Consider the following 121896-nt stretch of genomic DNA (forward strand, 5'->3'; position numbering starts at 1 on the left):
CCAAAATCCTTTCCTTTGTGAGGTTTGACTTTGCTCTGCCGAACCGTTTCTCAGCCGAACGCCTGGGATTGTGAAATTGCATCACGCGCAAAGGAAACTGAGAAAACCTCCCTTGAAGACCCACGCGTGAAGAGAAGAGCTGCATTCCATCTTCAATTTGTCTGCGATTTTCCATGATTGTCCCAAATAGTGCGTGCCTGGAGTGCAATGCAGGAACCTGTTCCTGAAAGCGAAAACAGCACAGCATAACAAACCCATTCAAGGATTCGACTGTGTTTCTCTCTGCCTCTTTGTTGACTTCCTGCTGGAGAAGATAGCGAGCCGGGGCACGCCCCACACAGAGTGCCGCAGCACCAGTGCGAGTCCTGGAATAAATCCAGACTCTGTGTGCAGGGCTTCTAGGGGGTGCTTGTCCCTTTTAGCGTAGTCCTCGTCTGTGATTGAACCTCACACTTGACTGCCATACAGGGCAATGGGTTAAATTACACTTTCAAATATTCTCAACCAAATTTTAGAGCCTGCAGAACCCGGCATACCTTTTCCTTCAGTGTCTTCACCACCAGGTCCAAACTCCCAGATAAACTGATTGTCAGTCCAAAGCACATGTGCTCCAATGTGCTGCTGTTCATTGTGAAGTGGCACCTGTTTCCCTGAGATCTGGCCTTCTTCTGGAAAACCATGATTCAGGGCCTGTCCCGATAGACTGTCAGTGTCCAGGTCTGACAGTACTGGTCCAGCAGTGCCAGGGTCTGCTGCAGCCCCTGTTCTGGGTCCAAATAGGCTGTCAGTGCCCAGGTCTGACAGTACTGCTCCAGCAGTGCCAGGCTCCTGTTCTGGGTGTGTCTCTGTGTTGAATGCTTATCCTTTATTATGATTAATTCACCACAAATCCCCTTTGATCGTTTGTTTTTACCTGCTCTTGGCTCCCCCAAGAGTTAGACAAACACTTCAGACTTTACCTGTTGTTTCCAGACTCTCTGTAGTGCAAATAGATGTGAACAGCAAATTGAATTTTCCAGATGTGTAAATAGCTAAAGGCTCCACCCCCCCCCCCACCCCGGCTTGTAACAATACCTATTGTGTTTAATCAGAATCCAGACACAGACTACAATTGGGCATCTGCAGATCTTTACTTGCTTTCGATGTTTGAGTTATTGAGTTTTGCACGTTGGACACCTGGAGTGATTTCTGCATTTGTGGAAACTAGGCATCAGATTAGGAAGCTCCTTCCACAGTGGTTGTCCCCTCTGGTAAGAGGTTCAAGGGCCTGCCTGGCTGACGGAACAATTCTGTGTCACCCTCTCATCCCCCTCCTCCCGTGCACCCTGCAGCCCGAGCTGGAGGTAGCTGTGCGCCCACACACTGCAGACTTCCTTCCCTCACCCTCCATTGTCGCCACAGCCGCAGAGCAGAGACTAGCCCACGCAACAGGAAGAGGCCTGCCACCAGGCCCCAGGTCCTTACCATGCTGCTGGGGCGCAACAAGTACACCTTCAAGAGGAGACCATGGGGAGGGGCTGGAGGACCCACTGGGGCTCTGAGCTTTCCCTGTTCTCAGTCGCTCAAGCCATTGCTTCCAATTAGTGCTCAGTGGATAATTGCACACGATACCTAAGCATGCAAAAGATTGCAGACATCAAGGCCTAGGGATGGAAGACTCCAGCTGCCTTAACTGTGTGCACAGAAAGAAATGTGCTGTGCTGTGTATTGCCTGCACTTGCCAGATCTGTCAGAGTCTCTGCAGCTTTGCTCAGGCGTGTCACAGGGCTAGCCTTGTGCAGTGAGATTAACAACCAAAACAGTATCCCACACCAATTCACCAAGCGCGCATGCAAGGCCAAATTAGGCCAATGCCTATTACTGATCAATATACAATAGAAAGCAATAAAATATTGGTTACACCTGAGAAACAGTGACCAGAATACTTACCACCACAAGGCCCTGCTGAACCAATAACTGAGCCCAGAGAAGAGCCCAGAACAACAACAGTTAAAACAACATGGATCAAAATCAACCAAATCACAGTGTAAGCCAAGCAACACTACCTCACCAGCAGGGACACACATACACAAACCTGAGTGATACATGACCCTAAAAAGACAATACACGCTAGCTGGGGATCTGAGCAGGTAAGAGACAGCAAAGAGAAACAAACCCTGACAAAGTACAGGCTCGGTGACCATGGTACAGTACAAAACAGTAAATGATAAATAATGACAGTACAACTAAGCACTATAAAATACAATGGGTAGTACAGAATAATAAGCACACAGGACAATACATATGTGGAAGCCAAGCAAAAACTGCGGAGTTCTAAGGTGCAATGAATTCTGAATTATGATGTGCACTGCCATCAGGTAGAAGCTGTTCTTAAAGCCTAGTGGTCTGTGTTTTAATGGTTCAATACTGCTTGCCAGAAAGTTTGTGGCCGGGATGCTGAATCATGAAATGGGCTTTATAGCTACAGCCGATGGTGTGGATCTCACCAGTTGATGCTAAGTCAGATCTTATCATTTTCTGTGCCATTGCCACCACCCTGTGTAAAGTGACTTAGTGAATACAGTGAATAGTGCATATAAATTTGAAAGGCAGAGAGAAGATCACTCTCCATTTCTTCAAAGTATGTGCCAGCAGAACTTGTTCTGATCAGTCTTGCAGAGATACCAGATTCTAGCGAAGTGATTCAATCCTAGATTTAGAGAGCTTGCTGTCCTATTTATTTAAGGAAATTCTGATTTCCTTTATGGTGGAATCCCTGGATGAAAAACGTTCTCTTATTGTTGACAATACATCGTTAGAATATGGAGAGAGCTTTCTATTGACTTTTGGGCATACATATTGTAGGATTGGAGATTTAGTGCTGAGTTGTATTCTTTTATTTAGGATGCACGTTTTATCTGTCATTTTGGCCTATCAGGGCTTTGAATAGAACCTTTGTTCCTCATTAGAAGTGTTACTGGACAGTTCTGTCTTGCCACGTGCAGATCTGTAGTGCCACGTGCAGATCTATAGTTCTGTTTGGCCAGCGTGGTCTTCCAGAAGTAAATCCTCTAGCCCGAACTCACTGGATGTTGTCAAACAGACACAGTTTGGGGAAACCTGAGTTCCTGAAAGGAGAATTTGGTTTATATTGGTCACTCACAGTAATCAAAAGCACAAGACAACTGCCTGCCTGCGAGCTAATGTTAGCCATCTGTCAGTCAAAGCCCAGCATGGTTCATGAACTTCTGTTTATTTGAGCTGAGAGCTTTTGGTTCAGTAATGTTATATAATTGCTACTGAGCTCTAGAGCGAGGAGGGCAATTTCACTTCTGCAGTGATAAGGTCCCTAACAAAACACATTGGAGAGCAACTATGTGAAACATGATGCTGAATCCCACTTAGGACTGTCACCCATCCCCTCTAATTATACGTTCTGGGGTGGGGGTGGGGGGGGTCCACTCTGGTGGCTGTCTTTGTCTCTGTAGAAAATAGCATGAAAATGCAAGTAAATGGTGACCTTTTACAATGGGAGATAATGACTGTGTCTCACTCCAGGTACAGACAATGAGACCAGCAGTGTGAAACCTGCTGATAAATATAGAACAGCATCATTAGCGTTATTGAGCTAGCAGTGGCAGGGCCAATGAGAAGCGGCTGTATTTTTTTCAGAGTTTCAGCCATAGTCTTAAAGGCACAGCATCCCGAAGGAATCACCAGCTCATCCCTCGGGGAAAGCGGTACTGGGGAGTGCGCAATGGCCTGGGAATGAGAAAGCACAGTATGTGTGAGGAAAGGGATGATTTGTCCCACCAATACAGTGTCCCAATGGATAACCCATGACAAAGTCTGTGGAGCCTTTGAACTGAGAGAACAACCGTGCTGCCTTGAAATTCACACAAGTAAAATCAGATTTTAAGTTATTTAATTTACTTTTTAATATTAAATGCACTTTTTAAAATTGCAATGCAGGGAATGAGTTTCTATTGCATGTTTCTTACTGCTTAATAACTGCTGCTATCACCTCTGAGGTGCATATGGAAACCTTTTAATACTGCACTGCCAGCATGACTGTGGCAGACACTGCATGGAGGGCCTTCTGATCATTCTGTGTTAATAATAAGTGAATAGACTGACCAGTATAAGTCAGTAATAAGTGAATAGATTGATTAAGTAATTTGATGCCCATAGGCAGAGTGGTGGCACTGTGGCTAAGGATCTGCGCCTGTGGTTGGAAGATTGCTGGTTCAAATCCTGTGGCTGGCAGAGGAATCCTACTCTGTGGAGCCCCTGAGCAAGGCCCTTCACCCCAACTGCTCCAGCTGACCCTGTGCTCTGACCCCCAGCTCCTCTCTCCCTATCTGTGTGTCTCATGGAGAGTAAGCTGGGGTATGTGAGAAGACAAATTCCTAATGCAAGAAATTGGACATGGCTAATAAAGTGATCTCATATGTGCTGCACATTGCAAGCAAAGGTACCTTATTTCAGAAAGGAACTGTCGCAGACCGCACAGAGCTTTTCTTTTGGTCCAGGCTGGAGTTGGACAGGGATGGCAGCAGTCGTGCTCAGGTAGCAGAGCGGTGTTTCACTACACTCTATCTGGCTGAGGATAGGGTGGGAAATTGATCTGTGCACCTGCCTGCCAGAGTGCTCTTTGAATATCATTTAAGCGGCAGAGGGGCTGGCTGATTTAAAACAGCTGGAGTGACTGGGGCTGTGTGGAGTAGGCTTCATTGAGGAATCATAGCTGTGTGTCAACACCAAGGGCTGAGTGTCTCTTCACCAGCCTTGTTTGACTCTCTGGTGAAGAGCCCACTCTACCTGCTATTAAAAAGTCATCCAGTAGTGGTCTATTGCTGTATAAACTGTTACATGCTGTTCTATTGTAGGTATGCTGTTTGACAATAATGCAGATCGGGCTCTGTACAGTACCTCCCCTGTCGGGCAACAGGATAACAGAGTGGCAGAGAGAGGAAGGAACATGTAGAAAAATGTCCTGATATCCTTGCCCTGCTGGCACCTGTGTCTCTGCAGTGCTCCTGCCTGCTCTTCACCCTGTGGAGAGCTCAGAAATGCCCTTCCAGTACTGTGCTGGCCCCTGATGGGGGAGCAGGAGCGCGCCTCAGCAGACGAGAGGCAGAGGGAGACAAGGAGGTGAAAATGGAATACTTTAGCTTGAGAGACAAAGATGAGAATGGAATTGTGGCTGTGAGGCAGAGATCCCAATGGGTTTAAATTTCTTAGCAGCTGAAAAAGAAGCAAGGTTTTTTCTGTTTTGGTCATTTTGATGCATGGGACAGAGAGAGAGAGAGAAAGGAGAAGGGGGGGATGGGTCGATCTGTCAGTGAAGGGCTGTAGAGGCAGTGGCAAAAATGAATGCTTAGAAGATGGAATTGGAGTATCTTAGTGCTCTAGAATAAGGCATTCATGCACATACACAGCAGGGCAAATGCCAAAAAAGCAATATAACAAGTGTTCTGACTCCACACAAGAGTCTGTACCTGAAGTGTATTTAGAAAAACAGCTGGGTAAATGTCACAGGAGGATATGATCTCACTGTTCATCATATCATTTTAAAATCAGAGCACTCCTTTTGGATTTTTATCCTTTATGGATCTACTCCCAGAGCTTTATCTTCATTCCAAGTAGTTCCTCATTTTTGATGCTGTTAAAAACAACCAGACTGCTCTAAGTCCTCTTCTTAAACAGTGATATTATGAATCGAAGCATTGCAGTGAGCACTACCACAGAAAAATGCTACGTCGTTCACTTGCTCCACAAGAGGCACATATGTCAGAGAGCTCTTGTTGCATTAAAATGACTGATTCCCTCACAGAAGGCTCTAAGAAAAAAACAGCCTCTCTGGCAGTAAAGAGGAAGGCACTGCAATGCAAAATGACATGAAGATGAGAGGTGAAAATGGGAATTGAGCTGCGTGCCTTGTTTTAGGCTGGTGAAGACGCTCATGCTAAATCCATCCTTACATTTCCCAGTGACCATTTTAACGGTGGGGGTCGAGTTGTGTCCAGTGCTCACCTAGAAGGCACAGGGAACAAGGTGGACCCATATGCTCAATCACTGCATGGAAACTTGTGTTCTTGGGAGCCAGGATGAGCACAGGGAAGACCTGATTAGCGGATGGCGAAAAAAATGGAAAGCATTTCCCTGTAACATGTGGTAGCAACATTTGTCAGGGGACTAATACAAGAGGGTTTTCCTCCTTGACATAAAGATTAAATCCTGCAAGTCAAGATTGATTAATAATGCTTTTGGCAGGATAACTTTAGCCAGGAGTGGCTTCGGCCTTGTGCTTATTAGCATCTCCTGTGATAAACTCTGGAGGGGAGCCATCAGTCGCAGATGGGTTTGAATGTCAATGCGCAGCGCCTGTGGAGGCCAGATGACTCCTTCTTTAGCTCTTCTCCCAGTGCAGCCAGAAGATGGGGTAAGACCAGCACGCCGAGGTGGGAAGATTTACAGACCAGATCTATCCCCAGCCTCGGACAATAACGGGACAGCTGTTCGTCCACACAGCACTGGGCAGGGAAAATCACACCCTCATGTTCGGGAGGACGATCCACAGCCCCAGGGGCTCCTAATTAAATCTACCTCAGCTTGAAAGGCTCTCCTCCCAGGTCCGTGCTAATCCCCGTCTATCCACTCGGCAAAAAGACCAGCAGTGCCAGCCTTCCTTCGTCAGCTCCATGCCAGTAATTAATGCAAACGATGGGGATTCAGGAAAGGATTTGTCATTGAGCTCTATCATCATTATTTGGCTATTGATTCTCCCTGTTTTTTTATGTCTTTAATTAAGCATTAGTTTCAGTTAAGATCTCCTCGTGCCACAGTTTCACTGGTGCTAATTTGACAGAACAACCCCACAGGAAAAAAAAGACTTCAAAGATAAAGACTGCAGATCAAAAGGAAAGAAACTGTTTATTCCACGCTGTGGTATATTGGAGCAATTTTTCAAAAGCTTCGCTGTGTCTGGACTGAGCATTTGTATGTGGAATGTGAATCTTATTTCCATTCAAAACACTTGATTTCTAGTTAACCTTTCACAGACATGCATTCTTACACACACAGACAGACCGACAGGGACACATTCACTCTGCTCTCCGCGTCTGACTTTGATGAGGTCTTGTCTCCGTGACAACACATTGTACTGGTAGCCCCCATGCCTTTCCTGTGGTGAAAGAGGAGCTGGAAGGAGGCAGAGGAACATGCTTCTGGCACAGGGAGGCCGCGTGGAACATCTCGACGGCCCTGCTGAGCTGGCGCTCCCAGAAGTCTGTGCCTACCTCCGCCAAGCCAAGCCAGCAGCATGGCACAGCAGTAGGGTCCCTGACTGACTAGCCTGGAACCCTCGAGTGTTGAAGTTCAGAACCAGGGCCCCGCAGTAAATAGTGTGTGTATAAGGGCACGGTTTCGACTTTGCCCTTTTTCTCCCAAGGGCTGTTTTATTCACCTGATGTCCTCCCACCTCCTCCTCCCCCTGTCAGAGGTGACATGTCTGGGCAGACTCACCCGCCCGATGTTTTGAAGGAAGCCTCGTTCTTTAAAAGCCTGGAAAATCTATTAAGGGCTCGGCAGTGGGGGGATTATCCCAGACACAAACACGGTGCACTGGACAGGATCTGCTCGGCCTGGTGCTTGTCTGACTCACAGACTCCCATTGAGGGCTGTGCTGTCAGCAGGAGCAGGGCTGGGAGTCCCCACCGCCCACCCCCTCACTCTGCCTGCAGCAAGGAAAGACAGAGCTCGTGTGCCCTGAAGTTCTCAAACACCAGGCACTGCAGGCACTAACACCTGGGGACATGTTATTCCTGAACTGCTCTACAGGCTCTGCTGATTCTCCTTTGCAGAAAGGCAGCACTGCCATTACTTGACAATGACAACAGAGACGGGCTTCTGTACTTGGCCGCTTCAAGCATCTACAGCTTCTAATGAAGCCATTTATTGAGTGGGCCATATGAAATGGCAAATAGGCCTGTGATGAGCAAGACATCCATTTACCTTCCAGCTTCCATCACGGCAATCCGGAGTCATCAAGATCTTCTAGAGAACCTGGCACACGGATTGTAGTCAAGATGTTCAATGATTCACAGAAGAGTGAATTAAAGAATGTTTTCTAATTTGTCAGTGATATACTGCTTGTAAAGTCATACTGTATGCTATCAGTTGAGCAATGTAGCTCTGATCTTGGTATCGATGTATAATCTTTGTGTGGTGCCGTGGTTAGTATTGCTGCCTTACAGCGCTGGGGCCCCATGGGTTCAATTCCTGGGGTGCTATCTGCATGGAGTTTGCACAAGATAAGATAAGATCACTTTATTGGCCCTATACAATTTCTTGTATTAGGAATTGTCTTTTTGCATACCCCAGCTTGCTCTCCATGAGACACACAGACAGGGAGAGAAGCTTGGGGTCAGAGCGCAGGGTCTGCCATTTACACGGTGCCCCTGGAGCAGCTGGGGTGAAGGGCCTTGCTCAGGGGCCCCACGGAGTAGGATTCCTCTGCCGGCCGCGGGATTTGAACCGGCAACCTTCCATCCGCAGGCCCAGAGCCTTATTCTCCCCTTGTTCACTTGGGTTGCCTCGGGCTGCTCCCATTTTCCTCCCCCAGCCCAAACGCAAACTGGGAGATTAGTGGGCTTTCGTAAAAATTGGCCCTGGTGTGAGTGTGTACCCGTCTGTGTCTGTGCGTGCCCTGCGATGGACTGACATCCTGTCCAGGGTGCATCCTGCCTTGTGCTTGCCAGGGGAGTATTCATCTCCCCGGTGATCCTGTATTGGATCTAGCAGATTAGAAAACGGATGGATGGATAATCTTTTCCTTTGTCAAGTACTCAAGTAAACCCCTGGCAGTATCAGTTACATCAGGAGAACCTGCAGGGTGGGCAATTAGTCTATGAACAAAAGTACTGTCATTTACTGCCTGTTTTACTATATTTGTGCTGTACTGAAAAATCACAATATACAGCGAAGATATGTAAAGTTAATATTGATGACTTTATGGCGATATTAGTGTTAATATTTTTTCATCCACTAGGTGACACTGTCTAAAGGGCCTAGCAGTGTGAGGTCCTGACTGATGTGCATGGAGGCATGATGTGACTGGGTAAAATTCAGACAAAAAAGAATTGAGAAGTTACAGGAAAAGGAACAGCCGTCTGTCTTCAAGATGTCCATCCTGAAATGTCCCATAGTCCTGTGCATCATTTGGAAAATGAACAACCAACCAGCACTTGATTCAAGTTTAATAGGAACCTGTGTGAGATAGAAATATCAACTGCAAGAATTATTGCGGCACTGCGACAAGATGAAATGGCATCTTGCAATACACCAAACGAGCATCTCTAACTGGACTGCACTTCTAACTGGAACACTGCAAGCACGTCATTTCAGTTGCAAATTATTATTTTCCCTGTTGCTGATTTCAACCAGTTCACTGCCCCACAGTTCAGTGAGGATCCCATTGCTGTGCTCAGAGGCAGTGGCTAATCCTGCTGGGACAGACTGATGAAAAAGCACAACGAGTTACCTCTCTGATGAAGCGACAGATCCCTCTCTATCTAACAGACCTCTGCCCACAGAGGAGGACGGGCCGTAGCTGGAAAGTACTGGGTATTTGCGTGCGCAATAAAATATTATGCACGTTCACCGATTTTCACATATCGTACACACACGTGTACGAAGTGTCATGCCCAGGTCCCACAGGTGGAAACACCTCTAGTGATCAGTTTTCCAGGGCTTCTAGGGCCCTGGAAAAAAGAGGGCCCTTGAACTCTTACTGGTGTGGAGGAAATGAGCCAGAGAGCTGTACCATCAACCCAAGGAAGACTCTGGCTGCCAAGCTAAAAATCACCTCCCATTCTACAGCACTGATAAAGACCCCTCACCCGACCTGGGGGGAGGGGGGGGGCAACGCGCAGAGCCACACGAGTGTGTACGCGAGTGCGTGAGCGAGGTGGCGCATTTCTTATTACCACTCCTTCGGCCCTGTGGGATTAGCGTTTCCATGGATACGTGGAGGTGCTGATGTCATCGCTCCTCAGTCTCAGGTTGGGCAGAGGCAGGGCTCTGTTGCTTCCCCCACTCTTCTCCACAGGCACAAAGACGATCACAGAGGTGGTGTTGTGTGGAGATGATTACTGCATGCCTGTCTGGTTCCGTTGTCTTTCTCCATTGATTTACGAAATTGTAAATTATAGACATAAGAAAGATTAAAATATAAATTGCTGAAGGTTGGATTTCCCCTTCATTTTTTCTTCTAATTAGTAATTAAATCCCCATTATGAACCCTCTGGAACTAAGGTAATCATATTTAAAGCATATTTGCTTGAAAAGAACTGCAGAACCAAACTGTTTGGCATCATTTCTACTGTATATTATACATATAGAGCCTGCCAAAACAGACCAGTAATTCTGAAGTGTTTATGTGCGCTATTTTTATAATGCCTTATATAATTATTTGTATTAGAAGGTGAATGCATTCGTCTTATTGTTATAAAAATGAGTTGTGTATTTCTACATAAATAAATACTGAGAACAATTGTTCTGAAAGACTTCTACGTTTATGTTAATTAACATACTGTGGTGTTTTGAGCTGCTTCAAATTACACAATTTAAATGTCATTCTTTCCTTTTCTGTCTCTATATAGTGTCTCTATATAGTATGCAGTATATAAGGTATCTATGAAGTTACTTCAAACATTCCATTTATTTTACAGTTTTAGACTAGTAGTAGTGGTATTGCCTTCTAACACATGCTCACCGAATGTAAAATGCATTCACAGTCCCCGTTTCCAGATGCTACTGCAGAGCACGATTTATGTGCCATGTGAATATTCACTATGACAAATTGTCTTTCATGTATCAGGTTACAGAACTGTCAGATGTGTCAGTTTGCCTCCAGAAAGGCCTGAAAACATTATTCTCACGAAGATCATGTGGCGCATGTGTTCTTATAGCAATGCATAAATTGGTTTCTCCTCAAGACAACATCTGCAAATACAGGTTTATGTATGGAGCATGAGTCAATACAGACTATATGCACTTCTGCCTGGATAAAGTAAACAATTGGCCCACCCACAAATCATAGTAATAAGTCATTAATAATGGATTTCTACAATGTACAGCAGTAAAAAGTTGACTGGAAAAAATTATCTTAATCTTAAGTGTAGAGTTCCGATTAACAGAAATATTGAATGAACAAGAGATAGAATTAACCAATACAGAAAAGGAAAAAGAAATTAAGAAGGAAAACACGCAATGTAATATCCTTTAAAAAATCTTAAAAGACATTTTAGAATCTGATTAAATGAAATAGTACTTTGTCTATATATATGTATCTTTTGTAATTAATTGCTTCCACCTACAGTATTCATGTGCAGTTTCATGAGAAGTAGAGTACTCATCTGGTCCCATAGTCCTCAGGAGGCTTGGAGAGGTTGGCATTTTCAAATAGCTCTTCAATTAAACAATATTGATGTATAAATTATATGTTACACATTTTCTAAATTGACATTGATGCTTAATTACCGTGCACTGCGAATGAATAACACTTCTTTTCCACTGATCAAGCCAGGGAACAGTTGAGCAGCATTAATGACTTAATCTTCAAGAGTCGATTCAAATTACAGTGATACATTGTCAATTAACAGATGACAAACACTGATTTTAAAATGTGGGTACCTACTTAAAAAAAGACATAATATACACAAAACAACCTGAGCTGCAATCCTTTGTATTCCGTAACGCACAAATACTGTCATGTTGGGCAAAATGTCCAGAAGCCTCACGTTACCTACTGCACAGTCAGGCTCTGGAACCGAGGTACCTCAGCATAAATAATGTACTGTATCTACTGCGAAAAACCTCTGATTAAAAAAAGGCTGCTATATATACATTTTAATAGATAGTTTTAGCTACATTGTATGAGTCTTCATCGTCTATGTTAGCTGTAGCAACACTACAATGTTAAATGGTGCTCTAGGTTCCTAAAAAGAGCCTCTCCGCAGTGCCTGATACATGTATAATCACACTCTAAATTGCAGCTCCCCAGCCTGCCTGTTTTCCTGCAAGGCGTGTAATTAAAAACCTGCGTCTCGAACTGCCTTTCTGTTCTTTTAAGCTTAACACAGGAGGTCTGCGCAACAGTTTAATTAGCAGTTTTCAGCTCCTTTCCGACGCTTCTCCAGTCTCTGCGCTGGCCGGCCCTGCTTTCCTACTGTGTCGGCCGGGGCTGTTTCTTCTCCGAGGAGCCCAGCCCCTCTCCAGCGGCTCGTTTTCGCCTCGCACTCACCGCAGCCCCTAATCTCCGTCCCCCCCCCCACGCCTCTCCGGCTCGGACGTGCTTCGCGCTGTTTAACTTTCCACCGCCCGAGCGGGACCTTTCAATAAGCCGTCAATGGCTTTATACAAACACACCGAGCGAGGAGGAATAATGACCCAGAGCGCGGGCAGCCCTCAAAACAAACAGCGCGAGATGTGACAGGATGTTGACTCTGCAGTGCTGGGAGACAGGCCAGCCCTCAGAGCCTGCACTCCCCCGGACACCCAGTTTCAGCTAAGGAATGGTGCAGCAGCTCCCTGAACACAGCCCAGACACCCCGCTCCTTATTGACAGCCCCCTGTTGCTCGACTTACAGTGACTGGAAAGGGGAGGAGGTGTGCTAATTTGAACACACATTTACACTTGCTCAATGTTTCTTCCTAGCACATGAATCTCTCACTAGTCTTAACATTTAATATTATGACACAATTTTCTTTTCTTTTTTTTTTTGTTTGATAACCCCAGCCCAGTTTGGATTCTCTGATTCTGTAAAGTGCAGCTCTTCCGCCTACAGCCAGCAGCCATATCACCCTGCAACTCACAACTGGCAGCCCATGGAGGCTCAGCAGGTGTGAGCCTGGCCAGCACCTGGATGGGAGACTCCTGGGAAACACTAAGGTTGCTGCTGGAAGAGGTGTTAGTGGAGCCAGCAGGGGGCGCTCACCCTGTGGTCCGTGTGGGTCCTAATGCCCCAGTATAGTGACGGGGACACTATACTGTAAACAGGCACCGTCCTTCGGATGAGACGTAAAACCGAGGTCCTGACTCTCTGTGGTCATTAAAATTCCCAGGGCGTTTCTCGAAAAGAGTAGGGGTGTTCCCCCTGGTGTCCTGGCCGTATTTCCCATTGGCTTCCTAATAATCCCCCTCTATGAATTGGCTTCATCCCCACTGATAGCTGATGTGTGGTGAGTGTTCTGGTGCACTCTGGCTGCTGTCGCATCATCCAGGTGGGGGAGGGGAGTCCCCATTACCTGTAAAGAGCTTTGAGTGGAGTGTCCAGAAAAGTGCTATATAACTGTAAGCAATTATTATTATTATTATTATTATTACAGCCTGTGTAATGTCAAAAGCAGGGCATGATGAGATAGCCAGCTCTGTCCTCCTGCTGTGTAGGAGAGCTGTCAGGAGTGACCGCTGGCTGAGTGACGCCTGTCCTGCCGACAGTACCCTTTCGGGGAACACTGGGCTCCAAACAGCGAAACCAAGTGGTGCGGAGTTTGAGCCGCGAGCGAGCGACTGTTTCCTAGTCCCAGAACAAGGAGCAGGCAGACAGGCTGTGTATTAATCAGCCTGAAAACAGCTCATTTAAGGGCTAAGAGCTGCAGGAGTTGAACAATGCAGCCGGGGGCTTGTGGCTGTATTGAAATCACAAAATCTCTTCCATTTAACCCAAAGTTCAATGAGCGCCAGACTTCAGACATCTAAATAGCATTACATCTTATCTCATTCTTTTATAACCTTTTAGATTGGAAAAGGCAGTTTTGTGTGAGAATACAATAATCAGAATATATTATTTCTGTTTCTATACTGTCAGTATGTGTGTGTGTTGCTCTTTCAGCTCCCTACATGGATTTGGACATAACATTTTTGTGTTGGAAATTTAGATAGAATTATGCTTGCACTGGTGCAATTTCCTTTTGAGCTGAAATCTAATTATTCTGCACCTTGGAGTAATTATCTGTTCATGACACATACTTAATAAACTCCTCAGGGGTAGACTCAGCAGGAGCGGCTGTGCCGGTTTAACAGAGGGTTGTGTGTAAGGTGTTGTAAACCACTGAAAGGATCTCTGCACAGCTCCAATGTCATTAATAGCATTGCAATGAGGCGAGCATTAAAAGGCTGAAAAAAGACTATGGGTTTATCTAAGGCAGTTTGTTTTGTATTTCATGCTGTCATTCCTCTGTTGTGTTATTTATCTGTATGTAATATGTACTGTATGTGCAGTAATTGCAAGTGTCATAGCTATGTAATTGCAGGCTGTAGCGACTCCTGAGACTTGCAAACACATTGGTTCTATGTATCGTATAAGTTGTTTTGCTGTGGGCTTAAATTGATTAATTTGTTGTGCTTTTTTTTTCTTTCTCTTCACTCCTGTTTTGTGTATTATGTGTGAGCTACTGTACAGCGCTTCGATCTTCCTGAAAAGCTCTCATAAGTAAATGTTATTTTTGCTGGTAACACTAGCTTCGCTTAGGGTTTTCGTCATACTTTCTGCAAGTTCAGGTGCAGCGTCGTCGTGTTCGCTGATCGTCTGTGCACAATTCCCCCGTTTGTGTTAGGCTCAGCTCTACCGCCTGCGGCTCGCGTAAGGGCACAAGGAGATGGTGCCCTCTGTCAGAGCCGGAGTCAGGCTCCTGCAGTGCCTGATGGGACAGCCAGCGTGGTCACACGCTCCTTCTCCTGAACGGAGGAGCTGTTGTACACAGAGCAGATGTGCACTCAATGCAAGGTGAGACTCCTGTTTAATCGAGCCGTAGTTAACTATAATTATGTCTGAATGTCAAAGTGTGTGGGAAAAGTCAGAAATCTGTAGAGGGCTGTGGCTTTGTGCAGAGCCCAGGGCTACATGGGGGAGACTGTGCACAGGTGGGATGAGTACATGGGCAAAGGCTGGAGAGTGGCAGAAAAGCAACAAGCGCAACACAAAGAGAAGGTGTCTGTCCAAAAACTGGTCAAACGACAAGCTCAGACTTCAGAGGTCCAGCTGGATTCTGGGAAAAGTGTACGAGTCAGTGGTCTAAGTTATCCCTCTGTCTGTCTCGAAGAGGAGGTGATAGATGACGCGGGTGCCTATAAGAAAGGTGAAGGCTCCCATCTCACGCCACATTGAGCCGCTCAGCGTAATGTAGCCTGGGGCCTGGAATTCAGACGTCTTGCTCACCTCTTCCAGAGAGACTCATGGGTGCCTTTCATGTGGCAGAGAGCAGGCCTCTGTGTGGGTGCGTTGTCTGCCAGCTCACCCTCTACAGCAGTAATTACAGGCCCTGACTTCTCAGAGCTGCACTCTGAATCATTCGCAGGAGGACTACTGTCTGTGCTATTTCAATGAGCCGGATATGGATCTAATTATTGGCTGTATTCATAATGTTTCTGCCTTTGCAAAAGGAGACACATGCGTTTCCCCAGACAATGGGCATGCACACAAAGACATACAAAATGAGATCTGGGCTCTATATGCAGAATGTCAATTGCATGCTGAGAAAACAAAGTTTGTTTTTTTCAAAACAAGCACTTGACTTATCTCAAGATGTTTTTTTTCTGTCTGTTGAGGTTGCTGCTTGAGAAAGAGAAAAGGCAAGCACACTTTTCATGAAGAATCTGGGGGACAAAGACGTTGCTGACCTGCATCAGACAGACAGTTTGGGTTCGATTTATCAGAAGCAGAAGCAGCCGGAGCGATAAACCGAGGTGTGCAGCTGCAGAGGAAACACACCCTGGACAGCCTCCCTCTTCAGGAGGAGGGGTGTACAGATCAGATGAAGAAAGGCCAGAGAGCTTGGATCTGAAGAAGAACGATTGCACACTCCCAACAGACTTCACCACACACAGCACCTTTTCAAAGCCTTTGGCTGCCACTGTATCAGTTAGGAATTGTCCTCCAGGTGCCATGTACAATATGGATCTGCACGTGAACCCATGTTTATAGTATCAGAACATAAGAAATGTGTGGAAACAGGATGGGCTATCTTGCTCTTTTGTCAAGTGAATCTAGAATTCGGTCTAGCTCTCCCATTCAGATCTAGAAGTTCCATAAGTTCATAACGATAAGTTGTGACCCTGGGTCCTTGTATTATTGAGCCTGAATCAGTCCTCAAGACTGAACCGGACTCTGCCCCTTAGGATTCTGTACGCTGGCACCAACCGCCCTCACAGTCTCCTGTCACTCAACTCCCTCAACCTGTCAGTACACTACAACTGTCCCCTGAGACCAGAAATCATTCCTGTTACTCTCCCTTGAACACTACTAAAGGCTATAATATCCTTTATGTGGTACGGTGACCAGAACTGAACACAGTACTCTAGATGAGGCCTTCAAAACATGCATTGCAGTGCTTAAGCATAACTATCCTGAATATACTGTGATTTCCACACTTTTTGCGATGTACAGTACCCAGCCTTTCTGTCAGCTTTTTCATTTCTTCCCCATTTTGTCTTGTCTACATGAACAACCCGCCCTCTTTCCCGTGTAAGGTCCTGGGGAATCTCACGAGCTCCCATGTGATATGTAACACTGACATATATGTGTTTTTGCTACCAGTGTTCCTCCTACAGTATCCATGATTTTGTCTCTGTCTTTTCATTATTCCCTTGCCGCTGTCTGTCAGATACGGTCGCAGGTGACAGTCTTATGTGTACTTTGTCTCTGAAGTGGTTTCTCTTGTGCGCCCCCTGGTGGGTCGCTGGGCACAAAATGAATATGTTCACCTGAATGTGTCCGTGAGTCACAAGGTGTAACGTTAGCGGTGCTGACCCTGTAAAAGTAATAGCAGCTGTCAGTAGGGGAAATATTGTTTGACATCGGGTATGTCTTTTCTTTTCGTCAGGAAATATGATACAGGACACATTGACAATAGCATCCCTCCTGGCATGTTAAGAGCCTGTCAATCTGTTAGAGTGATACCAACATGTGTGACATAAATTTGGTCACAGTATTACATAAAGAACATATTGCTCGCCTGTAATCAGGCGAGAGAAGAGATTCCTGGGCTAAAAGGAAAGTTCATTGCTGAAAGCTTTAAAGAGCTGACTCTTTAGAGCAGAGCTGATCCAAGCATTCGTACACCGCAGCTGTGTTTGCCCAGGGATATTAGGACATTGTGACATACCCCACACTTGAATCTCCCCCGACACACACACTGGGGGTTGGGCAGCATGTCGATGTGCCCATCACTCAGCAGAAAGACGTTTATCTCTTGGGTGCGTGCAATTTCCCTGACCGTCCTGTCTCGGCCCCTGTGCCCTGCCCTCTGCAGCTCACCAAGAGACCAACAAAGACAACAGAGGACAATTCGGACACGCACATAACTGCCTTTCTCATTTTCTAGTGCATCGCTAACCCAGCCTGCCCAGAGCAGCTTGCTTGACGTCCTTACCCTGATCCCCAGCCGTGCCTTTCTGACAGGCCTGTCCTAATGCTAAACATCGCCAATGCAACTGGACCACAGGTGCAGCTCAGAGACGAACCTCCCGGCTTTTCAACTGCCGCCGGTACCCTTTCGTCACACCGCGGTGCAGGTGACTCTGCCTGAGGGAACGTCAGGGCAGTCTGAGGCAGTAGCTGGGCGGACAGCTGGAAGGAGGTGTCCAGGGTGGGCGTGGCCGGGCTCAGGACCAGCGCCGTCTATCAACAGAGGAGTGACCTTAGCTGTCTCATTGAGACGTTCTCCAGGCGAGCCTGGGCAGCTCTGTCAGCGTGGCAGACTGCAGGGATCCCTGCAGCCAGGCCATGTGTCCCCGTGATTAAGACTTTCTATTAATGGGCAGCATCGCCAGAGAGAGGCTCAGCAGGCGAGCTGCTCACCCCTGCCCTTGAGAGCCCCCCTTCCTCCTTGTCTACCGTCACCAGAACCTGCGGTTTTGCAGCAGAGGCACTAAAAGAAATCACACAGGTACAGCGACTGGATCGCTCAGGCTTTTGTTAATTGTGAAAGGCAGGGGTCCGTGATAGAAACATTTGTGTCAGGGAAGCTCAGCACAAAATGCCTTTCTGTGCATGATCTGGCCAGTCGATGAACGTGTTTGCAATGTTTTCGGCAGCTGCTACTGGAATGGGCTACAATGTGAGGTGTAAGATACTTCTGTGTAGTGAGCTGTAAGACACTTGTGGTGCGTGCATGCTTTCAACTGCAGAGGAAAGCTTTTTGGCTGAGGGAGTGAGGGGTGATATTCGTGCAGGTGTCTATGAACAGTAAGAACAGGGCAGACCAGTGAGCAGCGAGCAGTCAGCGCTGGGACAGCCCTGCAGGAGATCAGCAAAGACACTTGTTTCAGTCCAAGGGTTTAAAAATATACCCTGTCTCTCTGCTCCGCACATCAGTTTGACAGGCTGCTTTTCCTCGGCGCTTCCTCTTTTCCACTTCATTTCCTCATTCAGTGCAGTAACAGTCCAGGCGTTTTCGAAAATGACTATGTCATTTCCTGCAGCATCTATTTTGATCAGGCAGGGGGAGGGCAGAGTGTGGGCTATCGGCCAGGGGCACCCCTGCCGCAGAGACACAAAGGGAGGGGGCAAGAGAGGGAGAGACGAAGCGAAGGAAGAGTGGAGAGAATGGAAAGAGAGAGAGGCAGAGAGGGAGTAAATCTGAGAACCGCAGAAGGGGAGAGAGCAGGGGAGGAGTGTGGCAGAGTGGGGGAACAGAGACCCCTGACCCCTGTGGAAACTGGCAGGAGTGTTTGGGAGTGAGACACAGACTTAGGCTGGTGTCAATTCTTGCCCTGCACTTGGTCTGATCATCGGGTCAAAGTAACCGGGCAGGGTCAGTGGGTCCGTATGACCCTTGTTCCACAGGTCGCCCACTGGAGGAAGAAGGGTCAGCTCCCAGCATGGAGAGACAGCAAGCACAGCACACCGGCGCCTCAGCCACAGCCAGCCAGGGGGGGCTGCTGTCCTGCGATCAGGCAGCGCTGGAGGCACACCCCGGGGGCCTCACCTGTGACCTCTGACATTTCACAGCATTCTATTCTGAGAACAAACGGCCACGAGCGCTGGAACGGTTGGAACCTGCCGCCGCCCTCAGCTGCGCGCCCACGCCGACCAGCCGTAAAAATAGCTCGCACTGCAGAGGGCTTTGAAGGCGCACCGAGGCAGTGTAAACAGGGGAGAATGAGTCTTTCCTGCACGGTGATTTAATCATGACAAAAGAGCCCTATGTGAGCGCCAGCCAAGAGCTTCCATTCTGCTGGCGGTGCGGTGCGAGCGCTCGCGTGCCCCCAGTTTGCGATGTAATTGTGGTTTGTGAGTGACAGCGCGCTAGCTGGATTTCAAAGATAAGGAGACCAGCAACCCCACGCACCACGCACCTCGGATATACAGTACGCCCGAGGTCTTCTTCTGAAATACTGGCGTTTTCTCTGAGAGGAGATTCGCCATGGCAGTCGGCATTTCAGTCGGAAACGATATACTGTATATATAGTCTCTTTGTGTTTTTTGGTCGAAGAAAAAAGTGGGAAATTGCTTGTTTGTTTGTTTGTTTTTTCATTTTTATGGGTAATGAACCAGTTGAACCAAAAGATAGAATGTCGACACATCTTTGCGTTTGTTTCTCATTTTAACACAAACCGTCCGGCAGCCTGACCTTCGCGTAACTACTTTGCACGATCGTTGTGTTTCAAATATGATTTCACGCTCAACTTTCCTTGCAGTGGCTTAACTGTTCATTTGAATCCAACGAGTCTGAAATCCAACCCCGAGTGAAATTCTGTCCTCTTCGGCTGTTTCAAGGGCAGGTTTGCCGCTTAGGGCATTGTTTAATCTCCGTTTTTTTAAGGGCGTAGTAACGTTGTATTTGTCGGCTTGACTGGCGTGGCTGCGCACGCTTTTATACGCAATAACGGAGTCGCTTCAGCTGTTTCCAAATTGCGGGAAATCCCCGTTCTCTAACTGCCCCGCCTCACCCCATTTCGTCCTTCAGGAAGGAAGGAAGTATGAAGGTGATAATCACAGGACACGATAGCACACAACAGCTAAGGTGAGAACAATATTGCACAACTGGGAGAACGTGGACACCTCGTGGCCTCTCTCCGCCTCGGAACGCGCCGTACTGCTGCGTGACGTCAGTCCGGACTGAGCTGCGCCGGGACTCCAGCCTGCGAGCCGCCGCACAGGGCTAGTCCGGGCCTGGAGCGGGACAGCCCGTGCAACTGCCCAATAACTGGGTCAAGCAGGTGTGTGAGGTGAGGAGGGTGGGGCGGGGGGCTGGCGCTGAGCAGTGGCACATCCTGATGGGGGGGGGGGGGGGTCATTTTTGTCTTCGTTTCTTCTTTATCCAGCTGCTTCTCAAGAGATCGGAGGAGCAACGCGTGACTGGAGCCGTTTTCCACAGTGACGACGGCGGCGGCGACACCGCTCTGGGAGCGCGGAGTGAGAGAGCTGCTGCAGAAGCGCACAGGATGCAGAGAGAGCTCGTAGGGGGGCGGGGGTGAGAAAAAGACAAGAGCGCAGGCGGTTAGGGAGGGGAGGGCCGGCCGTAAGAACAGTGCTGTGTGACATAGCAGCGCTGATGAGAGAGAGAGAGGCGCGGGGAGGGGGGAGAGAAAGAGTGTGTGAGCGAGGTCTGTGCACGGGCATCTAGCCTTGCAGAGAGAGCGACGACGGAGAGGGGGGAAGAGAACGAGGAATCCGGAGAGGAATATTCAGGAGGGAGGAGGCGTAAAGGGAACCTAGAAACGCCTCTATTAAGTGGTGCCTGAGGGGAGATATTACCGCCGCCAACAGGACCGGGTCTGCCGATTCTGTGTCAGCCGCCGGCACTCCTGCTACTACTTGTTCTCCTCCTCCTCCTCCTCCTCAATGAAGTCCGCTCCGTAAGCAGGACGTCTCCCCGTTACCTGGCCGCCCTGTGCCCGGCGGTGCGCCCAGGCGGCGCGAGCTCCCTGACGCCGGTCCGGCCGGACGGGGGGGGCTGTGGCTGCGGCGCGCGGCAGACCGGCGGGTGGCAGCGGCTCCTCATCCCCGGCGCGGGCGGAGGTAAGGCGCGCGTGGACCGCCGTTGATCAGCCCGGCTGTTCCCTCAGCATCTCCACCCCCCCCCCCCCGTCCAGCACAGACACACACACAGTCACGGCGAGCCGGGTTCCCCGATTCCCGGAGGGCTGTCGTGCGCTGTGCGCGGCTCCTTCTCTCAGGTCCTGCGTCTGTTTCTCTCGCTCTTATCGCTGGTGTGTCGGAGAAAACACTCGCAGTTCGACGCGCGGGGAAGAAGATGGGGTCACGCTTTCGTTCAGGTGTCACACAACATTGTTAGGACTGTCTGTGAATCGTCTGCTCAGATGTTTTTGATGATGTTGCACACAGGGGTTATCATTTAATAACACGCTCCTAACTCTTAAGGTGAAGGGTATCGTTCAGGATGAGGGGTTTGTTGCTGACAGTCCGTGGAAGAGGTCGGTTGTTATCACGACTATGTCACCCTGTCAAAATTGTATTGATACATTCCTTTGCAAAACGGTTATAGAGAGAACGTTTGGAAAACCTTTTAATCCGGCATGTTACCGAAAATGGCATTTTCTCTGCTTGCGCGCGCACACACCCATCAAGAGCCCCAAACTCTGCTGTCTCCCCTCGAAGGCGCGCGCGGCTCAGCTGAATTAACTTTAATGTTTGGTCCCCTCCTTGCAAACAAAGCTAATTGAGTGTACGCTGTATGGGTGTACGGTTATGATGGCAATAAACGGGACGGTGGAGTGGCATTCATTTAGAGTCAATGGGCGATGATCCGGCTTGTTCTAAAATAAACACAGATGCTCATCTGTCTTTGCGGGCTGCTCGGATTTATGTTGCACACAAAATAACAAATTAGAGACTTGGTTTTTGAGAAGCCCCTTTGGTCTGACTGGGACGGGCACATCTGGATCCTGTAGTTAAGCGCACTGGTCTGTCCCGCGGTCTGTTGACCCAGAAGTCAGCTGCAGTCCTACAAGGCGTCGTCCCTCAAACCCAGGCTACGGGAGAAGCTGGTGAGCACCCCGTCGCGCACGGAGCGCTTCGTGGGAAAGAAACGCGCCGCGATCCGGTAAATCTTTGTGTGAAATTCTGACTGTACGAAAACATGGTCGAATGTGATTCTCAAAAGCCGCTCGGCTTGTGCCTTCGCGCTCGGAACAGGACAGCTGCCGGAGATAGTGCAGGTCACGCTCCCGGAGATAACCGGAGTTAAAAGCGGTTTTTAGCACTACTCCTCTAGACAGCGCAAAAACAGACTTTAAAAAAAGAACCTGACCGGTTGAGGAATAGTCGGTCTCCCCTCCTCAAACAGAGGCAGCGCTGAGCCCTCTGGGCAAGCTGGCCAATCTGTAGCGCCTCTCTCACTCTGAACCGTATCGCTGATTTCCCAGAACTCATCGCAGTTCATTACGGTCCCCACAAAGCTGTGTGTGATTGATCCGAGCTAAGAGACACAACGATGATTGCAAAATCGTTTTCTCGCAGGGATTGTCTTGTGTGTTGAGCGCATTTGTTTTCTTTTTGCATTTCCTATTGTAGGGAAGGTGCCTTGTGTGAGGCAGATTGCCAACTGCGGTATCGCAGAGAAATGAAACTTCTTCATGAACAGCATGCCCAGTGTTTAGCTGAGTGGACGCAGCTCGGGTCTGCTGGTCAGGGTGCAGGCAGAGTGTTTAGCAGAAACAGCCCCCCGGCCAGTGGACAAGGAGAACGCCGCACGCTGGGCTCTGGCAGTAGTGTGGGCAGGGGGAAAAAGAGGAAGGGCATCGCAGCCGGGAGATCTGGTTCTGGAAACAGGACACTGTGGGGATGAAACAGGTGCTGTCTTGAGATCAGCACTGTGGACAGGAGGGAGGTCACGCAGACACCCTGGAACTGGTGCTTTGGAGGTCTGACCACAGGGTGTGTATCTCCTCTTTACCCACGAGCCCGGCTGGGCGTTCAGACTGGCCATTCCCACTGCACAGATCTGCACATCCATGTGTCGGAATGATTTTCAGGCAATAGTTGCTCCTTGTGTATGTTAGGCAGAATCCCAGTTTCCCCAGTTTTTCTCTCTCTCTGGTTTTGGTGCGGTTCTCAACTTTTGTTGAGTTTACCGTAGGACGTTACAAGCAGCGATCTCAAGAGAGGCAGCTATCTCGAGAGTTTTTAGAGTCAGCGTCCTGGTCAAATGTGTCATGTTAAGGTAGCTTCTTTTTCCATTGATTGTGAGCGAGGTGTTTCCTGACCATAAAGCAACAGGAGAGTTCCTTTTATGCGCATCTCAAAAGTTAGTCCAAAAAAAGACCCAAAGTGCTTATTCCAGCAGAAAAGCATATAGAGAAAATATTTTTTGTTTTGTGTGTGACACACCAGCCCTAGACTAGAGCGGGTCATTATTTATCTGATACAAAATAATAAAATATGAAATAAATGTGGAAGGTCAGAATGCTGGCGAAAACCTGCTTTGTATATTGAGAAATAATCAAATCCCTCATTACTGGTGAAATAATAGGATGATAACTGGATTTAAACAAATGCTGTTAAAATATAAATATTATGGACTATGTATACACACAACATAACACTATATATTTATTTTCCATTGGGGTGATAACAATCTGTAGAAAACATAATTAGAAATGCAATAATGTTTTCTACAATCAGTGTTTGGACTGAGTGAAATAACGCTCTGGCATGCGAGAATTATATAATAATATAATATATATATAATTTTATTCTGTCCTTCTTAACCTCAGGGGTCAACCCTGGATGTCAGTTCTTGTGATGGACCTACAGTACATATGTATGTGCCAGAAACCTTCATATAATTCACGAGAATGTATTGAATACTCCCTCGTCGTCTGAAAAATGCATTAAGAGAAATAAGTAAAACAGCAAAAGAGTCAATCACTTAAGAATTCACATTGGTTTGAAAAATGGGCATTCCGTATTTTTTCACAAACGGGACGTGGTCCATCTATCTATCGGACTGGTTTCCAGTAGCTAATTGATCTGAGGTTCTCCTTCAGACCTTTTTAAAAAGAAGCCAGGGTATGGTTTTGTAGCTTGATCCACACTCCCACATCCCCTTGTGTAAAGAAGTGCCTCCCGTTCTCAGTTTTAATGCACTTAACTGGAGTTCCCTCTTGTGTCTCATTTGTCATTTTGAATGACGGAGCCCGGACTCGTCATTGTCTTCTTTGTTCAGGACTCTGAATTGCTGAAGATGTAATCTCACATCCCCTGATTTTCTCTCTTGAGAAACATGAATAGGAGAGTGATATGTAAATTCACCTTGATTCTTACTGAAGGTTTAAAAATAGCACCCAGCGCACTTCAGTCCCACACGACTGATCTGATTAAGATATTTTATCTTACTTGTAACACACTGTCACAGCTGATTTTGAAGTGCTGTGAGATGGTGCTCATCGTGAAAGGATGCTCTGTATAGAAACACACGCATTGATTCACTGAAAGATAATATCCCCCCATTCCAGACCCATACCTGCCTATTCGTCTGCTACAGTCTGGAACATAAGATTTCCCACATAACTGCATAGAGTGAAGAACACCTGAACCAGCCCAAAGACTCCCTGCACTGTACTGTACATGGGTCCCTTCCTGATCCCCACCCAGAGGATCACTTGAAAGAAGGCTAGCACCAGGTTGGGCCTGCATTTCAGTATCTCTTTACATCAAAGAGCCTTTACCAAAAGACTAGCAAATTGTGTACACATTTTTCCTACCTGCAGCTGAACTGCAGCTAAACGTTTCCAAAGGTGTGGTGGTATTTTCGGAAGGCTTTTGATACAATTCTGCGTAAAAGAATAATTATTCAATTTAAGGCTGTAGGCATGCAAGGTAATTGTGTATTTGGCCAGAGAACTGCTCAATGGATAGAGAAACAGGTTAGAGGCGTGGTGTGAGTGCTCAAGGGAGTTCCACAGGGGTCTGTGTGGGGACCACTGCTCTTCTTGATTCCTACCTATAGACTGCTGGCAAACTAGTCGAGCTCACAGATGGTACCTAAATATGAGGATTAGCAAGTATCGAGGGGGAAGCAAAGGAAAAGATTTAGACAGAATTCAAGACTGGGCAAACACCTGGCAGATGGCTTTTAATGCGGACAAGTGCAGAGGCTTAACAGAAACAGAAACTATAAATGTAAGATGGGAAACGCCGAGCCTGAAAATGATGACACTTCGGTGTTTATGTGGACACATCGTTAACATCTTCTACACACAGTGGGAAAGAAATAGGGTCAGGATATACTGTATAGTTAAAAGTGTAAATGCTGTATTAAAACTGTACCATGTAGTAGTAATACATTGTTTAACATATTATATACAATAAATTTAACATAAGTGTTATTAACACTGTTGCAATTTCAGAGCTTAAAGGAACGTCCTTCATTGACAGGCTAAAGGAACTGAAGCTTTTTAGTCTTGAACAGACAAGACAATGAGGAACCTGATTCAACTATTCAGAATTGACCGAGTGAACCTAATGCACTTCTTCAGAATCTTAGGGCTCAATTCTGGACTAGAGGCCGCACCCTGAAATGAAGGGGGCTTTTAAAAGTACAGGAGGCACTTCTTTCCCAGACCAGTACCTGTCCGTTCTTCTGCTACATTCCGGACAGAATTACTCAGACCCACGGAGACACATGGGGTCTGGAGCGCGTTGTCAAAGCTGATACACTGGCTTCTTCAGTATAACCTCCTTTAGCAGAGTTTCATTTGTGTGGTCACCTCACTGCACTGCTGGACTTCACTGTGTTTTCCCCAGAGCATGTGTGTGCGTCATGGTCGCGTATTTTATAGAGTGAATTCCTAGCTGTCGTGGCTGGGTATACCAGTGCTGTAACTCATTGCAGCTGCATACAGCCCATAGTTGTGCATGAAATAAAGTCTGGTTAATCAAATTAAACGAGCTCTGGCGCTGGCCATTGCACTCTTTTAATCTCCAAGCCCATTTAAAGCAATTTTCTTTCACGTCAGGAACTGAAGATGAAGAAGTGGAAAATGAACTCGGCTTGACACCAGTTGTTGATCATCGTCCGCAGATTTTGCCTAGTCGCTGTGCTGAGATTTTAAACAAAAAGGAGTTGCCATGACATCGGACATCTATAAATACCTTCAGTATTTTCGACCACGTGTCCCCAGGGGAGCTGAAACCGTACTGCTGGTCACAGCTCTGTTTTCTCAGCTGAACTGCGTCACCCTGCCATGGCGGTAAACAAAGCGTGTTAAAACAGAAAGAAGAAAAACATCTCTATTTCTCTTCGAGGTCTTCTCATTACGTTTTCACTTCGACTCAGCCCCCTGCTGCACCAGTGCAGATGGGTGTTTCACAGCGCCACAGTCCCAGGAGGGCTCACGAGTGCTGCGTCTCTCTGTGTGGCCATGGCTGTAGTGACAACAGTCCAGAGCTCACCAGATAGCAACACTGCACAAGACACCCCTGCCTGTCCACTACTGCTGAGCGATTTAATACTGAGGTTATTTCCCATGTCTGCCATGGGGCTTGAACGTTAAGGTCCGTTTAGGCAAGTAAAGACTGTTGTGTCTGACTCCTCACTGCTGCCTGTTGTAAACACGTGATGTGGTACTGGGAAACTCCACACTGACTACATCAGTGGACAGCTCTCTTTATTGCTCTTAATAACGTTAACCCAGTTTCCCAAACTGTAGTAAATTGAAGGCGCGTTACATGTGACTACATGGGCCTTCCAGGTTCAAACGTGTTGAATGGATTTGCAGTGGCCTCACAGGAGCGCTGATGTCCACACTCATTGAGAAGGAGGAGTTTCCGTAAGGAGCAAGCTACATCATTGAGAGAACTGCAGGATATCTCTGTGACTATAGGGCCTGTGAGGCGTGGTGAGCCAGGGTGACAGGGAGTGAGACAGGGAATCAGGAGTGAGGAGACAGGGAGTGAGACAGGGAATCAGGAGAGAGGAGACAGGGAGTGACACAGGGAATCAGGAGTGAGGAGACAGAGACCAGGAGTGAGGAGACAGAGAGTGACACAGGGAATCAGGAGTGAGGAGACAGAGACCAGGAGTGAGGAGACAGAGAGTGACACAGGGAATCAGGAGTGAGGAGACAGGGAGTGACAGAGATCAGGAGTGAGGAGACAGAGAGTGACACAGGGAATCAGGAGTGAGGAGACAGGGAGTGACACAGAGAATGAGGAGTGTTAGTGAAATCAGAGAGGCTTGTGTAGTGAGTGTGTTTGTGGCCTCAGATTGCTGTGTATAATTTCCATCAGTTTATGGTGAGTTGGTTCACTGTGTGAACATGTATGTCATTTGGAAAAAGAGGTGCCAAATGACTGTGTACAGTATTCTATGTTTGCGTAACTTTACCAAGGGTTACATAGGTGAGAGCGCATCCTTCAGACACAGTGAAACTGAGCATCGGGAGTGGGGAGGAGGGGATTTTCGGGGGTCTCACACTGCATTGTTCCCATTGAGTCAGTCAGGTAGGAGTGTGTAATGAGTTTGTAAATGAGCGAGGGCACAGCTGGGTGACTAATGTGGCTGTAGGCTTGAAGCTTTTGTCACATACTGCATAGGTCTTCTGAAATTAATCCGAATGGTATCTAGTTTTCCACTGCTCATAGCTCAGGAGCGAAATGACTGTGGAGTGTGAGCTCTGTGTGAGTAGTGAGGTTTGGCCGAACAGCAGGAGGAAGGGGGTTCCTGCTGTCCCTCGAGGGGTTCAGAGCTCTGCGGGCGACAGCCGCGAACCCTCTCCGGCAGGGTGTCAGCCTGGGGCGACGATTCTCCCCCTCTGGGGTGGAAGATTGATTCAAACTCGCCGTGCAGGGCTGAAGCTCTTGGTTTCTTGAGAAACCAAGGCGCACATCCATTCTCCAGCCTGCAGATCATCAGGCAGCCCAGCCTGGAGACAGTTTGACACTGAAAAGCAGTTTAAACATAGTGTTTCAATTCCCAAACTTGTCATTCTTTAGGACAGATGTCTAATTTCATTCCTACAAAAAATGTCAGGGATTCACCCAAACATACACAGTAGCATTAATTATTCATTAAAATGGTTATTTTGCTTTAGCAATAGCTCTTCTACGATCTGATTTCTGTTTTCTTATTCACCAAATAATTACAGAAGGTTACATATTTTGTGGCACAGATGTGCTGCATAAGTAATAACAGTGCTTGAATTGTAGCTGATTTCGTTGTGTTTCATGTCCTGTGTGGCCTACACACCTCGCACGAGATTCTGCGAATCCTGGCCTGACGAGGGATCGAGTTTCAGAGTCATTTCTCAAGACGCGGGAGTCTTGGCGTTCTGACTTTTCTGTCACTGCGAGCAGCGAAGCGAGAGGCAGTCACAGGCGCTTCAGCCCTCGCCAGCGCGCTGCCGGGTTCACCAGTTTCCCTGAGCCCCCTGCGAGGGAGAATGGCTCAGATGTGGTTTTTCCATGACGCTGAGGACTAGAGCTAGCTCCAGCCCCTGCCGCGGGGCCTCGCCTGAGATCGCTGCGGGCGCTACCCTGCCAGGCTCCCGCGGTGGTCTTCCCCGGCCTGTGATGGATAGCGTCTGTGCTCGCGTCTGTCCGCGCGGCTCCGCGCTCCAGTCCGGCAGCACGCGGCCCTCAGGGCAAGAGAGCAGGGGCCCTGCGGATCATCAGCCAAGGAAGGAGGAGATGTGGCGTCCCCATCGCGCTCTCGTTTGTTATTGTATTGTTTTTTTTTTCCTTTTCCTGGGAGCAAACCATCATTCGTATGATAAGATATACTGCAAGTGTGCCATGTTACAGTCTTCTTGATGAACGGGACCAGTCCCCGTTCTGGGTGAAGGAAGGGGGGTCACAGCCACAGCAATTCAGTGCCTGATGCTAAGGCACTTCAGGAAGAAAAGCCTGGCGTCAGCATCCAGCAGATTTGGATGGAAAGGGATTGCTCGCCGGGGCAGGTGTGTGTGCTTCAGGAAGGAGTTCCCTGACGCTCTCCCTGACGCCAGCGCTCCATCAGGCAGAGACAAGAGGCTTTCCCCCCAGAGACAGCTGTACCATTGCCTCTCTGGTTGAATCTGGGTCGTGGGAACACAGGAGACACCCCTCCCCTGCTGAACCCCGACCACTCGGCAGCGCGCAAGATCTCGGGCACCCTGCCTCATCGGCGGCTCGTTGAACCCAGACTCGGGCCCCGGCTTCCGTCACACACTTCCTGTCGGCTTCCTCGTCGCATTCTCCCGCACACCCCTGTTGACTCCCCGCGGGGCTGCTCGGCCCTGTGTGCCCTGGGCTGGCCCCGAAGGAGCGCCTCATCTTGCCCTGTGGGAGTACCTGGATCCCTGGGGCTCCTGCACACTCTGGGACTCTGCACGCCATCAGACCTGGGGTAAAGGGCACAGTACACATTCCCAGCCCTGCAGGCTTACCGGTTCAGCTGTTTTTCTCAATCCCATCTGACCCCTGAGCTTCTTAATTGCATCCGTTACTAGCTTCATGAGGTGGAATTACCACTGTTTCCAGGTCCTCTACGCGTCGCGGGAATGAGCAATGACTTCAGGCTTAATTTAGAGTTCCAGACTGTTGAAAACAATGGAAATACAGTAAGTTCTTTTTTTCACTGCAAACAGAGTGGCAAAATGACCGCTGGTCCGTATTTTCTGTCCTGTGTTGTGCAACTCGAGAGCCCCGATGCCCAGTAGGTTGCGTTAAGGTCCAGTCTCGTCGGTGGGTGTCAAGGATGACGACACTAAGGGGGACACTGGACACCATGGGTTTGTGGGTTGACTTTGTAACCCCAACAGGAGATCGGTGAGGGCAGCTGGCCTCCCCTGGGCTGTTCAGATAAGTCAGGCATACGACAAAGCGATATCACAGGTTGCACAGCTCCTATTTTTAAAGTACAGTGTTACAATACTGGGTGCCAGAATTCTCTGCTGTTGAGCATGAGTCAGGCTGAAAGACGATTTTCATCCTACATATCTACTGAGTCTCATTCCCAAGGGCTGACTAAACGATGAGCCGCAGACTCAGGTGAGGCTAGGGGTCTTTAATAACACAGCTGTGATTAGTGCGATCAGTGGAGCAGGGGAAGGCCTCTAATTGATTAGACGCCTGGGGCAGGCTCGTCATGCCTTCAGAAACACTGTCTGAGCAGTCCCGGCTGTTGCTAATTTTAAATCTGTGAATCAAGTGCGTGTAAAAGGCAGGGCGGTACCTTGCAGGCCTAAGTAGGCAAAAATCGGAGTTCTTATCTGGCAAACGACTGCAGCATCAGAGATAAAAAAAGTCTGCTATGTAAAAAAAAATGGCACAAATATATCTATTTGTTTTAATGAGCTTCTGCTTCCTTGGTGTGATTTTTCTTTTTGGCCCAGTCCTGGGAGTGATATGAAGCTGAGCAAAAGTGTGTTGTCTCCTCAATGACACATTTCTGCCTGTGTGCCTGGTGAGGGTCTACCAGGACCAGGTGAGTCAGGTGGAAGTGTGGCGTGACTCTGGACTGGGCTGGACACAGTAATCTATCTGATTGCTGACCTTCCCTCTGCACTGCCTGATGCGACTGGAGAAGCACTGTGGATCCTTTCTGTGGCTGGCCTGTGCTGCAGATGACTGGAAAGTCAAAGAGCCTTGCAGAGCTTTCTGGACCCTGTATTCTCGTTGTGTGTCTGACCAGTCAGCCAAGAACTTCTTACTGGTATTGCTCTCCAAGTAATGGCGAACACTTCAGGTCTACAGACAACGCAGAGACAATGCAGGCGTGGAAATGAGAGAAACAAATAAGAGTAATGTTTTCTGCAACCTAATTTTGTAAACTAACCTTGAGGTGCACAGCTTTGAGCGTCGTGTTGTGAGTGAGAAACTTTTTTCGAGAGGCGCATTAGTGCGATGTAATGAAATCAGGAACTACAGTAACAGAACAAGGCTCCCGCTCGTTATTAATCCAATCACAGGCTCCCTGTAGAGTCAGGGACACACAAGGCAGAGCAGCACTTACTGCTGGAAATTGAGGACATTTGTTCAGCACAGGGGTAATGAATTCTGCCATGCTTTCATCCGACATTGAGGAAAACAGACAGACTAATTTGGCATGAAATTGCTGAGAAAAAAGCATTCAAGCAACTGATCATCGAGGAGCATTTGTGACAGTGTTGGGCCGAGTGGAGGATGGAGTGTTCGAGAGGAGGCAGGAAGTGAGAGATGGGGTATTAATGGATACAGCAGTAGGAGAAGAGGGAGTTTAATGCTGGAGGGAGGGAGACGTGAATTAGCTATTTATTGCTCTGTCAAGAAAAGAAGGAATGTGAATAAAGTGCTCTACTGCTAAATATAGAGAGAAGGATGGGGAGGTGGGGTTTTATCTGCGGAGGGCCAGAACAGGATAGAAAACTTTTAGCACCAGGGAGGGGGAGAGAGGCAGAGGACTGAGAGAGCCCGCCTGTGGCCGGAGGGAGCAGCAGCTGAGAAACGGTCAGGGAATGACGTGGAGGCAGGGAGAGGGGAGGACCTCAGAATCGGAAGAGAAGGAGAGACGGGACCGCAGCTCGGCCGGGGGGCCAGGGTCAGAGCCAGGGGGAGCCGACGGAGGTGGAGAACGGCGGCTGTTCCCGCGGCGAAACCGAGCAGGGAAGGGCAGCCGAGAAAGCCCCCCTCCCCGGCTCTCCCGGCCGCTGGCTTTAAAAGGGAAGGGGCTGTCAATGAAACGAGGCTCTTGACAGCATCATGGTGGAGGCATTTAGGCAGAGAGGCTTTTTTCTGTTGCTGGAGCTAGCAGAGAGAAACAAGACGCAGGCAAGAGTTCATCCATCGTCGGTGGTTTTTTTTTCATTTCACAGTCTCTTAATTGGACGCCGGTATGTTCATAGAGACTGTTAAACCCTCTCTTTCCGTCTTCAACACATTTTCTGAAGCTCCGCGTCCGATTTCATAGTCCTGCTGTTTGTCACAGGGCTGATGAAAGTGCCGGGCTTTTGCCTTTAAAATGAAAATAAATGCCTTTATTCCTGAAACTCACCGTCAGACGGTGTCACCTGGTGCTTTAGAAAGGTAATCACCAGAGAGCGATTTTCGCTCCATTTCGGCTGCAGGAGGCCTGTGGTGTGGCAGGGAGGCACTGGAATCCTTTTGCACCCCTTCAGTGCCTCTGAGTGACTACAGCTGGCAGACCCGGGCTCTCAAGCCACCAGTCAAGATGAGTCCAGGCACTGCTCACGCTAGCCTGGAGAACCTCAGGAACCCACTTTGGGCTGGGATTCCCCCAGTGCCAGGTGTTTCCGGGCTTGGGTCGAGCCCAAGTCAGTTAAGGTGTTGCTCGCTCACTGGACCCCGATGACTCCCCATCGCTCACCCCTCCTGCGGACTCGCTCTCAGGGGTGTGCCCACCCGAGATGCACCTGAGCAGTTTCCCTTAAGCTCTTTCGGTTAATTGATATGATTCAATTCAGGGGAGACAACGTTTTTAAACAGCTCAAATCAGTGCAGGGGTGTGTCTGTCATCACACATGGTGCACATTACACAAACCACCACAAATACACATATTTTCCAAACAAGCTATCCCACTTTTTCTCATTTCAGATTTGGGGGATAAGAACATGATTGGTTTTACATTTTCTGCAGGCGTTACTCAACCCTTCTTATTATACTTTATACTGGCCTTTTAGAAGTGCACTCCAACTTTGCTAAAGAGGATATGTGTGCGTGTGATGAAACAGTTCCCGACAAAGTCTCCAGAAATCATGGCCTTGTTTAGCCAGAGCATAGCAGGGCTATCAATCTGTCCTCTCTAAATGGCATCCTGATCAATAGCTGTCTCTCTCTGGCAGCCTGCACTCTATTAGAACTTCCATAAATAAGCTACAGTGGGTGGAAAGGCCAGTGACAGTCTGAGCACAGGCTCCAGTCCCAGCAAAGCAGATCATCTCCGAGACTGGGGCAGCCCTGTTCTGAGCAGGACAGCAGAACAGGGAGCTCCTGTGCATGTCTGGACCTTAGGAGGTGAGCCCTGTGCAGTCTGCTGAGATCTTGAAAGACAATTATATCTGAGAGGACCATCTTGATTTATCACACATTATCTCGTCATCGTAACATTCACTTATCTTTGCCAAGGATGCTGTGTGCTGTCATACATTCAGTCGGGCATCATCAAGGCAAATTTGCAGATATACGCAGTTTGGTTATGCATTCGTAGGGTATATTCTGACAGCTGTCCCAGAGAGAGGCAGAAAACCTTCTACAAAACAAATTGGCCGAGCTTGTGCAGCACCTGGTCAGTTGTCATTCTTTGTAACCAGAAAAAAAGGCTTCTCTTTGTGAATCTGGAAACCTGGTCTGAGCAGCTGAATTATGACTGAACTGGCATTACAAATGGAACATGATGTCTTCGGCTTGTTTCAGTGCCCCTGTTCTTCACTGCAGCATCATATCAGCCACTGATTTCAGCTGGAGTCTTTCAAGCAATTACAAGGAGCTGAACAGTTTAATTAGAAATTCCTGCCTCTGAATCCCCAGAGAGTCTCCTTCAGGAGAACACCCCAGAGGGGCGAGCAGCTGTTCATCGGGGCCCAGGGAACGCGCTCTGACGGAGCAGTGGGGGTGCAGGGCTCAGGCAGACTCTGTCCCGGGACTCTGCACAGATTCAGGAAGGTCCAGGTATTCCCGGTTCAAGAAAGCATTCTCACTTTGTGATTTGGGGTTGCTGTTGCTGAAGTGCTTTCTTATCATTACTGTTTTTATACAGTTATTTTAAAAGGTTTAGCCTCGATTGCAACCATGTGTGGCCTGACAGACGTGGCCCATTAGGCACCCTGAGTGTACTGTGTTCATGACTCATGATTCTGAGTGAACAGTGTTTTTGATTCTGAGAATACAGTGTTCACGGCTCTGAGTTCACAGTGCCCGTCACTCTGCATGACCAGTTTTCATGACTCTAAGTTAACGGTGCTTATGACTCTGAGAGTACAGTGTTCATAATTCTGAGAGCAGAGTGTTCATGACTCTGAGAGCACAGTGTTTGTGACTGTGAGAGTACAGTGTTTGTGACTCTGAGAGCACACTGTGACTCTGAGAGCACAGTGTTCATGACTCAGAGCAGTGTTTGTGACTGTGAGAGTACAGTGTTTGTGACTCTGAGAGCACACTGTGACTCTGAGAGCACAGTGTTCATGACTCAGAGCACAGTGTTTGTGACTGTGAGAGCACAGTGTTTGTGACACTGAGAGCGCAGTGTTTGTGTCTTTGAGAGCACAGTGTTCATGACAGTGAGAGTACAGTGTCCGTGACTGTGAGAGCACTGTGCTCGTGACTCCGAGAGCACAGTGCTCGTGACTCTGAGAGCACAGTGCTCGTGACTCCGAGAGCACAGTGCTCTGAGTATACTGTATCTATTAGCCTGGTTGATGATATTCCATCATTTGCATTGGCAAGAAAAGGAATCCATTTCTTTTTTCAAATTTTGTTTTTCCATAGCAAAATGCTGTATGTGTCAAGGGTGGCGGGTGTGGGCAATGTGAAAAACATGCTGCAAATTTGCATTCCAAGTACCATTAGCAGGTTAGCAGCTGAATTGAAATTAGGCGAATTCTTTTGTACAGCTTCTTTCTTTAAGCAATTCCTCTGGATTCAGGATCATACACACGAGTCTCAGCCCAAAGAATGTGCTCACACACTTTCCTATGCAGGGAAATGACCCCCTTCATGTTGAGGTATGTGTATTAAGGTACAGGCTGTAGGAGGAATTGCACAATTTCTCATGCTGTGGACCACAGAACTGGTGCGTCCTGTCGTTCTCATGAGTCCTTTATAATCCAGCTCCTTTCCAGGCTGATGACTGTGTTGTTTCAAGTATCTACTTAGCATATTGCAAAGAAAAGAAATACTTCAGTCTTGACTTCTGTCACAAAGATACCAAGTACCTGTGGGCGTTATCCATTTCTTTAACTAATGAGGAACTAAACTGATTCTGTTTTCTAATCATCTATTTATTCCTCGGAATAAAATGTTTTCACAAGATTCTTTTTATGGAAAGCAGGGTTGTTTGTTTTTCTTCAGAAAGAAAATGTGATCAGAGAGGTACCTGGATGTCCTTTAGAATCAAAAAGAAGTCTTTGGAAGGAAATACAGTAAATGAGTTAGGAACCTGTTACGAAGGCCACCGTCTTGGGCAAAGGGGTGACAGTTCTGTAAGACAGCAAGATGGTTTGTGCTTCTTTGGCCTTGGTGAAGCAGAGGGGAGGGAAATGATTTATTGTTAAAGCTCATTGCAAACAAGTGTGATTCACTGCCCCGAATCCCAGTTTCATGCAGACACGCGGGCTCAGAGTGCAGACCAGACCCCCCCCCTCAGCGCCCCCCCTCCAAAGCTCCGCCCCTTCGGACAGCAGACTGCGGTGATGTCAGGTTGCTAGGCAACCGCTTGAGCAAACAGAATCCCTCGCTACAGAGCGGGGACACCCTGGCCTGACCTACTGCTCGTGTCTCCCGAGCTGACAGCACCTCTCACCCCTGCTCACCTCTGTCAGCAGCCGCCTCCGAGATACTGCGCAGTGCAGGGCTCCGCACAAAAGCACTCTGCACCTCGCCATGATGCCCCGTGCTTCCTCTGGCATTGTGAAGTCCCATCTTGCATGCTCTCATTATTTCTGTCTTTTGCCCTGTCATGGTATTCCCTTTCCTCTCGGTTAGCTTGGTTAGATGATTAGCTATCAGGGAAGAAGGAAAGCAGATCGAAGCCGGGGGATAAGACGGCTGTGTAGTCTTCTCTTGACCTCGCATTTTAGATGTGTGAACGATCTGTGTGAGGGTCTCTCCGGAGCCTGTCCCTGTAGTGTGGCATGTACACTGATGCGAAAGGCGCGCTGGTCTCCGAGGGAGAAGGACCACGACTGTTGCAAGACCAGCCTCCTCTCCGTGTCTCCCGGGACAAAGCCATTCAGCCCCCTGTAACATGTTTGGCCTTTTGTAGCGAAGCTGTTTTTCAAGATTTCAGAAATCAACATGTTTACCAGAGTGGTTGGAAGCTGTGTAAAAGCGCCCCTAAACGCAGTGGTGTAAATGACAGAGGGCTTGAGGAGCAGGCAAAGAGAGGGGAACAGGGACCAGTGGAAGGAATGCTGATTTTTATATAGGTCGGTCTGGGTCTGATATAGGATGGCCTGGTTCTGGCATCCCTGTTCTGAGGGCATGGGCAGCAGTGGGCAGTGCTGAGCCTGGAGGGCAGGAGCAGGTGTGGGTTTTCTGGAGCTCTTCGCTGCACCAGCACCTGGAGCTCAGCGATGGGTGGTTACAGTGGCCCCATTAAGCCAGTAAGGAGCTGATGGAGCTCGTTAAGAGCTGAGCTGGCGTGGAGTTGTTTCTCTCTTCACTGCAGGGGGGGGTCCGAGTGGCTCTGGTGCAGAGGGAGGTGCAGGTACCCCTGTGGTGATTCTGATTGAGCCACTGCAGCCGGACCCCTGGGGAGCCGGAGCGTGCCGGCTCTGCTGGATGGAGATGAGAGACTGCAGGAGAAGGCAGCTTGGCGGGGAATCGTCAAGGCGTCTGGGATCAGGGTGTGATCTGGCGGCCTGAGATTAGAGAGCGGGACAGAAGTGGAGTGCTGTGTTAGGGAGGGTGGGAGCGAGCCCACGGCAGCAAATGAGAGAGTGCAGGGGGACGTGGTGGCCCAGTGGTTTCAAGAGGGAGCCCCGCGCAGGAGCACGGCAGCCATGTGGTTTTTATCAGAGCCTCTCCAGGAAAGGGCGTGCCAGGAGGCGGTGTTCGGCCACCGGGAGAGTGGTTTATCACTCGTGTCTGTGACGGCACGGGCCGAGCTGCTGAACCGACACCACCGGGACGGGCCGAACGCGTTGTTTGGCCACCTACAAAAAAGAAAAAACACACACGCACACACTGCTTTGATTACATCGTGACACAACAGCCTCCTCCTGCCAAGCACCTTGAAATAAACTAAAAAGGGAGCGTGAATTGTTTATCATCACATCCTCTCTGTTAGTGACACCCTTGGTAAATTTCAGCCCTTTCCAAGAATGTGCCAAGACGATACAGACGTATAGCATGTTGTCTCTGCTGCGGCCATCTGCTGCCTCCCACTGCCTGCCTCCCCTTCAGGATTACCAGGATATCCCAGCAGAGTGGGAATGTTGGGGAGTGAAGTGCACACCGTCCTCCTTGGCTGGCCACCTGAATGTTTTGGGTTTTCCTTCGTTTCTGCTCTTTTAGTTCTGGTTTTGTTCTGGTCTTCTTGGCAGGGTGACTCTAAAGGTCCCCCGTCAGTAGCTGCAGTCTCGGGCGAGCCGAGATCAAACCGTCTGTTTTTTTTCACGACTGCTTTTATTTCACATTTTAGCCTGACTGGACTGACTGAGCCGGTAGAGGTCATGGTTCTGGGTCAAACCCCCGAGTCGGACTCTCTACGGTGGCTTTCGTCTTTTAAGTCACAGAGTGTGAGGAGTGGAAAGTTTCTGAGCTGCTTCATCAAGCCACACTTGGACAGAAATCCATTTAAACGAGTCTGTGACTTTGACCCTGAGATTCCCAGAATGCTGAATCCGTGGGGCCAAGCTAGAGGTTTGTCTGGCTATTCCAAGCAAGGCCATTTTTAAAGGGCTGAGCAAGGCTTTTGCACGAAAGTATAACTTAAAGCTGTTACCTGCAAAAGCAAACAGAAATTCTTTAGTGTCATTGTTAAACCAAAGTTTCTGAGCGCAGTTTGATTTTTTTGGTTAAAATAAGCAATTTGTAAGTATCTGAGTTTTTACAAATGTTTTGGTAGAAACATCGTACGATTTTATGTTGGTTTTCAACTTCTGACAGCCTGCGACAGCCTGACTCGAATCACAATTCAACAATTCAGAAAACCGAAGTGAAATCAGCTCTGTTCTCCAGGGATTGGGTGCCACGTACAGCCGGACTTCGGTAGAGAGGGATCCTTCGCGAGGTACTTCAGATGGCGAAGGTTAGAAGTGGAGTCAGGAGGCGAAGACGTGGAGGTGCATGCTAGTCGTGGGGCTCCTACAGCTAACCTCTATGTGTGTCCATTGATATCGGTTTTTGCTGCTAAACATTGCTCCCCAGGAAGTGATAGAGCCAAGAGCAGCTCCCCTGGGAGAGTAGAGTAGGATCAGATCAGCCAGCACACTGACCCCGAGCCCCAAGGTCATCCGGCCCTACACTGCCTGTGAGATAGTAAGTAGCTAAATTGATCCAAGGATCGCATCCAACTGTTTCTTCAAAGAAGTCAGGCCATGGACTTCAACCACGTGGTTGGGTAACTTACTCCATACTCCCACCAGCCTCTGTGTAAAGAAGTGGCTTCTGATACCGGTTTTCAGTGCACTTCCACAACGTTTCCACTTGTACCCTCTGGTTTGTGTTCCATTGATCGTTCTGAAGAAAACCTCTGTGTTGACTTTGTCGGTCTCTTTAAGGATTTGGAATATTGGAATATGTAGCCGGTGTCCTCGTAATCTCCTCTGTACAAAAGCGAAGAGATTCCCGCTCCTCTCCGGACTGGAGCTCCTCGAGGCCGCGGTGCAACGTGTCAGTGGATCGCCTGGTGCTTCAGTCCTGTGTGCGCTCACTGTGAAAAGGCACCGTGTCAGGAACTGACGGGCGAAACACCTGAATTGTGACTTTGAGAGTCAGCCACGCATGTTTTTTATATTTGTTTTTTTTTTACATTTCAAAGACATTTTCTGCACAGATGAATTATTCAGTGACGTGCTCGCGCTCACTATTGTGAAACGCGCAGGCGGTGCCAGAAGAAGAAATAACAGCCAGAGTGTTAAATGGTGCATCTTCTTTCTCAGAGAAACAAAGAAACCTGCACCTTCTCTTAGTGTTGTGAAACAGACATGGCCAAACTTGTTTTTAACTCCAACCCAGCACTTGAAGGGACACAGAAGTGAACACACCGTCACATTGTCATTTGTGTCTCTCCTCGAAGTGAACCAATGAATTTTCAGTGAGTTGTGATAACTAGATAAGTGAGTTTTGATTGCTAGATAAGTTAAATACACAAATACACGCAGAATGAGTTCTTCCTGTTGTAGCAGCACACTGACCCTTAATGTGTCTGGTACCAAGAGACTGGGACAGAGCCCCTGAATGCATCTGGATAACAGCGCAAGAAAGAGACAGGATGGGATATCCACAGACTGTGGCCTGGAGGGCAGGCCTGGGTCAGCAGGGACTAACAAACAGGGCACTCCAGGTGAGAGCAGAGCACTGCAGGGGCTTGAAGAGCAGGGAAGAGACTCTTGAGTTAATACAGACTGGTAAACAAACCCATTACTGATCAGCTACATCACTGGTCACATCTCAACAGCGGTCTCGGCTAGGAGACAGGGCGCTGTGACCTCCAGTGTTCCTGGGTGACAGCTTCAGTACATGGTGGTAACAACAAGGCCCTTCAGAGCACAACTGGTCATTGATCAAAGGCAACAAGGTGTTATGTCCAGATCAAGCTGCTGGCAAACTTCAACACTTTGCCTGGGGTTTACAAAAGCCGTTAGCTTTTGCCGAGAGAGGATGCTGGTTTAGTATGTATTTGTGTTTTATTATGTCTTGACGGTTGTAAACACTTTATTTTCTCATGAAAGGGAGAGACGAACTGAGATTTAAAAACAGATTGCACCTCGGTCTTAACATCATGGACGAGCTTACCAATAAATACCAACCTACGGTACCGATTTATAATCCAAAAGACAATATGTGCTTGTTTGAGTGATGCCTTTATCCAAAGTAACTTGCATTTTCAGCCATTTACACAGCTGTGGGTTTTTCCTGGAGCTCTTTGGGTGAAGTAGCTCGCTCAAGGGTATGTCAGCTTGCCTCACCTCGGACCTGAGCACAGATGGGGTCCCTTATAGAACTGGACTGTCCATATCCTGTCCCGACAACCAAAGGGCTCTCTCTCAACGTGACTGTTTCAGCAAAGGGCCTGCACACCTGACGGCACCTTTGTCTGTGTGTTTCTGTGACAGGGCCGGGCCCCGCTGCCCTGAGGATAGCCGTGTCTGGAGATACTGCAGCGCCCTCTACCTGCCACCACTCTTTGATGAGAGGAGACTGAGGTTCCCAGCAGGCCCTGCTTCCAGCCCGTCATCCACCAGTTCCCCTCCTCCCTCTCCTCCTCCTCCTCCCAGACCCTTCCCTGCTCCCCAAGCCCCTCCGGCCCGTGGGCGCCGCGGAGACAGGATGCTGAGGGCCCCGCCCGGCACAGCCAGGCTCGCTCCTCCGCGGGGATAACCGCCCTCCTCTCCTTAGCCGGCGAGATGGGCGACCGGAGCTGGGTGTGCCTGAGCCCAGCCGAGTTCGCCCAGCTCCAGCAGTACACCGAGTGTAAGTAGAGCTCTGCTGGACCTGCACCCAGGGCAACGCTTGCCGAACCCTAGCTGTGAAATTCCTCTACCTATAGAGCAGATGACATGGTGCAGAATGAACCCTTAACTGCTGGTCTCTTCCAAAAGATGTCTTTTCACTTTACAAATCCGGGTTCACTTTACTTTGTATCAATTAGTAGTCCTTATAAAAGCCTAAATGCAATAGACATCTGCATTCTTTGTCCCAGTCTGAAGATCTCTAGTAGATTGAAACATAGACGTTCTTGCGAAAGCGCACTAAAAAAACAAAACAATTTTGGAGCCTTAAATAACTGTGCAGCTTATAAAAACAGTCCTCCTTTCTGATGTGTACTGGGATGATGCAGGAATGCTGATTTATCACAGCACTAGCTGTCCTGAGAACGAAACAGCTGTTCCTTACAGGATTATTAAACCTTGTGGGCTATTGGCAATGTTTTTTCACCACTCAGTGCCATATACTCTCAGCCACGTATTGCCAAACAACTGACAAAGCTGCTAGCAACATACTGTACTTTCATTCCAGTAGTTCAGCCAATCAAAAGCATAGTAGATATGTGATTTGAATGAATATGGCCAAGAGGACTGTTTAAACCACTCTTTAAGAGGAATGAGCCAGAGAGCTGCTGCAAGGGTGAAGATGGGGTGGAGAGAGGGATGTGAAAATGAAACAATCAGGTGAGTCAGCAAGAAACGTGATTTTGATAGGCAGGGAGGAGGAAGAAGGAGAGATGAGGGTTTGACCTCCTCCTGAACTTTTGTTTAAAACTCAGTAAACCACTTTAAAGGCTGAATTGTTAATTACTTATGCAGAACATTTCCACACATGAGTAAGTGAGGACTTTCAGTCAATAAATTGTTGCATCTGAAATTTGAAATAGGATTTCATAGTTGGAATAAAATCTTTTTTTAATTCACTACGATTTTATACTTTTCACCTTGCTAGGAGAGGGTGTGGGACACGCTGGTGATTCCCTGAAGCCTATGGCACATTTCGCTACTGAGAAGCCATGGTTAATTATTAAAAACAGAATTAGGCAGATCCTTCTAATTACTTGCTAATGCACTCTTCAGGCTGACAGTCAAATAAATGTCCCAGAAAACTGCCTGGAGATCTCCGCTGCCTATCTGAGCTGTGGGGCTGGAAGCAGGCACAGGAAAGGGCAGGGCTACACTTAGGCCACACCCAGGGACCTCTGCCCTCCCAGGACAAATAGCCTTACCGCAGCCTCCCATGATCCTCTCTGTGTTCTGCTCAGTCACGTGGCTGTCCTATCTTTGAGCAAGACTCTGGATATTATTGTTTGTTATCCTCACACACGGACACTAGCAGGGCACTGGCAGTCAGACACTGCTGATGACACTAAGATGACTCATGAATTAGGTCTCCATCATTCAAGTGTAATTTAGATTGTAACTATCTTGGAAGGTCAAGTCATTTTCTCTCTTGGAGTTGGTCTGGCTGCTAAATCCAGCGAGTCAGATGCCCCTGTGACTCCTGGCTTGTAGCTGCACTGCCTTCTTGTCCTAAATCTCAGCAGGTTCCTGTAAGGGACCATGACTCGCTGCCTCAGATTGATGGTGTGCTGAGATTACTGTGAGAGATTGCCTGCTTTTATTCGTCAGGCTCCATAAATCTCTTCCTTTTTGAAACTAAGAGATTTTCTTCATGTTTTCATTATAACCAAAAGTGGGATCCCATCAATATTATTTCGCTCATGGCTCTTAACTGCCCAAGGTTCAGTGATTTTTATTTTAGGATTTTTTAAGATGCAAAATGAATGCATGGAAGGTATCTCCTTGGTGGGGCCATAAATATCAAGCACTGCTTTCTGACCCCCTTTTCACAGGTGGGAGTGCTTAACAGAGTAAGTTTCAATTCTTTTTTCAGCTTCAAAGCCATCAGGCTTCCCTGGCCAAAATATCTGAGAACTGGTCTGGGTTTGGCCCTGCCCTCTGGGCTAGACATCCAGCTTGTCTCTCTGTTCTGTTCCCCAGGAGACACCGGATCTTATCCTTGGCTCTGACTTTCAGGTTGTCTGAATCCCCCACCCCTCTGCTCTCATTCAGTGCAGAGTTATGCAACAGGGCTCAGCGCACTGAGCAAGGTACAGGCATGACATCACGCCCCCCTGACATCTAGACAGTGTGAAGCTGTCCGTGTAAAAACTCCCTGCGGGGGCTGAGCAGAGCTGTGCTTGTCACATCAGTACTGGATCTGGGTCTCAGGCTGAAGAAGGTCTATGAGTCACTGAGCCTACTGCAGAGGAGAAGGAAGTGCTCCATGCTCAGAGAAGGATACTGTTGCAGAAGAGGACCTGGTGTTGTGGCACCCTGGAAATTGTCTCTCTGTGGACAGCGGATCTGTGAGGCTCCGGGTCATCAGCAACCATAATGAAATGCTGGCCGGGGCGGAGACAGTGGGTATCATGCAGAACTCTCCCACGCTCCATCAGTGTGGTGAAGCTATCTGCTGTCCGAGGAGCGTGCTGTGAGATGTGAGATGTGAAGGCCCAGCTGCCCTTGTCACAGCTAAAACTGTGATTCTGGGAAATAATGGTCCCACACTGGTTACAGAGGCCTCTGGGAACTGCATGTAGATAAAAAGCATGAAAGCACTGCTCTGCCAAGTTAAGCTGCCCATGTGAGGACACCTCTCCCTGTGTCCCAATGCAGAAGGGTGCATAACAAAGACAAAACTGACTGCTGACTGCAACCTTGCATTCAAACTAGACCATATATGAGCTCCAGAGCTAGTGCTAGCTAACGCTAATAAGTTGCATTTGACAGTGTTTTTTAAGTGCCAGATAAATCACACTGGCACTGTGTTTTGAACACGAAGGACCTGCACATGTAGCTGGGAAACCCCACACGGAGGAGCCCCACGAGGCAGCAGAGCGCCAGCTCGTCCCAGGAGGAGGGCCCAGCTCGGAGACGGGGGAAGACAGTGCCACAGCCTGTGGCAGAGATGCAAAATGAAGTGGGAGAAAGAGTCTCAGTCCGGCACACTGCAGAACACCTCCACGGGGAGGCTGGGAGCGCGGGGTTCCCCAAAACGCAGCAGGATGCGAGGACACGCAGACGCCAGACTGGGGCGGCGCAAATTCCGAGCTCCGGATGGAGCAGAGGCAGTAGACTGTGAGAATCAGTCTCTTACAGAATCCACCTGTTTGTGTTTTTTTTTCACAGATTCCACGAAGAAGTTGAAAGATGTTTTGGAGGAGTTCCACGACGATGGAGTTCTGTCCAAATACAACCCAGAGCAGGTACTCTTGTGGCTGCTTGGATCATGGCCATCGTGCTGGGAGCACTGCTCTCTGATCCTGAACTCCGATAGCATCTATACCCTCACTCACTCTGTCATGACACTTGGAACAGAAAATCACTTTTTGTGCAAAGATAGCTAGCATGGAACTTGCAATCATCTTACAAATAGTACCATATTGGTAGTAGGTGTCCTATGCGCTGTCCAGTGAGCAAGATGCATGCCGTCGTTAGTGAGCACAGCTGCCACCTGAGATCACAGATATAAATTATGACATCACATCTTGCCACAGCTCTGGGCTCGGAGCAGTAGTACATCATGTGAAGAATTACTGTCACTCCCTATCTCAGACTGAGAGTCTGTTACGTGTTACAGATTACTGTGAGATACAATATACTCCCTGCTTCTCTTAGTCAGACTTTATAAATCTCTGGGTTTTGGAATGTGATCAGAACCCCCATAAATATTATCTTACCCATGCCTCACAGCTACTCAAGGGTGAGTGATTTTTCTTTTCAGCGTTATGAAATGTGTGCATTGAAAGTAACTCTCCTATTAAGCCATAAATATCAAATATCCCCTTTGTGTGGGTGGGGGAACACACTTAAAGGAACAGAGAAATGATTAGATCTCTTTGTTAGCAGGAAGGGCACGACAGCCGACAAACCTACGAGTTTGCGACACATCATACACGCGCTGTCGTCAAAGTCTCAGACTGCACCAGTGTTTCAAGGGAACGGGCTCACACCTTGGCCGCTATGTGCCCTCGGTGTGTCTGTGGGGGGCTCTGGTCATATCTGTGTGTCGGCCTTACAAAGATCTACCCCATGAGCGAACGCAGGAACGCAAGAGTGAAAGAAACCGGAAATAGAAGGGAGCTGCAGTTTAAACATGGAAAACCTCTTTATAAGGGACTAGTTTCCCCTCCTGCCTACAGGGAGAAAGAGGACGAGCAGAGCACCCTCTGTGTGGGTACTGCAGCATTTGTCTGACCTGGCTGTCACTCGACATACAGTAATTGGGCCCGCCTTAAGATGCCTGTCCACTGTCCTCTGAGGCCTGCACCCCTGCACTCTGCAGGGTGCCTCCAACTGCTGCACTCAGTTTGGATACTATAACCCATCCCGAATTCCCTCTGCTGGGGAAGCACCCGCAAAGCAGTAAGATCCTGGAGTGCAGGAGATGAAGAAAACATTTCGGATCGAGCTCAGATCAGAGGTGGCTCGCCCAGGCTGCAGTGGAACACTTTCACCTGAGACCGATGTGACGAGGTCACTTACGGGCTCAGAGCACGGGCGCAACGCCGCTCCCTACAGCCCACCGCAGATAAACCACTATCCAGGCTTCGGAGGCGGGTGATGTCACTTCAGTAACCCGCTCAGCGCACTGAGCCCTGTGACACTTAGTCAGCTAAGTGTAAAAAACAAACATTATCTCCTGGTCCTAGGAACAGTCCTTGTAGGCCATCAGTGAATTCATCTCCATAAGTGCATCAGCCACAAGGCATAAGGCTTAAAAGAGGAGTTTTACTCCATACAGCAATTGCTTGCTGTAACTGTTTCTCTGCAGTCAGATCATGCAGTGACTCTGTAAAGGTGCGTGAGAATGCACTGTAATTACACAGCAAGCACAGTGTCAGCAGGGAGCCTGTGGGGTCTCACAGAAGCTGTGAAGACTTGAGGGGAAACTGAGGTTCGCTCCCCAGCCGCTGTCTGCAGCTGCAGCTTAACGTCCTCTCTCCCTCTCCCTCTCCCTCTCCCTCTCCGCCCTCAATGCTTGGCAGAAGCAAGATGTTCTCAACCAAGTAAGCTTCTCCTCTAGATGTGTGAGACTGCATGCCCTCTGCTTGTGTGTCTGCAGACTGCATGCCCCGGTTTGGGAAAACAAAAAGAAAGCAGGAAAATGGAAAAAAAATAAAGCAATTCATGCCGACCGCCTTGTCCTCAGACTCTCTGTCTCTGGTCACTGAGTGTCTGCTGGGTCTCGTGTGCTCTCTGTGTGTCTGTGCGTTGTTGCCCAGCAGGAGGGATCAGTGAAAACTTCACTCACCATGGTTTGTCCCCTACCTGCCACACCTGTTATGCAGGACCCTGGCATTCTGCCCTGTCTCCCGGTTTTTGCCAAGCAGGTTGCCCTGGGGTGGCATTGCCACTGCAGCACGTTGTGTTCCAAAGGGGTGAAATAGCGTCCTTTACCCACATGTGCAGGGTTTCCTATGATGCTCTGGGATGTGCTGGACATTGCCAGGGTCAGACCTCTTGACTTAACTCTTGACTTGACTTTACCAGTTTGTCTCTGTTCAGCAGGCCTGCCCTGGCAGTCCTAACAATGCGTCCGCACAGCATTCTGGGAAACAGGCACAACCCACTCATCCTCTGAAATGTGACCATGCTTTGTGGATGTTTAAATAGCACTTTTCCTTAAGATGCCAGAACCGCTCTTGGCCTAGTCACTCAAAGGTCCACCTTGAGCTGAGCTGTGTTCTGCCTGTTTGTTGGAATACGTGTTGTGGTGGGTTCAACAGGCAGCCTGTATCGTTTAAAGAGAAAGGGGGCTTTATATTGGTCCAGTCTTACGGGAAATTGTACCATGCACACAGCTGCCAGCATGCAGACAAGTTTACTCCCCAGACGTAAAAGAAGCTCTGTGTTGGGAACTCGGTGCACTGCAGAGCAAAAGACATCTCAGTTCTTCACCGGCTGCCCACACAAAGGCTGGGCCAGGCTTGTTCTAACCTCTGTGAACAAATTTATAACACATTTCACAGTTGCACTATCTGACAAACTGTCTCCTTATCTGTCTTTCTGTGCGGTTGGTGTAGACCACAAGTGGCTCTTGATGTCTTCCGTGTGTATGTACTTTATCTATGCACATATGTATTTTGGTAGTGTATGTGGGTGTGTGTCTGTGTGCTTTTATTTACAGTCTCGGACAAAATGTTGCACAACTTCCTATATTTTAATGCAGAATGCTTTAAATTACAGTGGTATCATTGCTAATTAAATCACCTGCATAAAAATGAATTCTCCTGTATTGTACAGCTTTTTTCAGCACACGATGGTGAAAAATATCTGGATTTGAAAATCAAAAAGCAACAACAAAAGGAGAAGTCGATACGCTCCACACATTTGCTCACAGTTTTTTTTTAAACTGAGATATTAATAGTTTTAAATTAAGACAGGAGTTGAAGGCTATGATAATTTATCCACAAAGTGTTGAAGTAGGATTGCATTTCTGGCATTCTGAATGAAATAATTCAGGTATGTTACAGAAAAGATTTTATAGCAGTCGAAACCAGGTGTTTCCATTTAGGTACATGTGTAGCCAGTTCTCTATGTGGTAATAATATCAAGGCTAAAGCGCTCTGCATTGAAAGGTCAGAGGGGTATGCCAGCAACTGTCCACAGTTTTAATTTGGCAGCAACTGAAAGTTGCTATTTGACTTTTCTTTTTGTTCTTCTGGCTTTTGCTCATTTTGACATATTAAACGTGATCGGTTCAGAGACCTGAAAAGAAACAAGTGTTTTTGAACCCTGTACGAGTTCAGATCTTCTGGATGAAGCTCTGTGCTGTGCTGATCCAATTGAGCTGCAGCCTGCCGTCAGTCACAGACAAAGGCCAGGTGCAGCAAAGCTCATACCCGTCCGTCTGGTTTTAGCTGAATGAAGGCGATCTCAGTAGTCATTCCTGTGACCCTGCTGTGCAAGCAGGAGGGTGTGTGTCCCTGTGGTGTCGTAAACAACACCTCCAGGTTCTACAGCGCGGGCTTGTCCAGTGCAACAATACAGGCAGCATTCCCACCTCCTGCTGAGCCATGCAGATCTTTTGTACAGGGAACTGCACCAGTATCTAACGGCCTCGGCAACCGAGTTCTGTGCTATGAGATCGGCAGTCCTAGTTCTCCACCCTCCGCCTCTGTCTTAGTGTGGCTGCAGCTCAGCCCCTCCCTGGCACCAGACCAGCGCACTGTGCACTCCGCTGAGCAGACCTGAGCACCTCACTCCTCTGCCTGTCTGCCTGTCTCCTCTTCTCCTCCAGCCCATTGACTATGAGGGGTTCCAGCTCTTCATGAAGACATACCTGGAGAATGACATTCCCCAGGAGCTGTGCCAGCACCTCTTTACCTCCTTCAAGCGCAAGACCGCAGAGAACTCTCCCGAGCCGCCGAGGACTGGGGGCGGCTTACTGGGTAAGAACACCCCTGTCCCCTCTGCTGACCTCACACTGCCTCACTGCTGCCCCCTGCTGGCAGAGCTCTTTCACAAAACCAGCTAAAAACACACAGCAGTTAGAAGAGGACATTGAAACAACTGTTACAGCAACAAGCATCGCTCAATACAGGGGTTAACCTGAGTGTCTGAGCACATGTGTGTCCATAGCTGGCTCTTCAGTAAAAAGGATCCACACTTGCACTGATACAATAATGTAAGAACATAAGAGCAGTGCAAACAAGAGGAGGCCACTTGGACCATTTAACCGGTTTGTTTGGTAGTAGCTAATCGATCTAAGCATCCCATCCAGCTATTTCTTCAATAAACCAGGGTATCTACTCCCACCACCCTGTGTGTGAAAAGGCGCCGCTGTGTCCTCTGGCTCACAGAACGAAAGAACGCACGTGGTCACTCTTCTCTGTGCTGATCCCAGAGCTGTAATGTGTGTTATGGCGTGGTGACCAAAATTCTGCTCTAAGTGAGGTCTTATTAGTTCATTGTCCATTTGCACCAGAACACTGCTTGAAGTTCTAGTAATCAGTCTGGGATGTTTGGGATGAGGTCCGCATGAACACCAATGTCTTTTTCATGAGTTGCTTCCCCAAGCACAGTGTTTCCCATGTTGTATTTATGGTTTTATATTTCTACATGCGTCCCCTGCACTTGCGTTTCCTTTGCTGTTTCTACAGTGTTTGCTAATCCTCCTTTTTCGGTATCACTTGCAAATTTGACCTTACTAATTATACCAGAATCCAGACTGCTAGTGAAGAAGAGCAGGGGTCCTAGTACAGATCCCAGAGGTACTCCACTAATTACAGCACCCCAGTTTGCATATGCAGCCCTTATCTTTGCCCTCATTTCTGTACATTAAGCAGCTGTCAATCTAAATACAGATATTTTCCAGAATGCCTGTAACCTTCAATTTGAGAATTATTTTTTTATGTGAAACTTTATCAAAAGTCTCGAAATGTCTTATTAAATTGTCTCTTGTGCTGTCGGTATCCCTTACTGCTGTTACTTGTTCAAAGAACTCTAACAAGTTAGTTAGGAAAACCAACCTTTTCTAAATCCATACTGCTGATCACCTATATCATCGTTAGGATGATCCTCAAGTTTAATTGTCTCAGTTTCTAATTATCGTTTCCTATCCAGTCCTACACAGCTCAAATTTGATGTATTGGTCTAGACTGATGTGTCTCTTTGTTGTCTGAGTGGATGGGCACAGCATTAGAGATTCTTCATCCTTGGGGTGCTGCCCAGTCTTGAGTGACTGCTGTTAGAGTTCTGCAATGATTCACATCTTCTGTTTCCTCACGTGCAGCTGTAGAAAACCCTTTGGCCCTTTTGCTACCCGTAACTTTCCTGTGCTCAAAAGAGAACTGTATTCTCCTCAGGCTGGGGCATGGTCTCATTCACTGGAGATCACCTGGCTGAAATATAAATTTAACACCTCAACCATTTCTCTTTCATCACCAATGTGATTCCTGTTATTATCCTCGAGACACTTTACTGCATCCTGATCTAGTCTACTGCTGTGTACGGTAACTACAGTTCTTACAGTAACAGTTACTACTGCTGTAAGAACACACCAGAACATGTTGTGTTGCTTTTCTTCTCTCTTCAGCATGGAATAAACCTTTACTTGTTCCTTCGTAAGAACAGTTCTGTTCATTAGTACATGACCCAATGGCGTCAGGTGATCTTCAGTATGGTCTGTGTCTACATCTAGTGTTCGATATGTGAATTGCAACTAAATTAAAAGCTCAAGATGTACTGTAAGTTTTGAGACATCAACTTGCCTTTGATTTCTAGATACAGACTTTAAATATTTATGCTTTTTAAGGGCCTGAAAAAACTGTCAAAAAACCCTGGCTGGTCTAAATTTCCACATCATACTGCACCAGCATCATACTGCATCCAAACCCAAGGATGCTGTACAATGACAAAGAAGTACAATAAGAAGTAACGGAAAAAAATGTAACAAGAACATATGGGTTTATGCAGTTAGAATGTAGGGCAATCAGTAAAGGCCCAGGTGGAAAGGTGAGTTTGGATTTGAAGAGAGTCAAAGAATCTGTCTCTCATAGAGTCTGTGGAAGGGCAGTCCATAAACAGTTACAGCTTCTCAAACCATGAGAGGCAGATGTGTTTCTGTCCTCCGTTGGGAATAGAAGATGTTCAAATTCTGGCAGGAATGGGAATTTTGGGATAAGAATGACTATTTTAGGACAGAATACTTTCTAGTCCCTGAGGCCATGGTTACTGAGCCTGTTCTTTCTGGGTTGCCAAGTCTGCCTGTGTTGCTCAGTGTCTATGGCCGGGCTGTGGTCACTGAGCCTGTCCTCTCTGGATAGTCAGGTCTGCCTGTGTCCACTGTCTATGGCCGGGCTGTGGTCACTGAGCCTGTCCTCTCTAGATAGTCAGGTCTGCCTGTGTCCACTGTCTATGGCCGGGCTGTGGTCACTGAGCCTGTCCTCTCTGGATAGTCAGATCTGCCTGTGTCCAGTGTCTGTGGCCAGGCTGTGGTCACTGAGCCTGTCCTCTCTGGATAGTCAGATCTGCCTGTGTCCAGTGTCTGTGGTCAGGCTGTGGTCACTGAGCTTGTGTTTCGTCAGGGTCTGTTTCTCCTTGTTGTCTCTCACTACTCCCCAAGTACTATTTACCTTCAGAGGGCTGAGTTGCAGTTCCTGTCTCTGGCCACAAGGCTGCAGTGTTTACATTAATCTTCACTTAATGCAGTTGTGTGAGTGCGGCATGTAATTATCACGCATCAAGGCACACCAAGAAACCAAAAGAGAGAAGAAATGTCTGTAGGGAAGGTGAGACCAATGCAAGATAAAGCTCAATCCACATAAAAGAGAAAGGAATGAATGGCTGTTCTTATGCTCTTCTCAGTAATATAGCATCCAAAGACTCTTTCACTCACCGGGTTGTGGGGTTGTGGATCAGGCTACCCAGTCGTGATATTGGCTTCTTCCAAAAACTGCTGGCTGAGATCTTCAGGTCAGTGAGCTACTAACTACCAGACGCCGAGACGGGCCAAACGGTCAGCTCTCGACTGTTCGTCCCGTGTTCTTCTGTGAGCTCTGTCCACTCACCCCTCAGAGTGACACTGACAGTCTGTCTCGATGGCCCCCTTCCCCCTGCCCCTCTGTCTGCTTCTGCACGACCCTCCTCGCCCCCCGCCCCTTCTCTCTCTCTTCCTGCAGAGCCCCGGTCCATCGATGCCGGCATCTCCATTCAGACCGAGGTTGCTTGCGCCCCCATAACAGGTACCCGCTGTGCCAGGGACTGGTGGCCCAGTGGCGCTGCTCGGCGCTGTGGTCTGTGCTGAAATCCGTGTGTGTTCAGTGTCTGGCCTGTGCTGTGGGATGTGAAGCAGCTCTTCCCCCCAGAGGTCATCAGAGCCGTGAATGTGCTATCCGTGTTGTGGGCTTGCACCTGTGAATGTGCAGCACACATGTCCTGCACAGGGTCTCCACCCCGATCCGGGAGAGCCCTTGTGTCTTCTGCATTCCACTCCAGCGAAGCTCTAAATCAGTCAGGCTGATTGATCTCATTAACTAGACTTCTTTCTTGATTAAGACCTTTTTAACATTTCTGCACTCAGGAACTTTGGTTCCACAATTATGCAACAGCATGAATGTCGTTGTAAAGAACTGCCTGCAGGACTCCGGCCCTTCTTTTCTCAACTTGCTTATGAAGTGGTTACTGCCTTAACCTGTTCAAAAGGTTCCTGCCTGTTGACCCGTTCGTGATCAGCAGATCAGCAATACGTACAGTATATCCCACAAGCCTCATTTGCTTAACTGCCTGGCTCCTTCTGGCTTAGAGCCCTTGAAAAAGATGACCTCTAGTATGGATCAGTTAGTCTAACCAATTAAGAGCACTGAAAACCAGAAGCCTTGGGTCATCCAGGATAGCAACCACTCCCACATGTAGACACAGTGTTGCAGGCTTTGTCTCCCGTCTCTGTGCTCGTTGGTGATGTCGTTTGCCGCGTGCCGCATCCCCGTCGCCAGTGGTCTCGGAAACCGCAGAGACGGGAGTTGTCCTGCCAGTGGCACTGCACTGACACTCCAGCTCTCCCTCCCCGCGCCGTCTCCCGCTCTGGCCCTCCTGCGGTGCTGGCCTGCGGCGGCCTGCCCCCCCCCGCCTGTCTGTGTCCATGTGGGCAGTGTGTCTGTCTCTCCGGCTCTTCTCTCGCTGCCCGCTGACTCTTCGTTTCTCCCTCTGTCGCCCGCTCCCCGCAGGTATGAACGGGAAGAGCATCCTCAGCGCCATAGGACGCCACACGCCCGACCAGGGCACGGTAATGGCATCTGCTTCCGGGGCGACGACCTCCCCCTCCTCTTCCCGCTCCTCGTCCCAGCGCTCGGGGGCAGGCGGCAGTACCCCCGGTGGCCAGCAGAGGTCGCCCTGCTCCCAGCAGAAGCCAGTGGGGGGGGGCCTGGGGGCCGCTCTCAGTGCTCTGGCCCCCGCCAAGACCCCCTCCGCTCCCCTCCTCGCGCCGCAGTCCCCAGGTCAGGTGTCGCCCCCGAATCGATCATGCATGCACAGCCCTGCAAACCACGGGGGTGGGGGGGCTATTGTTATTTCTGCAGAGGGCTTTGATGGAGACTGCTCTCACATTTCCTGCACTCTGCTGTGTCTAGGAGTGTGCACTGCGTTTTAAGAGGCTGAGGGATTTACCACATATAAGAAGCCAATTACTCTGCAAAGGAAGGAATGGAAGTAAAGGTGTATTCCACGCTGCAAAGAGAAAAAAAAAGAGCCAAAACGTTGTGTTTCCTTTCTTCTCTTTCCAGCATGGAATAAACCTTTACCCGTTCCTTTGCAGCCTACGCATGCTGCCGCAACTACCTGCTGGGACAGTTATTCTGCACATTAGGCATTATCATATCAACAATTTCGTTTCGCTGTCTATAACCTCTCCTATAAACTGAGAGACTTTATAAATCGAATCGTCATGTACCTCCTCCAGTGTAAAGCTCACAGCGCAGTCACCTCTCCACGCTGAGCCTGCATGGTGTGTCTCGGTGCAGGAGGGGCAGCTGGACAGCCTAGCTCCTCTGTGCCACTCAGGCACGCTCACCGAGTCCTCGGTGTGGGATCCTTGAGAGCTTCCGCGCGCGGCCGAGCACCGCCAGCGCCCGCGCTCTGGGAATGTCGCCCCCCCCCCCCAGCGCTGAACCAGGCCTTTCGTTCTGCTCCCGTCGGCAGAGCGCAGCAGCGCGGAGAAGCGCGTGTCCGTGCGGAGGACCCAGGCCCCGCAGAAGGCGGCCCCCCAGGTGGTCTTCCTGAAGGACATCGTGTGCTACTTGTCCCTGCTGGAGCGGGGCACCCCCCAGGACAAACTGGAGTGTGAGTTTTGGGGGGGGGGGTGGAGGGAGAGATTGCGGGAGAGGGACAGGCTGACTGTGTCCAGTGTCCGTCTCCGTATTTTGTGGAATATTCGCTCCCAGAATGCCTGGAGCATCTCTACACTCAGACCCTGCCTCGGGAAAACCTTGAATACCATACGGGATCCCACACATTCAAATCATGGCACTAAATCCAACATCTGACCCCATGAACAGCTGTAATACAGTAATATAATACATTTTTAATGTTTTCATGACCATTGAAGGTATAAGCTCATTGCTGTTAAGTGAGAAACCTTATCAGGTTATTAAAGGAGTCCTGCTCAGTTGGAGGCAGGAGGGCCTGTCCTGTCCTGTCTGAGTTCGTCTGGTCACTGTGGGCCGGTCACAGACAGAGCTGCGATGGTACTGGTACTGTGGAATCGGGATCCGATAGGTGTCCCTGCTGATGACTTCATTGCCTGGGCTTGGAAGGCCTGAGAGCCTGTGGGGGAAAGTCCATGGAAATCTGCACGCCGAGCACTCACATGGTTCATTAGCCTGAGAGGATTTGCTAATTAACCAACATGGGATGGTAAAGAACAAACAGTCATGATCAAGGTCTGGGCAGCAATGATGGCTTCTCCAGTACAGCTGTCTCTGACTTTCGCTAATTTCCCTGCTTTTCTATTTTAAAAAGACACTGCCTGTAATGTTCTGTTTTGACTAGGAAATCAGTTATTTTCCTCTTTTGATATTTGCCTGCTGCTCGCACCCCCAGTATTAAAGGAGAGATCAGGTATACGGACAGGTGAGAGCTTGTCACCTGCTGCAGCACATTCACTAGAAAGCTTTACGGGTGAGCTCCCTCCCTCGGACCCTGAGCACGGCACGCAGTGGGTGTGCACGGGCTGGGAGAGCCGGCGAGCTCGACAAGGCACAGGACAGTCCGATCTCTGACTCCAGTCTCTCTGGGCAGAGTCCTGTGGAGTCGCCATCATTGTTGTCTTGCCCGAAGGGCAGAGGAAGTTGTTCATTGATCTGTCTGACCGTCTTCCCCCCCTGTCCCTGCAGTCATGTTCCGGCTCTACGACACAGACGGGAACGGCCTCTTGGACAGCTCGGTGAGTCCAACAGTACCCATCGGTGATCCACGACCGCGTTCTGGAGGTCCGACTGGGCTGCGACGGCTCGGGGGTTCCCTCTCAGATCTGGGGTCGATGGGCATCCAGACTGGTAGCATTTTTTTTTTCTAATCAAGAGTTCGATCTTTAGATTTGCAGCGGGAATCCGCTGTTCCCGTTGTAAATGGACTTGGAAACTTCACAAAGAAACCCACCGCCTTTCCAATCGTCATTTTGAAATGCATTTCTGATGTGGTTTCGGGGTTTCGTGCTTGTCTGTTTACTGTGTTTCACTAGACCTTATATTTCCCTTCAGATTATTTTCTGTCTGTCGCAGTAGGTTTGCTTGCAGGTTTACTGCGCTTGTTCCTGTGGGATCTGCTGGCTTTTGGAGGACAGATTGGGTGACTAATGCATGGGGTCTATGCCTGTGCCTGTGTCCCCCAGGAGCTGGATCGAATCATCACTCAGATGGTCCACGTGGCGGAGTATCTGGAGTGGGACTCCACCGAGCTGCGGCCGGTAAGGTCCCGTCCGGTTCGGCCCGCGCCCAGGCCCGCCGGGCCAATTGAGTCGGGTCAGCTGCTGGACAGCTGAGAGCCGGGTCTTTGCTGAAAAGAGTGACGGCTCTGTGCGTAAGGGCGCGAGTTCAACCGCGAGGCCTTAGGGCAGGCCGCGGTGTCTGGGCAACTCAGTCAGGGCCCCTGCGAGTCTCCGCTCTGAGGAGAGTGTTCAGAGCCTCACCAGCACCGCGCCTGAGTGCTACAGCGGTGCTAGACCAGCTCCTCAGGAGAGAGACCGTTGCATTTATCAGTGCTGGGTTTGCATTGCTTATTTTCAAACTGTGCTTTTCTCAATGCTTCATGTAAACTGCAATTCAACGGGACACCTCCACTAAGACAGAAGAGTTCTGGGGGGGGGGGGGTGGGACAAGAGGCTTGTTGGACCTCTGAACTCAGAACTGGCAGGTTACGGGTTCGAGTCCCTGTCTGCTGGACCTTAAAGGGCTTTGCCCCAGGAGCTCTGGTCCCTTGTGAGTGGGGACCCCCCGACCCATCCAGACAGGGGGTCCCCCGCGGTGAGCCCCTGCGCTCTGGCCTGCCCCTCACCCCTGCTCTGGGCTCTCTCTGTCTCTGCCCCAGATCCTGAAGGAGATGATGGAGGAGATCGACTACGACCGAGACGGCACTGTGACCCTGGAGGAGTGGATCCGCGGGGGCATGACGACCATCCCCTTACTGGTGCTGCTGGGCATGGAGATGGTACGCAAGCCGGCATCCCAGAGAGCAGCTGCCGCTCAGGCCTGCTTGCAGCCCTGGCATACGAGAAACTCCGAGCATGGTGCCACGGGTGCCAGGGCTGCTCATTATGACAAAAAAGAGAACCTCCTTTGGGCATTGATGGCACCTTGGGACCACCAACATCTCTACACATACATTCAAATCGAGCGTAAGACCTTTACAAAGGAGAGGAGGCCAGTTGGCCCATCTCATCTCTCTGGCAGTAAACTGCAAAATGAATCCAAGGAGGTTATCAAGACGTTTCTTGAAGGAAGCCAGGGCGTCATCCTCAATAACATGTCCCACAGCTCTTTGTGTAAAGAAGTGTCTCCTGTTCTCCATTTGTGGCCCTCCATGTGTCCTCTCTCTCTCCCCAGAACGTGCGCGAGGACGGGCAGCACGTCTGGAGACTGAAGCACTTCAACAAGCCGGCCTACTGCAACTACTGCCTCAACATGCTGCTGGGCGTGCGTAAGCAGGGCCTGTGCTGCTCCTGTGAGTCGCTCTGCGCCTGCTCCCGAGTCAGGAGCGGAAACGCACTGTCTTTCTGTCTGTCTGTCACTCCTGTAGAGCGTACAGAGACCCCCCCCACGCCTCACCCCTTGACGTGACTGAACCAGTGTCTCCCCCCCTCCCCGCTGTGTGTTTCAGTCTGCAAGTACACTGTCCACGAGAGGTGTGTGTCTAAAGACATCGCCGCCTGCATCAGCACCTACACCAAGTCCCGCAGGCACACCAATGTGAGTACCAGCCCGCCGCCCGCCTGGCCCGGGCAGCAGTAGGCCAGGGCCCCTGGGGGATCTGGCCATCGCTGCGGGCTTGCTGAAGAGGCTGTGTGATCTGGGAGTGGCGCCTGCGCCGCCTCGCTCTGACCGTGCTGTTCTCTGCCCTCCCTGGCTTGGCAGGTGATGCAGCACGTGTGGGTGGAGGGCAACTCGCCCACCAAGTGCGACCGCTGCCACAAGAGCATCAAGTGCTACCAGGGCCTGACCGGCCTGCACTGCGTGTGGTGCCAGATCACAGTGAGTACTCCGCTGGTGCACATCAGTAATAATCAGAATCAGAATCATAACTCCTTACACTTCTATAGCGCTTTTCTGGACACCTCACTCAAAGCACTTTACAGGTAATGGGGATCCCCTCCACCCCCACCAGTGTGCACCCCCACCTGGGTGATGATGATTTGTCCTGGACCCCGGGGTAACACACCTACTCTTTTCATGAAACACGCTGGGATTTTTAATGACCACAGAGAGTCAGGACCTCAGTTTTACATCTCATCTGAAGGACGGTGCCTTTTTACAGTATAGTGTCCCCATTACTATACTGGGATATTAGGACTCACGCAGGGTGAGTGCCCCCTACTGGACCATTGACACCTTTTCTACCAGCATCCTCAGCTTTCCCAGGAGGTCTCCCATCCAGGTACTGACCAGGCTCAACCCTGCTGAGCTTCAGTGGGCTGCCAGCTGTGAGCTGCAGGGTGATATAGCTGCTGGCACCATTTGACTATTAGCCATCGTCCTTCATATGAGATCTCGATCCCGCGGCTCTGTTTATGCAAGAGCAGGGCATAATCCCGGAGGTCCTGGCTAAACTTCACTCTGGGCTCCGAAGCTCCCCTGGGATCCACCCGGTGCAGCAGTTTCTCTCTCCTGCCCCTGACCTCCGGTGCGGCAGGGCTGCCGGTGCAGAAGAGCAGCCATGTGTCACCCAGGTGGGGCAGCTCTTCAGTGGCACATTGGCGCTGTGAGATCCATTAGGAATGTTTCTTTTAAAAACAATGTGATACTGTAATCCCAACTTCCACATGCTTACAGTGCATATCCCTTGGAGGTAAACCTGTTTGTGGGGGTTGTGCACATCACGTTCAGCAGAGCAGCTGACCATCAGGTTTAGTGTCGCACAGATGAGAAAAGAAGTATTTTCTTACTGTCTGTAATTAAGTTCACAGCCTTGCGTCTGTGCTTGTATGCACACTCTGTACTGAGCCATTAACTGTAGATGCTCTAAGCACCATCCAGACAACTGGTCTGTTTTCTATGATCAGACGTTTTCGAGGTCAAAAGCCTGTAAGTTCCAGCTATTATATGGACAGAGATTACAGGCAGTTAAAGATCAGGTGATCAGGTGATCAACTGGATTTAAATGTCCAGTGTTACTGCAGTTCAGGGGTGGCCTAGGCAGTCCAGCAGGTTTTAGAGTTCAGGCCACCCTTTAAACAGCCTTGGAGCAGTTTCACTCAGACCGGTCAAGCAGCTTAGGCGTGATCTGAAAAGACAATAGCACCTCTGTAGCTGCAGGTTCGAAGACCAAGGGGGCCACTCACTGGGCTTCATTGAAACAGGTCATTGACCGAATTGATCAAAGCTCGCCTGCTCTCCAGGTCTTCAAAAGTCGATGATGGAAAGGTGACATGCTGGGCTGTGCTCCCCAGGACCAGGACCGGCTACCCCTGCTGTAGCTGATTTTTATTTAATGATACAGACCCAGCAGGAAACAGAATTGATAGAGAAACATTCTTCCTGAAATTCAGAAATCTAATCCCAGAGTTCCCACACCTGCCAAAACCACAACAGGTCCCAATCCTACTGGGAGAGGGAGGAGGGAACTCAGTTGATCTGGCAGCCCAGTATGTGATCTCCTGTCACAGCCTGAGGAACAGTGAGTCTGTCTCCCAATAATGCTCCAGCCGCCTACAGTATATGTCAATATTATATAATATGTCTTTGTTGTAAATGTCTGTAACATGTCTGTAGATTTTATTTTACTTCTATTTTTTATTTTGTTCCATGTTAATTTTATTATTTTTATTTGCTTTGGCAACACTTATTGTACCCATCGGTCATGCTAATAAAGCACCTTGAATTGAATTGAATTGAATAGTGCCCTCTGAAGGAATGTGCTGTAATTCTGAAAGTCTCCACCAGGGGGAGCCCTGTCATCGTCAGTGCTCACAGCTCACCTCCAGTCAGGCCAGGGTATTGCATTGTATCAAGGAAACACAAAACAGAAGCCTACTTTACTTGTCAAGTCCAGTCTGTTGCTGTGTTATTTGTGCTGATTATTAGTTTGCATTTGGCAATCAAGAAAGCACATCTCCTGACCTCAGGCCGTCATGAAAAGAATGCAGTGGTTGTCTTTGAAAATGGTAGAGCACAGTGAAGTGGAGCTCTCAGCCTCCCTTGTTCTCTGCCCCTGCTCACAGCTCCACAATAAGTGTGCGTCCCATGTGAAGCCAGAGTGTGACGGGGGGCAGCTGAAGGACCACACCCTGCTCCCCTCCTGCATCTGTCCTGTGGTGCTGGTAAGAGTGCTCACCCCTCACCCCAGCTTGCCTTTCTAGAAGCAGGATCTCCCTGATCCAGCCCTGCAGTAGCCCGATAACCCTCTCCTCCTCCTCTCGCGCTCTCCCCCAGGAACGGCAGTCCAATGCAAAGCGCAGCGAGGGCGAGTCTCCCTCCAGCACCAGCCCAGATGACAACACCCAGAGCTTCAAGTTCACCGGAGACGGCCAGGGGCTGCAGGTAACAAGGGCAGGGCAGGCCTGGCCCAGCGAGCCTCCATGTCTCCCTGCTTCTGTGTGTCTGTCTACCTGTGTGTCAGTGTCAGGGGTCAGTGTGTCTGTGTGTCTGTGTGTCTGTGTGAGGGGTCTGTGTCAGGGGTCTGTCTCAGTCTGTCTGTGTCAGGGGTCTGTGTCAGGGGTCTGTGTCAGGGGTCTGTGTGAGGGGTCTATGTCAGTCTGTCTGTGTGAGGGGTCTATGTCAGTCTGTCTGTGTGAGGGGTCTGTGTCAGGGGTCTGTGTGAGGGGTCTGTGTCAGTCTGTCTGTGTCAGGGGTCTGTGTCAGTGTGTCTGTGTCAGGGGTCTGTGTCAGTCTGTCTGTGTGAGGGGTCTATGTCAGTCTGTCTGTGTGAGGGGTCTGTGTCAGGGGTCTGTGTCAGGGGTCTGTGTCAGTCTGTCTGTGTGAGGGGTCTGTGTCAGTGTGTCTGTGTCAGTGTGTCTGTGTGAGGGGTCTGTGTCAGGGGTCTGTGTCAGCATGTGTGTGTGAGGGGTCTGTGTACAGGCTGGTGCTGGTTTTCCTAGGTGTGCTTGAAAGAGTGCGTGATGTGTCCAGGTAACACTTTCTTCCTGTCCAGATCACCCCTCTGCCGGGAACACACCCCCTCCTGGTCCTCGTGAACCCCAAGAGTGGCGGGCGGCAGGGCGAGAGGTGAGGCTCCTTCTCTTCCTGTCTCTCAGTGAAACTCGAACCCGGGGACTCTACTACAGGGAAACTACAGGGAAGCGCATTCAAACCCGAGAACCAGAGGCGCTTCTTGATGCAAAGGCTTGTGGGAATGTAACGTACTGTACCACACCAGGCCTACCACATCAGTTTCTGACACACAGGCTCCTGCTGTCTTTTTAGTTAATAATCTTGAAGTCCCTTACTCTCACATCATATTCCTCATGTTCATCAGATCAGGTGGAAGATGTAAAAAGAAAAAGTAAGCTCATATCTGACTGTCCCATCGGGCCCAAGCTCTTCCTGGTGTCTGTAGAGTCAAGCGGAGTGGAGAGCACAGGTTTCCCTCACTGGATGGGGAAGCAGTCCACACAATACTGGTCCCCCTGGTCCCAACTGGTATACTCAAGTTACAAGAGCAGTGTCTGCATCAAGGACTCAAACCTGCAACTCTACATTCGTGAATCCAGAGACCCACCCACTGAGCCACACATCCCCCTAATTACAGAAACACTGATGTATTTATTAGAGCTTTTCAAGAAACTCAAATAGCAGTACAAAAGCAAGTAATACACATCTGCTGGGCTTCTACAAAATGAACGTCAGCTGTCTGATTGGACGAAGAGTGTAGAAACAGTTTAAATAGAGGCCTGGAGTGGAAATGCCCCCTGGTTGTCCTGCTGGTCCGGTCAGTGTAAGTGATGGGTGTGTGTGTGTGTGTCGGCAGGGTGCTCAGGAAGTTCCAGTACCTGCTGAACCCCAGGCAGGTGTACAGTCTGGACCGGGGAGGACCCATGGCCGGGTGAGTCTTCCCACGCTCCTCTGCCCTGTACTGCCCTGGGACATGGCATTCAAATCCACCTTCCTGTCATCCGGGGACATACAAGCGCAGTAGAAACAGCTCCAGCCGCTTGCAACGCTGCGAATGTTAAAGAACTGTTACTGGAAAACAAACGATCATCTCCCATCATTGGGGGATTATTACAAAGTGCAGAATATGGGTAATGAAAGACATGCCACATTTCTGTCTGTCTGTGTTGGATAGGCACACCTCTTTGACAGTGCCTTAATAAATAATAATAAAATGATGTTGAAAATGTAATGATCATTTCGGTTTTTAAAAATCCAAAAAGAGTTCAAGACCGTTTGTTTCCAGAGTAAGATTTTTTTATCAGGTTTTGACTGATTCATGGATTAGGTGATGTACTGTCGGTAAATTGTTTGAGAGAGCAGAGCTCGTGCGCAGTGGGACGCGAATGACAGGGCCCAGTCCTGAGAATGATCAGTGCTGGCTGTCCGCAGTCAGCCCCGCTTGCTGGCCATCTGCTGGCGGGTCAATTTGTGCAATTTCAGCTCTAGCTTTCAAAGGCAACAGCAGTTTTACAGCGCAGCTCCCCTTCACTGATATGCAAAACACTGAGCCTGTGAATCACTAAGGAATTCAAATGCATTTTAAGCTGTTGTGCAGAGCAGAGCTGGGCATACACCCTTCTCGCACTGCAGGGGAACCAGCTGAAGGGCAGGAAGTGGAGCATTTAGTTTGTAAAACGAGAGGAAGACGCTGAGCCTCCATATAATCCCGAACGACAGGCCTTTGGCATTCTGCTCTTATGGGGGCACGAGAGGTGAGTGCCCCCCTGCCCCCTGCAGTCACGACAGGAACAGGACTCACCGTCAAGAGCGCGTTGAGCATGATCCCTGCCTCCGAGAGAGAGAGAGGTACTTCAGAGAGCCAGGGCAGTGCCGAGACCCTCTCCATGGCCATATAAGGAGAAGCCTGCCCGTCTGCCTCTCTCCCTCCACCCCCTCCTCCTCTTTCTCTCTGGCTCTACCTTTATTGAGAGCCGAGAGGAAAAGCTTACAATTGGGCGGACAGCAGCAAAGCGCCCGTTCCCTTTGATATGACTGAATATGGAAAAACACACAGAGCTTCAATCGCTCCCTTGCCTGAGCAAGGCAGCAAACCAGGCCTGTTGTTTTACATGTTCCCAGCTGAGCCTGACAGGTCGTCACATCTGTGCTGTCTGCTCTGTACAGCCACAAGGCTCCAGCGCCTCTGTGCCAAAGGCTGCGTACTGTTTTGTGCTTCCTGTGCTGTACCTGCTCTGCAGCTAGAGAGAAGCTGTTTCGCCGATTCCCCTGTGTAAACACTGACAGAGCCCTCCCTGCATGTGCTCTGCCTATCCAACACATGACCAGAGGGAAGGTAGTCCATGTTGATGTCTCCTGTGAGCACTGAGAGACATCCTCACTGTTGCCCCTGTCTTCTCTCTGGGTCTGAAGAAATTCCTCAGCTGGATTGATGGAGCTCTTCAGATCCTTGTCCAGCAGGGGGCAGCGTATGCCGCTGCAATACCACAGCCACATGGTCAGCGCAGCCCGTGTGGGGTGACCCACAGGGGCAGATTAAAGGCGGCCGGCAGCTCCACTGCCAGATTAAAGCCCCTTTGAAGATCACAGGGCTTGCAGCCCCTCACAGGACACGGAGCAGCGCTCCTGGAAGTGCTGCAGTAGACAAGTGACATTTAGGCCTCCAATCAAAGCAAAAAGCAAAAATACAAAAAAGATCATCTCTCCATCCATCGGCCTGCCTCTTTATTGCACAACCTTCACACATCGAGCAGACAGAGGCCAACAGGTAGAGGTGTGTCTGTTTGCTCAGGCCCAGCGATCGCACCGCCCTCTGTGCATCAGCAACAGGCCAGCGGATTCTGTTTCACACTTTCTCCCTCTCCTTCTGTCTTTCTCAGGCTGAACTTCTTCCACGATGTCCCTGATTTCCGGGTGCTGGCGTGCGGAGGAGACGGGACAGTGGGCTGGATCTTGGACTGCATCGGTGGGCATCCATAAGAAGTGCAGCCTTATTAAGAGAAGAGGGAGCAATATTGCGGAATAATTGCAATTGCTTCCTTCTTCCCGATGACACATTTCAAGACTGCTAATACTTCACATAGACTGTTGATTTTGATTTTTGTCTAATTTACTCTGAAGGGTCATTAAAATAGACAGAAATTGGCCTTTATCGCCATGAGCCTCGGACTTGTCCACACACTCCTGTTATCCTGCGCTGATTTACGGTTGAGCAATTTGCTGACCAGGAGTGGCAGATGGTGGAAGTGCTGAGACACAGAAGAGATGCATTGTACTTGCATGCGATGGAAGCTGGCACATGGATATGACGCATCATTTTCTGAAATAAAATTGCTTTTCTGAGCTTTAGGTGTTGGCCAATACAGTAAAACAAGGTCTGGGGAAAACAGGACCATGTAAACATAATGTAGCCTCTGCTTTCTTCTCCTTTTGGAAACTGGCCTTTAAGAGACACGATGGATGAAGTATATTCAGCTCCTGGTTGCTGGCTGCTTATTGACCCGATGGGTCACTATTGACTCTGTTCTTCAACTGTTCTTAACCTCTCCTCCTCCTCCTCTGTGTGCAGACAAGGCCAACTACACCAGGCATCCTCCTGTGGCAGTACTGCCCCTGGGTACGGGCAACGACCTGGCACGCTGCCTGCGCTGGGGCGGAGGTGAGAGGTCAGGGGTCGGGGGTCAGGGGTCGGGGGTCGGGGTGGGACAGGGCTCGTCAGCATGCCTAGCCCGAGCAGTTCTGTGTGTGTGCAAGCCCAGGCATTGATGCCAGTGAGGAGGTGGAGTTAAATATCGAAGGTGGGGGTGACAGTGTGTGTGCACAGAGGTCTGGAGTGGTGTCCGGGGATGTGGCTTGACTGCATTGTGTCCTGTATGTAAGTGCGATAATGCGATACAAGGGGTGTCTGTGCGCGGGGGGTGGGGTGTTAGTGGCTTGAGGTGTCTCTGTCCGCTGGGAAGAGGCACAAACAGACACCACTGTGAATCAGAGAATCAGCGTCTCGCCGTCTCTCCAGGCTACGAGGGAGGGAACCTGATGAAGTTCCTGCGGGACATCGAGCACAGCACGGAGGTGGTCCTGGACCGCTGGAGCATCGACGTCATCCCCAACAACAAGGAGGAGAAGGGCGACCCCGTCCCCTACAGCATTGTCAACAACTACTTCTCCATCGGCGTGGTAAGAGCCCGTCCACACACGCCAGTCCCCCTCCCGGGACAGGGCCACCCTGTCCAGCCCATCCGGGAAGCTCTTTATCGGACAGCTGATACTCCCCCAAAACCCAGCCGCTTAAGGAACGAACCTTGGATTGATTTCAGGTCTATTTCTGTCTGCCTCTCACATGTCTGGCAGTTTGACAAAAACACAGTCAAATAAAGATAAGGAGCATAAATTATTATTGTGTTTCATCTGAATGTTTCAGAGCAAGGCGTCCATTTCATTAGAAAGCAGCGCGAGATGACTGTCGTGTGGTGATTCCTCCGTCCCGAGCAGAGTCCCGCTCTGCAGCAGATTTTTGGGCTTTAAAAACCAGTCTTGCACAAAATAAAGATTATTACAGTGTATTTTAAACATTTTAAAAACATATACTTCATCATAATTTCTGCAGCAGAAGCTGTGTTTGATTTACGGGCGGCTGACTTGCTGATAACACTCTGAAAGCTCTCCCTGTAATTCAGACAGACACCTGCCCTGCTTGCTCAGGCTGGAGTAAAACAATTTGCAGATTCATGATGCAAATTCAAGGCCAGCTATTACAGACTGGCAATTTAATTATTGCAATTCTCCTTTAACTGAAAAACATCTGAATAGCCACTTTGTGGTTGCCTGGCAACCCTTTATCTTCCCTTGTAATGCAATAACTATAATGGACACACACATTTAACTGGAGGAGGGCAGGGGGAGGTCAAGTACCAGTTTCTCAATGGGAGTTTTTGCTGGATTTTGAAGTTAACTCTTCAATCCCCAGAGAAAGAGCTAAATACTATTTTTGAAACAGTTTGGAGCGCAGCTACATTAACTACGCCATGAACAAGCAGTTCCGGCAACATCTGAAACCCAGATGGATATGTTCAGCATGAGCTAGGCACAGCACAGTCTCACTTCTCCTGGATGAACATTTTTAACAATAGACAAACCAGGGTATATCACTAGGACAAAACAACAATAAATAATGCTCATAAGAGGCTTCACAATCCGAAATTCTGTTTTTGAATAGAATTAAGTGCATCAACTCCATCCTTCCATTAGTAGGAATCTATTTATCCATAGACAATCCCGTGACAATTCAGAGCTTGTCCTGAAAGAACAGGACACCCTGGATAAGACTGTTGTCTGTTGTAGGAATTCCAAATCCCTTCATGGGCTATTCTCTCAATACGAAAGACACAAAATAAAGGAAGCTTCCCAGTTCAAAAGGCGAGCTCCAGTATTCTAGTCTACATTTCCTAAATCTCCCCTCTGCAGATAATAATGTTCCCAAATGAACAGAAAAGGCAAGGGTATGTCAGTACATCTCCATATAGAAAATACAGACCAGCACACCATTGCAACAGGCAAGGTAAGAACCTGAAGACCCAATCAGCCCTTTCTGTAGTGCAGTCACACATGTTTTAATATGTGATAATAGATTCTACATGTGAACCTCCTAGTGACCAAATATTCATCTGTACTGTATGTGTATAAATGAGAAATAACGATTCTTGCAGAGAGCAGAGTCATGGGGAAAATGATGAAGGTCCTTATTAGTGGGGTCATTAGAATCCATGATTGCATGTCAGTTTTTAAAGTGCATGTCAATACCGATCGACCTTTCCTCACCGCTGTCATCCCTCTGTTTTCATTCGGCACTGGTTAATGTTGACCTGTCAATGTAAACAATCACATCAGATACAGAAAAAGGAAATGAACAAAAAAGAATTGTAAATGTAATGAAGACACCTGACATTGAAAAAGCAACCACATCAAATAAACAAGCAGTTATTCCAGCTCCAGAAAGTGAAACCAATCCAGTGTTTCATTAAAGTGCATTAGACGTAACAGTGTCCAAATAATGAATCATTTTATTTCTTTTTTGGACAGATCATTTGTCACGGTTGCTACCACTTGTTTAAAGTGTTTAGCTAAAGACTATGAAGAACGAGAGCCTCTTGTTCTGCTGTTCTGTTCACCACCTTGGGTGTTTTGCCTGTGTAGATCAGTGAAACGTTGTGTTTCCTTTCTTCTTTTTTTCAGCATGGAATAAACCTATTACTTGTTCCTTTGCATACTGTAGCACTGCACGTTAAATGGTTAATACAAAACAAACCTTAATGAACCTGTATACTTACAAGGTCACAAAGATGAAGTTCAAAGTCATTAGTCTTATAAGAAAGTGTAGTCCCAGCTGCATTCTTGTAACGCAGTCATAGGATTCTGCTGTAACCACAGATAATGAATATGTCAGCTGCTCTCTAGATACGCAGTAACTGATTACACTCTGGGCAGCTAACAGATCTGCTTTCACGTGTTCACTGAGCTTTTTTTTCTCTCTGTGTTTTGCACACGTTTTCAAAAAGGGTAATTACAGGCTGTGTCTGTGCTGGAAAGTGTGAATTACAATCCCTACACTGTTTGAGGAAAGCTATAATACGGTTGCTTTTTTGAGGAGTGACACAGCAGGATCTCTTCTGAAATGTTAAGCTCATGAGCTGTTTAACAGTTTTTCACAAGTCTGATGACCATCCAACAGCATGGTCACAAGCATCCAACACAGAATCACTGGTGAAATAACATTCACTTCTTTAATAAGCACCAAGTCAATTCCTTTTTTTTGCTTGGGAGAAAATGTAGTTAGCCCTCCTTTTCACCATTTTTTTAGCTCAGTGTTAGGTAATCCTGCTGGCCAGGTGATGGCAGAAGATTACTAATCGCTTGACTTTTTGCTCCAGGCTAAGCAGCTTAATGGGGGCAGTGTAGCATAGGGGGTAAGTTTCTGGACTCAAGACGGACAGGTTGTGGGTTCATCTGCTGCTGACAGTGCTGTTGTATCTTGATCAAAGTGCTTTATACAGCTGTATAAAAGGGGCTTGCATTGCTGGGGGTAGACTCTGGCGTCCTGTCCGGGGGGCTAGTCACATAATCTCTGTTCGCTCAACTTCAGGGACACCAGGATGAGCTCTGGCCCTGATGAGCCGCTGTGTAGTGGAGATGACCTACCCTGCCTACCTGAGCCACGCAACAGGCCTGGCATGAGGGACAGCTGGGGCTCGGTGGGAGAGCTCCTGGCCGTCAGTCGCTCTCCGCATGCCTGAAGAGGAACATTCGGAAATCCTAGCATCAGCTCAGCTGGGGATGATGACAGGGTGTTGTGGACCTCATGACCTTTGACCTGCCATGTGGCAGCATTCTAGAACTCCACGTAGGCCCAAGAGGAGAGCAGGCGCGGGGATACTCTGAAGGTGTGCGTTTACAGCTCGGAAAACTGTTTCCTCAATGTGCTGGAGACCCTTCCTTCCTTCTTCTGTGCTGTAACTGACACTCATAATCCTCAAACAGAGTGTCAGCTAAAACGAGCAGAGAGTGCTGTACCATTGCTGAGATCTAATGTTATTTTCTCTCAAGCTTTTTTTTTTGGTCTATACTCTATCAATTTTAAATCAGCTTCTTTAATGTCTGTGAAACTAGTAATGAACAAGGTTCATCCCCTTATTTAATCTCCGAGTGAATTTACATCCTGGGACCTTGAATTTCTCTTTCATTCTGCCAGTGGCGGGGATGTAAGGAGAAAACTGTTCTGCACCATTCCTTCACTAATTATCAGCGACGGGATTATAACAAGGATCCCATTTTCACACGCCTTTCAAGTGATCTTTCTTCAAGCCTCAGTACTTTTTTGGTCATTTTTTTCAGCCGCTAATGAAAAACAATGTATTTTTTGCGAGCGATTGCATACGACGTGGTAAAAATAAGACAGCGTTTGCCGTCTTTAAGTGGGAGGGGGGGAAGGAAGTATTTTTAGAGTTCAGAAAAAGACCAAAAAAAAAGGCAGGAAGGATTATCAATAAAGTGGCACTAACTTGTTGGAATGCGAAACACTGCGGGGACGTTACATAACGCTGCCTCCCACACAAACATCCCTGGTGGCCACTCTCTGGCAGGTTGGATGTGGCTCCCACTGCCTGTTTTAAAAGAGCTTCGTTCTCATGCCTTCAGCTCAGAAGCACGTTACAGGGAAGGACAGAAAGACAATCGCAAAACAAAACAAAGATGTGTCTGTAGGAGCTCCACTGAGGGGTATTGTTTTCATGGCTCACAGGCCGGAGTGTGTCAGGTGCTCGGCGCGCCCGAGGGCGGCCAGAGAACAGAGGTGCCCTGGGCCTGCCTGTCCCGCGGGCAAAACCCACAAACGGGTTTGTCTCCTGATGCTTCTAACCGGAGCAACTCCAGTAAAGCAGCCACTAGTGCAGCTGGGGATTTTAGTGGAACAAGACTCAGGGACACAACTGCAGCCTCGCACCTGGGATTCTGACCCACCAGCGTCCCATTCGCAGTCCAGAACCCTGGTCAGCACTGCCACCCGATTGGTGGCTCAAGCACAGCTCCCTCACACGTGAGCAGCTTTCGCTGGCCCTGTCTGCTTGAGCCACACCTGAGCAGTCGGCTCCGATCTCGGGGGCTCTGTTTGGGGAAAGTAAAAGGTGACTGAAATTGCAGTAATCCCTATATTTCTGTCCATCCCTCCCTCCTCGCCTTCATCCGCTGGAGGGAACAGAGCTTTGCTGAGATGTGGATCATGCGCTGGCTTGTGTTATTTTCTCACCTGCCATGAAAGCCATATTGCAATATTGTCTGTAGAAACAAAACTACTGATTATCGTGAGGTCCCTGAGGTCATAGTAACATGAAACCTGTCCTTCAGTCACCAAATTTCCAAAGCATCCCAAGTTATCGGTGTCCCTGCATGCTGAACATTTGTTTTGATGGTAACTGATATTTAGTACGGGACATCGATCAAGTCTGCACGTAATCAAATAACTGCAATCCCTAGGAATCACTCAGCTAATTGCCTGAAAGGAGAGCCTGTCTCTCTGTATGCAGTTGTTAGATTAGTAGCCTAAAAATGACTGCAGGAACATTAAAAAATCAGCCACTTAAGTCAGATGCACTATGGTTTTCTCAGACATGGGTCCAGATGTGCAACAGAACCTGTCTGAGGATGATGTATCCTCATAGTGTTTATCCCCAAATAAGGAGGTTCCCCTAAAAGCCCTAAAGGCCAAGTAGGATGCCACCTGTGTGAACTGTTAAAAGGATTACATCAGCCCATGCATTACCAGCACAATCACCCCAGACTATTGGCTAGAGATGAAGTGATTGCTTTGTGCAGTCATTAGGCTTCTTTATGTACTGTATCAGCATTACTCCCCAGAGCAGGAATCATCAATGCTGTGCATTACCAGAGGCTTTCTCATATTCATTACTTATTAATTGTGCACAGAATTCCAAGAGCAGCTTGGATTTGAACCTTGTATTTGTGTTACAGCGCTGGCTCAGGGGATAGCATGCACTGCTTCAGCTATGGCACTTCCAGCGCTGAAGGGGGGGGGGGGTGCGTTATTGCTGGCACGGGCTGAAGGTCAGGGGAAGTATCAGTGACAGGAAGTGTCATGCTGCCAGCTCGGACTAGCTTACCTTGGTAATGAACGACCGTGCTGAGTGACACCTGGCCCATCTTAAAGATAGGCTCTGAGAAAAAACAGATATCCCCCCCCCCAACCCAAACCCTTGCCCTAGCTCCCCCTATCCAAGCCTGCTAAATGCACACCCTGTGACCAGCCATGACCTCATTCCCTGGGACAGAGGGAGCTCCAGAGCCATGCTGGGCAAGTACTGTCAAGTGCACTGTCAGTCTGCATTGGAGATCCTAGTGCAGCAGCTAATCTTTCTCAATGACTCTGCACCCTGTGTGCTCTATTTTTTCTATTTTAAAATTGCCAAAGATTAGCGTGTTGTTTGTCTGGTTGCGGGCTTTAGAAGGAGCTCCAAAACCACAGGGCCTAGAGGCCCAGAACAGTGTTAAAATAGACCGTTCAGTCAATAATTGAATGATGAAGTCATCGCGGATCAAGGGGAGAGAAAGCCAGACGACAAAGGAGAATCGGCTGGGCAGTGCATAGGTGTTTAAACAGTGGCTGTGGTCACACGTGTCATCCAGAGAGACTGGGCCGAGCGGGGCTGTGACTCAGTGAAGCATTTCTCGTACCCCTGCTCCTCCAAGCTTTGTGGTTTCTGCCCGTAATCTCCTCGTTTCTGGGAGAGTGTGGACACCAGAGCCGTGCGGTCACAGCGGTGACACAGCAGCACGCTTTGATGTTAAAACAATTGAGCGGCACCAAATGGCCACCCAGCAGAATGGATGTTTTTTTTTTCTTTCCTGGGAGTCGCCCAGGCAGCTGGCTGCAGGTGACATTTTCAGGCAACTTTTTCCACGTCCACAGTTCAAATAAGATCAAAAGTGGCCTTGATCTGAGAAACAGCGAGGGCTTTTTGCAAATGTCACATGTGGTCTCATGTTCTTAAGGTTGCAGATGAGATGAGGCCATTCTGCTAATCAGGTCCACTCAGTAGTATAACACTTGAGGCCATCCTCTTCACTCTACTGCTGTATCATGAGCAGATTTAATAGAACATAAGGAGGGTTACAGGCAAGGGCCCATCCAGCCTGTTTGATAGTGCGTAGTTATTTGATCCCACAATCTCATCCAGTCAATTATTTGTAAGGCTTCAACACTGTGGCCAGGTAGTTAGTTCCAGACTCACACAACCCTTTGGGTAGAGAAGTGCCTCTCATTGCCGTTTGGAAATGCACTAAAGTAGTAGTGTACTACTTGTCCCCTCTACATGTTCCCCCCGCAAGCTGCCCAGTTTCACCAGCAGAGACAGGAGCAGGCCTGCCCTCAGTCAGGATCCACCACATCGCGGTTCAGATCTCGCCCAGAGACGCAGCCCACAAAGCCCCACAGAGCAAGCCGGGGCAGGCCCGAAAGAAAATAAGCCTTCATCCAAAAAAGAAGTCTGTGGTCAGTCCTGCTCTATTACTGAGAGAGCAGCCCGTTACTTATACAGCCATGTGCGCTTAAAGTGAACATCTGTCGCTGTCGGCACCAGACCCTCTCACTTCAGTTACAGTTGATGTTGTTTCCCACACGAGAGGCGGAGAGCACACAGATGTATCAGTTCGGCTGTTGATCTATTTTAGGACGTGTTGGCTGATGGTAGATAATGTGGGAATCACGCGGATGGGAGGAGGGCGGGACGACCCGCCGCTGAATCAGGGCCCGACTGCCAGAGTAACTGATTTTTCGACACAGGCGCAGCACCTGCAGGTCCTCCAGGAAGCGGGCTGCAGGTGGCACAATCTGCCGGCCCATCTCCTGCCCCCCGGGCAGCGGGGCGCGCGTGGGGCTGCCAGGGCACAGCCACATCCCCAACGCCGCGCGCTGTTGCTCAGTACGAGCGGGAGCAGGGCCCCGCTGTTTCTCGCCTGGCTTTTTTTTATTTTGTTGCACAGCGGTGAAGTTTTTTCCTCGAGCTTTCTCCTCTGCCTCCCTGCCCGTCCTGTTTTCGCCCCCACACCTCCCCGGCCCTCCTCCTCTCCCTCCTTCCCAGCCAGGGAGTGTGGAAGGCCTGGCTGGTTCCTTCAGTCTGGGGAACGGTCACAATAATAAGAAGAGACATTGTCCCTTCGGGCTTCAGTCCCCGTGTGTCCTCCTGCTCAGCAGTGTTGGCAAGCATTGGACCTGAAAAGCATCTGTGTGTAAAAGACTGGGCAGTTGCTTGCTCGTGGCCCAGGCCAGTATGCACCTCTCTCTGAGCCCGTTATCTGATCCGATCATCTGAGCCCGTTACGGTGACCTCATCCCCTTCATTAGCTGAGGTTGTTTTTTTAAAGCTTTGTTTTAAGCCTTCATTAACTACAACCTCTGCGCTTTTGTCATGTGAGAATCCTTTCCCTGGAGCCACAGTGAAATCCATGATGACGTCATAGCCAATATTTTTATAGGCCTCGAAGCTGTGTGGCTCATACTAATGGGTTGCCTGACAATGGCATTGGAATATGATACTGTGTTAGGTAGCATTTCATTTGAATAAAAGTCCTTCGAAATCTATAAATTAAAAATTGCCCTATATAGCTATTGTTCCTTTGTTCCCTTCATTTTTTAGTGTTTACATGGCTGTTGTCCCACAGCTTGGATGACCTGCTTAATTTTGCTTCCTGTGAATGAATGGACCAAGACACTGACTACCCAGTGTTTGGCCCTAATTCTCCACCTGGCTGCTCTAGAGCCCTGCTCTTCACAGCAGCTAACCTCCCAGCAGGGAGGGACTTCGTCCTTAGTCTTAGTCCTGTCCACTGAGAGGCCTCTCTGTCTCTGTTTCTCCTGCAGGACGCCTCCATCGCACACCGCTTCCACCTGATGAGGGAGAAGCACCCGGAGAAGTTCAACAGCAGGTACGACCCCAGCCCTCCCTGGCAGGGTGAGCACGCAGCACCATCGGCAGCTGGGCTGGTTTTCATGGATATCGGTGTTCTATCTGTCTCTCTGACAGGGAAAAACTGGCGCTGTCCAGTCAGTGTCCCATGATCTGACTCTGTCACTGTTGGCTTTAGGGTTAGAGTTGTAGATGATGTGTACAAGCGCTGTCCAGTCAGTGTACCATGATCTGACTCTGTTACTGTGGGCTTTAGGGTAAAAGTTGTTGATGATGTATGACCAGTGCTGTCTGGTCTGTGTATCACGATCTGGCTCTGTTGCTTTCGTCCAGCAAAGGCAGGTAATCACAGCTTCATTCTGTTTTATTTTTCTATAGCACATTACATTTGTTACCTTATTTCTTACACTTTGGGCAAGAAAGAATGAAAATGGATAAAAGGGCTAGCAACTCTGAAAAATTTAATTTGTTTGCCTTTCCCTTGGTGAATATAAAGCAGATCTCTAGGGGATAAAACTATTCAGTGCTCATGAACTACCCTTGGGAGAGTGTTTAAAGTACTTAAGGTACTTACAAGTGGTGAAATTACTTAGACTACCATTCTCTACCCTGGGTGATCCGCTAGAGCTGGGATCCATGACCTCACAGATCAATTAGTCGCATCGCAGATCACAGATCAATCCCGTGTGCGATCCCATGGCTAGGTGCTTGGACTACGGCTAACTTGAAACACCAGTCTGATGTCATTCTTCGGGGAAAGTGCCTTGGAGCTGCTGCATTATCGAAAGGACTGATGCAACCAGATGCAACTCCAGCAATCGGAGAAGCTGCTGTTTATTGAATTGATTTTCACTTCATTTACATCACATGATCCTGTAGCTACACTATAGCTAGCAGAAGGTCTCATAATATGTCATCGCTGTCGACCATTATTTCTAGGCTCTTGGTTGAGCAAAGAGAAAAGGAGAGTTTAACATCACTGGCTTCTGGGTAAAGTTGTGCATCTCTCAGTCTAAGTTTAGATGTCCTCTCAAAGTAGAATTTCACCTTGCTACAAAGCTTTTAAACGGCAAGCCAGCCAGGAGTTTAAATTAATGAACTTTCACTGCATCTTGTTTCTTTTTTCTTTGCTGATGCAAATAATACTATAAAGGTAATTTCTCATGGCAAAACTTTTTCACATCTGACTGGATGACTTGTGTTGTGTCTTCATCAAAATGGGCCCCATAGAGGCCTGTGGATTTACATGGTGGTGATTTGTTGTGACTCTCAAAATGTTGTAAAATCTCACCAACGCTGCTGTAACCCTGGTGGAACTGTGGGTTCGGTCTGTACAGGTCTGAATAGCTGCTGTGTTGATAAAACACACCCAGTGAAATCTGCCTTCTCACAGCTAACACAAAGGAGCTCATTGTCTTCTGTTTACAACTCCTGCTTTTATATTTACATCGAGATTTTTCTTTTTCTGTGCTCAGCATCAGATGGTGATAGAGAGCTCATGATGAATAAAACATTCTCATTAAGTACCAGTATTATGTAATTGGCTTCCTGTCATATTATCAAGGGTACATTTCCAGAAATGACGCAAGCAGCTTAAAGATCATTCATCGCAGAAGAAGCCTCACAATGGATCGAATCTTTTATTAGAATGAAACAATCGTTAATTGTTCAATACAGTGGAATTTGATAGGAAAATGTTTTGTTTAGCTTTGCAAGCTATTAATCATCAGTGACTTCAGACATTTGCCAAAGCAGTGTTTGTCTTCAAAAGCTCAGAATGCAAGAAATGTTACAAATCAAAGCCTTTTGTCCTATCATGCCTATTTAGTTGTTAGAAGTGTAATGATTTAATGTAGAGAGTAGAGCAGTTTATTGCTGCATGTACATTGGAAGTCTTAATCATGCTGATCTCTCGGGACATGCACAGTACAACAGACAACACTACACAATGTAGACAACAGGAACAATAAACATATTGTGGAAAAATAAATAAATATGTCGTCATGCGACGGAGAGTGCAGATGTGTATGTGTAATGGTGAACGTACCTGTCGTTCAGCACATGTCTGAGGCCTGCTCTGGGTGGTGCATGCTGAGACGCTCTCTGAAGTGTTACCTGTGAGTGCAGGGAGCTGGAGGGAAAGCGGGGAATAGTCAGGCATGAGCCTGTGTAACGTGCTGAGTCAGAATCAGGTGTATTGGCCTCCAGGCTCAGTGAGACACCCAGGCTGATGGCTCCATAGACGCAGGCACAGATGGATCTGGGACAAAATTCGGAATAAGGGGGAAGGTGTTAGCTGGGGCAGTGTTCCACGGAGAACAGAGTGGGAGTCACTCGGTGCGCCCAGGGATTAGGAACATTAATAGAGTGAACCAGCTCTAGAGCAGCGCAGGGCTACAGCTCTCCAGCGACTCCAGTGACTGTTCCCTGTTTGGAAGAAGGAAGCTGAAGGAGTGATGCTGCGGTCTGTGCTGCTTCTGACAGTGAGATCCACATTTTACTAGACTTCTTACAATTACAGTTAACTGTATGAAACTGGGAAATATTTGCTTGCATAGACACTACTTTCTAGAATGGTTTTACTTACCAGATTATCATGCTTTTTTCTTAGTTTTTTTTCCATGGTTTTGGGAGATGGCATGGCTTTCCAAGTCTTAATGTGACTCTTAATGGTGTTTCTGTAGTCCCTGTTAAACAGATGCAGATGCTAGAGAGCTGGGAATGATGGGATTGCGCAGCATGCCCTGCGTGACACTGTGTATCTTTGTGCATGTCGGGCCCTTTAGATGATAAATCTATGAGCAGCACTTGACATCAATGTCTAGCCACCCAGTACAGAGCCACACACTTCCGTCTGCGTCAAGGTTAAGGGAGGTAGAGGAGAATCTTACCAACAAAACTGACCATTAGTAGCTTTAAATAAACAAAAAAGACTAAAATAACTCACTCAATCTTGCTCCACCAAGAAAGAAGATTACCCCTCTCTACTGATTTTCTTGTCGTGTCTGTAGTATAAAGTACAGTAGTTCTTTTAATGTCCTAGCTCCAATCCCCTGCTTTTAACTGGGTAATGTACTTTTTTTCCTCCACATGCGGCCACGATGTCTGTAATGTGATGGGTGGAGATCCTCACAAATCACTTCATCTGAAAAAATGAAAAGGATTCTGGTCATTCTAATTCGGTGACTGCTAGTCATCCAAGGATTGTCAAATTGTAGCACTGTGGGATTAACGGCCCGGGAAACAGAGTGGGTATAACACTTAGGTGTTAAAATCCTTACAAATTCCCCTCCTCCCAGTTCCCCAGCCTCCTGTATTAGCCTGATAGGACAGAGGAGGCAGTTTGATGTGGGTCTTTTGATCCTGATCAGGCTATTGTGTGTCTGAGCCTGTCTTCCCACCTCCCTTATTCACACACCAGAACAATGAGCATGTGTGAGTGCTGACACCTCTGAGGAGAACAGCTAATAACTCAGTTCTGTGAAAATACCAGCAGCCAGACAAGTCCAGCCAGCAGCCCCATTGCTAATAGCGGCAATCTGTAAGACAATGCAGAAGGCATTCTCTGAATTTCAGCCCCTATTCTCTGTGCTGCCTTTGAGAGCCCCCAAGGGGATCGCAGCCATGTGTGTGTCACAGACCTGTTGCGAAGTGAACTTGTGCTTTGTTGTGCAGTGCTGCAGCAGCTGTGATGAGATCAAGAGCTGGGCCCAGCCTGTATTGACACTAAAAAGCTGGGCACTTTAGAGCTAAGCAGTGGCCTTTTCAGTTTGTTTAGAACTGGCGCACAAACACACACCATTTACAAGAATGTTTTTGCACTGTATCAAACCCAGTGGGTTTTTGTTTCATTATATAAATGTGTATCAAGGCGGCACGGTGATGCAGTGGCCAGCATTGTGCCTTGCAGCGCTGGAGCCCTGGGTTCGAATCCTGCGTGGAGTTTTTATGTTCTCCCTGTGTTCGTCTTGGTTTCTTTGGGGCGCTCTGAATTCCCCCTACAGTCCGAAAACAGAACGGTGGGTTAATTGGCTTCTGGAAATATTGGCCCTGGTGTGTGTATCTGTGTTTGTGTGTCTGTGTGTGTGCTCTGTGATGGACTGGCGTCCCATCCAGAGTGTATCCTGCCTTGTTCCCATTGCTTGCCAGGTTAGGCTCTGGCTCCCTCGCACCCTGTATTGGATTAAGTGGTTGGAAAATGTAAATATATTTTATTGCAACTCGAAAGAGATCCCCCCTGCAATATGTATTTATCCTACTGGAATATAGTATTCATGTTTCTTTCTTTTTCGTGATTAACATGAGGGAATTAATAAGGAAGGGAGTTTCCTTATTTTTTGGAAAGAAAGAACTCAAACAAAAACACACAATTAAATTGGGATTTAACAATTACTACACTATTTAGCTTATTGTCATGCATTTCAACTTCTAAATACAATTAAAAAAATGCATGGTAAGGTACTATGTAGATTAGACAAGAGCGTCTATCTGGAATGGTAAAGATCGATTTGACTTAAGCCTGTGTGGAGTTCTGTTTCATAACCCATTAGGTTACTGCCCTCCAGTGCAAGAAGCTGCATGCTAGGAAATGAGCTTGATCGAATCTAGGCAACTGTTAAAGTACAATACCTACCTGACAAATAGCTAAATAACTCCGCAAGCATTTGCATCTTGAGTGATTTGTTTAGTGCTTGCATCCTCCGGGCGCTGTTATAAGCCTGTCAAAACAAATTTCTCAGATGAAGCATACCACAAGCTTATCAACAGCAGCATCTCACCCTGCTGCAATGACACGTCACAGCAAAACACGTCTCCCATTGAGATACTGGCGATTGCCTGGAACTAATCCCCTGGTTTTCTAGTCTTATTGCTGGTGCAGCGAATGTTCTGAACATTTTAATATGGAATCTTCCTGTTACAGAGCACATCAAAGACACTCATCGGAGACATGGAAAAATACAAGATGGCCAGCTATATTTTTGCATTGCTCACTCCAGGTCCGCCACTCAGGACACATCACAATGCATTAGTGAGACTGTTCCTCTGTGTGGAGCTTGTAACCTAGCTGCAACTAGACAGTGGTTGAAAGGGCTCGATTCCGGAATCATGTTCCAAAGACAGGAGAGGTAGGAATGCGCCATCTTCATCCCAATGCAGGATGGCCTGCATCTCTGCAGTCTGCGAAAGTCAGGCCTGATCCGCGCAGCGGAGCCGCCCTGCCTGCTGTTGACAGTGTGCCCATAGACAGGCAGTGCCATAGCTGTGTAACAGTGCTGGAACACTGAGCACTGCATTCCCTGTGACTAACTGAAAGGGTTTGGAAACCGAAAGCTGATCAAATGCGGGGAAGAACTGTAATACCCTTTGCAGACATTCCAGCCTAAACATCTCTGCAAATTCTCCTTTGCTGGCTGGCTCCCAATGTTCCCAGCATGGCTGCAGTGTTGAGCTCTTTGACCTGCTCTGGGATAGTTATCAACCAGACTATCAGTGGTTGAGATTACATTAATAATGAATAATTCCTTGCCTTTAGAAAGTACCTTTCATCCCAAAGGATGAAAGTGTTAAGAATTAGCATCTTAACCACGGTTTTGCCTACCTGATACGATCTCCTCCTTCAGTCCGTGTCAAGCTACGGACACTGGCTGGGTGTGGTCAGCGGAGTGGGGTCAGCACAGACCTCTCCTCCCTCACACATGCCTCTGCTTGGAGCCAGGTATCTCGGGGAGAATCAGCAGGACAATTAAAACACACCCCGGACTCCAAACACAGAGCTGCTCCACAGTTGTTAAACTAGCCTAATGGGCAGATTGTTATCTATAAAGGCAGCTGGGAAAAACAAAGGCTAGAGTCATGTCCTGGGGCAGCTAAGCAGAACAGCGCCCAGTAGGGTGCAGTTCCTGAGCCCACTGATGCTGCACGTTCTTCAGTTTCCCCCCTGCACTCCAGCGAGCAGCTTCCTGAACACAGACAGGTCAGCTCCCAGAGCTCCCAGCGCTGACACCATGGCTACAGGGTGGAGCTCGATGGCCTGCTCTGGGATAGCTCTCCGCCAGGCTGTCAGTGGCTGACACGACATTGATTATTATTCATTCCTCTCCTTTCAATAGTACCTTTCTTCCCAAAGGACCCTAAAAGCTCTTCACATCCTGGAGGGAACCCACTTCACCCAGCACTGAAGTGTAGCCCCCACCAGCATCTCAGGTGGACAAGTAAGACACTGCTTCACCAGTTGACTTCAGGGGGATCTTCAGGTAGTTCTGTATCATTAAGAATAAGACAGGCTAGTGGGACTTAGCTTCCTGGCTTCTCTGACTCGCGTTGTAAAGGTTTTCCAGCGTTTTCCAGCATACTTTTAATTTCCTCGGTTTGTTTTCTGCTGAAGAAGAGAATGAATATTCTGGCTCTCAGATCCTCAGATTGCTTTTCACGTGCTGTGTCAACTGACATTCAAATTAACATTTCAGAACTGAGCACTTTAAGTTGCTTAGTGATAGATGCCTCTTTGGGTCCTCGCTCTGTGCCGTTCTCAATAGGCGATTGAGAGCAGTCGCGCCTGCTGGCTCAGTTCCTTTCTCTGTGGTCAAAGAAGGACTTTATTTCTCTCACTGGAGCTGCCTTGGCTCACACAGTCCAAAGGGGACTTTTGTAATCAATCCCCAGCTTTGCCATTAAGCATGCTTTCTTTTTTTAGTACATGCTGAGCAATATTTGCACCACACTCCTTCTATGCAGACTGAATCTCTCTGTCTAGATCCCTGGCTTTTGCTCAAAGTTTTGCAAAGTCTCCCCAATCAATTTAGCTCCTTGAAATATGTGGCCAAATCTTTCTTTAGGTTGCTGAGCCCCGAGTTTCGAAGCATTTCATGTGATGGTCCTGGACTTTCTATTGGATAAGACTGTTAGTGTGGATAGGGCTGGAGTCCAGTGTGCCACACTGGAGCTGTAAGGGAACAAGAGACACTGCAGCTCTTGTTCTCTGATCTGCTTGGTGCCTCGATCTCTTCCACCTGGATACAACTGGACAAACAAAAACAGAGCAGCTCAGTTGCTGTGCCTCTTGCTGCAGCAGTGTGACTTTCCGCTGCCTGATAATCAGAAAAAAAAAGTCAGTCTCCTGCGCAGAGGTATCAAAACCTGAAGGTTCAGCGTGTTCTTTTCAGCTTGTTCGTCATGTCCAAATAAACATGCACCAAAAATGTGATTCAACTCTTTGCTTTCATTATGCATTTTATTAATCAGGAATGCAATCACCATGGGTTACCAAGCTCCCATTTAAACATATTCAGCCTTCGCTGATGCAGTGTAGCACTGCCATCTTTCACACTGCCACAGGTGCAAGGCATAATCTGAAAACAGTGTTCTTGTAAGAACACACATTTTCAGGGGACAGGTGTCCTTTTGACTTATTGAACCCATTTGGTAGTTAGGAGCCAGTGAAGGATGTCCTCTTTGTTTGAAAGACGCCAGGAAACTGGCTTCAACAGCATTGTTGGATAGCTAGTCTCAGACTCCCTTGAATACTTGTGCAACAAAGTGCCTACTGTGCTCAGTTGTGCACAGTTGCCACTTGTGAACCCTGGTGTGAGTTTCAGGATCGATGCTGAAATCCGCTGGGTTGACTTTGTCGGTGTCTTTGAGGATTCTCGAATACTTGGATCAAGTTTCAGGACTAAACACATTTTGGTTCTGTTAGCTTGTCATTCCTTTAAACCCACAGCAGCAAAATGTTTTTTTGTATAGGGGTGACTGAAATGGTACACAATATTTTAAACGGGGTCTTTGTAGTGCGCAATGCGCTTTCTTGTCCACATTCTAGGCATTTAACTTGCTTTTGTCTGGAGGATATAAAGGATGTGTCAAAGTGAATGCCTACATGTCTCTCACAAGCAGCTCAAGCTCAGTGTTTCCCATCTTACATCTGTAGTTTGTTTCTCCTCAGCCTGCAGCACGTTGTCGATTTCTGCCTTAGTGAGCACCTGAGTGAAATATGCATTTAGTGCATCAGCCTTTTTCAGCTTTCATCATATAACATTTTCCCATTATCTCTGAGACACTACTTACTTCATCCATTACTTCTCTTTTGATGTTGTGCTACTGAGAAAAACTCATTATTTATTTTAGACTCTGTTTCAGTATCCCTTTCTATGTGTCTCACAGTCTTCTTTATTCCCCATGCTTGACACTTATTACATTTCTTTTCTTTAACTGGATGCTCTTCTGTTTCGAACGCTGGTATGTTTTCAGAATTGGTTTATTAGACCTTGGGGACTCTGCTTTTCTAGCCTTTGATTTCATTCTTGGGAGAAGTGTGTTCTGTGCTTCAGGTGAACTCTCTTCAGAGTCTTTCCTTCCGTCCTGTGCCGATTCCAGACCTGACTTGTCCCACATTCTACTTCTCCTGAGCTGTATCTTGTTCCTGCAGTCTGCCTTTTTTTAAAAACTGTACTCCTTCGTCTCGGACTCACCTGCACGGTTTCAAAGCGCGACAAGTCATGACCACCATAATCCCAAATGGGGTAAAGGGGGGCGCTCTCTCACCTCGGGTCTCCTCTCTCTATCCTGATGAGTTGAGAAGACGGGGTCGATACACTCACCGCCTCTTGTGGGTGCTCTGACAGACTGAGCGTGGAGGCTGTCTTTAGCCATGTCTGTTTCAGCCTTGAACACTGACGTTCCTATTGGTTTTTTCCAGGCTGTGTGAGGAAAGCTGAAGTCACCCATGATGACGTGTTGCTTTGCACAAATATTTCCAAACTCATTCTAAAAAATGTAATCTTAACTAATGTCTGGATTTGGTGGTCTGTAGCACACTAGCATACCAACGGCTATGTCTTTTGAATGTTTTTATCAGAAGTCTGACCCATAAAGGTCTGGGGACGTGATTCACCCACTGTCTCCGTACCTGACTGCTGTTTTCACTGCACAGTGATTCGACTCACACTGTCTCTTTGGAAACCTGTGTGTCCGCTACTGTTGTGTTTGTCGCCATCGTTCTCTCGGAGCCACGTTTCAGCCATGAGGTTGCTTCTGTCTCTTGTATTCTGTTCCCTAAAACTCTTTACGCTCGTGAGCTGAATGGGAACAATAGAAGCTGGGGAGAGAGACAGTCCAATATTGTGGAATATCGAGCGACAGTCAGCCCCCAACCCCCTTATTATGCTCACCCCGATAACTGGGTCACTGACCCACTTTCAGGTTCACCATCATCATGGAGGTGCTCTGCACCTGCCGGAAGAGGCTGAGTGTGGTGGGAACGGTGCAGCATCGGGGAGGGCTGGGGTGCTCCAGAGTGTCTGTATGTGTCTGAAGTGCTTGTAATGTGATAGCATGAGCAGAGAGCTGGGGAGAAGCTGAGCCTCATTCACCTCCCTCCCATCCCCCTGCGCTGTGGGCCGAGCAAGGCTGGGGGAGGGGGCTGCTGTCCCAGGACACAGCCAGGAGTCTGCAGAGGGGCCATCGGCAACAGGACAACCTTAGGAAGTTTAGCCATGTAAATTGGCAGGGATATGTTGTCCTTTTATTGCAGATTCCTAGAGTCTGCAGGGGAATCATGATATCTTCAAACAAACTCAGCTCAGTGTTTCCACAATCTTAGCTATTTCCCTAATATTTTACAGCAGAGGGTTACCTGCTGCCTCAGCTCCTCTACTATCAAACTCATTGGCTGATGCTTGTATCCAAAGATGTTTCCATTGCCTACCCATTCAAACATCCAGCCATTTTACTGAAGCAGTCTTGCCCAAGTTTACAGCAGTTCCTCACCTGGGATTTAAGTTCACAACCCTCCACACATGAGAGGCCAGAGACGAGCCCTCCACCCACTGCTGTCTGTGACTGTGCTGCCTCTCCCCCTGTCCCACGCACATACCTGAGAGCTGTCTGTGTTTGTAGGATGAAGAACAAGCTGTGGTACTTCGAGTTCGGCACGACGGAGACCATCTCTGCCACCTGCAAGAAGCTGAACGAGAGCCTGGAGGTGGAGGTGAGGCCAGCTGGGTTCCCCTGCCTCTCTGACTCTGTGTCTCTCTGAGTCTCCTGTTCGCCTGTCCCTGCGCCTTCCTCCACCAGTCACTGGCAGTAGCAGGCTACTCGGACACTATGTCTTTGACACAGGCTTTAACACACAGCGCCTGGTACCCACACAATGCCACTAGAGATCCAGCCGTGTTTGTCAGACAGCCCTGGATCTGCAAAAAAAAATGTTTTCTTTCTTGTTTGTTCTTCCTCTGTTTTACAGAGCTGAACTATCCCTGGTAGGCAGCATCTCTAAAGTAATTCACTCAATAGCATTCCAGCTGAATGAAGAAATAAACCAGCAACCTAACACAAGAAGTAAAATAAGTTAATCTAATTATTCTACTCTCTCATTCTACACTCAAATGTTATTTAACCTGCCAAAGCCCAGGAAAGGGCATCTGACATTTCTGCAGATCTAAACAGCATCTGGGTGGGGACAGACCACACACTAGCACAGTGGATCTCAGTCTGGTCCTGGGGACTTTGTGTTTGATCCAGTCCAGGTCTTTACCACAGACGACATGATTTCAGCTTTCCTCTCTTAAAAGGTTGAACGGTATCTGTGATGGCTTCCAGCCCTGTACCAAAGTGTGAATTTCAGAACGGCCCTCATTCCTGTCTGTGAGCTGCAATGTGATCAATTGGACATAAACAGAAGGAAAAGCACTCACTGTGAGAGCATTGACACATTATCATCCCCATCCGTGTCTGTTCATCATAAACTGGCCACCAGATAAGAGTTTTAGTATTAAATAAGGGAGCAAATTTGTTATCAGCAAGTTGAGGAAAGACTACATAAGCTGTTGAAAATACTGTGGTCAGGGTGGTGCTTATAAGAGAGTCAAGCTCAGGTTTTTGAAACTTCCACGTTGTCTTTTATTCTATTTTAACCTTCTCTTGACCCTCTCTTTCTCCTTTCTCCTCCCTCTTTTTTCCTGTCAATTTCCTTCCCTCGTTCTCTCCCCTCACCTCTCTTTCTCCACTCTCTCGTTGCCCTCGTCCCCTGCTCTCTGTCCACAGTGTGACGGCATTATCCTGGACCTCAGCAGCACGTCTCTGGAGGGCATCGCTGTCCTCAACATTCCCAGCATGCACGGCGGCTCCAACTTGTGGGGCGAAACCAAAAAGAGGCGGAACTACAACCGCATGAGCAAGAAGGTGCCAGAGAGGGCGCCAGTGAGCACTGTCACAGATGCCAAGGAGCTCAAATTCTGCGTGCAGGGTGAGTATGTGCATGCGTTCCTGTAGCTGATGTGTGAAGTGTAAATGGGGAGCCATCCTGGCTTGTGGAAAGGCCTACAGCTTCACAAAGTTTAAAAGAACTGCATCCGGAAAAAGAAGGCTTAAGAATGGATTTCCTTGAATCTCAATGTGGGAGAGTGGTTAGGGGCTCCAAACTCTGGGCTCCGCAGTGCTGTAGGTTCAAATCCCAGGTCACTTCACACTGTATCCGTGCGTGTCAGCAAGGTTGTTCGCTGAGACTACTACGGTAAATGGTCTCCAAGAAAATATGTTTGAAATTGATTGTCAGGCAAAATAAAGGAAAACAGTAAAGGGTTTAAAAAAATGAGAAGTAAGTAAGTGAGAGATGATGCAGGGTATGTGTATCATGTTATCAGACCACATCAAGGCTAATGACTCATTAGGATTCTTCAAAACAGCCCGAGCCCCTAGCTGTGATGGGATCGATTAGCAGCTTGCAGGAGTGGCGATGGTGATGTCAACTCAGGCTCGATCCCGATGTCAGCCGGCAGTTCTGCTTTATTTGTGAGTGCTGGTCCGACAGCTTGGCAGTAAGAGTTGCTGGGAGTGGGAGCTTTACCTGAGTCGGTATCTCCCCAGCTGCTGCCTACTGACGGGACCCCCCGGGAGTAAATGCCCAAGACACGTGCCACTAACATTCCCTTATAAACGGCTCCACTTTACCAGGAAGGCTATCAAGGTCAATCACAAATAGCTGGGCCATGTCTGAGCTGAAGCCTTCTGTGAATTCTGGATTGCAGAGAATGGTAGGATGGTGCTGGGGGGTAGGTTTACGGATGTGAGAGGGTAAATCTGGGGACAGTAGGGCTTGAACCAGTTCCCACAGGACAGGACAGCCAATGTCACCCCAGCACACACACACACACACACTTTTCTGGCTGACAGATCCTCTCTCCCGGGCTCCTGCCTGAACAGTATAGAGCAGAGAGTGATAGGAGGGTTTTTAGGAGACGGCCCGTCCGAACCCCAAGTTCCCCTCACCCCTGCTCCTCCCCCTCACCGGAGACCGCCGCGCGGCCCTGTTTCCGTTAACTGCTCCTGTCTCCTCTCGCTCTTTCTCTCTCTCCTCCTTCTCCTGTTTCTGTCCCTTACCTTGACACCTTTCTCTGCACAGCCCCCACCTCCTCCCACCCCCATGTCCCTCTCTCCTTTCTCTTCAAACTGCAGGCGTAAACTCAGCTGAGTTTGTTTCCATGGAGACTCCAGGGTCCTACTGAACTAGGGAGGGAGGGAGAGAGAGAGACGGACCGCTGCCAGTTCTGACTCATATCGCTAATCTTTCCCTCCCCTCAGGCGTTGCTGCAGAACTGACCTGCAATAGGCCAGAGGGCCTAGATGCCCATTTCTGTGCACGTGTTTCCAGTGTAATCCAGACATCAATCAGTCGTACAAGCATGCAGTCGATGTTTTATAGAGACGTCTTGCCACAGTGGCAAAGAGAGTTGTGTTGCCACAGAACACTCCTTCAGTGCAGAGGGGTATGAATGACTGAAGAGCAGAGTGGCGAGCACCCCTGGGGGACTGTAATGAGAGTCAACCCCCTCCACACTCCACACGGCTGTACCTGTTCACCTCCCTGCACTACTCACTACACTGCTTGGTCAACTACACCACCCAGTCCACTCAGGGCTGTGGAATCTCTCTGGTTCCCATCCACTCAGGGCTGTGGAATCTCTCTGGTGCCCATCCACTCAGGGCTGTCCCTCCCTCTGGTACCCATCCACTCAGGGCTGTGGCCTCGGGTCTCTTGTCTCTAGTCTCTTCTCCCGGTTCTTCCCTGGTCCATTAAACTAGGTAAGAGCCAGGTCACTGTTCCTCTGCAGAGTAAGATTTTTGCAATGATGTCACTTGGAACGAGCAGGCTGACTCAGCGCTGATTCAGCACAGCCAACTGTTTCAGTAGTAGCAGATCCAAAAAACACAAGTGGCCACTTTACTGGTGATCAGCTAAGCTTGGATTGTCATCTTTCATCTTCAAGACCTCTGCTGTTGCCCCTCTTCCTCCATGGCATTCTTTGGGCGTGCTGCTTGCATGTTTGGCATTTATTTTCATTTTTAAATTAGCAGCAAATCTGCCAAAACTCTCTACCAGAAATATTCAGAGATCATATTCCACTGTCAGGGTTAACAATGGCACCTAGATGCTGGATTCAAATTTTGATCATTATCATATGATAATGTGTAACATTACATGTAACAGGTTGTGGGTTCGAGTCCCTGCTACAGACAGTGCTGTTGGATCTTGTTCAGTGGACTTTACCCCAGCTGCTCCAGTCCTCCCAGCTGTTTGAATGGGGACCAGCACCGCTGGGGAAGACTCTGTGATGGACTGGTGTCCAGGCCATGAGTGGAGTCATGTGCTTACAGATCGCTTCACACCTAGAAGACAGGATGAGCTCTGGCCCAATGAGCTGTTGCCGGTGACTCTAATGCAATTACTTACCTACCTATAGTCTATGTATAAGAAGGTTCTTACTGTCTGAATATTCTGCGTTGGCATAACTAACACCGTGTCAAATATAGAGTAACACATTCTGAACCCTGTGAAAAAGAAACAAAGCCTTCCAAATGGTGCCGTTATGTGCTTGTGCTTGTGTGTAGAACGTGATAAGTGAAAAACACACACACACCACGTGGTTCTGTGCTCCATCCGGCCTGTGTGTGTGTGTGTGCGAGGGGATCTGAAGAGCTGAGGGAGCTCTGTGAGGCCCGCTCCAGTCTAACGCTGCCTCTCTCCCAGGGGAAGAGGCGTTTATTTCATTAGCTCTTCTCTGTAATCCCTTTCGGAAACCCAGATTGCTGGGAAGGGCATCTCTGATTTCACTGTTGGGTGGGGAGGGGGGGGGAGAAAGAGAGAGACAGAGAGAAGGGTTAAGATCATGCAGTCCACACAGAAAACTGTGCAAACCTTAGGCAAAGCACAGTCATTTCTTCAAAAAACAGGATCCTGATCATTTATTAAAAACAAATGCCTTTATTTTCCTGGAATCCTTAAAAAAAACAAAACCTGGGGCTTGCTCTTTAAAGAGCATGGCTGTGAGCATGAGTTGTTTTTATCTGTCATGGTTACCATGATCGTGCACATCTCCTGCTGCAGTTATTAAGATCAAACACTTTGTTCCAGTTGCTATTGTTAGACAGACCAAACACAGAGCTCTACGTCCTACATTCGCTCACTGACTGTAAGTGGGCTGAAATAGATAGCTGTGTAAAAACCATTTATAACGAAAACTACTTGTCTGGACCTTTTAAAAGCAGTGTTCTTTCAGTCACTTTCACAGTCGTTCATCAGAATGGGCTCTAGAGCACTATCAGATATCAGATGTCATGTAGAGGAAGTCATGGCAGGATTCTGCCAAGGTCTGATCTGTTGGAGCGTCATTTGGCAGTGTAAGAATGTGCATTCTGTTACCTAATGCAGGTTTTCTACCCCAAAAAAACCCATAAGGAGCCAAAGTGCGAGTTTGGTTTTGCCAGGGAATCTACGTCAAAAATCAAAGCAGCCGAAAACGAAGATCTCTAGCTCTAGAGATCATTGCAGGATGTCGCCACTACAGCTCCTCCCAGCCCTCCCTGGCCTTCTCCTTCCTCTCCCTCATCTTCTAAGAAAGTAGCAGAGCAGCAGAGCTGCCCGCTTGGCCAGCGCCCAAACTATCTGCCTTTCTGTGAAAAGCCTTGGTAATAATTAAACTGCCCTCTGACAATAGATTTGCGTCACATAAAGACACTGTGGTTCTATTTCAGGCTGGGGGCCTTGTGAGCGTGGGGCTGTGGATTATGTGAGAGATCACATCTTTATTGTTTAATCCCTGCAGAAACCTAACTGGGACAAATGCAGTGGCAAAATGCGCCCCACAAAAGGAAGAGAGGTGCACAGTAAGACCGTATATGAAAAGCATACACCGCCGATATGCTTTCTCTGAAATGCAATCCTCTGCCCACAGAAAGCTTTATCAATTCAACCCTATCCACACCTCACAGTTCTCCCCTTGTTGTGATCAAATTGATTTAGACATCAATCCGCCCTGTTCCTGTGTCAAACTACAGTGTTGCCGCTGTAGGGACAGGCCTCATGTTAGTGAGTATCAGGGGTGACGCGGAGCCTGTCAGGCGTGACGGTGTGGAGAGTGTTGTATAAGCACTCTCGAAGCAGGACTAGTGCCAGGGCGGTGGTGTGTCGGCCTCCTGTCTCTCTGGCACAGGACGAAAGTGAAGGAGACTGAGACTGAGCTTTTTCGCAGTGTTTTGGATTTTTAAAAACATGCAAGAAATGGAAAAAGAAGCTGTAATGTATGAAGGTTTTCTGGTACAATTCTTGCTACAATTACTCCTACAAAATTTACTGTGTTTTCACTGAGCTTTATTGCCCTAAACTATGACAACGCTATGATGAGCCGTAGTAATGAAGGTTTTGGGTTCCGCGACACTGAGCTTCCACATTTGCCCTAGCAGATTGTGATATTGCCATTCCTCCGGGCAGTGAGGAGCTGTGAGCGCAGGAAGATTGCTGCCTCCTATAGACAGGGCAGAATGACTCTGCACCATGAAGACTTACAAGGCTAATCTCTCATGAGGGGGCATGTTACAGGTTAATCTTTCATGACTGGGACAGGGTCTCTTCTCGTTGGTGCTCCAGAGATAGGAGAAGTAGGATGAGTCTCCAGTGAGCGCTCAAAATCCGTGAGCTGCTTGACAGCCCCCCCCCTGAAGGGGGCGCTCTACCTTTGGGCTTCCTCCCATCTTAGCCTTCCTTAACTCCTCCCGCTCAGCCCCTCCAGGCTCCTGTGCTTCCTCATTAATACCTCTGCACAACTGCTTTAGCACAACTAAGGCTCCATTCGGAATTGTGTCCGAGAGGAGGCTTAAAGTGAAAGTTACTGACTTAAAAGACATTGCCTTTACATAGAAATAGGCACACCAGGTAAGCATCAGGTTGTACAGTCCACAGGTGTGCTACAGAGAAATCTCCTCCCGCTCGCTAGTGCCCAGTGTACCCTGTGCTCTGTCGGCAGTGCCCAGCGGACAAGTGTGCCCACTCCACTTCCCAGTACAATCTCCTGTTACAGACCCTCGCCCTCCCTGACCAGGCAAATAAACCCTTACGAACAGGACCACCGCAGAGCAGGTCTCGGCCTCGTTTTCTGGTTTCAGCAGGTTTACTGCCTGAAGCACAGTGGGATAAAGCAGCCATTGCGAAGCTCTGTGATCAGTGCCAGAAAGTGTCCTGGTAGGATTATGTAAGAAACGGTTTAGAGTCTATTAATAGTCCTGCTTAAGTGAGACAAACTGCGCGGCACAGCGAACTGATTGAGAACCGGGGAGTGTTTCCAAAAGTGAGAGCTGTCTTAGTCATGGCAGCCATCAGAGTATCAGCAGCACTGGAAGAGAAAAGACAAACTACAGCTATTTATATGACAGCGCTGGGGGAGAGAGGGGGGTCTCTCAAAGAAGTGAGGCTGAGACGCAGTCTTGAGTCTTGAGACGAGCGCTCTAGAGACAGTGTAGATGTGCTCATCTGCAGTGATGTGTCCGTTTCATCAATCATGTTATTTTTATCCACCTTTTGCTAATACCTGTGTATTTCTTGTGCATCAGCTCGTTCCTTTGTTCCCCTTCACGGGTTTTAAAACACTTGGGCATGGTGGCCCATCGCTGCTGAGAGCTTGGGTCTGGATCTCAGCCTCTGATGCGCGTGAAGCCAGCCCAAGACCACTCCCAGGAGCTTTTCACTGGCTCCCCTGTGGCTTCAGCTTGGCTTGATTCTAAAGAAGTCACCTTGAGGTGCCTGTCAGCCTGTCTGCTTGTACACTGTAGGATAGGGGTGCGGATTAGTGCTGCACACATTGCCGTCAGGAACTGTGGGAGCACCTCACTGATCTGCAGACAGCCCTCATTACCCGCCTGCATACATCATCCTAGTGGGGCTTCGTTCCAGTCACAAATGCCAACAGGGAAGTTTTCAGCCCAAGACCCGAAGAAATGAAAACGGACTCGGATGAGCGCGTGCACAGCTTCACAGTCAGCTCTATGTGGGATGATTGTGTGTATATGTTTACTAGCAGGGTATATACCCAGTGTGCACTGGCCCTAAAGCAACCACGTTGAGCTCCGCGATTCCAGAATGTTTTCCAATCTGCCTTTCGGATTGAACAGCGCTGACAGAATGTGTGAAGAGGCACTAGTCCTAATGGGCTGTTTACAGCGAGACACCCATTTTGACTTCTGATGGACTGGGATGTGGTGTGTGGCAGAAGCCTGACACCCACAAACAGACAGCCCGACTCCCTGTTATAGTCTCCCCTTTCTTTCAGGAACAGATCGCAAGCAGTATTGTCAAAAAATGAGACAAAACATCTAAAATTGAACCGGTCTTGCCCCATGCACTTTGCTAGTGGAATGTTGAAATGCCATTTTATCAGGAATTCAATGTGATAATTAGCTGTGTTTTATGATTAATTATCACAGGAAAAAACACTTTTAATCAACAAGGCAAGCTGAGCTGTGGAGGCGTGCAGCTGCTGTAGCACAGTGTGGATTACTGCAGAACTTGCTAGCTAGCTTGCAGGCAGGGCTGGCTGATTGAACATGCATATTTTAATGTGCTCTATTAGACAGAATATGGGTCATACATTCAAATAAATAGCTTTGTTGTGCAAAAAGTGACAGCACATTTTAATAGCTGGGAAGTGATGGATTTTAATCTCCTGCAACTTGAAAACACTTCAAAAATATACCTATTTATGGAGATGGTAATGTTGCTGACTATGCAGTCAGCTTTAGTTTTCGCTGCCATGAACTGATTGTGTCTGTGAATGTGTAAGTAAGAGATTGTACTGGAATGCATTTGGAGGGATAATGGTGTTATGTATCTAATGAGCTCTCCAAACCTTCTCTGTCAGGGTATAGTTAGAGACGTAGCACTGAAACAGCTCTTATGAAGGGAGTTAATGATTTGATGATGGCGTCTGACTCTGGGCCAATTAATTTTCTTCTACTTCTGGATATAAGTGCAGCTTTTGATATTGTCAGTATCAACTTACTATTCGATCACTTGGAAAAATACCTAGGGATATCTATTTTGGTTGGTTTGGCTCCTATATGGCTGCCAGGAGTTGATTTTGAGTTTCTTGGCTGTTTTCAATCAGATATTGTCCCACTTTCTCAGGGGGTTCCACAGGGATCTATACTGGGACCTTCACTATTTAATATGTAGATGTTGCCTCTTGGTCAGATTTTTCACCATCAAGGACTTGGGTGTCACTACTGTGATTGTCACGACTATAGTCCCCCCTCCTTAAGGGTGCTCCAGCCCTTTCACTAAAGACTTCATTCTCTGCACCTGTTTCCCATTCCCTGCCCACCTTAAAAGCCAGGCGCTGACGCTCTTCCGGGCTCTTCATCTGATTTCCATATCGTGCGAGTCCGGGACCAGGAAGCGCCTGGTCCCATTAAGGTTTTAACCTCCGTTCCCGTTCCTGTTCCCCGTCCGCCGGTTCCGACCCGGCCTTCGTGGTTTTTAATTCCGAGTTCTGATGGATCTCCTGGTTTTGGACTTACCTTCGTGTTTTGGATACTCTATGGATTATTCTTTGGGATTGTTCGCCTCGGCCACACCTCCCCCGTGCACCAGCGCACCTTGGACACACCCCCCTGTCTTCAGCCCTGTTTTCCTGCATGACGTTTCCCCAGTGTTTCCCCACTCCGTCGGACTGTGTCGTCCGCATAGGGTCCGGAAAGAACTGTTCGTTACAGTGATGATGACATCTAAAGATGTATTTGCTTCTACAGTTTCTGCACTTCACAGGTGTCTGGCTGATATCCAGATATGGAAGCAACAGAACTTTCTAAAGATAAACTGTGACTGAGGTTAGGCTCACAGGCTTCCAGTGTCAGCAGCACTGATGACTTCAGTGCTGCTGTTGATGGAGGTGAAGTCAAAACCTTGATTGGAAGTTTTAAACCTCTTTAGACCATGTGTCGTCTTTTGAGGTTTGTGTTGAGAACATCACATGGATAGCTTTCTCCTACCTCTGTAGCACGGCTCAGATAAGACCCTGGCACTGTCTGGCTATTGCTGAAAAACTGCTACATGTCTTTATTTCATGAACATTAGACACTTTAACATCTTCCTTCCTGTGGTATCACCTGTACATTTCTAAATAGGTTCTTCAGTATGTCCAGAGTTCTGTGGCCCTCATGCTGACTGATATTAATCTGCACCAGCACCAAAATCCCATCCTCTGTAAATTGTACAGGCTGCCTGTGAGTGGACTTTACAGTTGTCCTGCTCACATAGGAGACATAGTAACTGTCTAGCATCTGACTATTTTAAGGGCTTATTACATGAGTATAGCCCAGTGCTTAATCTGAGATGTGCTGACTCGGGTTCTTAGTCTGCTGTAGACCAGACTGCACACACTGGGAGACAGAGCCTTGCTGTGTGCAGGACCGTGTCTGTGGAGCTCACTGCCCAAATCCAATAGACACTCTGCAACTGTGAACACTTTCGAAACTCACTGAAAGACCTCTCTTTTTCAATAAAGCCTTTAATGTGGAACTTAGTCTTTCTCATGACTTCACTATGTCTATTTTCCTATTGTACAGTCCTTTGGGTTTCTTGAAAAGCGCTCACCGACGATATTGTATCATCATTATTACTGGCCAAAGCCTGTTTGGGTAGACAGTTTTCCAGTGCCCTGTGTGCCTCTTTCTCCCTCTTTCTCTTTCTTCTTACCTGTTACCTTAGCAGCTATCCCTTAGCTTCAAACCTTTCTCTGCTGACATCCCTGCCCCTCCTCTCTCTCTGTCTAAGTGCTCCAACCCCTCCTCTCCTCTCTCTCCCTCCAGCAGTTGCTGTCCCTCCTCTCCTCCTCTCCTGCTCCTCTCCCCTGCCCTCCCGTCTCACTGTTTCCATGCCGTCTCTCACGGGTCCTCCCTGCTCTTCCCAGCACCCCTCTGTACCTCTCTCACACTTCTCTGTATCGCTCTGTCGCCGTTTCTCCCCTTTGTTCTGCGCTCACACTGTTCCTGCACTTCTCGTTGCAAAAGTGAAAACCGCTCCCGTCGGTAGAGACGTCACCAAAACGTGATTTGGGTTTTCCTTTGCAGACCTGAGTGACCAGCTGCTGGAGGTGGTGGGTCTGGAGGGCGCAATCGAGATGGGCCAGATCTACACGGGGCTGAAGAGCGCGGGCCGGCGGCTAGCCCAGTGCGCCAGCGTCACGATAAGGTCAGCAGCGCGGTCGCCACCCCAGCCGACACCCCTCACGCTGGCCGGGGAGCAGCTCTTCTGGAAGTGCACTGGGACACAAGTCAGCACTCTGTGTTCAGGGAAAGACCTCACTCAGTGCAACTCCAGTCAGCTGGAAGACATTTTAAAAAACATTTCTTTCTATATCCTATTCACTACACACAATCAGAGGTGTATGTGTGCACCCCCTGGCCAACGTATGACGAACCCCAGTCAAATACTGTGACGGGCCTCTGTGGACAGGCTGTGGCCTGTGTTCCCATGGGTTTTATAATTAAGCCCAATACTCCGTGGGGAAATATTTGCAACCCTAGGATGGCCTTTAGATGACATTGTGAAAAGGCCGTTTTGTGTGTGATGAAGCTGCTAGCTTCCCTGGTCCCACCAGTGTTCAGCAGGGGAGAGATGTTCTCTGGAAGTCAGTGGGAGACTGTGTTGACCACAGTGGCGTCCAGTGAGTGGACACAAGTCTCTTCATTTCCTCTAAACGTCAGGGTGTGTTTGGGGAGAAGCCTCAGAGCCGGACCCCGCCCACTGTTCAGCCGCAGATGTTGGTGCTGTAATCTGGGTCATGTTTTTCACTGGGGTTTTGTGCTCGACCTGTTCGACAAAAGTCTGACTTCCTCTGTGCTGTTTGGCCTCGTTAGATGCACTGGTTGGATGCTGTACTCCAAAAAGTCTGTGTGTGTGTGTGTGCGTGGTTTGATTTTAAAGTTATAATATCTTGAATTTTTGTTGCTAAATTAAATTGCAAAATTTCAAAAAGTTCCCTGTTTGAAGAAACCAATTTTTCTTTCTGTGATTTGAAGTTGTTATTTTTATAAAACCGGATAGAACAAACCATTTCAAACCCTGTTCCCTATCAGCCGTGCCCCCCCCAGCGAGGAACTAAACTAATATCAGATGGCTACAACAGAAGAACATTAAGGGGCTGATTAATTGCCCCCACCTTGCTGTTCCTGGGCATCATGGGTCTGAGCCATAGAGAGATGCAGATAAATCAGATCCCAACACTTCAGGAGCAAGTGGTGCCAGGAGAGGGAGTGCAGACATTCCCAGCACAGCACCAGCTTTATTTTAGCTGCAGTGAGACCAGCCAGACATCATTTCATATCCTCCGAGAGCTGAGGAGCTGAGGAGTGTAACTTGTTTTGTTCTGGGGTTCTGGGAAACATGTGCCATCTGCACTGGCCTTACAGACACAGGTAGCCAGACGACAGAGTGCTGGATGTGTCATCTTAAACGTTTTGGCAGATTAATAAGATGCGAACTCAAACAGAGACAGGAAAACATACATGTTCAGTAATAAAAAGGACTAAGGAATACCCACCTAACAAACACAGGCCCGCATACGGGACATGCAGGATGTATGTACTGCAGGACAGTGCTCAGAACAGAAGGTATCAGTGTTACAAGTGATACAGCTGCCACTGTCTTTATTAACTGTATACAAAACACTGGGGGGAAAATTGCTGCACCTGTGCATTTTTTGCAATTTTATGTAGCCAATGTGAAATACTTTAAAAAAAAGCATACAGTAAATTTTCATCTTGAAATGGGGAAAAGAGACCAGCAATAAATAAGTTGACAGCAACGTCTCGGTTTTGATATATGGGTCTTCATAATAATCGGTATTTCAAATGGTGTCTTTCGTGAGCTATGAGTTCAGTAAAAGGGCGGCATGGTTCTGAGCTCCTGGACCTTCTGTTCCCTGACAGGACGTCCCGACTGATGCCCATGCAGATCGATGGAGAGCCCTGGATGCAGCCCCCCTGCACGGTGAGCGATGACTGAGCCCCCCCCTTCTCTCTACACATGATACGTGTTCACGTAACACCTAGAAAACTCTCTCCTGTTATGCCCCCAAGCTCTGGAACTCTCTCCCCAAGGATACCAGAGAGTCACCTTCTCTAAACTCCTTCAGATCCAGACTCAGAACCCTCTTCTTCAGAAGACCCTTTACTTAACTGGTTCCATTCTTCACCCCTCTGCTTTTCTTAGTACCACCATCCATGTCTCCTCTGTGTATTGGAATTGTGTTTTATCTTGTGTATTCTTCTTATTTATTGTTGTTGTCGTCCTGTAAAGCGCTTTGAGAAGCCACCTTTAAAGGCGCTGTATAAAATAAAGTGTATTATTATTATAAAACAGTTATATCGGTCCGTGGCAGAAAGAAAATGATTATTTCCGCCTTTGAAAGAAATCTCTGTCTTGTGCAAGTGCCTCATTTCAGCACTGTGGAGCCACAGAGCTGTGAGCAGTGGAGCAGCGTCCACGAACAGAGGGACCGAAACAGATTTGATCGCTCCATTAGATACAGCCCTGGCTGCTGCATCCCAGCCAGGAGCCATTTCTAAGTCCCTGCTTTCCTCCTCAGATCAAGATCACGCACAAGAACCAGGTGCCGATGTTGCTGGGACCACCCCAGAAAACCCCCTTCTTCTTCTTCAAGAGGAGGAACAGGAGCCGGGACTAGTGGGGAGAAGAGGACATCGCTCGGCCGCCCCCCCCCCCCGCCAAGTCACTGGGGAGGTCAAGGTGGAGGCTGGAGGAGGGGAGGGGGTGGTTGGGGAAAGAAGGAAATTGCTGCAGCAGAGGCGGAACCATTTTGGGGGACAGACGAGCACCCCCCCCCCATGCCAACCTCCAGAGTATCAAAGCTGCCCCATTGCCAGACACACGATGGAGACTGCTCTCACCAGCCACCCCTGATCCCCACACACATGAAGGAGACGACACCGGTGGATTCCCGGTGGATTCCTGGTGTCCCAGGCCCTCAGGCCCCCCCGGTTTGCCACACCTCTGATGGCACTCAAACCCGCCCCCTCACCTCCCAGCCAAACCCCATCAGCTGGGTGACGCCACGTGCGTGCTCTCTCCCCGTCCTCTGTGCCAAACGGAAACCCGCGAAGGCACCTCGAGCGTGCGTCCTCCAGTCCGGCTGGGGTAAATGTGTCCGGATTGGACTCGCAACTGATTTTGCCCCGGTCTGATCCGCTGTCGGAGTGGAACCCGGAGATCCCACTGGGCACAGCATCAGGGTGGGGGGGAGCTGGAGCGCCAGAGGTGTTGGGGCAGAGCATCGGGAGGAGAGACAGGGGAGAGAAAGAGCGAGTGAGGGAGAGATCTGCTCTCGCCGATGCCATTCTGGCGCAGGGAGGGGTGTGAGTGGAGGGCTGGTCTGACCAGTCTAACGAGACAGGGTAACAAGCTTGCCTTTTTGAAGAAACAATAAATAATGAATCAGTAGATGCTTTGTATTTATTCCCGTCCCTCTCCAGAGCCCTTGTAAACTCCAGAACCAAAACACAGCAGGAAGAAAAACAAACATCAATTATTTAATGTGGGGGGGTGGGGGGAGAGGGGGAGACAGACAGCCGCATGCAAGTAGGTTTCATTAAAATATTTGTTTATATAATCAGTTGCCTGTCTGATGTTAACCCATTGTGGGTCACGCTGAGAATAGTCTAAAGTAACACCTGTTACTTACTCCTGCTCTCAGATTCCCCTCTCCTGAGGTCTAGCAAACATCTGGAAGGTTAGTGGCTCACATGCTCTGGATAGAGCACTGTTAATCCCAGTGTACTGACATCTCAAAGTGTCAGAGAATTACCATTTTCCATCATTTGATTTCCTAGTCCAGCTTTTAAAACAGTTATCCAAAGCCCTAGCTACACACAGTCCATCAGTGGACTGGAAAATCTCATTCCCACTTTAAAGTTCTTTTGCTGGAGGAAGACTGAGTGCATATGAAACCGGACAGGCACTGGCCTGTAGTTCTGTCTCCCAAGGATTAACCTGCTTTTTTCTCATGTTCTACTTACACAGAGGATGTTAGCAGGTCTTCCACCCCCACCCCCTCCCCCCAGGTGAAGAGAAACTTAAAACAGCCACAGGATTTAATGAAAGTCTTTCCCTTGAGCTGAACCTCTCTGCAGCGGAGCACAGTGGGAGAACATCCCGCTGCAGATCATTGCCCGAGCTAGACGAAGAGGAGATCGGGGCAGGAAACAGCGAGCCTTGGTGGGCTTGTCAGGATCAGCTGAGGAGACAGGGAGCTGAAGGTGGTGTTATTGTACAACATATCTGACTAAACCTCCGGGCTTGGTCATGCGTAACAACTTGGCTCTTTCGGAAACAGGAATCTGCCCTACGAAATGACCTCAAAATAGGCAGGACCTCAGTCCAACGTCTTTCAGAAGAAGGCCCCTACTGTGGCCGATTACTACAACAGGATCTCAGCTTGGACTGTGTGATCCAGAGCTCGTCTGGTCCAGCTTCGTGTTCAGCTGAGCAGAACGATGACGAATGAAGCGTGCATGTTTTATGCAATTGTTGATGCAGCCGGGACATTCTTCTAACTTCACTACCACACAGAAGACCTACCACACTTTGGAATCAACGGGTATTCACTAACTGTACTGAAGGCACTATCAAGCCTTTCAGAGAAGCCGTGCAACCTCAGATACCATGTGGCTCCAGTGTAGCTCGATCACGCTGGATAAGACAATGTCGCAAGGAGTATTTGTCACTGTGGCGAATGCAGTCACCAGGTGCAGGCACAGGCAGCTGGAAGATCACACAGGAGTCTAAAAAATTACCCACTGTGCAGCTTTTGACCTGCCGAGAGCCACCAGTGAGGAGATATGATATCAGTTTGAAATAATGATCAGTGTTAAAAAAAAGTGCTCAAGATGATCTATGTATGCTGTACAAATGTATACGCCTTGTGTTTGTGAGTACATGTAGCATTAGGTACAATTAGAAGGTACCATGGTCTGAGGAAGCATGGATAGTTCTAGCCTTAGAAAGGAGGGAGCAGAGCTTGCTGAGGTTCTGCAAACCCCTCCTGTTTCCACTGCCAGCCCCTGCCCTCTCTTCCTCTCTCTGCCCTGGCACTCTTCCCCTCCCCTGGGAACCGGTCAGCTCGCTGGGCACCTCAGCTCGACGTCGCGCTGCCCCTCAGCGCCGCCCCCAGCCCCGCGCCCCCGGGAACTCGCTCCTGATTCCTTTGAACCGCACTGAACGGAGAGGACACACAACCTGGGCCGGAGCCGTGGCTCAAGGAGTAGAGTGCATGTTTACAAAGCCTTGAATTTACTGCTAATTAACAAGATAACGATAATCAGCATCGTCTAGTCATACCACAGCATGCCTGCCCTGCACGGGCCGTGATGAATCTGCAGACCACCCTAGTCACTGAATCCCAAGTGCGGCATGAATACCACTCCTGTTTTAAACGAGTAGATCCCCCCCGGATGGGTATACAATTATGCAACTTATAACTCCTGCATTGTGATTTATTTATTGATGGATTTATTTATTGCTCTTTCACCCTTTTTATGTTAGGTTGTAGCTTGGCATTTGAGGACCTGCAATTTGACTCCCAGCAGCATGCGGATCAGTGCACGTTCAGCCCACTGTAGACAGCAGCACTGGAAACAGAGCCCGGTTCTGTGCAGGACTCTTGTGAGACGGGGGGGCTGACGCAGCACAGGGAAAGGGCTCCACGCCCCTTTGAGCCCCCTCACCATGTGGGACCGCTCAGCCATCGTGTGCCTGTGCGTTCCCCCGGCTCCTGCCAGCGTCCCTGTTCGCGCTGTGGTCGTCACCGTCGTTGTTGTGAATTATCAATAGCCTTAAGACTCCAGCCCTGCCTGGAGACAACAGAACACGTGCAATACAATCCACTGAACGTTCAACCAAAAAACAACACGAGAGCAGGTGCACAAGCCAGCCCTCGGAGTCACGTCGGGCCGCACTGTCAGGGCTGTGGCACTGCCCAGAGGTCCTGCCCCTTTTCTTTCGCAATAAGGCCCAGCTGCCCCGCCCCAGCCACCCCCACCCCACCCCGCTGCCTGAGCAGTTCCGGTATCTGCTCTGGTGTCGGAGCAGGGGAGGCAGGGTCCTGGTGTTCATGTGGAGTCCTGTCTGCGTCACACAGTTCCTCCTGTGCAAACCCTGACACCTGCACCGCGCATCCACAGGGCAGAGGCGGCTACAGGACGTTGACCGCAGTCCTGCCGCTCCGTAGCCTTCAATGACTTGTCATGAGTCCCCTGTCCGCTGCAGGCGTTCTGTAGCCCATCGCCGTTTTCCCGGTTCAGCCCGATGAGGACGTTCTTGACCTCTGCACTAAGAGCTCCTGCAGTGGTGCTAAACTGTGCTGCTTCTGGATTGCCCATGCTCTGACAGAGAGGGGGTGGGAGTGTGGAACAAGCTACTCAGTCATGCTGTTAAACCTGATACCCTGGCTTCCTTTAAGAAACAGCTGGAGGGGATCCTCAGATCAATAATTCACTAACTACCAAACATGCTAGGTGGGCTAGATGGCCTCCTTTCAATTGTACCCACTCTGGTTTCTAGATAGCGACACTAAGGGACCCTTAGAGAGCAAAAACAAACTAGCTGGTCCCAAACACTGACTTGTGCTTTGTTCAGTGCTTGAAATCCAGCCCTTGATACTTTCTTCTAGTTTTGAGCATTTTAAGCCAGGAACACTTCCTGCTCAATTATGCATACTACCGTGCATGACCTCCCTTTGCTGTTTATCACAGGTCTGGCGAACCCCAAAGGCATTCGCTCTCAATTTGCGTTGTTTGTACACTGCTACGATGGGTAACTTGCTCCTAACAGCTCCTGTAAGTGCTCCAGACATGCAGAAGCAGTGCGGTTTACTATCCCACAGTGGTGCAGAAGAATTTCAAGCAAGGGGCGAATGAGACTTTGAAGCAAATTCAGTGATAGGAGGAGTAGCTGGGTCCATATCATTCCTGAATGTAGAATGTAATATTGTACATGTTTGTTAAAACAGCCTCCACCGTTCAGGTAGTGTGGTTTATAGCTGTTTGCCTGTGTTGCAGTCAGGGACAGGGACAGAGGGCAGTTTTCCTCATTGAGTTTTAACAATGCATAGGATCTGCTTAACTCTGTACACCTCTCCTTATGTTAGCTGTTGGCATCCACTTCGTTTTAGAACAAAATAAAAAGACGGATGAACATCACCTCAGGCTCATGTGCTTCTTGTCCTGGTTTGTGTGTTAGTGCCCTGTGGGTTTGTCCACTGGCTTTATTTCTGAAGGTATTGGTGCATACAAGTGTTCCTTTTCTTTCGCTCTGATGACCAGTTAGTAACTCTAAAAACAGTTCACTTGTAAGCCTGAACCGCACAGGCAACTGGTAGATCTATTCCTGCAATTCTATGAATCTCTTTCTCATTCCAAACCATTGACTCCAGTATTGTGGGCTTTCACGAAAAAGATTAACACCCATGGTAATAAGCCAGGTTTTCTGCCGAGCTTGTTTCAATCTGCGATCAATACAGGTCAATGGTGGGGAGGAGCACAAGTGCTGGCTTGTTCTTTGTAACTCCACAGACAGAGAATGTGTCTGTGTAATACACACACACACACTCGGAAAGAAAAGAAACATTACCCTCATCACACCGGTCTTTAGACGTCCCAGACAGCGGCGAATAAAGCTGACATCCACTTGGCCCCCCTCCTGCAAGAAAAGCTCCAACACACCCACACACGTGCCCTGCCCTGCCCCCCACCCTATCTTCTCACACAAAGGAACTGACTCACGGTGTCGCAGAAGAGCGACGGAACTCTGTTTGTCCCAGTGTCTGGAATATCTTCCCCTGCTGTAGGTTCCAGGAGAATCCAAGGGATTTATCCTGCGCTCATAATGACTTATTCATGGATTAATTCATATTTAAAAAGGCAGATGTTGAAAGTCTCCCACTCAGTCTGCCTTCCACCTCACTGCGTATAAAAGCCTTTATTATTTTCATTTACTTTTCAAAGTAAATTAACGCTTACTTTGTAAATTCGTGAATTAATTTTACAAACTATATATTTGTGTGGCATTATATATTGCTTTGCCAGAACAGTCTACAGTTTTCATTAGCTGCTCCTGGGGCACATGCATAAAATAATTCACACTTTAAAGGGTGTGCAAATAGATGTGCGTACTTCTTGACGTGTGTTGCTTCTTGGGATAACAAAAGCACGTTGTGCACTGAAAAGGCCCTGCTTCTCCCCCCACTCATGTGCAGCCCCACTTGGGTGACACACAGCAGCCCCACTGCTCTGTGGGTCAGGAGGAATTGTGAGAGATGATCTGACCAGCTGAATCAAGGGGAAACATTATGGAGGCCATACAAGCCCAGAGTGGAATTTAGCCAGGACACTGAGGTTAGGACCCCTAGCCTTGCAAACAGTAAGAGTATGAGTCCTAAGATTTTCAATAACCATGTAGTCAGGACTTTGGTTTAACTTCTCATCTAAAATGGGAAACCTCCTACGGCACAGTGCCTCCAGTAGTGATTCTGGGGTTTTGGTTTGGAAATTGTGTACCAGAGGGCCGCCTACTGCTCCACTAACACAAACTACAGCAGCAACCTGGTTTTCCCTAGAACTCTCCCACCTCAGTACTGCCTGGGCCCAGTCTAGTCAAGCTCCTGAGATCTGAAGGTGGTAAGGCCTGCTGTGGGACAGGCAACATCTCAGATGTCTGCAGAACATCTGCAAGACTTCAAGGAAAGGCAGTTTTCTCCTGCTCTTAGTCCAGCAGAACATCTGTGGGATCAGCTTGCCACTGTCATCACCTACAGCACACAGCAGCCCATTAACACCCACCAGCTGTTTGCCCCTGCTCAGGAGGAGTGACCAGTTGCCCCCACCTGCTGTCTGCCCAGGACCAGGGTTGTGTTAGTGCTCAGGGGGAAGTTAGCTTATACTAACTTTCATTTCCAAATGAGCTTTTTTTCGTTCTTATTTGATCAGCATTTTTGTTCATATCTCCTTAAAATACGTGATCAAGTCCATAAGACTCGAGTATTGCATTTTTCTTTGTGCCTAGGGTCATTGTATTCTGTACGGAACATATATGCAAGTGTGTGTAAATGTACATTTTTTCTGTCTCTAGAAAACTACAGAACTAGTAAAAGGACTTAAAAACAGTGCAGTGTGGTCTGTAATGAGCAAGTAGTCAGGAGCTCTGTTTAAAGTCCTATCCTGAGGATGACACCTCTTACAGAAGGGGACTCCCAGTCCTCATACTGGGGAATCTGAAATATTGGTCCAGGGGGGAGATCGCCCCCTACTGGTCCAGCAACATCATTTACAACAGCAACCTGTTTTTTTCTTAGAGGTCTCCCATCCCCTGCACTGACCAGGTCCAGCCTTGCTTGGCCAAGGGCAGGGTCTAAGGTGATGTGGAATAACGAAGGTGTAAAAGTAAAAAAAACACTATATTTAAAACCGCCTTTCTGTTGGCCGGCCATTCCGCCCATCTGAAACGCTTGCTAATTTTCCCATCTTTCTTCTGTCTTTCTGCCGCAGGGGCACGCTGGCTGTGCAAATGTCTGCCAGGGCTGCAGGCAGCGCAGCCAGAGTGACAGCCACCCCTTGGAGAAGGCAGGAGTTGGAAGAGAAGGGCTCGGTGGCGGAGGCCTCCGCCGCTGTGTTGATATAATGAGGCAGGAATGATCCTTCAAGGCGCTATTAATAGCCAGCAAGCCAGATCGCGCCTGTCATTAGGAATGCACCTATTGCCTTGCGCACTGCAGGCACTTTCTGAGACAGGTCTGGCAACATTCAGACAGGGGCAATAGGCATTCTGTCTGCAGGAAAATAAGCAATTACGCAGAAATTAGGGGAGAGCTGAGCGTGACCAGGTGAGACACACGGGGTGGGAACGAGGGGACGTGAGGGCAGCGAGAGTGAGAGGGTCGGTGAAGAGAGACAGTCTTCCACGAATCTGAACAAGCCAAAGGAACAGCACAGGCTACACGTTCCCTGAGCTGTGCCAATAACCCCAGGCACTTCCCAACATGCTGGGACTTATTTAAGCAATGTTGCATGTTATCATTCAAAAGCCTTTTGCTGGTGGCCGGGATATTTTTAGAAAACTTACCTAGCAGGGAATATTCAAACGGCTTTGCACAGCCTGCGAAAGCTGCCTCCCACTTTTTCTAAATGTCACACTGACCCAGTCCCCACATCCCACAAGGCACTGCACCGCAGACCTGTGACTGTCGCCGCGGCGCAGGGCAAGCTCAAGGACACTCTCGCTCTCTGGCACAGACACACACACGGTGCTGGAGTCTAAGGGCCCCTGGGTTACGAGCTCATCAGCGTCGCATTTCTGGGGCTGAAAGGAAAAGCAGCACATCTAACCCCACCCCCACCAGCCTAAGTCAGGACGGATGGCCAAATAAACACAGACTGTTCAAAATCATTTTTTGTACCATGAAAGTTTTTCAGTATTTCTGGAGGAGATCGATTGCAGAATGACCAGGGAAGCAGTGTGCCACAGAGGAGCTGTCATTTCCATTTGCTGTTGCCTTCGTTTGAGGCGGCAGCCAGAACGCAGTCCACCTGGCGCGGGGGAGTCTGAAACGGTAGCGTTGCGCACGTCGGAGACTGCTGGATCTCCCGTTCTTTAATAACCCCTGGGGTCCAGCGATCAGAACTCTTTCGGACGTGGCCGGTTCACGCAGCGCCCACTTTCCTCAAGCCCCTATCCCCCAGAGCCCAGAAAGGAGCCTTTGGAGGTCTGGGGTCGGAGGGCACGGAGCTGGGACCGCGCCCAGTTGCACCCCCTCCAGTGCTGGGTGGGGGAGACTCAGCAGGCGAGGACCCCCTCCGCCCATCCAAACAAGATCTGTTTGTGAAAACTATTTGCTAGTTTTATTCCACTGGTGGTGGCACAGCACTGCGGGCGAGCTGCTCGGCTTTAAACTGACAGAACGTGGGTGTGGGTCCCCGCTTGCTGACACTGCTGTCGTTATTGATCAAGGCACTCCCCCCTGGCTGCTCCAGTCCCCCCCAGCTGTGTGAATGGAGATGGTGGACACCGTGAGGACTGGTGTCCCACCCAGGGGAAGAGTCACGTGCTCTCTAGTCCGCTTAACACCAGAGAATCCAGTGTGAGGTTGTGTGGATTCTCTGGATTTGTGAGTCTTTTGTGAGCCCGTGTAGTTCATTACTTACCGTTCCGCCAGTTGTAAAAGTGTTCTAAAAACACTCAGAGCGATCTCTCTAAGGAAATCTGCCGAATGCTAGTCTAGGGAAACGAGCCCCTGAAAAGTACCAGTGGTCAAGAGCTTTGCCTCGTCACTTTGGGAATGCTGTTCATGAAACACACACACACACTTGAAACACACAGGCCAATGTTCCTGAAAGAAATCTCCTCTTGGTGTGATAAGTGTGATCATCAGCACTGTGAAGTTCAAATCATTCATCTTTATGGTGCATTTGCACTTTCACAGCTTTCTGAACCCTCCCAGCTCAGGAACTTAAAGAGCTAGAGATTACAGGGCTAATTAGTATTTTTTTAAACAGTTTACCTGTAGGTCAGGTTCAATTCAAAGTAGTCAGCATGTTAATTGATGCTAATCTGTTACCGAGAGACGCGATGAATGGAGAGTTTCGAGCTTTCTTGGTTCTTTGACCTCATCAAACGTTTCTTGTGGTTTGTTGTGCTTGCGCTTTGAGTACGTGGCTGGCCCTTTAAGGACCGCAGTGGCGACGCTTGAAAAACATATTTTCGTGAATGAAACCTAGTCATTCATAAAGTAGGCCAGTCCCACGCTACGATTGGACAGCGGGGTGCCTTGTGAATTATTCAGTAGTTTTCGCGAGCTCATTGGTTCCCTCGCCGAGATCGACATTCACTTTTGACCAATGAGCTCGGACAGCGACGTGCACGAGCCCCAGGGAAAACCTAGCGCGTCCATTGAGAAAAGCTCATTCAAGTTTTGTCAGTCGGAGAGTGTGCATTGCTTAAGCGGTGGGCAGATATCTTTGCGGTTTTGTGTGGGATTTTTAAAGCATTGTTTCAGTACTTTAGAGGGGACAATACGACACCGTAAGGTGAGTTTAATAATATGCAAATAATATTTCACAACACCGGAGCTCTTTACAGCCTGCGGTGCAGAAGCGTGGTTTTGCCGAAGTTCAGCCGAGTTACTCGCAACTGCAAATAGTGCTTGGAAGAAAAGCGAACGCCATTTTCTCCAAGTGAACATTTACTTTGGCAACCATTTTCTGCTGCTTTGCACGAAGTTGCGCGATGCTTTTTTAGCATGTTTTACAACCATTTATTGCCGTTTTGGGCTTTTATCTGTATCGGTGTTCTTTGATTAGTATCTTATCTTTTGCTTTAGACGGACTGCATGATACGGGCGAGCTTTGGGTGTCGGATTTTATGAATGGATGGAGGCTGTTTTTTTTTTCTTCTGAGTGTGAATGGGGTCTCGCTCGCGGATCGAGTTTCACTTCATTGAGAAAAACAAGAGGCCGTGGAGGGGGTATTCTTTGTTAAAGCGCTTTTTTTTGACAGGTTTACTTGTTTCGCATTTACGCGAGCTTTAATTTTTAGCCTGGAGATTTTTATCATTCTCTCGGATAGGATTGGTGCTTTTATTTTCTTCCACATTTGTGTGGGTTGGAACAGCCTCGAAAGTTCTCTTTTTAAATGATCATTTCCAATGTTTTGGACTGACCTGCATAAAAGATGTTGCTTATTGTTGAATACGTTTTAAAGAGATATTAGACATTGTGCTTAATAAGGGGAATGCCGGATATGAGGCTAGAATCAAATAAGTGTTTCTAAAATTAACTGCGCTTGAGGTAGCGTTCAGGATTTTGGAAGTGTTGCGAGTTGTTGAGCTATTGGTTTTGTGAAGTCCTCGTGTATACTCGGACGAGTAGCTATAGTCCCCTGGGAAAAATGTAACTGTATTCAGCGCGCTAGGCAGTAACCTTAAGCACGAGACAGACTCTGGAAAGATCCACTCTAGATGTTTAACCTGTCTCCTGAGTTTACGGTCCGCTTTCCGAATCGTCCAGTTGGTTTCGGAGTTCTTAAATAGCAGGTCTGACGTGCTGATCTGAATTGCATTACACAGCGCCTACACTGTTCTGTGGGACTCATAACTTCAATGCTGGGGTGCACCAATGTTGTATTCTCGGGTGTTGTAGGATCTGCTTATTCTTGCATGATGATTATGCCCTAAAACCGAGGTAACATGAGCGGGAACGATCCGAGGAGCTTGTGCTCCCAACTGTTTCAAAAGAAATCACTACAAGTATCTCCGCTCTGAAGCGCTGCGCTCGGTCGCGTTCACGAAGCCGCGATCTCCTGTACTGCAGTGCACGCGCGCTTCCAGAAAAAAAAAAGCGCTTTGAAGAAGGAACGACAGAGATGTAACTTGTTTTACAAAGGCTCGTCATTTTAAGCGTTCATTTACTCTAACCCGTCTTTGCGCTGAATGATACCTCTTCACAGAGGTCATTTAAAATTAAACAGCAGGTAGTTGGGGGGGGTCAGTCAGTCCGGGTGTTTGTGAACTAAACACCTGAATAGAAACTTCTTTATTTACACTTTTCTTTAACGCAATGACTGTTTAGTGTGGTTGTGGAATTATTGAGCGTTTAACTTCTGTCGTCTCAGCTCGCAGTAAACGACGTTACAAGTGCTGACTTAAAAACCAGTCGTTCGCCTCTTCACGGCGACGGACGGGCTGTTCGGCTGGACACGTCCGTCTCTCATCACAGCGGTGCCGTGCAGCTCGCGGAGGGCCCGTGCTCCCGCGCCGCTGTGGTTCACGCGCAGCGCTGCGGTAAAGACCCCGAGGCGAGGCGGCCCGGTCACATTCACATCGGGGAAAACAAACCGCGCTCCCGCTACACCACGGGCTGATCGCTACGGGTCTCCACACCCACCGAGCGGTTTGGTGTGACGCGCCGCGCGAAGCGGGTGCTCTGGAGCCGGACACCTGGCCGTGAACTCGGTCCCGGTCGCGCGTGTTCCGCGACGGCTGTAAAGGGACATTCTCCTGTATCTAGAGAACGTCACACGACCCCCCCCCCACCTCGGCCAACATTAGTTTGAACAAAGGGAATAACACACACACACGCACGCACTCGGGTGTCACCCTCATGAGCCGCTCTGTGGTGGCAGCACGATGGGAGTGAGGGGCCTGCTGTCCTGTGCGTAGCGACAAACACCGCTCCGTGTTGCCCTTGGTGCGCCCGTCCCTTCGCTGTCGCGCTCGGGGCATGTTGAAGGTCCAAACACGCGTGATGGAAGCCTTCATTTCCCCCGTCCTTGAAGCAGAGCGTGAAGAGCTCTCGGGCCGGCGGCCGCTGCTCGCGTCGCGTCTCTGCGGTCCGTCAGAGCGCTCGTTTCGGCCTGGCTGGCGCCCAGGGACACGCAGGGCTGCGTCTTGACCTGCAGCTTCTGTTCCCCCTTCAGGAGGAAAAAGAAAGACGAGAAGCTCTCTCCAGGTCGCTGTACGCGAGCAGCCCCAAGCCGGGAACCCCAGCAGCCTGTCGCAGCAGAACCATGGATGGATTCTACGATCAGCAAGTTCCCTTTATGGGCCCTGGCAGTGTAAGTCTTTTGCTGGCAGGGACACTGTGGTCCGATTCACTTTAGGGCCAACGATGCAGTTTGGTTTGCATGCTAAGGGGCACTTTGCTTTGGTATAGAAGCGAACATTAGGTGTGCTCAGGAGCGCCCCCCTCAGGACAACTTGTGTCACTCTCATTTGTGCTTGATTTCGACGGGGTTCTTCGTCGTGTGGAGTGCAGGCGCGCTTTTGCGGGACGTTGGCTAATGTTGTGTCCATCCCTGCAGTCACAGGTGGAGGGGCCTCGTGGGAGACCCGTCAACGAGAGGAAGAGGAAGTTTCTGGACACGGAACTGGCTCACGACTCGGAAGGTAATTCTAGCGCCTGTCCTCTGTGCCCGTGGAGCGGCACACCGCCCCCCTGCTGGGCGTGCCCGCTCCTCTCGGCTCGTTGGCCTCGTCTGCCCGGTCCTTCACCTTGCTCGGCCCTGCCCCCCGCTGCCCTCTGACCTCCCCCGGCACTGAGGTGTCGCTCGCTGTCCCCCCAGGAGGTTAATCTCCCAGCGCTGTTCCCAACCCCTCGCTCCGCGCGGTGCTCTTCCCAGCCCAGCCCAGCCCATGACGGCTTGCGGGTCTCACCGTGCATTGGGGGGTGGGGTGTTTGGGACCCCTCCAGTACGGGATGGTAATCATTCTTCCAACTTCTGTCTGCAGAACTCTTCCAGGACCTGAGTCAGCTGCAGGAAATCTGGATAGCTGAAGGTGAGTGCAGTCTGTACCCCACATCTCCCCACTGGATCTCGGGGAGTCACTGGAAGTTTGCGCTTTAGACTGGGGTCACAGGGAGCAGACAGGAGGTCCTACTTTTGGACAGATCAGAATTGGCTCCTTTAGCGTTCCCAGTGAAACTCAAGTTGGGAAACCATTTATCGTTTACCTGATAGGAAAACAATGTAGGGAGAGTCTTTCAAGTGTTGCAAGGCTATCTTATTTTGTCTTTTTAATCATTTAGTGTTTACTCTGTACACAAGAGCAATCTAGGAGAATTGAATAAGAGCTCTCGAAGAAAGATCAGTCTTTTCTCCTACATGGAAATAGTGTATATCAGTGAGGATAGCATAGTCTGTTGTATCTAATGTTAATGCATGATAGAAAAGATTAAACTATAGCAGCAGTGTTGCAGTAAAGATAATTAACTGGGGTCAAACGAAGCATATTTTATAGGTTTCCAAGTTTAATATTTCAGTTGAGGTATATTTACTCAAATGTCAGGATAAAGTTTTACTCCAACATGAGTTTCGCACTATTTTTACTTTCTCTAAATAGATGCAAGTGAATCATGAATATTTAAATGGTACAACTGCCTCTGACAAACATACAAGGGTTATTTATTCATGTTTTGAAAGTCAAAGGCCTTTGAATTCCATGCTATAGTCATGAAGAGTATAAACTCTTAACATGGGCCACTGCAAACCCATTTTTAAAAGGTTTGTGGATTGTAGAGAAGATTTTCTGGCTGTGGTTAATTGTACCTAATGTACCTGTAATTGCATCTAATACCTTCAGTTCAGATCAAGTTCTGTGTATGGTGGTTTGGACAAGTTCTTTGATAAAGGAAAAGAAATTTGGCTTGCCACCTTTAGAAAAGAATTTGGCTTGTCATCTTTAATGGGAGGGCAGGCAGTGGTGGATGAGATATTCTTCTTAGTCATGTTAATGTTCAAGGACTCTTGCATGACTTGTAGGCGGACCCTTCTAATATTCCTGAGAGTCCAAACCCAGCCAGGTTTTCATGTGTGGGTCCACTTAGATCTGGGGTGGAGGGCCTGGGGCACAGAGGAGGGGAGACTGGAGTCTGTTGGAGTCCAGCAGAGTCGAGGTTTAATTATTCACACTGCTCTCTTGCTCTGCCTCTCCGTGCAGCTCAGGTTCCTGATGATGAGCAGTTTGTCCCAGATTTCCAGTCTGATAACTGTGAGTATACCCTGGCCTTGTTTGTTTATCCAGTGACTGTGGGGGTGGAGGGGTGGGGGAGCCTTCCAGATCTCCATAATCGATTGCTTTCCCGGTATCCCCCAGGGAGCGTCATTTAGAAACTGCATTTTCATTTCTCGCAGCCAATTGAGCTGTGCGCCGAATAGCGGTCTTTCGGAAAACGGCTGTCGATCTTGTCCGTGAAGCTTGAAAGAAGCTGTGATGCCGCCCAGAAGCAGGAGAACAAGTAGCTTTCTGCAGAAGAGAAGGAAGCATGACTCGTTCAGGAGGGCTCCTTGTTGATAGTCTCGAAACGGTGTCGGTGTTGCTCCTGCCGAAACTGCCCCTGCGCTGTGGGATACGGAGTGGGTCCTTGGGAAGCGTCCTGAAGACCCCAAGGCCTGGTTCATCATGGCTTTTTCCCATCCTGTGCACTCCAGACCCCCCCAGACAGTCACGTGTGCATTGCGCAATTCCAGGAACATCCGAGCAGCGCTCTATATTTAAATGATGGAAGTGTTAGCTGAGCTCCGTTTTCTGCGTTCATCCATTTTAGGATGGGGGTCATCTGAGAGGCAGGGGGAAAGTGAAAATGATCTCCCAGAAAGGGCATGGCGTTGGCATAACCTGAGACCCCGAACAATAGCCTTCTCCTCTGTCGCCAAGATGGTTCCCTGAGCATAAACATTCAGAGATCCTCTCTCATCCCGGGTCTAAACCCTTCCAAGAGACTCCTTTAACCATTCCAGCCTTCCAGTTTATTTTCTTGCAATCTCCTCTCGGATTTCTAAAAGGACTTCTAAGACTCTCGTGAGGAATTGTGAGAACGTCATGGCCTACCTGCAGTACAATCTGTTTGGTTTTCTCCCTGCGTCAGGCATTGGCCTGTCCCACTGCCTGTGTGCAAGAGGGTCTTGTTACTTCTGTAGTCCCCAAGGCTGCAGTACTGCTGCATCCAGTCTGTCCAGAGGCTCAGATCAGACGGAAGTCTTCTCGGAAGAACAGCTGTGATGTTTTGCTTGTAAAATGTCTTGGATCTCTTGCTCTTCGAGTGTCATGTTTTTGACAAAAGACCAGACGTTTATTAGCCTTTTGTGGCCGCGGTCTTTGATCTGCGGAGTGCGCCGGCCAGATGAGGGGAGAGTTGTTTTCAGTGGGATGGGGGTGTGGGTGATTTTTCTGTTCTGGGGGCGGGGGTCTCCTTTGCTGTATGTCCACACTGCCCCTTTCTCTAACTCCCAGCTAATCCACACAGCAGCTCGGAAGGTATTTTCCCATTTTCTAGTCCATTCTTGTTGCCTCTCCCCACTTGCCCACAGCATTCTTCCAGGCCCTCAGCCTTAACCAACTCTTTATTTGCACCATGTGCTGCTGCATCCACATGATTTGCTGTGCCTTATCTCTGTTCTGCTGCATGAAGGAGGCTTCCACTGCAATAGGCTAGGACTTCTGACCAGAGGGCTGCAAATGGCAATTCAAGGACATGTCCTTGATAGCTGGAGATTCCCTGAAATTAGCCCAAAAGCTGCAATAAGAGGCATGGGTTCAAGGGGCTTCATGGATAGAACAACGTTGAACGAAATGGGAAGGAGAGGTTCAGAATGGCACTGATAGTGTATCACAGGAGCCCCCACTCAGTATATGACTGTGGCTTTTATGGGCCCATCACTGCTTGGGACACGGCTGACAGGTCCTGAACGGAGCAGGTATCTTCCCAGTCGTGTGCTGGCCTCCTTACGGGCTACTGGATTAAAAGCTTGGTGTGATGGGACCTGCCTGTGCACCGCCTGCCAAAGGAAAAGAATCCATCATCTTGTCTGGAATCCAGCCCGATGGGCTGTTTGTGCTTTTCCACTAGACTTTTGTGCCTTTAAACTGCAGCCAATTCAAACATGGAAGGCTGTTCATTGGAGCTTGTTTTATTATTTTTATTAGTTTTTTTTTGTCTGGGTGTCGAGACGGGGCGCGACACCCAGACAAAAGGACAGCAGTGCTGTCTTTCCCTGCGTACATCGTGCCATCTTCATCCAGTAACTTCCCTACAGTCCTTTTAAGTCACTAACAATGAGTAGACCTGTTTTTTCTATCCCAGTGATTGAGAGCTCTTGCACCAAGTCAAAGTGCTTGTGTTGCTGTAAGCGTCAGCAGAAACCTGTTGGAGCAGGAATGTCCATGGTGCTCCGGCTCAGGCTGGGTGTGTGTGTGTGTCTGGTGTGCAGCTCACTAGCGTGTGGCTCTGTGGTTTGGCGGGCGGCCAGTCTCCCTCACAGGCCTCCATTCACAAGACCAGCCTCGCTGCCACAGGCAAGGAGAGCTGTTTACTGCACAGTCACGTGGGACCAGCGCTTCCTGTTTCCCCAGAGCCAGCCAAGAAGCTTCTAATTTTCCACATCCCACTCGTCTTTAAACCCAGCCCTGCTATTTTAAAATGAGCACGCTGGGATACGGCCCTGAGCACAAAATGGAGTACACCAAAACAGTGGTGTCCTATAGGTTGGCCTGAAGGCCTGATGCACATGGAGAAACCTATTTATGCTGCAAGTGCTTTGAGGAACCTGAGATATTCCATTTTATTCTGAGGTGCCAATTGTAATGCAGAGAAGGTCCGTTTAGGGACAGGCATTTGGACCACTTTCAGTTCATCCTAGGAATGGTCCATCTCGGGTTTTCCTTTCGGATATCTGTTATGGAGTGCTTGAAAGCATATGGATGATCTGAAACCGGACTGCATAGTATCTGAGCTCATTGCTCCAACAATAGGAGACAGTCAAGCCCATCCCCAACCACTGCACTGTTCAGGCTGAGTGATCTATTAAGCTCTTGTTATAGTCCGCCTTGGATAGTGTTTCAGTGCGTATCATGTGCCTAGGGAAATTGGAGTTAAATGTAAAACTAATGGCAAGAAGCAGCAGCTAATGGTTACAATGCACCAAGAAAAATCTTTCAGTCATTAGATTACAGCAGATCTTATTCATGGCGCTATTGACTGGCCAGTAATGAAACGAAGAATGGCGCTTTATATTGCTTATGGATATACGATATGATACTGACTGGCCAACCATGAAGTTGCCTTCTGGTTCTTATCCACTTGTAGTAGTGCTGCAAATGTGCAGGAGGAGGGCTATGGAAGGGAATGTCACCTGAATGGGGAGAAGTCTGTTGCCCCATCCTTAACTTAGTGTCCATCTTGCATGCTGGAAGAGGAGAGGCGACAGTCCAGCTCCTGGATACGAGGTGGAGGGGCAGTACTGGTGTGAATCAGCTGTCTCCAGGTGGCTGGATTAAGATGCTAGAACAGGTTAAGCAGTTGTGTGCTTATAACTGCTTGTTAACTTTTTAATATGCAAAAAAAACCTGCTATTTTCCTAATGTGATCTCATGAAGGTAGCTTGATTTCTGGGTCACCTGTTTTTAATGGGAGGAATTCTTGGTTCCTTGGCAGTGGTGTTCCACGGTCCCCCACCTAGCAAGATCAAGCGAGAGTTGCAGAGTCCTTCCAAGGAGCTGTCATCCTGCAGGCAGGAACAGAACCTCAGCATGCCCTATGGAGAGAAGTGCCTTTACAGCTACAGGTAAGTCTTGGCCCGCCTCTGGACAATCATGCTCCTTTTAGTATGGCCGTGGCTTGGCCAATGGCCTGCAAAATGCACGCTCTGGATTTCCCTGACAATTCGTTTCTCTCTCACCAGTGCCTATGACAGAAAGCCCCCCGTTGGGTTCAAGCCATTAACGCCTCCCTCCACGCCTGTTTCACCCTGCGGCTCTGCTCACACTCCGGTATCTCGCAGTGTGGCGCTCCACGAGCAGGCCTCGCCTCCAGTCCCCGCCCAGGCGCAGGGAGCCCGGCCCCTCCACGGACAGACCCCGCCCCCGGGCTCCACGCACAGTCAGAGGCCACACCCACTCCACAGCCAGACTCCTCCCTTTGCAGTTCCCCGCCCACCTGTTGCCTGCCCTGAAGGAGCCTACAGCACTGAGCACAGGTGAGTGCCCCCACCCTGACGAAGGGGGCTCCAGCCTCCTTGAGTGAGGCAACAATCTGCAGTCGGCGTCACTTAGAGCGATGCTGCACTGTTTCTGTCTTGTCATGATTGCCATACTGCCGCGACGGGGTATAATTAGCCTTTGTCCCCCATTATCAGTTAATGAGGCAATTAGACAGTGGTGTTCAAAGCATCTCGTGAAACTGTGAACCTGGTCAGGACAGGGGAAAAAACAATTCTCAGCAGGATACTGCCAAATCGGTCGCTGAAGCTAAATTTAGTTTTGAACACGAGCCCAGAAGCGCTAGCTGATTAGGGAAGGAATCTTTTAAGCGCGGAGCGTGTCTTATTCCCCGAGTGCAAGCGAGGGTCACGTCGAGCTGTCGCGGGTTTGCAGAATAATTGGCGTCGTCTTATGAGCAGTGTTGATTTTCAATGGGATTTCAAACTGTGGTGAAGAGCTCCAGGTTCGAGAGGAGAGGAGTCGGGGCTGTGGCCCCTGTTTGGCGTTGCCGGGGTCGTTGTGCTCGAACTGGCGCTGCGGCGGCTGTTATTAACGGGACACCGTGGGAACGGCCGGCCTGGCACTCTCCCCTTGCCCAGGATTCCTCCCTGTCACCAGGAACCGCTGGCATGTCGGGGAAGGGGGGGGGCGGGGGGGACTGGCCGCTGAGGATCCCGACAGGAGGGGCATCTGCCAAGCCCCTCGGCGGGCGAAGATCCCACCTGCTCTGCCGCCTGGTGACGGCTCACCTGCCGGCAGACTCTCGGACAGAGCGGGCTCGTCGCGGCCTGTGAGCTCAGCCGGCTCTTCTGAACCTTAAGTGCGACTCCAGCGACGAGCCTTCTGGGAGTCTTTTGCTCTGCCAGCTGTCTGGCTCCTGCTTTCACTGGGTCGCCTCCACATGACCGTGTGTGATTATTACTCACTTCAGGCCTTTCTGCTGTGGACAGCTGTGACGTGAATGTCAGACCATGTCCAGGTCTGCCAGTGTTTCTGATCTGTCGCTGGGCAATCTGTTTCCCCAGAGTTGAGCTGGGTGTGACATTTTTCCTTGCGGAGCTGGACCATCTCCGTTCCCGAGCCGGGAGCAGTGCCCAGAGGGGCTCCCGCACGCTGCTCTAACCTCCCTGTCCTCTGTGTCCTCTCCCAGGTTTCACCGGCAGCTCTCCGAGCCCTGCCTGCCCCGGGGCTGCCCCCCCTACCCATCCCCGGCCCCCAGCACCGCCGCCCCCCGAGACGGCCGGCCCCCCTACCACCGCCAGATGTCGGAGCCGCTTGTCCCAGCGCCCCCGCAGGGCTTCAAACAGGAACTGCAGGATCCCCGATATGCCGAGCAGGGGGCCGTCGCCATGGGGCCCCCCCAGCCTGCCTTCCACCCCCTGGCCATCAAGCAGGAGCCCCGAGACTACTGCTTTGACTCAGGTGAGCCCACTTTTGCCCCCCAGCCAGTGCCGCTCTCGGAAGCGGACTCAATCCCGCTGTCCCACCAACCCCCTGCCCGGACAGCCGGTCTGAGCCCCTCCAGTCCACGCGCAGGAGGGATGTCCCAGACGGGCGGAGGTATTCGGGGAATGTCGGGATCCGAGCGGTCCGTGGGGCCAGCCTGCCAGCGGTCTGGCTGGGAGAGAGCTCTGGAATGTGCCCGGCCGTGTTTGCTCTCTTCCCTTGCACCCACCTGAAAGTTCTCACTGTCCCGCGAGAGGTCCCAGCCGAGAGACGCTCGCATTCCAGCTCGGAGCCCTCAGTCCTGCTCTCTCCCGCATTCGTCTCCCTTCCCCTGGTTTCGGCAGCTCCCAGCCCGACTGCAGGGGCCGGAATACCTCGATTAAACCCAGTCGCTCGGGTTTAACATGGAGGCAGGAGGGCGAGTCCATCCTTTTCCTCCAGTTCAAGGCTCCGCCATCGACTGACTTACCATGCAGTGTTTAAAAAGCACAGTACAGATTGGCAGAAAATAGAAACTGGGATAAATGAGTAATGCAAAGCTGAACTATAAACCTAATCTGGTAAATTTAGAATAATGTATTCTGGTAGGTGTCATTTTCTGCGGATAAGCTGTAGCTGCTTCTGAGCTATCCCCCAGTTTCTGATGTCTGATGCACTGCCTCCCCACATTGCTGGAGGAGTTGATAAGCTGGTGGGCAGCACAGTCCTGCATCCCTGCCTCTCAGGGTCAGGGATACAGCTGTGGTTGCTTCCCTTCTCCGTCTCTCTCGCAGTCCGCGCGGCCTTCTGACTTGAGAGCCCAGTGATGCAATTCCAAATCCCCTAATCATCTTACTGCCTATAAATACCCCCGGCAGGCAGCGTAGAGCTGGAGGAGGAGGTTGCGTGTGCACGTTTGAAGGCAGACAGCAGGGATTCAGCCAGGGAAGGGCCGCTGTGATGGTGCAACAGAGAGGCAGAGGCCATCGGCGTTCAGGGCAGAGACAGTGAGGCCATGGAGGGTGGGCACGCGTGGTAACCCACCTCTAATTATGCCGTGGGGCCTAGTGGTACCTCAGAAGTAGGTAGATGTGAGGATTCGGTGAGGCAGTGCTGTGAAGAAGGGGTAAAGAAACCTGAATCCGTTTCATACGCTGTTGACTTGAGGCTCGAATTCTGATGGAGGCAGTCTTTGTTTTAGTCAAAGTACCAAATCATTGAGGGCAGAGCAAACAGCTATCAAAGAGAATGCAGTTGTCCTCATTTAATCTTCCAGCTTGGCAGTAATGTCCCCGTCAGACCAGTCTATGGCGTGCGCAGAAAGGGACTCCTTGCCCCTCTCTGACAGCCTTTTGCCCTGTTTACCGGATTGGCTTTGGAAACGGCTCTGATGGATCAGGGAAGCACTCAGTTGAGTGCGTGTGCTTTGATCCTGCCAGATGTGGAGGTGGGGCCCAGCTGTCGCACCAGAACGGGTTATATAAGCGGCGGGGCGCCGCGGCAGCTCTGGGGTCTGATACGGGCTTGGGACAGAGAGGCTTAATTAGAGGCAGGCTGGCAGGGAGGGAAGAGGGAGATGTTAGAATAGCACATTTCAAATTTAAATATGGAAATAAGCATCTGAATAAAGAGTGGTAGCCCAGTATGTGGGAAGGGGCAGAGCTGCTCCCAGTAGAGGCTATACCCCAGAACAGCGAGGCTGGTAGCAGTATGGGCTAGGGTAGGGGTCTCCAGCCCTAATCCAGAATGTTGTATGTCATCAATTTCTGAAGGCTTAGACCAGTTTCACTGTGATCGATTAAGCAAGCAATTTGTGACACTGACTAATTTAGCAATTGTTCTGGGACCGAAATATAAGGCCACATCAAGCCCTTCGAGGACGGGGCCCTCCTAATGAGGATGTTTGTGTTATTCGTCAGTACCTTACAGGTATTGGCAATGCTTAGCAGAGGGTTATCAGTGAGACGGATGGGGTGGGGCTCTCCATGACCAGGCTTGGAGATCCCTGGGTTAGGAGGACTGGGGCTGATAGCCTTGAGTAAGAACAAGGCTCCACAGGGGAACTCATCCAGAGGAAGCGCAGGAAAGCTAAACTGGTCGGACCAAACCTGGCTGGATCTTGTTTGTCCCTCTTGAGTTTAAAGAGAATTGTTGGGACTGTGGGGGGGGGGACTTGGTGACCCTTGTGGCGAGACTCAGCGGAGAATTGTAATCGTGTACTGCCCTACCTGCCCCTCTGACGAAGCTCCCATCTCTTCTTGTTGCAGAAGTGCCTAACTGCCACTCCTCGTTCGGGAGGGGAGCCAGCTTCTACCCCAACAGCCATGACGGTAAGTCACCCAGCCCATCCTCTGCTCCCGCGCGCCGGTCAGAGTCCCTCTAAACTCCGTTCTGCACGCGTCTCCGCTGGGAGCGGTGTGAATGAAGGCGGTGGCGCAGTGGTCCTGATGAGCAGCTATTTTTAAAACTGCAGATCGAGACAGTTGTGGGTCGGCGGAGATCTCTCATGTGGGCGTGCTTCGCAGTAATCCTTTAAACGTGCTGTGTATAAACTCGTGAACCTTCTCGGCCTTGGATGTGGTGTTCAGGCATGTCTCTCGGTGTTTGTGGTTTCATTGCATGGAAGGAAAGTGAGCTCAGAGGCGTGATCAGGAGGTTGAAGAGATGAGTAGCGATGACGTGAAGCTGTGTGCTGGGGTTTCATGTCTTGGTTTAGGGCTGGGCCATCCACTCCCGGACAGTGCCTGTTGAGAGTCTCTGGGAGAAGCTGCTAAACTGCAGTAGTTAGATAGTTTAGCTCATTAAGAGTTGAGTTGGGATGAAAACACTCCAGGATCTAGGGTTCTGAAATTCACTCTAGGTCCTGTAAGAGACGCCATATCTCTTGGTTTTCATGATTTGAATCAATGATTGAATCGATCATCATAATTGGTCTGTTTTAAGGCCATTGACGATTAAACATTACCCATAAAACTCTCAAGGTCTAGTAAGTGAATATCTGTTGTAGGGAATGACTTGTTGTAGCTATTCTGGGGAGGATCCGGAGACTGAGACAGGATTGACTCTACAATGTGCTGCGTCACACATTTTACTTTGTTTTTAGATGTACTCTAAATAAGCAGTGGATGAGAGCGCTGAAACTGTCCACAATCCCCTGCTCTCCCATTCACACCTTGTCCTCCTCTCTGCAGGCTTCGCCTTCGACAGAGAGCCCCACATGTACTATGATGACACCTGTGTGGTGCCCGAGAGGCTGGAGGGTGAGTATCTGTGCAGGGACAGGGTGTCTCCACTTATCTAGCTCTGAGCATTTGTCAGTATGTTCCCCATTAGTCTTTAGATGAAAAATGAGCAGCAGTGATCAAGGCTCTGGACTTGTGGGTTCAAGTCCCGGGTGGCACACTGCTGTACTATCATACCCTTGAGCTAGATCATTTTAGATTGCTCCAGTAAATACTTCAGCTGCATAAATGGGTAAAAATGCTTTTTTTGTGGCAAAAACGTTGGCCACACAAAACAGTACCTTCTTTACAATACATTACCGTAATCTTAGCCATTTCGTGTCTTTGCCATTGTATTACAATACCAACGCAAGAGTGAATAAGTGTGAGCGAGGAAGTATCCCAGCAGGCCGTGCTGTGCTGACAGCCCCTGTTCTTCCAGGGAAAGTGAAGCAGGAACCGGTGGTGTATCGCGAGGGGCCGCCCTACCAGCGCCGGGGCTCCCTGCAGCTCTGGCAGTTCCTGGTCACTCTGCTGGACGACCCGGCCAACGGCCACTTCATCGCCTGGACTGGCCGCGGCATGGAGTTCAAGCTCATCGAGCCGGAGGAGGTGAGACTGCCCGTGGCGTCCGGTGGTGCCGTGGGCCCGGAGCGGTGTTGAGCCCGCTGGCCGCTGTGTGTAGCCCTCTCCTTGACCCGCGCTCTCTGTGGCAGGTGGCGCGGCGCTGGGGCATCCAGAAGAACAGGCCTGCCATGAACTACGACAAGCTGAGCCGGTCGCTGCGCTACTACTATGAGAAGGGCATCATGCAGAAGGTGAGGACTTCCTCCTGGCCCCCTGCCTCCCTCTCCCTGTTCCTGTTCTTTCCTTCCGTCTCCCGCCGTTGCCCCTCGGCCAGTGGGCAAGGGATTGGTTTCTAAAAGCAGCTACGGCCGAGAAATTGCAGGTTTTGATGTGGAGTAGAAATGTATCCAAACCCATGGCGTTCAACGTCATCGGGTTGTATTTTCTGTCACTTCGTTACTAGATGTGTCCGTTAATCTTGGTGCTAGTTGTAACCCGTTTTTCTCTCGCTCTCAGGTCGCGGGAGAGCGGTATGTGTACAAGTTTGTGTGCGACCCCGAGGCGCTCTTCACTATGGCCTTCCCCGACAACCAGCGGCCCAGCCTGAAGTCCGATCCGGACAGCTTGACGGGGCCCGAGGACGACACCCTGCCCCTCACGCACTATGACGACGGCGCCCCCTACCTGGTGGACGGCGCAGAGCAGTGTGTGACTGGCCTCCCATTTCACGATGGCTATGTGTACTGACTTGCCCCCTCAGCTCCGACTGCAGTGCAGGACCAGGGGACTGTTTACCTTGACCCCTTGCCTCTCTCCTGTCTGCTTCCAGATTCATATCAAAAGGAGGAGGAGGAGCCTGCGCCCTTGCTCTCCTCCATGATTGGGCTCTGGAGCTGAGGGGGTGTGGATAGACTCTGGACTCAGCTGGCTCCACCCCCTCCAGCAAAGGGGGAGGGGCCACTATTGCCATGGAATCTGGGCGGGGCCAGGGGAGAGGCGACAGTGCCGGAGAGCCGATGGCTCTCTCTGCACAGACTGTGTGAAACTGTAGCATTTCCGTACTGACAATCTGCTTTTTCTAAGAAACCCATTGGGGTAAAAAAAAAGGGTTTTCAAAACCACAATACAGTTCTATAGGTTTTTTGGTCCCTCTTTTTTATCTGTAATTTTAGGGAAAAAGTTTTAAAATGAAAAGGGCTTCTATTTGCAAAAAAAAGCGTTCTGCAAGTTTTTTTGTTTTCAAAGAAAACAAGTACAAAAGTGACTTTTTATGAGAATCCCTAACAGTTAGGCCTGCGCTGTCGCAATGTAGTTTTTCCGTTTTGAATCTGATCAAGCCTGGTGGTTCCTTAAAACTCTCTGGTCTTTGACTTGTTTCCCCTTGTCTGACGGGTCTCTAACAGAGGGTAACACTTCCCAGATGGAGCCTCTGTTGCCTTTGTGTTGGGACGAGATTACCTTGCGTACTGTTTCAGCATGATGGAAGACGTCACTCTGCAAAGCCAGTATCATGACGCTTTTCTTCATTTTATTACATATGTAAAGCTTGTCCGCCAGCAAGAGCTTGTAGTGATTTCTTTTCGCTAAACCTGCCAGCTTGTACAGTGATGGACTTGTGCTGTTGCCAACAATCAATAAGCCAGTGACAGCCAGGTGAGGCCTGAGCCCTTAAAAGCAGGTACCCCCGCCCCCCCACGTTAAAACGAGATGGGGACAGCAGTTGACCTTGAGGAGCTCCATAACTCAACTCGTCCCCCACACACAGGCCTTCTGCACAGCACCTTGGTAACAGGAAGTGATGCAGCAAATGGTCACATGACCACTCCCAGGAGGCTGGTGACAACTGATGTTTTTTTTTTGTTGTTGTTGATTTGTGTGTGACAGTTCAAAAGGGATGCACATGACAGTATTTTTTTTTTCCTGAAGCTTGGAAAGTTTATAAATACATATTCATTAAAAGGAATTAAAAGTTTTGTAGGGGTCTTTTTGTATTTAGAGCTTAAAGTTTCTTTGGCACTGTTCTCCTATGAGATTTTGGCTAACTGACTGGAATGGACAGCATTACCAGGCTGCCTGGGGTGGGGAGGGCAGATTTACCCTACTTTTCAGGGACTGGTATGTAAAAGCACTCCCCCTCCCACCACCCCAGCTTCATTTCAGTGTCTCTGTTCCTCTGTGTGCAGAAGACCCTGCCTTTCTCTGCATGGTGTATTAGACAGGCTACTGCCCACTGACATATCGCTTTACATGCGACAAAGAAATTGTGTAAAGTTCTCTGCATTTATATTGTTTCATGGAGTTGTTTTTGAAAAAAAATACATATATTTTTGCAAAGGCTGCATCTGTTTGTTTTGGATTTATTGTATAAGCTGTATAGTTCTGCCTTTTACAAATCTGTATATCTCTAACTACGATCCCTGTGACGCAGTGATGTTTGAATGAGTTACAAAGACCTTGCCCTTTCTTTGGGGGGTGTAGGGTGAGGACTGAGGTGTTGTGAGCCCCCATCCTCTCTCGAAGTTAGGGCTTGTCTGAGCTTGTACAGGCTTCACCTACCCTCACAATGTGTCCCTCACACTGCTGAGTTAATCTGTACTGAGTACAATAAAGAATCCTTTCTGCTTCACTCGGGCTGTGCTTGTTTTGTTTCCTTTACATCTCCTGAGAGGCCTCTGTGTTCATCATAACCTGGCACATGGCCTCACCGCTGCCTGAAGAAGAGTTTCCTAGAGCACTTGTATACCATCTGATAGTTGTGTGCTTGGGATCTGAGGTCTGTGATCACGGTATTGGAGGTGAACTGAATTGTGCTCATCCATCCCTGCAGCTGCACGGGAGTTTGTAACACATTTTCAGGGCCCTCAAGAGAGCGGATTGTTTGATATCCATTGAAGAATTTGCTGACTAAAAGCCTGGCTAGATGTGGGGTTTTGATTTCAAGTAAACGATGCCTGCAGCCCAGTCTATTGATCCTTTAAGAGTCTGTATTGATGGATTTAGTCCTTCTGAGGTTCCACTTGCAGCAATAGCCAAGCACCAGAGGAACGAGGGAGGGAACATGATTCATTTCAAAAGTGCATCTGTTGTTATTGACAGACAGGGTTATTGGCAATATACCGCTATATCAGATTACAGAGCAAAAGGTTTTAAAAACGCAACCAACATTGTTCTAATACTTTTTCTAATGCTTCTCTGTATATTTATCCAGTCTGTAGAAAGCTTCAAGGTCTTGGTTTGTACCAAAGGTCTCTACATGTACGCAAACAGGAAGCTGTTACACAGTCTGACAGGAACCTGAGCTCAAAGAAATATTACTAATGGAAAAAAGAGAAACATCCTGTCTACAAGGCACTATGTAACCTGATTGTTAAATTAAGAGCTGAAATTGATTTCATATCAGAAATGACTGAGCACTGTTAATTACTTTTAAAACATCCTGAAGCCTGCAGTGTAATTTCTTAGCAATAACTCTTGTGTTTAATTATTATATATCGATGTTATATTTACTATTTGATTTTTGTTTTGAAAATGAATAGCAATATCTAGATTCGCTCTAGAAATAATCTTTAATTGCAGCCCTTTGAATCCAGCAGGCACTGCTTATAATGCTAGTGTAAAAGGTTCTATGGTATACCAATTTTAAAATCAAATGTTCTGAATTATAAAAAGATAAACTGGCAGACAAGGCATCTCTTGCTATTCCACAAGGAAGAGGCACGTTCTATCCACAC

The 121896-nt window shown here is 48.8% G+C and overlaps 2 protein-coding genes across 6 annotated transcripts; both read left to right on the forward strand.

Moving 5' to 3' along the window:
• Positions 1–20531: 20531 nt before the first annotated feature.
• dgkg (diacylglycerol kinase, gamma) lies at positions 20532–99630 on the forward strand. 4 transcript variants are annotated; one of them, XM_088605953.1, is made up of 27 exons: positions 20532–21008; positions 39927–40284; positions 43494–43570; positions 45353–45373; positions 47608–47758; positions 50990–51052; positions 52034–52303; positions 53004–53144; positions 54197–54246; positions 54694–54768; positions 55389–55508; positions 55904–56021; positions 56178–56266; positions 56432–56548; positions 58735–58833; positions 58946–59053; positions 59664–59737; positions 60480–60554; positions 62503–62588; positions 63192–63281; positions 63639–63799; positions 72048–72112; positions 81988–82078; positions 83134–83335; positions 92485–92605; positions 94345–94405; positions 95004–99630. In XM_088605953.1, exons 2-27 carry the CDS (start codon positions 40218–40220, stop codon positions 95100–95102), a joined length of 2691 nt encoding a protein of 896 aa, XP_088462079.1. In that variant the 5' UTR covers positions 20532–21008; positions 39927–40217; the 3' UTR covers positions 95103–99630. The 4 variants fall into 4 exon arrangements, with proteins under 4 accessions (XP_088462079.1, XP_088462082.1, XP_088462081.1 ...); XM_088605954.1 differs by lacking the exon at positions 20532–21008 and adding an exon at positions 39026–39154; XM_088605956.1 differs by lacking the exon at positions 50990–51052.
• A 4674-nt stretch (positions 99631–104304) lies between these two features.
• etv5a (ETS variant transcription factor 5a) lies at positions 104305–120791 on the forward strand. Of its 2 annotated transcripts, none has more exons than XM_088605957.1 (13): positions 104305–104508; positions 106895–107032; positions 107279–107363; positions 107706–107753; positions 108915–108965; positions 112408–112537; positions 112655–112948; positions 114103–114374; positions 116645–116707; positions 117569–117637; positions 118041–118210; positions 118315–118416; positions 118682–120791. In XM_088605957.1, exons 1-13 carry the CDS (start codon positions 104320–104322, stop codon positions 118910–118912), a joined length of 1842 nt encoding a protein of 613 aa, XP_088462083.1. In that variant the 5' UTR covers positions 104305–104319; the 3' UTR covers positions 118913–120791. The 2 variants fall into 2 exon arrangements, with proteins under 2 accessions (XP_088462083.1, XP_088462084.1); XM_088605958.1 differs by lacking the exon at positions 104305–104508 and adding an exon at positions 104644–106259.
• Positions 120792–121896: the final 1105 nt, after the last annotated feature.

This window comes from Lepisosteus platostomus, chromosome 14, assembly GCF_059453375.1.
Source record: "Lepisosteus platostomus isolate fLepPlt1 chromosome 14, fLepPlt1.hap1, whole genome shotgun sequence".
In the NCBI taxonomy this organism is placed as follows: domain Eukaryota; kingdom Metazoa; phylum Chordata; class Actinopteri; order Semionotiformes; family Lepisosteidae; genus Lepisosteus; species Lepisosteus platostomus.

Excerpts from the sequence above, each read along its gene's own strand:
- dgkg (XM_088605953.1), top strand. The coding sequence starts at position 40,218 with ATGGGCGACCGGAGCTGGGTGTGCCTGAGCCCAGCCGAGTTCGCCCAG. Across the intron at positions 40,285-43,493 it reads GCTCCAGCAGTACACCGAGT|ATTCCACGAAGAAGTTGAAA; the intron begins GTAAGTAGAGCT and ends TTTTTTTCACAG. Across the intron at positions 56,267-56,431 it reads AGTCCCGCAGGCACACCAAT|GTGATGCAGCACGTGTGGGT; the intron begins GTGAGTACCAGC and ends CTGGCTTGGCAG.
- etv5a (XM_088605957.1), top strand. The coding sequence starts at position 104,320 with ATGAGCTCGGACAGCGACGTGCACGAGCCCCAGGGAAAACCTAGCGCG. Across the intron at positions 107,364-107,705 it reads ACTGGCTCACGACTCGGAAG|AACTCTTCCAGGACCTGAGT; the intron begins GTAATTCTAGCG and ends TTCTGTCTGCAG. Across the intron at positions 116,708-117,568 it reads CTACCCCAACAGCCATGACG|GCTTCGCCTTCGACAGAGAG; the intron begins GTAAGTCACCCA and ends TCCTCTCTGCAG.